Source organism: Carassius auratus, chromosome 19, assembly GCF_003368295.1.
Source record: "Carassius auratus strain Wakin chromosome 19, ASM336829v1, whole genome shotgun sequence".
In the NCBI taxonomy this organism is placed as follows: Eukaryota; Metazoa; Chordata; class Actinopteri; order Cypriniformes; family Cyprinidae; genus Carassius; species Carassius auratus.
Genome location: NC_039261.1, coordinates 13703366 through 13847544, shown reverse-complemented (window position 1 = coordinate 13847544; position 144179 = coordinate 13703366). Strand labels below are relative to the sequence as shown.

General features: G+C 38.6%; 4 protein-coding genes across 4 annotated transcripts; 3 read left to right on the top strand and 1 right to left on the bottom strand.

Moving 5' to 3' along the window:
• The first annotated feature begins 42737 nt into the window (after positions 1-42737).
• On the top strand, positions 42738-85314 carry LOC113119498 (partitioning defective 6 homolog gamma). The gene is made up of 3 exons (XM_026289027.1): positions 42738-43050; positions 58032-58254; positions 82314-85314. The coding sequence occupies exons 1-3, from the start codon at positions 42976-42978 to the stop codon at positions 83321-83323; spliced, it is 1308 nt and encodes a 435-aa protein (XP_026144812.1). The 5' UTR covers positions 42738-42975; the 3' UTR covers positions 83324-85314.
• Positions 85315-86064: 750 nt separating this feature from the next.
• On the top strand, positions 86065-90938 carry LOC113119497 (biogenesis of lysosome-related organelles complex 1 subunit 4-like). The gene is made up of 5 exons (XM_026289026.1): positions 86065-86411; positions 89024-89095; positions 89324-89425; positions 89509-89643; positions 90165-90938. Exons 1-5 carry the CDS (start codon positions 86121-86123, stop codon positions 90258-90260), a joined length of 696 nt encoding a protein of 231 aa, XP_026144811.1. The 5' UTR covers positions 86065-86120; the 3' UTR covers positions 90261-90938.
• A 1319-nt stretch (positions 90939-92257) lies between these two features.
• Positions 92258-103420, top strand: LOC113119496 (asparagine synthetase [glutamine-hydrolyzing]-like). The gene is made up of 12 exons (XM_026289025.1): positions 92258-92404; positions 95316-95571; positions 97502-97739; positions 97836-98021; positions 98903-99004; positions 99098-99225; positions 100253-100379; positions 100596-100702; positions 101373-101473; positions 101576-101657; positions 102497-102652; positions 102729-103420. The coding sequence occupies exons 2-12, from the start codon at positions 95323-95325 to the stop codon at positions 102984-102986; spliced, it is 1734 nt and encodes a 577-aa protein (XP_026144810.1). The 5' UTR covers positions 92258-92404; positions 95316-95322; the 3' UTR covers positions 102987-103420.
• Positions 103421-107707: 4287 nt separating this feature from the next.
• Positions 107708-110521, bottom strand: LOC113120268 (protachykinin-like). Its single transcript, XM_026290185.1, has 5 exons — positions 110023-110521; positions 108861-108963; positions 108695-108718; positions 108342-108398; positions 107708-108216 (listed from the first exon to the last, which is right to left on the bottom strand). Exons 1-5 carry the CDS (start codon positions 110134-110136, stop codon positions 108170-108172), a joined length of 345 nt encoding a protein of 114 aa, XP_026145970.1. The 5' UTR covers positions 110137-110521; the 3' UTR covers positions 107708-108169.
• Positions 110522-144179: the final 33658 nt, after the last annotated feature.

The window sequence follows — 144179 nt, the reverse complement described above, 5'->3', positions numbered from 1 at the left end:
GCAGTTAACATTATTATTATTTATTATGAGAGTAGGCTAAATGACACAGACTAGAACTTAAATGTTTCACCCAATTCAGCTCAGATCTTCAGACTCGTCTGACTCGTGTTGCTTGTATAACTGGCCAGACTTACCTTCCCAATTTCATTTTATTTCATAAATTTAACTATATTTATTTCCACTTCACTGTTATCCAAGGAGACAGAACATTTGCACTGTATTTATCAGTGGGACAATATTCACACAATAATTTAACGGGTTCTTTTGCAGGTCTCAGCAGCACAAATTATGTGCCCAGCTACATCTGATTCAAATATTATGCTAATTAACAGTGAGCAGTGGTTTCAGACATTACAGTGCTTCACTCGCACTGACTCTTATTCTGCCTGAAATAATAAAAAGACCTAGCTGAAAGCGGAGCGATTCGACCAATCAGATGAAAGCAGCGTTTCAGCTCCACCCACAAGTGCGAATGAAATATTGAAGCCATAAACCGAAATTATCAAAACGTACAAGGGCCACTGTCTTGTCCATGTTCTCTCACTTGAGTCTCTTGACCTTCTGTAAGCCCCGCCTTGTTCACGCAGTGATTGACATGGCGGGAGGGGGCAGAGATGTGATTGGCTCGGAATGCATTTTCAATGTGCATATTGAATTTTGCTACATCCATTGCTGGACATTGAATGTAAATGCAATCGTAAGTGTCTTGACTGTGAGTGTTAATGCATTTAAGAAAAATAGCATTTAAATTATCATTTTGCCACAGTTTTTGATTGAACGTGTTAGACATATCTAATCATATCTGTAATAAATTTTAATTTTAATTTTGCAACTTATAAAGCGCTAAAATTAGTATTCATTTTACATATTAAAACTGGTGTATGAAATGGTTCACTGGTTCATTAAATATTCACACAATATTGTTATCCTTCATGTGGTGAAGCCACTCTGGTCCGAACAGAGGGTGAATTCCCACCCCATGAGATAATAGCGCCCACTAGATCGCCAAACACTCCTTCTCAATGGTGCTGTACATCGTCTCTCTCTTAGAGAGATTGCGACTAATGTACTGCACCTGTCGCTCCTCACCCCCTACCTCCTGGACCAGGACCGCTCCCAGCCCCCTGTCCGATGCGTCTGTCTGCAACAAGAAGGGGAGAGAAAAATCAGGAGAGTGTAGAAGTGGCCAGCCTCACAGAGCAATTAAATTGGGAACGTACTTGTCCGTGACCCAAGTGGAAACCCAGATACCTGACCTCCACACGCCCAATCGCACACTTCTTCGGGTTGGCCATTAGCCTGGCCCCTCTCAGCACCCGTAGGACAGCCCACAGATGTCAGGAATGAAAATGATGATGTCATCCAGATGGCATGCAGGCAGTGGCATAGGCGGGATGCAGTCGGAGGATCTTGTCCATGAGCTGGGGATCTGCCAATATCCCTTAGTTAAGTCCAGTGTTGAATAAAAACAAGCTGTCCCCAACCGATCAAGCAATTCATCAACCCAGGGCATTGGATAGGCATCAAACTTTGATACCGCATTCACCTTGCGATAATCCAGTTTTGTTCTCAGGTCCAGCACATGCTGAATTTCATTTTTGCTACTTGAAGGTCCCTCTTCCCAAGCCTCTCTCAGGACGTCTAAAACCCCACGGGGCTGGCGACCGTAAAGACCTGACACACAGGGAATAATACGGGTTCCAGCCATTTATCCCAATTTTTGGCATCTTCGTGAACAAACTTTCAAATCATGGTCTTCAATGTGTGATTAAATCGTTCCATCAGCCTGTCCGTTTGTGGGTGATAGACAGTGGTACGGACCGACTTAGTGACCAATAACTCATAAAGTATTGTATTGTATGTGACAGAAACATCATGCCTTGATCAGTGTGGATTTCTTTTGGGATCCCCACTCAGGAGATTTTGTGAAATAGGGCCTCTGCCACACTTTTTGTGGAAATGTTGCAGAGTGCCACTGCCTCTGGGTATCGCGTTGTAAAATCCAGGGAGAACTAATGGAAAATGATGCCCTCGTGCTGACCGCTCTGATGGTCCGATGAGGTCCATACCAGTTCTCTCGAAGGGGACGTGCATGAGAGGAAGCGGGAGCAACGGTGGTTTTGGGGAGGCCGGGGGATTCACTAACTGACATTCACGACAAGCCGTGCACCACCTGCGCACATTCTCATGAATGCTGGCCAAAACAATCGGGCCATTAAACATTTTAATGTTGCTGGCTGTCTCAAAAGTCCTGCCATAGGATTACAATGAGCCGCCTGGAAAAGCATTTCCCAACGGCTTTTCGGAACTAACAACTGGGTTGTAACTTGTTTTGTGACTTGGGTCACTCGATACCATCTCTCTACCATGAATACGAAGAGATATGAAAGGGGCCGTGCTGGCTGGAGAGGCTGCCCTTCAATGGAGCAGAGTTGTTCAAAAGTATTTTTTGGTAACGGCAAACTTGACGGAGTTGACATGGTGGCGGCTGCACTGTCACTTCCTTCCCGGGATTCAGCACCAGTTTAACGAAATATTTGTTTAGGAAGAAGCAAGTGACCAGGGTTGGTGTTGGAGACTTGGTTAAATTAATTAAATATTTACACAAAACAAAAAGAGAAAGCATTCATCAAATGATAAAGGCAATCTTTCACTTGATCTCAGTTTCTTCAGGCAGAGCAGTGTCTGAGTCTCCGTCCCGTCTCTCTCTGCCAGGATAATTTCCAGCCTCCCCTTTAACCGGTCTCTCCAGATCAAATACTGCAATCAGACACAGGTGTTCATCATTTTGCACTTAACCCAATTACTCACTTCTTGTCTCCCGACCTTCTCTTCCGCTGCAAGCAGCTGAACCACGCTCCCCCTGCCACAGTTTCCATCCAAAGATATGAATTAAACTTGTGCAAAATTTAAATATTGCATAAAACATTTGCGTTTCTATCCAGTGAGTTGAAGAGAACAAAATCGTCACTTCCTGATTAACTTGCACTAAACATCAAGAAGAAAACATTTTATTTGCTGCAGTAGGACAAGGAACTGTATATAATAATTTGTGTATACAGTAAACTACGAGCTTCAGAGCTTATTTTTACGGAGCCTGCTGTGTGGGAACGCAGTTCTGGGAGTCAATTATAACGAAGCACTTTGACGAGAATTTGCTCAAGCATTTTAAAATGACTGAAAACTAGCATTTCAGATGCTGAGCCATGACATGGGTAAGTCGGTCAGTCAAGTTTTATGCTGTTCAATCACAAAGTCACATGTCTTTTTTTATGGGCATTAATGAATTTATTCGGTAAAAGTGTTTACATTGTAGATTATGTACATGTTATAAGAATAAGAAATTAAGCCTACTTAGTTGAGCATCATCAGTTTTTTTATGTACATTTTTAGAATTTATGCACATCTTGCAATTTTTTTATTTGTATTTGTTTTATGCAATATCCCAAAATGCGCATAAAAATAGCAATAATGGAAATATAGCTACTAACTAAGTTCTTTCATTATGAAACACATTCAAGGATTAGTTTCCCAAAAGCATCGTTAGCCAACCATGATCGCAAGTTCTGTCGTTACAAACACAGTTCAACGATTGGGTGTTTGAATATTCAAACATTCAAGTGAACATTCGTAAACAGCATCGCAAACTTGTGTTGTTGGAACCGCAGCTCTGGACCTGTGCTTAGAAGTGTAGATTCTTGTTAGTAAGACATTTAGTTTGGACACTCACTTTTTGTCTAAAATGTAAAAATCCAGTTTTTCATTTGCACTTCAAGTTTACTCAAGCATCATTGTGATGCTAAACTGGTGTGAGATGTGCCATGTACATAAAAACACACTGATCATTCATTTACTCAGTAGATTTAGCTCTGATTGAACTTCATTTCCCCAGCTGTCACAACTCATCAAGCTCTCACGGTGTGAAAGGAAGAGGCTGACCGTGCTTCCTGCAGCAGCCCAACAAAGGAAATGAGGTCACAGCCTCAGCCTTGTGAGGAAGCTACGCTATTTTATTAAAAATGAGTACGGCAGTTTCTGGATATGAACCTGAATCATGTGTGAATTAAACACCATTCCCTCAGCTAAAGCCTTCAAACCACACGCTGTTTGTCAACTGTTATCAGGCGGACAAAGAAAAGTTTGTGTTTATGCGTAAAGCATTGCTCTTCTGTCACCATGGAGATGATGCTAGTTAAGGACCCAGGGATAAGTGACAATACAAGGCGTTAGCGCCTCAGTCGGACTGAATTAATGAGATTCTTCACAGTTATTATAACCAGCCCCGCACAGCTGGTTACAAAGCACACACTACACCCGCTACTGTTTGACGACAAAATTAGGAACAGCCCCCAAACGTCTCTCCTGCTCACAATCTTCATCTCTCTTTCTCGCTTTATTTCAGTTTACATATGGCTACATTGAAAAAATGCTTTAAATGTGCTCACAAGCTATTATTTATTCACTGGTGCTTAGAGAGACAGGAGACAGAGAGTGCAAGAGGAAAAATTAGATTTTTCTTGAACATGTTTTTTTAATTTATTTTTTGCATTGGTACATTATTTGCATGACAATTAAACACATTTACTAACAAATTATGCTAACGTTATTGACATTGTATTACACATTAAATAAACAAAACAAAAAAAAATACAGTTACAGTCTCTTAGATTCACCAAGGCAACATTTATTTGTTTAAAAATACAGTAAAAGCTGTGAAATATTATTACAATTTAAACATACATATTTATATATAAACATTATTGACATTGCATTATACATTAAAATAAAACAAATAAAAATTAAAGTTTTTATTTTGATGCATGACAGTAATGACAATTAAGATAGAAATGTTTCATGAAAATAATGTTTTAAATGCATTTTTATAATATTAATAATAATAACAGTCCTAATGGCTTCATTTTGTTTATGCAAAATATAATTCAAAAATCCCTTTCATTTTATTTTGACATAGATGGATGGATGGATGGATAGATGGATCGACAGACAGACAGACAGACAGATAGACAGATAAAGTAAAGATAGATAGATAGATAGATAGATAGATAGAAAGATAGACAGATAGATAGATAGATAGATAGATAGATAGATAGATAGATATATAGATAGATAGATAGATAGATAGATAGATAGATAGATAGATAACAATAATAACAAATAAAAGTGCTGACATGTTTTGTGAGAAAAGCAAATCAGTACAATTGAGTCCTGTAAAGAAAAACCGGGTGACACAGATCTGCTGGAGTTCAAAAGCGCTTTATGAAGCCTCACCCAGGATGACAGATATTAATGTCCATTTCCACTGGTTCAGCCCCAGCAACCCTGCATGTTATGTATGGAAAAAACTTAGACATTTTCCCTTCAGAATGGAATAAGCGGATCAGAATAGGCTGACTGTGGTCAGTTAGTTACCCTTGGTTGAAAGCAATTACTCTTGGAAATATATCTGTCAGCTTACTAAATTAAATAAAACACTCTTTTTCCTCCTGTCAAACATAAAAAGACACATTGGCACATGTTGACATCACCTACTGTACACATTTACTGGATAGTTGACATGAAATATCAAGCAGTGTGAAATGCTACATTTATAAATCTACACTGTTAAAAATTTATTGTAATTTTACAGGAAATTCCTGGCAACTAATTGCCGTGAATTTACAGCAAGTAATATACAGGTAATATATTGTTTTTTTAATACAATAGAGTCCTGTATTTTTACAGCAGTGCTACTGTGATTAAAGTAGCATTATTACAGTAAAATGCTGTAATTTATTTAAATTTACTGTATATTTACTGCAACTCAGTTGCCAGGAATTTCCTGTAATTTTACAGGAGACAATTACAATATTGTAATTTCTAAATATAATAAAATACTGCAATTTTCCATCTTCCAAAATTAAAACCAAAACAATGGCAACTTTTTATTATTTTTTATTATTAACACACTATGCAACATCACATATTACAAATGTATTTTATCTTTTTTTTCATACAAACAAAATTACAGTTTCACTGAAGAATCTAGCTCACTTCCAGACAGTCTATCATCAGGGGGAACATGGTAATAAATAACAAAAGGTCCCAACCAGTCTTGAACTGGGGAAGCTGCGGGGTGTGGGTGGGCATCAATACTAGCCCATCAACTCAAAACCCAGGTGTCTTCTTAATAGGGTGCAGACAGGTGCGTTGATCCTCCGTCTCTTCTCTGCTTTGCTGACATCTTGGAATTGATTCCACAAAAAGCTCTGAAAACAGAGAGAGTAAAAACAAGTTTTCATATCAGGTAATGATAAATACTGTGTAAAAAAAAAAAACATAAAAAGTAAACTTGCTTGTAGAAAAAAAATGACGTTGATGTATTTATTTAACATCAACACATTTAACAACATAACATTTAGAATTACATTGGCTTTTACATTGTTTTTCTTAAATATATAATGTCACTGTATGCACTGTAAATTGAATGTCGCTTTGGACAAAAGTGTCTGCAAAATGGGTCATATGACGTTGCTAAAAAGAACATTATTTTGTGTATTTGGTGTAATGAAATGTTTAAGCGGTTTAAGGTTAAAAAAACACATTATTGTTTCTCCTCTACAGGTACTCCTCTCCTCGCCTTCTGAAACGTGTTGATTTTTACAAAGTTCATCGTTCTGAAAAGCAAAGTGTGCTCTGATTGACCAGCTATCCAATCTATCTATCATGTGACTGAAATGTTATGCCACTTAACATACTGTGCCCTGTCCGGCCGAAGCAACGAGACAAACATTTAATTATAATGTTTATTTCATTATAATGTCAAACCCATTATAAATGTGATATAAACATGATTTCTAGTCGTGTTCTCTTTTGGAAGGCCAAACAAAGTAGTTTCCCTTTTTAAAGAAACAGCGTTTAAGAGTGACGCTTCAATTTAAACGAACGAACAAACACATGAGAGCAATTTCAAAAGCTTAAGGAGCTGTCTGTTCTGCTCTCTTTAGCTCTCGATCGACCTGGATGTTTTAGGCAATATTAAAATCCTGGCGGGGACGTGTCCCGTATGAACGGCGCATATGGCCACCCTATACAGATCTTCTTCATTCACCAAGAGCTTGTAACACTCCAAAGAGAAAGGAAAAAGTAAAATCACATCTAATGACTTTAACCCCCAAAATTGACTTAATGAAAATTGTAATGTTAAACTGCTGTCTGTCAGACTTCTCTGTGTTTACATAAATGTCTTGCAGGGCAATACCAACTCTATGTTAGACACTTAATAGCAATAGCTTTGTCTCCATCCAGCTTTTTAATGCACATTTTAACATTTTGAAAACAAACAAAAAAATCCTGAATGGAAACGGTTCAAATTCACAAAATATTCTAATGTGAATAAAACTTTTTATGTGGATTGACTTGCTAATAAATGCAACATAAATGCACATTTGTTGCAACTCTATCGGCTGTTTTAAGTTGCCCCTTAAGTTTTGATCCCACAGCGTTTCATGACTACTCTTCTGTCCATTTCTAATTTACATAACAGAGCTGATGGAAATGCTCTCCAGTTATAGGGTTTCTTTGCCAAATTTCTACGAATGCGCTTAAAAGGTGCAAAGGAATTGGATGGAAACCTGTCTTTTGACATCAATGCATAGAGTATATCGTAGAGTCTATTTTCTTTATAAGTGTGCAAACAGTTTAAACATACCTTTAGTGTTTGAGGCCTCTTTAGGATACTGTTAGTTAAACATGTAGACAGTGAAGGTCGCTGCACTCCATTCAGAAGGTTGTTGTGGGGCCCCATCACAGTTGTCCCTTCCAAAGACATCATCCATTTGTCTGCACTTAGTGCCTCTCCTGAAATGCATACACAATATGATAACTAAAAGAGCACTAGAACCCTTCACTACACACGCATGAGTGGCAGTATTGGCAGGATGGGCAAAAGTACCAATTTTATCAGGTGGGAGAATAAGTTATGGTATGGTTTTTCCTAATTTAGACTAGGCATTTTAAGGATGCAATAGGATTATGTTGAATTACAGCCTTTCCTTTCTTCTTTGACATATAACCATATGACAACTATTAACAGGGCTTAAAGCAAGCAAACATATGTTCCATCTAGCAGCCAGTGTGCAGCTGATCCTGCGGACGGTCTACAGCTGTTCCCGCTCAGTCTTTTCCTTCTGCCTTGACCGTTCATGACCGTGGTACAGTTATGACGCGTTTCCACCGACCCCCCCTCATTTCAATAAGACGAAATATGATATCAAACACCACTGCCTCCTTTCGTTCTCATTTTCATTCGTTAAACATATTAATAGCCGCAGAAATAAAGTTCAGGGAAATGTGTAACGTTAGGCCTTCATTATATAAAACAAAATATTATACCAAACAGTAGCCTATTGTCTCCTATTTTCATTTTAACATATTAAAAGATTAACTGAATAAAGACCAAAGATTACCTGTTCGGTTCACCCAAAACGAATTATATTTTATGCTTTACCACTAAAGAGACATCACAGCCAGCGGCAAATGTCAGATGTCTACCCGAGTTGAGAGTGCTCCCGACGGATTAATGATCCCTGAGCTCCCGCTGATCGCGTGGAGTTGACCGTCTCCGACATCAGCGAAACACATTTTTTAATAGACGCAGTCTTTATAAATAAACCGCATATTTGAGTTTTAAACAACTACATTCTCGCCTGAAATAGTTAAAACACTAACGTTATACCTTTCATGACACGATGTCAGTAATATTTTAAAAATTATCAAAAGAAATGGTGGTTGAAACTACAATGCTGCATTGCCACTCCCGAAAGTTCAGTAACGTTACCTTTGAACAAGTACCTCGCGAGCAGGGACTTTCTGAGGGGCATTTTTTTTACCCAGAACTTTATTTAGATCATGGTAGCTGCGGTGGAAGCACACCGAGTTCCAGCTCAAAGTCCATAGTTTCTGGATAAAGTTCTTGCGATGTAAATCTGGATCGAGTATGAAGACGCGATTTTAACTAACTTCACCCTATTCCACTGAATTATACCAAATGAAACAATCAGCACTCACTCAGATCACCAGTATTAATATATAAAGACTTATAAAACAAATTTTATGTTACATACCTGAGACATGTTCTTTCTTCCAAAAAGTACCGTCCGTTGGCCGCGTAATTTCAAAATTCAAACAGCAGCGATCCCACAATGCTATGCGGTTGCTGTAAAAAAATGCTTCTACAGTGTAGTTACAATAATTTTACAGGACTGTCCGTTAATTTCCCATAATGCACTTGCATTTACAACAAAAACATGAATACAGTGCGTTGTTGTAAAATTTATTGTAAAAATTACATCAATTGCTAACAGTGTATTTATAAACGCGTTTATCATTCCTGTTTTTCTTCTATTTTATATTTTTTTCTGTTCTTATTACATGTAGTTTTATGGGCCATATAGACTTTCATTTATATACTACAGAGCTGAATTTTCGCCATCATTTCTCCCGTCTTCAGTGTCACATGAACCCTCAGAAAGGATTGCAGCTCAAGAAACATTCATTATTATTATCAATATTGGAAATGTGCTGATGAATATTTTGGTGGAATTCCTGATACTGAAGTTATTTGAAATTGTAAAAAGATTTCACAATATTATTGTTATTATTATTATTATTATTATTATTATTATTATTATTATTATACTGTATTTTGATCACATATTGTAAATGCAGTCTTGGTGAGAATGAGACAATTAAAAACAATAAAAAATCAATTAAATCTCTTATCAAAATTTTTTTTATTTAAAACTGATACACTGTTCTTGTGAACAGATTTTCTGCTGCATATACTTAAAAATATAATTTTAAAGGGTTAGTTCAGCCAAAAATGAAAATTATGTAATTAATAACTCACCCCGTTTATCTTCGGGAACACGGTTTAAGATATTTTAGATTTAGTCCGAGAGCTCTCAGTCCCTCCATTGAAGCTGTGTGTACGGTATACTGTCCATGTCCAGAAAGGTAAGAAAAACATCATCAAAGTAGTCCATGTGACATCAGAGGGTCAGTTAGAATTAATTAAAATCACTACAAAATAATGACATAATTTTCATTTTTAGCTGAACTAACCCTTTAAATAGTTTATTCTTTGTTAATGATATTCCTCTGTGAGTAATCCATGTGACATGACACAATTTGCACATTTTTTTTTTGTTTTGTTTTCTTGCCATGAAAAGTATTTAAATGTGTTAAGTATAAAAAAAAAACATGACATTAATTACAATTAATCATTTTAATCTACTAATTTGTGCTTTATAGATTTAACACAGCGAATCTGTAATATTTCCAAGCAAGTACCCCCTGCGGTATGCGTCGCCCCGGGTGGGAATGACTCTCAGCCGATTTGCTTTGCACAGCAATAAGACGAAAACAAAACTGTATAGCCCCGCTGTGAGCACATCACATTCAAATATTAGCATTTTCTCTTTTCCACATAGTCATCTCCTCTTCCCTCCTTCCTTCAGCTCCCCAATCCATCCATTTTTCATTCAGAATTCCTCTTGACACAAAAAACAGGGGTCCCTTCAGCTCCCCTGACGACCTGAGCCCTCCGCAGATCTGTGAGGTCAAAGGGCACGACCCTGTCACCGTGGAAACACCACTCTGACAGCAAGCGCTCACAGGCATGTGAGGCTACGCTGTTAAAGGTGTAGCCACATTCTGCATATGTTTGACAATGTAGCGGTTAATCTCACACCAAACCAATGAATTATCTTTAATTAGGTCTAACTGTCCACTGCAGAGCTCATCAGACAGAAGCAGCGAGAAAAGATGGCTTTTCAAGTGGCAAAAATGGACAGTTTGGGTGTCATGTGACACAGGCCTCACGTACTGTACCTGACGTGATGGATGACTTTCAGTATAACTTTGACATTGATTTTTAATAAGGTAAAGTCACATATGGGGAGAATGTTTATGGCAGGGAATTTTTTATGACAATTTTTCGTCAGAACATGAGAACATTTAATGAAAACTTTGTTTAAAAAAAAAAAAACTGCCCTTCCTAAAATTACTGAAGCTCAATAAAATAACTATAAATTAAAACTGCATACAATACATATATATGTAAAATGACAAAAGAACATAACAAAATTGCTAAAACCTAACAAACCCCCCTAAAAATAAAATAATTAAATAAATAAAAAAACTCCTTCAAAATATTAATAGATATAAATAACACTAAAATAAGACTGGAAAGTATAATAAATAACTCATGGCTGTTGTCTGTCTTTTTAATGAAATTAATACTTTAAAAAAATTTACGTTTTTACAAAAGTATTCAGCAGCTCAACTGTTTTCAACATTGATAATAAAAAGAAAAGTTTCTCGAGCAGCAAATCAGTATATTAGAAACATTTATGAAAAATCATATGACTCTGAAGACTTAGGGAATGATGCTGAAAATTCGGCTTACATTTTAAAATATATTCAAATAGAAAACAGTTATTCTGAATGGTTCTAAAATTTCACAATGTTACTGTTTTTACTATACTTTTGATCAAATAAATGCAGCCTTGATTGAACATAAGTATTTATTTCGAAAACATTAACAAATCTGACCCCAAAGCGATTCTTGTCTGAATGAGGTTTTATTGTGTACACATATTCACCCAGCAGCTGTAGGAAAATATGATGGTGGTGTAATTCTACTTTGGGTGACCAAATTCACCAAAATCATCCTTGTTTAACACAACAGCAGCTTTAAATTGCTCTGGACACCAGCATAGAAACGACTGCTGGAGAAAACACACATTTGCATGACTGGACTTTTGACTCATAACTTTACAGAGCCCTTTTTTACAACTTCCCAATGTGACAACTAGCCCCAGTCTTCCTTTCTTCAATATTTTCCACAAGGATGACTCATTTTGAGGTTATTGGATAATTAGTCATTTCAGTCCTTTATTCTCAGTGTGATCCGTTACCAGTTACAGACAGAAATAAACTCTTCAATAGTCATTTATCTGTCTGTTTGACTTATTTGCAGATGTGCGCAGCTAGTCAATGGTTTGTCATTGTATCTCACTGTATCAGAGTGCTTGTGGTCAAACACATGAGCGCTGTCCCTCCCAATGTCAGTCCACAGGCCATCATGTGACTCTTGATAAATCGGTCTATTCAAATATACTAATCTTATTTTGATACCCAAGTGAAAGCAGGTTTTGTTACCTTAAATACCCCATAGAATTAAAACAGGAGGTTTGTGGCTTTATGTAAGTTTTATACTGGTGAACAAAAAAAAAGAAAAAGAAAAGAAAAATTCAGATTTACATTTATACATTTCTCTTCTGGGAAAATGAAGCACATGTATTCATGACTCAAATACTCTCAAGAATGAGAATGTCCCTCCCACTAACACCATCTGAAACCATTAAATCGCATTACTGTTCTCATTGTGAAGTAAAATTATTAAAATTAGTTTTTGTTAAAGTCATCTATTTTTTTTAAATGACCTTTCATGGAGTTTAGCACAGCTCTAAGTGAATGAAAACATCCAGCGAAGTTTTAAATCTGAAAGTGCACTGTGTATAAAGTGATTGTCCCTCAAAAGAAAGAGTCAACTCTGAATCACTGAAATTAGTTGTTTTTTAAACAAATCCCAAGCAGTCTCCTGTTGACGTCAACATGAAATATTAGCATATTAGCCCGCCCACTTGTTGGTCTTTAGTGTTAATTCATTCTCTGCCACTAGGTGTCGCTTTAGGAGCGGTCAAAACGTCTCGGTTACGTACGTAACCCTCGTTTCCTGATGGAGGGAACGGAGACGTTATGTCGAACAACATATGGGGTCTCACTTGGCGAGGCCAATAATCTCTGAATTTAAGAGAAAACGCCAATGAAAATTGGCTAGTGGAATAACATACCTGAGCCACTCCCCGTGCCAATGGGTATAAATAGGGCGACAGGTGCATCCACTCATTAGGTTTTACGCTGAGGAGCCGAGAACGTGTCCCGGCAACAGCGAATGGTTCAAGGTTGTGGCATGGGGACATAACGTCTCCGTTCCCTCCATCAGGGAACAAGGGTTACATACGTAACCGAGACGTTCCCTTTCTGTCGGTCACTACGAGTTATGTCGAACGGCATATGGGGTCCTATGGAAAACGCCACAACCTGAAAATCGTCACAACCCTGTGGTGCAGCAATTGTCGACAAGACCCTGCATGCCACAAAAGCGACGCTTAAGGTCGTAACCTTCCCAAAGCCCCAGCACAAATTCACTGACCTTGGTACCGAAGGGGCCAAAGGGTGAGTACATCGCTGCTGGAGAAGGCCACGCTGCTGTTCCGCCCACATAAAGTTAATGGAAGGGATTTCAACCTTCAGAGAAAGATTGCTTCAAATCTTCCCTATTTGTTCTTTCAGCTGGCAAGACAATGGGGAAGCGAGCCTTTGGAAAAGGTCGCTACGGAGACCACATCCTACCCGTAGGGAGGTGACATGTGGATATACTGATATGGACTGACCCAGGGGGCAGTACTACATATGGAAGGGGTCTCTGAGGCAGGTCCTACCTTGGAGTAGGGATGGAACGGCTGCCAGAAGAGACTGACAGAATGGGTCTGTCAGGGGAAGACACGGGTTTGCCAAGAGGGAGACCTTACCGTGGAAGAATACACAATGGGATTACCTGTAGGGAACCAAGCCATATGAACACCTAGCCCAGTACAGGGGCTGACCGGAACTCCGGACATGCTAACGCCAGTACTGGGCCTGGCGACAGACTGCTCTGCCAAGTCTGACTGCCGAGGGTGCTGGAGGATGCTCGACCAGGGTACGCCAACCGGGGAACTCTACTGGGAGAAGAAAGGCGCTCACATCCCCATGTTAGGGGGAATGGCGCAGAAAGCTTGACACCGAGCCAGCCCTTCCCGCCAATTACCTGTTACCCAACACACGGGAAGAAACTGGCTCTACACGAGGTTGTAAAACCTCGCAAAGGTGTTAGGTGTCGCCCAGCCCGCAGCTCGACAGATGTCTGCCAGAGAGGCGCCGTGCGCCAGCGCATAGGAGGAGGCAACACTCGGTGTGGAGTGGGCCCTCACCCCAGGGGGCACGGCTCGCCTTGGGAATGGTAAGCCAAGGTGATGGCATCCACTATCCAGTGGACCAACCTCTGCTTAGAGACAGCCTTCCCCTTCTGCTGACCTCCAAAGCAGACCAGGAGCTGCTCAGAGCTTCTAAATCTCTGGGTGCGGTCCACGTATGTGCGAAGCGCTCTTATGGGACACAGCGACGCCAAGGCTGAATCTGCCTCCTCCAGGAGCAGCGCTTGCAGGTTCACCACCTGGTCTCGGAAGGGAGTGGTGGGAACCTTGGGGCACGTATCCAGGCCGGGGTCTCAGGACAACGTGAGAGTAGGCCGGCCCGAACACAAGGCACTCTTTACTTACCGAAAATGCTTGGAGGTCCCCGACCCTCTTGATGGAAGTGAGCGCGATCAGGAGCGCGATCAGGAGCACTGTCTTGAGAGACAGGAACTTAAGCTCGACTGAATCCAGTGGCTCAAAGGAACCCCTCTGAAGTCCCACCAGGAAAATAGAGAGGTCCCAGGAGGGAATCAGGGGTGTCCTAGGAGGATGTTATCTTCTGGCACCCCTCAGGAACCTAACGATCAGGTCATGCCTCCCCATGGACCGGCCGTCTACTGCATCGTGAGGGGCTGTATGCTCCAACCTTTCTTGCAGGAAAGAAAGCATGACTCTGACCGGGCATCTCCTGGGGTCTTCTCGGTAAGAAGAACACCAATTCGTGAACAGACTCCACTTCAGAGCATAGGCCTGCCTCGTGGAAGGGGCTCTAGCCTGAGTGATAGTGTCTACCACTGCTAGGGGCAGATCACTTAGGTCTGCCGCGTCCCGTCCAGAAGCCACACGTAGAGGTTCCAGAGATCTGGACGTGGGTGCCAAATGGTGCCAAGCCCCTGAAAGAGAAGGTCTCTCCTCAGGGGGATGCGCCAGGGAGGGGCTGTCACGAGGAGCATGAGTTCCGAAAACCAGGTCCGGGTGGGCCAGTAAGGCGCAACCAACAGGACCTGTTCCTCGTCCTCCCTGACCTTGCACAGTGTCTGTGCGAGCAGGCTCACTGGGGGAAATGCATACTTGCGTAAAGCCAGAGGCCAGCTGTGTGCCAGTGCATCTGTGCCCAGGGGGGCCTGGGACAGGGAATAGTACAGCTGGCAGTGGGAGGACTCGTGGGAAGCAAACCGGTCTACCTGGGCTTCCCCGAATCGACTCCAGATCAGCTGGACTGTCTGGGGATGGAGTTGCCATTCCCCGGGGAAAGTGAGCCGTCGTGAGAGCGCGTCGGCTGCACGATTGAGCTCCCCCGGGATGTGGATAGCGTGCAGCGACTTGAGCCGCATCTGACTACAGAGGAGGAGATGGCGGGCGAGTTGAGACATGCGACGTGATCGTAGACCGCCCTGTCGGTTGATGTACAAAACAGCCGCAGTGTTGTCCGTGTGGACCAACACGTCCTTGTCCAGCAACAACGGACGAAACCGTCGTAAAGCTAAATGCACTGCCAGCAACTCCAGACAGTTGATGTGCCAAAGCAGTCGAGGGCCTGTCCAGGACACCGAAGCTGTCTGCCCGTTGCATGTCACGCCCCAGCCCGAGTTGAAGGCATCTGTTGTGACAACAACGTGCCGGGACACTTGTTCTAAGGGCACGCCGGCCCGTAGAAAGGCAATGTCTGACCAGGGGCTGAATAGGTGGCGACACATCGGTGAGATGGTGACACGTACCACGGCGCCATGCCCATCTCGGGACTCGGGAGTGCAACCAGTGCTGAAGTGTCCTCATATGAAGCAACCCGAGCGGCGTGACTGCAGCTGTGGATGCCATATGCCCCAGGAGCCTCTGAAAGTGTTTCAGTGGTACCACTTTCCTGCCTCTGAAGGAACTCAGGCAGTTCAGCACTGACTGGGCACACTCGCTGGTGAGACGTGCCATCATACTCACCGAGTCTAACTCCATATCGAGATAAGAGATTCTCTGCACAGGGGAGAGCTTGCTCTTCTCCCGGTTGACCTGAAGCCCCAACTGACTGAGGTGCCAGAGCACGAAGTCCCTGTGATCGCACAACTCCTCTCGGGACCGGGCCATAATGAGCCAGTCGTCGAGATCCTGATGCCCACTTCCCAGAGTGGGGCAATGGCGCCCTCCGCGACCTTCGTGAAGACATGGGGGGACAGGGAGAGCCTGAAGGGGAGGACCTTGTACTGCAACGCCTGACCCTCGAAGGCAAACCACAGAAACGGTCTGTGACGAGGGAGGATCGAGACATGAAAGTACGCGTCTTTCAGGTCGATCGCTGCAAACCAATCCTGGAGCAGGACGCATTTGATAATGCGTTTCTGCATCAACATCCTGAACGGGAGCTTGTGCAGGGCCTGATTCAAGACTCGCAGATCCAGGATAGGTCGAAGGCTACCGCTTTTCTTGGGCACGATGAAGTAAGGGCTGTAAAACCCCGTCCTCATCTTGGCTGGAGGGACCGGCTCGATTGCATCCTTCGCCAGCAGGACAGCAATCTCCTTGCGCAAGACAGAGGCGTCCCGGACTGCCACCGAAGTCTCGAGCACGCCATTGAACTTGGGAGGTCGCCAGGCGAACTGAATCTCGTAGCCAAGTCGGACCGTCCGGATGAGCTAGCGTGACGGGTTGGGCAACGCAAGCCACGCTCCCAGACTCAGTACAAGTGGCACCAAAGGGACAGTCGACATACCCGCAGTGGTGCAGCGATGGGGAGTCGTGTCGGAAGGCCCAGAAGGCATTGCATCCTGAGTCATCTCAGCCACACTCCCAGTGTTCCCGGAGGAACTGGCCAGATATGCATGGAGAGGCGTTGCGTCTCCGAAACGCGACCTCTTGGCCTCTGGCGAAAGGGGGCGTCGTGGGTGAGAGTGAGGAGGCTGTGCATCGCTCATTGTCAACCCACGAGCCTTGCAACTCGGAGGAAAGGGAATTTGCTCTTTTATTGAAAAAGTGGGTGCCACTGGCCATTTGACCAGCGGTGGAACAGAACGAAACATAAACTGAAGATTCTCCACCTGGCCCTCCTCCGGGGGAAGGAGTGGCGCTGTCTTCGCCAGCTCCTGAAGAGCAGTTCCCCACATCTCCGAGATGCCCGTGTCAGGGCCGCTTAGTCGACTTCCTTGAGGACTTTGGAGCCGGGAGTGACATGGGGGCGCCGCTGTCCTGCGCGGGGCTCGACACGCCGGCCTCGAAGAACTCTCAGCACGGGGCGGAGCTGGTGTGGAGGATGCAGGGGGGCGCCCATGGCGACGAGCAGGCTGAGGCGCTGCCTGCGACTGAATGGTGGCAACCGGAGGAACACGTCGGGGCAAGATGTGTTGGATGGCCTCAGTCTGCTTTTGCACCGCTGAGAACTGCTGGGCAAAGTCTTCGACAGTGTCGCCGAACAGGCCTGCCTGGGAGATGGGAGCATCGAGAAAGCGGGCTTTGTCCATGTCCCTCATCTCAGCCAGGTTCAGTCAGAGATGCCGCTCCTGGACCACCAGCGTGGACATCACCTTCCAGAGGGACCGCGCCGTGACCTTCGTCACCCGTAAGGCGAAGTCAGTTGCGGTTCGCAGCTCCTGCATCAACCCCAGGTCGGTACCACCCTCGTGCATTGCTTTGCGCCTTGGCTTGGTTTACCTGCAGGATAGCCATGGCATGCAGGCCGGAGTCAGCTTGGCCCGCAGCACTGTAAGCCTTGGCAGCGAGCGCGGCCGACAGCTTACAGGCCTTGGACGGGAGACGCGGATGAGTCCTACAAGTGGTGGCGTTTTGCGGGCACAGGTGCACCGCAACCGCTCTCTCCACCTGGGGAACATCCACGTACTCCCTGGCTGCCCCGCCATCGAAGGTGGTGAGGATGGAATAGGGAGACGAGCGGCTTCTGGCCGTGAAAGGGGCCGTCCACGACTTCGTCACCTCTTCATGCACCTTCGGGAAGAAAGGCACCGGAGCAGAACGAGGTTGTGAGCCGCGCAAAGAAACCAATCATCCAGCCGCGAGGGCCCGGGACTGGGCGGTGTAGTCACCTCCAGCCCGATACTCACGGCTGCCCGGGCAAGCATGGCCGACAACTCCAAGTCAGATTCGGCAGCAGCGACAACACCCGAGGGGGGCAGCCCCGCCGAATCCTCATCCTCAGAGGTCGATAACCCATCCCCCGATGCAGCAATCGACATCTGATCTTCAGGCGGCGCACCGAAAGACACACTGGGACCGCCGTGAGACGGCACAGCAGAATCAATCGGCAGCTGCACGGGACAGGCACTGCGGGAGGAGTGAGAGGTCCGTTGGGCGTGGCCCGGCGGAGAAGCTCTCACTGTAATCCTCAGATCTCCCAGAGCGCCAGCCGGTGGCCCTCTGCTCGAGCCAGAGAGACCGGGACGGGTGGCGACAGAGGGGTCTGCTGCACTCCCCTTGAGGAGTGAGAGACGCGATCGCAGCGCTGCCATGTTCATATGCCCACAGTAGACGCATGAATCATCCACGAGTGCAGCCTCAGCGTGTTGGACGCCCAGACACCGCAGACAACGCTCGTGACCGTCAACCGAAGACAGGAAACGACCGCATCCAGAAGGACACGGACGAAACGACATCTTGAAAAAGACGCAAATCGTCCGTGATTTGCTCTTTTAGAAACTGTCTCTTTTAGCCGAAGCGCCCTGGTGAATCGCCGTCACAGGGACACCGCTGTACCGCGCTGTCACACCGACCAGGAACAACTTCTCAAAACAAAGATGAATTGGCTTTGTTGTGACTGCTCTCATCAACTACTCGGCTCCGAAGCAAAAATCTAATGAGTGGATGCACCTGTCGCCCTATTTATACCCGTTGGCACGGGGAGTGGCTCAGGTATGTTAATCCACTAGCCAATTTTCATTGCCATTTTCTCTTAAATTCAGAGATGATTGGCCTCCCAAGTGAGACCCCATATGTCGTTCGACATAACTCGTAGTGACCGACAGATAGGGAACAGAGGTTTCCCTGGTAACACTGTACACAAAGCAGCACTGCGCTCACAAACGCTGCTTTATCAGGCATCACAGGCTCATGATGCCTTTCTTACTTTGAACATAAAGGAAGATAATCTGAAGAATGCCGGTAAACAAAGTGTTAATGATCCCCACCGTCTTCCACATATTTCTTTCTCTACTATGGAAGTCAATAGGGACCAACAACTGTTTAGCTCTTCAAAATATCTTCTTTTGTGTTCAACATAAGAAAGAAACTTATACAGGTTTGGAACGAAATGAGGCTGAGTAAATGATGACAAAATTTTCATTTTTGGGTGAAGTATCCCTTTAAAAGCAGGCTCTTATAAAAACCATTTCATTCTGATGTTACAACATGAAGCACATTTGAGGTTTTCTGAAGTAAATATTAGAGCATGTGTGCTGAATTAAAGAGAAGGAGAAGCTGTTGTGCAGACACGCAGACAGTAGCGTCTTTCATCAGATCTGTGTGTGCGAGCACTGCTCATATCTCGGGCTGATTCATGCTGCCTCATTGCGGGGGTTTGGACGGACAGATGGCCGCTGTGGGAGAGAGAGGAAAGAGTCTGTCCACCTCTCTCCCTCTCGCTGCCAACACCGTCAGTCATGAAACACAGGCTACATTACAAACACTTCAGCACGTTTGCTGTATGGGTTTGTCCCTCTGCTCCCACTGAGTGCACATAAAAGGACTAAGGAGTTGCGTTTTTTATGTACGTTCTCAAGACAATTGAAAATGATGATTGAACTTGTGGTGACCCTGATGTGTGGAAAATGCCTCATTGCTTATTCTCTGCAGTTGTTAGCTATATGGTCTTGGCGTCCTACTTAAGTGAGACAGAGACCTTTAAATCATTGTCAGTCTGGCACACTGCATGCGCACTGCTTTCAGTCGATAACACACTGTTATAGAAGAGAAGTCATACAGTATGTGTCTCTGAATTAAGAGTGTTTAATTAGCTCTGCTTTCTGAGCATAGACCTTCTAAGAAGAAACAGGTCAAAATAGCAACCTGAACATGCATAAATTTATCCCGTTTATAAAGTTTGTGATCTTTTTTTATGGTAATACTTTACTATCAGATCTCATATAATAGTAGTTGTTAATGCATTAATTTACTAACATAAAGTAATAATGAGCCGTCTATTTTCTAGTTTTTATTGTTAATGTTAATTAATAAAAAAAAAAATGTCATGTTCCTGTTTGTTCAACTTGCATGAACTCATGTTAACAAATACAGCTATTATTCTTTAGAAATGAAATGTTAAGTTTAAAATCAATAAAAGTTGTTAAATTCTTTTGAAGTTTTATTTAATGTTAGTTCACATTAATGTAGTTAATGTTAACAAATGTGTTCTTATTGTGAAGTGCTAAAATTTTATTTTAGCAATAGTTCATCCAAAACATTTTGGAGATTTACCCTCATGTTCTTCTTCTGCGAAACACAAAATATAAATTTTGATATTTAGCAGAAAGTCTGTGCTGCTCTTTTCCATACTATGAAAGTGAATGGAGACTGGGGCTGTCAAATTAAATTAAATAAAAAAAACATAAAAACAGAACATAAACAAAAATGATAAAGTTCTGAACCCGCTGAAATAAGTTTAAGTTGCAGCACAAAAATAACTAACTGGACATAAATCAAATATAAAACTAATATATATATATATATATATATATATATATATATATATATATATATATATATATATATATATATATATATATATATACATATATAATTAACAAATAGATAAAATTGGGGTGAAGAAATGAAAAATGCACATAACAAAGTTACCAAAAGAAAACTGACCATGAAAATTTTAAATGTAAAAATAAAGCTATAATTCAAAATATGAGATATAATATCAAGACAATAATGATACATAAAAAATACTGAAATGACACTGCCACAAAGTAGTGGATGTGATTTGTATTCTTAATTTCAAGTCTTCTGAAGTTATATAATAGTTTTATGTGTAGAATAAACCAGAATTTCACTCATTATTCACCAAAAATCTTCCCCTCTGACTCTAACGATCAGATCCATAAAAATAAAAAAAATGAAATTTGACTTCAGTACTTTCCACAGTACTGTAGTCTTTGAAAATATATGTAGAAGAGAGATGGGAATTTTAGTGAATAATTACTTCAATGTCATTTTTGTATCTTGATGGTGACCGTTTATTTTATTGAGTGGAACAGCGTGAACATTCTTCACAGCATCTCATTTGGAGCTCCATGGAAGAAATACTGACCGCACATTCCTTTTTTAGAATAACTGTCCCTTTAAGAACATGTCATACTCTGACTGTGACATGACTGAGCCACACTTCTACATGAGAAAAATGCTGAAGTTGACGTTGTAAGTACGTTTTATGCCTATGAGCAAACAGCCAGAATGACTCTCTTCCTCTCGCTCTCCTTCCTCCTTCATAAGTGTACCGGGTGCATTGTGGAAATCCGTTTATGTTGCCCTATCCGGTGAGATCGGCTGTGGAGTGATCTGCGGATAACGTAATTGAATAATTCTATTGAAAACGTGCCATCAGGGAGTATAAGGTTTCCCTTTAAATCAGTGACCTCTAATCGGGTAAGTGGAGGCACTTCCTGTTTGGCCTGTGAGCCGTGCAGAGGCAGTGATGAGCTCTTCCTCTCACAGGGCCTCACGTTTCTCACGCTTTAAAACCCACAGAAGAAAAACCTTACAATAATCTACCAGAAATCCAGCATTTGACACCAACTGTGATACAGGTTGTTCACTGAGAAACAAAAGCAACTGTGTGAACGTGTTAAGATGTTTAAGCACTCGTTTAGTGCTGTGATTATTCAATCATAGTCTCTTTGAGTCATTTCCTCTTTGCTTAAATGGATCAACCAGAATGAGGCTTGTGGTTGTGATCAATTAGCATTAATTTACAGTTCATCTGTATATGGGCTGTCATGATTATAGTAAATTCTGACCTATATTCATGCATCACGCAGTCTGATGGGATGCCATATGGACGGTAAGACGCTCTGCACCACGTGTCCCTAAAACCTGTCTCTCCTCATTAGCAGGTATAGATGATACTGTTAGGATTTTTGTTTTTTTCTTTCAAAAACAGCATGCATAATAATCACTATTACCTGACAGATATACAGAAACAGGTGTCCCTAAAAACCACTCCTGTCTCTGGAACAGCCCTAGACAGGAAGAGGGAACATTATATTGTCAAATGCAGAAGGTTTTTGACCGCCTTTGTGCTAAAAAGTGTGTTTAATAATAAAATATTAATTATGGTTTAAAAAGCCACTTAAATATACCTAAAAAAGCACATATTGTACACTTTAAAGGATTTTATTTGTAGATATTGATTATTTTTAATGTAAGAAATAAGGTTTTCGTTTACATTTAAAAAAAATGGTTATTGACATTGCATGATGCATATTGTTATGTTTTTAAATGACACTTTTATTTGTTGCTATATTAAATCTATGTTTGATTACTTGTTAGGGGCCAAATTTCGTGGAATGACCCAAAAGTATTTTAATTCATGATGCACAAGCTACAATAGAAATTACATTAAAGTATATTTGAGTACGCTATAAATGCTTGTCAGTGCATTCAGTCGTACACTTAGAAGTCAAAAAAGTCATTATGAAATTACATTTAAAGATCAGTGGGTCAAAAAGGCACTGTTAAATTCAACGATTATAACGATTGTTATTTAATTGTAATTATAACATGCAACTAAATATCTGAGAACATTACATTCACTTCATATTGAAATGTATTGATTTAAAGTGTATGATTTCTATAAAATAGTTTCTCTTTTTAAAAGCATGCTGCTAAAAGGTTAGCATAGACTTGTTGGCCTCTGCTGGTAGATGTCATAAGTACACCACCAGTCTCTAAAAAGCATATTTGTCCATGAACATTTTTGAATTATTTACAGTATATATATGCTATATTATATGTTTATAGTGTTAAGGAGCCTTGCACCATCTGAGCAACTGCTTTTGAGATAAACTGAGTCCGACGCATTGCTTCCTCCAGGTTTTTGAAGATCTCCTTGAGTTTAGTTTGCTGCAGAGGATTTTGAAAAGCTGTTTGGAAGTTAGCAAAACTTGTTTTAAAAGAGCTGTTCACCACACACTGCTTCCTAAATCATCCTATCAGTAGGAAATTACAAAAATTGTAAGAGCTGCTAGCTCTGAAACAGCAAAAGCAGGTTTGCTATAGACTTTTATACTGACAAAATCCCAATAAAACCAAAAGACTGGCCCGACAAGGCTGGGAAATGCCATCCAGAGAGTTTATGACGGCACATTTGCAATTGTTTTCCATGAAAACTTCTCTCCAGAGGCAGAATTCCTCCACTCACTTGGGTTTATTTTCCGCTGATAGATGTCTGTCTGCCATAATTGTGTTAGTCCTTGAAGCCCAAACAATGTGGATATTTGATTGTCTTTTTGTCGTACACAGGATATGCTAAGCATGTGCAGCTAAGTGTTATTGCAGCCGGCAGTTCATGTAAATAAAGCCAGCGAGAGCAGCGAGGGCCTGCAGTAATTGTGTTCTTTGAAGATTGAGAGATTATGAGACATTAAAATGTGCCATATTCGAGTACGTACGCGTGAAGGGTAGATGGATCTCTCTCTGCCGGTTAACAGGAGCGAGTGCGCAGTGCTGATCAATTGCAGGCAGCCTCTCAGAGTGCATTTATTAACATCTCCCTCACAGACCAAATGAATCCAGCAGTAATGTGGATTAATGGGCCTGTGCACACAGCTAGAGACAGACCGGGCCTCCGGTAAGCGCAGACACTGCATTAACTTCACACGCCGCTGCCTTTGTTTCCTGTTTCTGTCGCAGTGTTAAGATCCAATTACTGTTTGTTTGGAGGTGTGAAGTGAGACAGGTGTCCTGCGAAGACAAAAGCTGAAATACTTTAGACAGCTTACTTGGCTATTGTTATGACTCTTTAGCACTGCTGTGGTTTATTAGCCACAGCTAGCATCGTAGCATTTGCCTGTGTGTGTGTGTGTGTGTGTGTGTGTGTGTGTGTGTGTGTGTGTGTGTTTACTTAGGAGCTATACTCAAGGGGGGAAATATTTTCTCAGAAATTAGTTAAATGTCCCCTTTAGGGAGATTTGAAGATATAAAATTTGATGAATAAATCCATTAATCAGCCTTTTTAGTGCTGTCATTTAAAGAATTAAGACCAATAGGTCCAGCAGAACAAAACAGAGATTTCAAAATCATAAAATTATTAAAAATAGATCTATGTGCTACACTGACATTGTCGGCCCATTTGGAAATGTAATATATGACATATATTGCCTTATATCAAGATGGATATTGCCATGTATGTTACCTATAAGGGCATATATATATATATATATATATATATATATATATATATATATATATATATATATATATATATATATATAATTAATTAATTTTAATTAACATTCTCTGAGTAGATGATTAAATCATTTTATGACATATATATGTCCCCCATAGTAAAATCTGTGAAGTGCATATGTTAATAATATGTGTATGATGATTTATTTATATGGTGTTATATTTAGCAACCATATATGTCAACAAAACATATTTCAATTGGTTAACACTTTGTTCATTTACAGTGTCCTTGTTACACGTTACATGTACTTATCATCAGTGTTGGGCAAAGTTCAATCATGACACCTCTCGGAGGATTTTAGCATGGTGATGGATATGACAATGTTAATGTATTTGGTCTTGGTCATCTGCTGGTTAATTAATCTGCTGTTGGTTATTGCTGTAGTTGTAGTTCATTGCTGCTTGCAAGCAAGTAAAAGAGCTTGCTCCTGCCAATGCATACAGAGATACAGTGCTGTATTTAAGACATACTGCTGCTGCAAAAATAGCATATAAAATAACCCCCAACAGAGCTGAAAAAACTTAAATATGTCTGCTGCTGCTATACAATAATATGCTTAAAATCATCCCTATAAGGCAGAACAAGCAGATCTATTGCCAAGACAGATGTTCTGCTGCTGCTCCGGAGAGTGTGTTTGCTATCTCTGTGAGCCTGGGCCGGCTCTGCCAAATGCTTAACACTAGTGAGCTATTATGTGTGGATCTGATCGGTTGACCAGAAAGCTTAAACTAGTGACCTGAGTTAAATGTGTTTCTGGGGTAATGTAGCCCAGATAAATGAACTAGTGGCTTAACAACGTGAACCTGGGTGCTGTACTAATGGGTTTATTTAACTAATGACCTAAATAACTACATGTGTCTGAGCCAATAGCTCAAACTTACCTTAGTGTCATTAGCAAACAGGGATCACACTGCAGGCTGATAGATGAAGTCACCTGACTCCATACGGATGTTTTATGGAGTATAATTTCACAGAGTTAAAGTCAGGTTGTTCTGTTTTATCATAGTTCAATTCACGATTAAAATGCAGTGGTTGCCTCTAATTTCAAATGGCTATGAAAAAAATCAATGTGCAACACACAGTGAAGAAAATGCAAATGTTATTTAATATGTGCTTTTTCAATTTCTGTATCTGAACATTTCATTCCTATTGTTGTGCTATAGGCCTATATTTAATTGTACTATTAGTTGTCATTTGTTTATTTGCTCTTATTTAATGGCTGTCACTTGGCTTTAATCATGTGATTTTTTGCTGCGGTATCGAAATTGAAATGTGTCAAATTTAACTGGTATCTAAAATATGGGTGTCATATATGCGTATTTATTAGAATGCACGATAACAGATTGAAAACAATAAGATGTCTAGTAGTTACCTGAAAAAGTTATCTGATTGCATAACTTAAGTTACTTATAATGCATCACCATCAACAATGCTTACTGTAGTAATAACAATAAATTATGCATATTTACACACAACTAACCACCAAACCCTCATTTTAACCCTAACAATATGTTAGGTTCCTAATTAATACTATTCAGTAGTTAAATAAATAATCATTCACACTGTAACATCGCCACTGTAAAATAAAGTGTAACATTTACATGCAACTTTATTAAAACAACGTATATGCAAAAATGATGTATGATTACACATGTTTTTGTAATGCGTTTGTAAAATACAAGAGTATTTTTTATAATCTCAGCATGTATTGATGGGTTTTAGGATGGATATACATGACAGACAGTATATGTCCAAAATGTATTACACATACAGAATATAAATGTACATATTTGAGTGAGCTATAGATTTATGCTGATATATAATTTTTTTTTTAAATGTTACTTCATATGACAATATATTTCATAAATAGAAATAATAGACATACACATGCAGTATACTGTAGTGTCTGTACATATATAAACTGTATTTGTCTTTGATGTCTTTGCAGGATGTGTGGCTTATGCTCAGCTGCTCTTCTTTTAGAGCTCTAAACAAATATCTTTCCCCCTCACTACAGTTGTGCATCATTACAAACAGATATTGTAGCATTACACAGACTGAGTTATTGTCTAAAACCCAGTGTTTATACAGCATTTGAGTTACAGAAGTGTAAGACCTACAGCCACCCAAGCAGAGAGGCATGGGTTTCTATGGGACTTGCTCATTAAATGCTCATTAATGCTGCTAAATTGTGTCTGCCAAATCCAATGAAATGAGCACCGGGACGGACTTGCCGGGAAATTTTATTAATCTATTAGGGCTAGCTGATATAATCCCTGCCCACTTCCAAAATAGTTATCTGGTATTTTATGAAATGGGGTGAAATAATGGAACATGGATTAAGGGCTAATTGAGGTGTAATGTAGAGGGTGTATTTCAGATATATATAGCATATGTAAAGAGAAAAAAAAGCAGTGATTAAGTCACATAATTCAACTAATTATGAGTAAAAAAATTAAATAAATAAAAAAATTGAGACCAGCAGCTATATTGACAATGTGTGTGTGTGAATAATAATGCACATTAATACAAAGAAATGCTAATATATATATATATATATATATATATATATTTTAAAAAAAATTATGATAACAATTTAAAATAAATGTATTCTTTGTGAATATATGTTCAAATGTTATTTATTCCTTTGGTGAATTTTCAGCATCATTCCTCCAGTCTTCAGGGTCACAGATCCTTCAGAAATCATAATAATATGCCGATTTACCGATTTCAAGAAACATTCTTTTTATCGATGCTAAAAGCAGTTGTGGTGCTTAAAATGTGTAGAAAATATGATAGCTTGCATCAGCCCTCAAGAACAACATTTATTTGAAATAGAATTTGTAACATTATAAATATCTGTCCTTGCACATTAAGTTTATTTTTGTGCATGTGTGTGTGACATATCAGGACACAACTCTGTATAACGACATGGGTATGACACAGGTATTACAAGGAGAGGGTGACTTATGAGGACATAAGCCATGTCCCCATTTTTCAAAACGCTTATACATTTTGGAGAGGTTTTTTGGAGAAAGTAAAAATGCACAAAGTTTCCTGTGAGGGTTAGGGTTAGGTGTAGGGTTGGTAAAGAGCCATAGAATATACAGTTTCTACAGTATAATAACCATTATGCCTATGGGATGTCCCCACTTTTCACAAACAAACATGTGTGTGTGTTTGTGTGTTTGTTTATACGTGTTTATATGTTTGCAGACTTGTCATTGTTGTAAAGTTATCTCACATCTAAGAATGTGTATGCGGTGCAAGATGTGTTTGTGCCCATGTTGTTATATTTAAAGTTTTTTTTTTAGAAGAGGAAACAGAAGTGCTTTCCGGTGCTCTCCCCTCAGCTCCTCAGACTGAGCCTCTAATTAAAGTGATTTGTGACTCATTTGTAGTATTACAGGTTACAGATGGAAGCGTCTAGATCTGCCAGAGCTTCTCTCCGACACAGAGCGAGCCACAAAACACTGGCTGAGACCCAAAACAAAGAACCAAACTCTTACGTTTATAAAGTGAGTGTTTACACATACAAAACAGGTTGCCAAGGTGTAGCCATGTGCTTGCTAGTTGTATTAGCAATAACAATAGTGACAAGCACGCTATAAACAAGAAGACCTTACCCAACTGAAAATGCACAGTACAAATAAATACAAGGACATCTTTAAAACAGCATGTAAACAAAAAGCCATTTGTTTCTAAATGATTTTCTTTCCATTAGAAAACCCCGGGGTTGGCCTGAAGATCACACACAGGCTCTCTAACCTACTCTCTACACCACATACGTGTACAGACTGAGTGAGGTGAAGAGAGCAGACGCTTCACGGACAGCCACATCCTGAGGAAGAGAAGGCAACATGCTCAGCGCAGGCCATGAGAACGACAGCCGCCTTAAAGAGCTGGGCTCACACACACACACACACACACAAATCATGAGAGCAAAGGAAATAGGTGAGGTGCAGAAGAAAGGGAGTGATAAAATGAAAAGGTAGCAAAGAGAGGCATGCATCAAAGACCAGAGCGGAAGGGTGCAGATCGCTGCGGGGCAGACATATTATAGCCAGCCACCATGACCAACCTCTCTCTCTCTCTCTGTGTGTGTGTGTGTGTGTGTGAGTGTGTGTTTTGAATGAGGTAAAATAACGTGACAATGATACATTATACTGAACCAATATAGAATAGTTCAAACCGTGTGTACATTTGCTCTAAAGCTCAATTAGCCTGCTTGCTCCCATTAATATGACTGATGCCATTTGTCTGATCAGGGGGTGGAAACTTGAGCAAACAGTGTTCCCCTCTCAACCGGGCCATGCAGCACCGCTGAAAACCTATACGCTGTGAGATACAGCTGAAGTTTGAGGCGTATTGGTGATCGCTCTGGGAAAGCAGTGGATTTTGTTTAACTGTTTATTGTGTGAGCCCTAAAATGGAAAGAAAAGATGGTTTTAGCGAGATGATGTAGCAATGTTGTCTAAACTTAAGCACACTTAAACCAGTGCATTTCTTTCGGTACTTTGTTGCATTAGAGATATTGCAATGTTGCAGAGGATTTTGTGAGATTTTGTATCATTCACTGTATTATCATAAATCTCAGGTCATTAAAATCAGAAAGTTACATATTAGGATTTGATCAGGTTGTTGAACAGACTAGTTAATCAAATTAAGTATTGAGTGACAAACATTGTTTGCTCCTTTAGAATAATTAATATTTATTTAATCATATGTCTTCCAGGTGTATATATATAATTGTCTGTTGTGTTTTATATATTATTACTCATAAATTATTAATTTAAATATGTGCACATACAGTATAACAAATATTTATTAAAATAGTATAATACAAATTATTTTACTTTTTTAAATAATTATATTAGTTATATATTATATTATTATATGATAATCATATTAGTGGTTATACTATTATAAAACATATATAATATTAACAAAACAAGTATTCAGTATTACAAGTATTCAAATTAATAATTATCATTAATAATTGAAAACGCTACAATAAATTATAATTAATATTATTACTAAAAAGACGATATAGTAAGAACATGTGGACATGAGATTGAACAATGAGTTGTTCTGTAATGTCTTTGAGTAATGCATTGGGAATGACTTGGTTCCTCTTGAGTTGATCTCTTTAAAGATATCAGCCATACACAATCTCTTATGATTCTGTTATGCTTCATCTTGAGCATAGAAGCCATCTTTTGCTAATTTGACACGACATTTCAAAGTCAGATTGAGAACAGTTCTGTCTGTAAGACTGTATTTAGGTTTCTGTGAGGGAACCAGTCTTGGCCTCACAATGTAGTTAATGGAAACCAGACTCCTCTCGTCCATCTTCCACCTCTGACACCTCGTAACACTCTCTGGAGGTGTGTCTCGTGTGTGTGTGTGTGTGTGTGTGTGTGTGTGTGTGTGTGTCTGCGCACACGTTCACACCCATATGTCCCAGCAGGGGATCTGTGGTCAGGAGGGTCGACCTATTTTCTGACTTTGTGCAGAGTCTGCAGGCTCTGTAGAGGAAGGGTAGACGGGGCCCTCGGCCATATGGGCAGCCCCCTGTTTACCCAGTGTGACAGTGAGCTATGGAGGGACTCGTGCACCACATCTGCACAGCAGTCAGGGGTTACACTGCATTCACGCTTTGAGTCAGTGCTGTTTGCTAAAGAAAGCCTCACTCTTACTAATGATCATGCTTTTAGCATATATACCACTGATTACTTAACGCTACACTTGACTCATCCAATACATTCATGATACAAACTATGCTGTGATTTCTTGCAGAGAGTTGTGCCATTACTTCTCAAAGTGTTTGGACTGATGGTTTCCACATGGTAGACAATGAAATGGACACCGAAGGAAGGACCGAGTCAAATCTAGAGAACATTATGAGCTCAAAACGCTCCTTAAAATCATTTTTTTATTTGTTTCATTTACAAGTTCTAATAATGTTTCATGTGCTCTATATTTACCCCATTGTTCAAAAGTTGGGTGTTGGTGGGACATCCAGTCTTCAGTGTCACATGATCCTTCAGAAATCATAATAATATGTTGATTTCTGATTTATAGCAATGTTAAAAACAGTCATGCTGTGGAAACCATGATACATAGATGTTTTCTTTGATGAGTAGAAAGTTCAAAAGAACAGCATTTATAAAATATATATATATATCTTTTATGACATTATATATGTATATACTCTCAATTTTGCCCCATTTAATGCATCCTTGCTGATTAACAAAAGTATTCATTTCTTAAAAACAAAAAATAAAAACTAATCACCCCAAACATTTTTTGTGTAAATGTTCTTTTTATGAATATTTTGCATTAATTATTATTATTATTCTATGGAATAATTTCGTCACTTTGCTAAAAACTTGCATAGAAGTTATTTTGGGACATACCACATTATAGTGGAAGTACATAATCAAACAATGTACAAATCTAGTTTAAACTTTAACTTTTTCAAGTTTAGAGGCGTGCAGTTGTGGAAAGCAAGAAAAGTAACAAACAGAGCGTGTGCGAGAGTCAGAGAGGGGGATTCTGGGAGGAGAAGGAGCAGACGTGAGGCTGTGTTTACCTCTGTCCTCGCGGGGCCTCGGCTGTGTGTGCTCTCTGCGGGAGCCACGGGGATTTGAGGGGGTACGAGAGGAAGGCGGGTGGGGAACCGGGATGAATAATGTTCACTCGTCCACTGCACTCTTTCAGCTGCGCTACCTCTGGCCTGTTTTGTTCGCCGGAGGCCGCCGTGAAACCTATTGAGAAACGGCAAGTCAGGCCCCAGTGAGACAACAACACAAACCCCTTACCCCCACACCAGCTCCCCTGTACCCCCCAAACCCCTGGCAACAAAGACGAGGGCAGGAGGAGAGCAGAGCGAGGGAGAAAAGAGGAGGAGCGCTAAAGAAGAGGAGTGCACGCTTCAGTGGCTCCTGCATTCAGGCGCCGCGGCCCCGCGCTGCGTGAAAGCGACCCAGTGTTTTCAGCTCCTCAGCACACTTTCACCTCGACGTGTCAGAATGAACCGTACAAATGAGCGCAGGACAGTGACAGGCTGTGAAAGACGGCCAGAAAAGAGGGGGAAAGGAAACAACAGAGTACAGGGGAACAAACGGGAACGAACATTTCGAGAATGTACGCAGAGGACACCCGTCATGCTCGGCGAGCGCTCGGGAGACTCGATTATGTTTCCTTTTGGTATCAGCTTTGCCTCAGACATTTACTAAAACTCTTTATGAGAAATACAGATAGACACGGAGGAGATGCTCTTTTGCATTTCATTCCACACTTGGCATCTCTGAGCACAGTTTGATGTTTGAAAGGTGAAGTATCAGATTAAATGTTTGCGTAGTATTCTCAGATAAAAAAAAAAGAAGCACGAAACTATATACCCTATTTGTAATCTCATTTCTATCTAGAAGAAACAACGGCGATATTAGGATCCCATGAGTGAGCATAAGATCTCAGGCATTTGTGCATATTGAGATGATGAACAGACGTGGCACGGAAAGAGGAATTATGAGCGGACTCTTGTGAACAGATGGGAGAGGACTCATGAAAACGGCTGTTCTGAATGACCACATGGAAATGGCCACAATGGCGTAATGGAGAACACGGGGCTCCTTTAAAAAGGCCAAACGAGAGGCGTTTAGAGGCAGCATGGAAGTGATCAGAGCTACACGGTGTTTAGTGGTGGCCTGTGTGTGATACAGCGGCTGTATTAAAGGGTTTGTGAAGTGACTACGACTCTTGAGGCCGAGAGAATGAGGAGTTAAAGACTCTCCGGGAGTCTCTCTGTCTCTCTCTCGCTCCTTCCCTAAATAGCTGGGCACTTATTTAAGGCCCTGAGCTTCTGGAGATTGATGTTGTTTTCTTGCAATCAGGCCGGCGGTGTGGGACACGCTCCAGCCTGCTCAGACAAACACACACACACACACACAGAGACTGCTTAGATAAACACTGCTCAGTGCAATATGACTCAGGCCTACACACACACACAGACTGTGAGAAAATTAAGGAATGCTGGCACACTATGACTTAATGTATCATTATGTAATATTTATACCACTTCAAAATCATGTAATTTTTAAATCCTAAAAGGGTTACGTTGTGTTCATTTTAACGACTGTGCTGAGTCAAGCACTAAATTCAGCACTGGACTTGAGGAACCTGAAGAGATGTGCGAGAGGAAAGGAACATGACATTTGAAACTTTATTCAACACCATCACAACACTGTGCTCACAGCTGGTACAGGTTTTTTCAAATGTTACACACATTTTCCAAACTTTGCCCCATTTTTCCCAAACTTTACACATAATTCTGAGAATTGCACGCACAAAATGCTAAATGAAGAAGCACTGCATTCAAAATATCACAAACACATGTCAAAAGCAAACCTTTGCAAACACCTTTGCCATTATATTAATTCCTGTTAGATTTGTGTGTGTTGTGTTGTGTTTTGCAAAAAGTGCTTTATGAAATTGAAAACTAAGTCAAAGGCTGAGAATTAGTGTGTGTCCTTTGAGAGTCAGGTTTCAGAAATTATGTTAACGTAAAAAGTAAAGTTTTTGTGTGTAAAGTAGCATTTTGTTTGCATAATTCATTTATTTTTAAACTTCAGGCAAAACACATTAACTATAATCCCAAACCAAAGACAAAAATAACTTTCATTTAGAATAATTGTATCATTGTTATTGCATGACTATTTATTAGAATATATTATTAGTTCATATTGTTGTGCTTTTTAATCTGCTGATTAATTTATTACTATATATCAATTAATTAACTAATTTGTGTGTGTGTGTACAGTGTGTGTATACAGTGTATAAAATAAAAAATACAATTAATTAGTCAATTAAAAATAAAATAATTAAACACTTTATCTCAGATAGTTTCAAGGAAAATCAAGGAAACATTTCTATTTTACATTTAGATTAACTTTATGAACTAAAATAACTTAAATAAAAAACTATATAGACATATTATGAAAAAAAATGAAATTACTAAAAATGCAACTGAAATTAACATGAAAATGAAAATAAAGTAATTTAAAATATTATTTTGTACATGTATTGTGTGTGTGTGTGTGTGTGTTAATGTGTTGCTTTGGATGCAAGCGTCTGTCAAAGATATTAACGCAGATGATGCCTTAGGCTGCTGTTCAAAGATGCAGAAATACGCATATGTTTCTCATTTAAGTCCACATAATAGCACTGTCATCGCTATTATGAAATCAAATTTACTGAACGTAATTGAGCCAAGAAACGTTAAATGCTACCAGTGACTAAGACTTTTGTAGTTGGCGAGACCTCAGTGTACTCTTCTTTATACACATCGATCAATAGCTCCCAGACACAGCAGAGCAGACAATAACTCTAGCCCAAACAGACTCCATCCATGCAGCTCCCCTTCACCGGAGGGCCGGTCACTTCCTGTCCTTCGATCGACTTTCACCAGGTGAGTAATAACGGCCCGAGTCTCTGCTGCTCTACCTGTCTGACAGCAGGTCTGCCCCAAAGAGAGCTCCCTCCCTCACATCTTTATTAGTCCTATAAATCTACCGCTGGAATCTTTAGGGGACTGATTACTGGAGATACTGGTGTGTGTGTGTGTGTGTGTGTGAGAGAGTCAGAGAGCAGCACCCCCCCCCCCCCCCCAAAAAAAACTGTCTGACTTAGATTGTTTGGGAATTTGATCAGACGTTTAAGTAATTTTAAAAGTTAAAAAAGTATGACTACATTTTATTAATATTTATGTAAATTAAAATGTATATTTTTATATTTCTATTTTAACTTCTTGATGTTATTTTCTTTTTTTTATTTGTTATGGAGCCTACGTAAAAATTTATAAAGGCTGACAAATTAATACTGGAATAATATATATATATTTATTTTAATACATTTACATTAAATAATTAGTTTTTAATAATAAATTCAGAATACTTTTTTTAATACTTAAAAAAATTCTACTGCTTTACAGTTATTAAATATATATATATATATATATATATATATATATATATATATATATATATATATATATATATATATATATATATAATAAAATAATTTAAATTAAACAACTGATTTTAAAACGTTCAGTATTTTGAAAATAATTTGTCATCATATTTTTTATATCCATTTGAACTTGTCAATATAATGAAACTATTCAATAATTCATTATAGCTGAAAATGTTCTACTGGTTTACAGTCATTTAAATATTTTTCTTGTTTTTATTTAAATACATTTAAATCATTGGTTTCAAAAATGTTGAATACTTTTACTTTCTTTTTATCTCAGTTTATATACATATACATTAAATTAAAAATATATATATAAAAATATAGTTGAATACTTCATCTGCTTTTACGATCGTATTTTTACGTTTTAATATTAATTTATCAAGTAGCCAACATTATAAATAAATTATTAAGTAATTAATATCGGCTGACCGATTTTTTTTACTGGTTTACAGAAATACAATAAAATCACAGTTCTTGTTATATTTGAACACTTCTTTTTTTCTTTTTTTTTATATACAGCAGAAACAGAAGGGAAGTAGAATTGAGATATGACACAGGTCAGACTCGAAACTGTCTCCCCAGGCTGAGTTCATCTGAGAAGATGAAAACAACAGGTCGACTCTCTGACATTAGGGTTGAGGGTTTCCTGTGACTGCAGTCTGAAACTGCTTCCTTGTAAAATCACACTGTTAGTAACATTCAAGAAACATTACTCGATCATCCTAACACTTCCAGGCTTAGTGTGGCCGCCTGTTTGTATGGTTCACCCCTTGAGAAGCTTGCCGCCTCTCATCTGTCATATTGACCCAGACGGGCTGCTAGTACAGCACACACTTCCTGCGAGAGCACGAGGGCGTCTGGAGACAGACGAGGTGGTCCTGATGATAATGAAAGCGAGCCGCACTAAACAGAAGATAATCTAGAAGAGCCAGACGGAGCTCCTCAGAGAGAAGAGAATGGGAGAGAAAGTCGGAGAGCCAGAGAACGAGTGAAAAAAGGAAAAGAGAGGTATGAAATCTCTCCAGTCTGTTTATAATTTACAGGAGGGCAAATAGAGAGCCAATTAACCCTGCTTCCTAACCATGTCACAGGCCTCTACGCTGAGAAAAGATAACCTCGTTTGAGTTTCAGAGCTGAGTAAAACTGACAGGGAAGAGTCACTGTGAACCGAGGTGTATCTGATTTCGGGTTGAGAACACATCCGGTTCGTGTGGTCGTTGCAGAAGAGAACATGTAAATTAGTGAGGTTTCATGGTTCATGTCACTGACTGACTCAAAGTATCAATGGGCTTTATCTCTGAACACAGATGGTGGTTACTGCAAGACGTGCACCAGATACGCCGAGCTGTTGTGGACACGCTAGAAATGCAGCTGAGAAACAGAGTCACTAACTCAGATAGAAACTCATACTTCAATGATCTGGAATAATCACAAATACTTCTGAAAATCACCAACATTTTGGTTATCTGATCCTCTTTCACCTAATATATTTATATATAATATATATTTGACATTGGTCTATATATATATATATATATATATATATATATATATATATATATATATATATATATATATATATATATATATATATATATTCATTAAACTCATTTTTTCAAATCTTGATGTGATATAATGTTTAATCCAGTGCTGTTGATAACAAAAAAATTAATATATTTTCTTAGTTTTTGAATGTTTATATCAATATAATACAAAACTATCCTATTTAAATCAATGAGAAAAACGAGATAGGTCAAAAGTAATCTAAAATCAAGTCTGATTATATATCTAAAATGTGTATTTTAATGGATTGTGTTTCTAAATACAATCTGCATTGTTAGATTGCTTTTTTCTTTATAGCTTATATGTGATGCACACGCTCATTAGCATCTCTCTTTGCTCCTATCATGACTTAAAGGGATAGTTCACCCAAAAATAAACATCCTGTCTTCATTTACTAACCCTGAAGTTGTTTAAAACCTGTGTGAATTTCAACAAATTGTACAACACAAAAGAAGATATTTTTGTTTTGATATTTAAGTTGATAAGCAAAGAGTTGCTGGTAGCCATTGCCTTCCCATAGAACATCAATGGCTTACCGTCAAATGTTTGGTTAACAAAATTCTTCAAAGTATCTTCTCTTGTGTTCGACAAAGAAAGAAACTCAGACATGTTTGAAACAACTTGAGAGTGATTAAATGATGTCAGAAGAATTTCCATTTTTGGTGTACTGTCTCTTTAAGAGGAAGACAAGAGCAAAGAGCAGGACACAGCGAGAGAACGAGAGCATATTTGAGATTGTATAGTGCTGTTAATGTTTAATGCTCAGTCCGGTCCAGTGGCACACAGTGTTCCACACATCCTCCAGCAACAAGCACCCACCCTCATTACCATGCCTGAAATTGCCCTTTGACCCCTGCTCCAGATGGCTTGTGTTTTCATTCTTCTGCAAGAAGTAGAGAGAGTGTTTTGACACCATCAGGCTTCAAACACAGGAACAAACCCTGAGAACCGCAAGCTGGACACAGTTTACATGTGCGTATCATTACTGTTCGTTGTTTATAGGCAGCATGTATCATGTGCAATGGGGAAAATATTCATAAAAATGACCTTGAGCCTTGGAAAGGTAATCATAAATAAAATAACATTTACATTACTGTTCAAATTACTGTCTCTTATGCTGACCACAGCTGCATGCAATGAGTCAGAAATACAGTAAAAACAGTAATAATGTTATTTTAAAATGAGATGTATTCCTGTGAGGTCAAAGTTGAATTTTCAGCACAGTCTTCAGCGTCACATGATCCTTCAGAAATTATATACTGACAAGAAACTGAGTATCTGAATATTATCAATGCAGAAATCAGTTTCATTTATTTTAAACCTAGGCCATTTTTATAGGATTCATTTCTAAACAGAAAGTCCTAAAACAGCATTCATTTGAAGGACACGTATCTTTTGTAAAATCTTAAATGTCGTTATTGTCACTACTCATGAATTCAATGCATCTTTGCTGAATAAAAGTCTTAATTTCATTCATTTATAAATGAATGAATGAATGTTTAATGTTTGTTTGTTGTTGTTTCTTCTTCCTTCCTCTTCTTCATCTACTTCTTTCCATGTTTGCAAGGATTCAGTGACACATGATCCTGCAGATTTGCTGCTCAAAAAAGATTTCTTCATACAGTATTTCTTCCTATTATCACAGTCACGGCATGTTTTATTAAGACTATGAATGTCAACAAGCAGGAATTGACTCATAACTCACTCATTGAGCGTTATAAAGCTGGCCTAGACAAACCCAACCTGAGCGTCTGCGTGTTGAGACGGAAGCAGCTCTGTCTGAGGGAGGGGGCAGCTCGCGCCTCAATCAAGGATCGGGACGGGGCCGTGAGCGCTGAAGTCAGCGGAGCATCAGCAGAAATGTGCTCCTAATCACAGCGGCCTGTGTGAGAGCAGAGCTGGGCTTTCTGAAGACGCTGAGATCATCCCTACACTCTCAAGGTTTTAATCAGGCTTTTAAAGGGGGAACAAAACTTGATTTTGGGTCTTTTTCAAGTTGTAATTTTCCCTTCCTCTCTTTAGATTGTAATCATTCTCTCCCACTAACCCCCTTTTTTTTTTTTTGCTTTTTCCTTGTGTGTTCAGGAATGTCTCTCTCTCTCTCTCTCTCTCTCTCTCTCTCTCTGTGTGTGTGTGTGTGTGTGTGTGTTTGAGGGGATGTTTACTTTAGAGAAACGGAGAAGAACTGCGTCTGCTCTCGGGATCCTTCTGACAGGAGTTTCTCACAGAGGAGCTCTTCTTCTCCTCCTCTGGATACACACCAGTTCCTTTAAAGCGGAGCACGTCACGAGCACGCATCAGCACAAACAACAAAACACAAGTCACTGTGACACTTCAGCAAATTCAAACTGAAGTCTACTGACGGGACCAGTTATTGAAATAAGATTTATTGCATGCTAAATTGTGGTCTGCGTGCTGTAATCTGGGCTGTTTTTGCCCTAGATACCACCGGCGCGTGAGGACTAACTGAATATTGTAGAGCAATCGAATGGTTTGGGAGGAAAGTGAATATTAAACCTCGCTCATGGTGCATTGTGAAGGATTGTTTTGGTCTGTATTAGCGTCAGAGGATAATGTTATTGCTCTGTGATGCTCTTTCATAGATCAGATAGTTTGACATTTAAGCTTAGTTTTAAATATTTGAAATTTCCTAGTAAAAATAGAAAAGACACAAATGAGACTATAACCATTAATTGCATTAGCACAGCTCAGATAATTTGGTATTGGGGGGCTCTGATAAGGTTTCTAATATAAGTTCTATTGATTGAAATATGACTTTTTCTTGCAAACTTCACAAATCACATAATTTGTGATGTCGGGCTCCTTCTTCTGAAACTCCAGGAGAGCCCTAGGAAATTACTGTTGTTGTTGTGTTTGTTTTTTTCATAATAAAAAAGGGACTTTACAACTCACCATTTGCTTTCCATTCATTTCACTGCTGTCTATTAGAAACAATATACAGGCCTGTTATTGGTCTAAAGATTGGAAAATTTAGTTTTTTAATGTTTTTGAAAAGGCTCTTATGTTCACCAAGGCTGCGTTTGTTTGAACAAGTAAAAACAGTAATACTGTGAAATATTCGTACAATTTAAAATCATCAGATTTGTTGCGCAGGAAACATTTCTTATAATCAATGATAAACATTTTAGTGGAAACTGTGTTACACTACCAAAAGATTGGGGTAAATAGGATTTAAAAAATATATATTAATATGTTACAAAGATAAAATGTTAATATGTTACTAATTCAAAGAAATACCGTTATTAAAAAAACAAAAATCTATCACAGACAATAAATCCACAAAAGTATTAGGCAGGAAAACCTTTTCTGAATTGCTAATAATAAAAACTATTACTTTAATTAGTATTAATATATTAAATATATAAATACATGAATATTTTTATATAATACATTCATATATAATTCATATAAAATTTTATCTTAATATTTTTGCAATTAGTTAACAACAAATTTAGCATATTCTAATGATTTCTGAAGGATCATGTGACTGAAGACTGGAGTAACAATGCTGAAAATACAGCTTTGATCACAGGAATACATTAGATTTTAAAATATATTTAAATATTTAGAAAACAGTTTTATTTAAATTGTAAAGATATTTCAAAATATGACTGTTTTTATCAAAATGCTTTCAAAAACATTAAAAAGTCTTAATGATTTCAAACTTATACATACAGACATGTATACTGTACATACTGTAGGCCATATGTACTGGCGCCTAAAGCAAACTAGCCATATGATAAGATGCCACAACACTACAGTACTTTCAGATCAGTTTTATAAAAGAACAGAGAATATTCAGAACTTGTTTCCAAGCTCAAAGAGAGTGTAATGCTGTTTTACCAGAGTAATAACTGTGTAATACTATGAAAACTATATTTATTCTTAAAAATATGTGAGAAAGCCACATCTCATAGTGCTCTTTGTCTGAGCTGTGTTATCTTATGGGATCTGTCTCCCTCTAGTGGCGCCAAAACGAACGTGAATCAATCCTGAGGATAGTATTATATTTGATTAAAATGGTGCTTAAATTTCATGTTTCATCTAGTAAATAAAAAAAATAACTACCTCAAAATGACACTTGTTCCTCAGTATATGAGATCCAGAAGCTGTAAACTCAACCCTCAGACATTATCTACTGACAGTCCAGTATTGTAACGACACATTTACATGGATTTGCAGGTACTAAAATCCATAATGGAGAGCCAGCCTTTTAAAACAAACTCCTGAACGCTGATATCCTTAATGACAGGTTTCCTGTCACTGTTTACAGAGTCCGGCAAATGCCTATTAGTGGCTGCATAGAGGCATGACCGCAGGGCCTGAAGCCCTTTAACCTTGTTTAATCACTCAATGAGAACGATCACAACACAGATGGGCTGCAGATCCCAGATCAGCCCTGCTCTCATAAGCATTACTCACTGACAAGCGTGACTGATCCTGGGACAGCCATGGCAATCTCAGCATTTCACTCTGATCTCTGGCTTGTGTCTTGGGTTACACATGAAAGTGCATGCGGGCCTTTAGTTTGGCCTGGGTTTTAACACATCCCTCTGGGGCCATGCAGAAGCAGAGCATAGGTCAGAAAATACACTACACCACCAGTATGCAGGAACAGATGCCATCTTCGCATTGGTCCTGATAAATAGAGTATATATATATAGTTTTGCATTTCTTTAGAAAATAAATGTATTAATGTGTATCTTTTTTGGAGGATCACGTGTCACTGATTAAAATATATATTAAACAAATTATTTGATCATTTTTTATATAACTTTTTTTAAATTTATAATTGTTTATCTGCCACTGTCTGTACATTGTTTTTGAACATTAACAAACAAATAAATAAATACATGCATAAATACATATCCACTTCCCTGGTTCTCAACAGCTGAGGTCATCATAGTTTGGAAATTGACTATTTTCTAAACTACAATAAATATATTTTGTTGCCCCAATAGCAAAAGAAAAAAAAAATCCACAACAGCATTTTTTTTTCTTTTACTTCCTAAATTTAAAAATAAAATAAAAATAAAAATAAAATAAAATAAATAAATAATCTGTTTCACCTTAACAAAATTCACAACACACACACACACACACACACACACACATATATATGTATGTATGTATGTATGTATGTATGTATGTATGTATGTATGTACTACAAAATAGTAGGGTGGGAAACTGAATGACATAATAATCTAAAAGAACCTTAACAGTAGATGACCATTCTTAGAAAAAGAAAAGGTTCAAAAGCTGTCACTGGGGTCATACCTTTTCAAAAGTACACCTTTGTATGACCCACCTAAGGGTGCATATAAGTACCTGAAAAGTACAGTACATAGGCTATTACTAAAGTGAATATGTGGCACATATAAGTACCTTTTGATGAGTAGCTTTTTTATAGATGTACAACTTTTAAAAGACAAAAAAAAAAACAACTTTAGCCACTTTTAAACAAGGAATTGGCAGCAGCTACACCCGGACCATGTCAAATCTGGGTTAAGACAGTCTTACTGCATTATCAGTGATTTCACTGAGTGAAAGAGAAAATGACCCGCGAAAACACAGCAGGAATGGAGTATAAATAGCAAAGCGCTAATGTGTGTAATTAGAGCGTCTGTCTGTACCTTTAGTTCAGTAAACGTCAGCTGCTCGGTTGAACGTGAGGCGGGTTTATTGTGCAGCAGTGACATCTAGCGGTCAACAAGAGAACAGTCAGGAAACACAGGAGAGGATTCAGTGAATTCCTGTCAGAGCTCCCGCATGGAGAGGGATCTGTAAGATATAGGCCAGCTGATTCCTTTGATTAAACGTGCAAATATCGGCAGTGATGAAGGCTGTAAAAGTTTATTTACGAAGTACAGTCTTCATTGCTACTTTTATAGTGATCCCACAGTCCCAAGATGTTTAAGGTAGTTGTGAAATCACGGACAAACATAAACGTGCTCTTTTATTGGCCTGTGGTATGTTTGCCTGAGAAGTTACTAAAAAACAGTCCTGAGAAGAGCAGCTGTCGCTTCCCTGCAATGCCACACATCCAAACATTAGAATGAATTTAATATTAACCAGCTTCTTTAAAAGACGAGTGCACTAATAGTCCCTTAAACGCATGTAATATTGAAATCCACTTTTATATGCGATAGCTAGTCGGGATAAATTTACAAATCCTACTATTGCTAAGGACTAGCTCATTAATATTTATAAAGTCTTGCTAAAGTTGCTTGGTAACCTTTTTGTAGCATCCCATGACGTGTTTAATTAATATTCATGAGTCAAGCCTTCGTATAGGTAATTGAAAGGACTCCCCACTTTCTGAAAACAGCTTCTGACTTTCTATTACATTTCTATGGATGGGTGGGGATGACGAGCAATTTAAGTTTTAGTTTTAAAATTTTAATTAAAAAAATAAATAATAAGAATAATAATAATGCCTTAACGTTTTTGTGTTTAACTGAACATTCACTTAAACCTCACCCCGCCTACTTCTTAGCGTTCGGTTTTCAGCCAATCAGTTAGCTCTACAGTAAAAGCGTCACGTTACGTATTTAATATTCATTAGCCAATTCTTCGCCATAGTAGCACCACTCCAATGGACTCGTTGGAGAGGGCGCGATGATGTCATTTGTGAAAATTTAGCCCACTCCCCCAGTGAGAGGCGCTGATTTGTCTTTCACATCATTTTTCTGAATAAGTTTTGTGAAGTGAGCGAGACACAGCGCGACCGCAAGTTGAGAAAAACTGTCACACAGCCTCCGAGGACTAACTTTTCCTCATTTTGAGAGATTGGACGTTCATTAACGGGACAGGCTTATAAATCGAGCCCATCATCCTGGACGGGCTGAAAAGTTTCAAGCCAGCGAAATGAACCGGAGCTTTAATAACAAATCGCAATCTTTGCGTAGCTTGATCATGAACGCGGTGGAAGTGAAAAGCAAGGTGAGTTGTGTGAAATGCATGCTTAAAAATATTTTACGAGAATAGTTTCGCTGCATAGTTACACGATGCTGTATATTTTTACATGAGAAAAGTAGGAATGGCTAACTTTGGTTAGCCCATGTCAAATCATATTATGCCATGTAAGAACTAGTCTGATCTTTGCATAGTTTACTCGATTTCGAGCATTTTAAAATGTATTTTTATTTTACTTTTGAAAATTGCGTTTGGTTTCATCAGCGGTTTTTGCTTCACTTTAGTCGTCTCCAGTAAAATGAGTTACAGCACAACCGTTTTGGCGCTGAGCTGTCACATTAATGGATAGTGTTTAGAATTTTCATGACTTTACTTTAGATCACCAAAAGAATAAAAAGATGCAAATGATCCAGCACAAGCCTCTCTCAGGACTGTGTTTTTGTAACGTTGGTCTGCTGCAGCATGTGGCTCTCAGATGGGAGATCTCTGCTCTCGGAAGATTGTGTGTTTGTAATCATCTTCACATCAGGTCAAGTCAAATACTGTCCTCATTTCCAGCTGTCCGAAAATAGTATCCAAACAACACACGGACATATTTACACATTTGACAAGAGCAAACATGAGAGCTGATTCATTGGGATGGGCTCTATTATTTGTGTCAGTTGGACAAAGTGAAACTTTTTTTTCTTGTATTACTCACCAAGTACATACACACACCACCAGTAGTTAATATGGGTACTTTATTAATCTAACAGGGAAATGGGATTAAAATATCTATCTATCTGTCTATCTATCTGTCTGTCTGTCTGTCTGTCTAGGGCTGCACGTTTAATAGGACGCGATTAATCGAACTGGAACGCGATTAATCGCGATTGTCGTGCGCATTTAGTCAGTAAAGCCAGTTCTGTGATTAGCAGTAAATCTCCATCGCCTGCTGTCAGATGGAGCAGCATTTTTCTACACAGAGCCATAGTTCTCTGACAAACTAGGCAAAATTGTGTCAGTAATCACAGACGATATAATTGTAGGATTATGAAATTTTTCGCGATAATGACCGTTGATTGTGTATCTTCTCAGTGAACTATGGCTCTGTGTAGTAAATGCTGCTCCATCTGAAAGCACGTGAAAATACCACATTTAATAACATGTTTAAACTGCAAATTCACTTCATAACATCAGTCGAGTGTTTAAATTAACTCAATTTGTAAGATGATGTGGCTTCTTAGAATATTTAAGGCACATAAAATTTCATAGGCTTTTTCACTGCTCAGAATACTATGTCGATTAGCATTTCATGATAGATATACTTTATTATGATGAAAAGTATAAGAAGAAGAACTCCGATAAACCATGTATTCTCGTAGTCGTGTGTTAATTAGTCACGTTGAATCAACGAAAGCAGTCAAATCTTCTGTTTATTCATCTATCTGTCTGTCTGTCTATCATCTGTTTATCTGTCTGTGTCATCCATCGATCCATCCATGTTTGTGTCTGACATTCTATTGTGATAGTTCTCTAGAAGAATAGCACTAGTTCCATTTATATAATGATGATGGATTTATCATCACTCAAAGTGGAGTCGTAGACCTTTCATGTACAGTAATTGTTCAGTTTGCCTGGGGAAATTCCTGACAAAGCTTCAACCAACCCTTCACAAATAGAAGTAACTCTATATCTGTCACTGCTCGTGCTAATGGTGCTGTGGACTATACGTCTGTTCCAGTCAAGCTGATGGAGACAGTATCTGTCAAAGCGCTGTCACTGAGACCCATTGGACTTGGATGATTCATTGTATGCCTCTGCTTTTCTATTTGAGTCGTCTGTCACTTCATTCATTCTATATTAAAGAGTGGCTGAAAAAACAAACAAACTCCGCTTTCTTTTTGACTAGGCTTTGGCTGGAGAAACTTTAATAATGTGATTGTGGATGTGATGGTCCTAATTGCTGGAATCCATGGGCGATGTGCCCAGATCCAGACTCCATTGTCTGTTAATTCGCCTCTATTATTCAGCTGTGCTCTAATTCATAAAAGGGGCTAAAAAGATCTGCCACTGTTGTCAATAAAATGCGCCACTGTTTGGGGTCTGTAATAGGGCTGGGCGATATATCGATATAAAAAAATATATCGATATATTTTTAGACGCGATATGGAATTAGAGCATATCGCATATATCGATATAGTTCAAATTTGCGCTGCTCCCCGCGCCACCGCCCCTCCTCTTCGATGGGGGGAGGGGGGATGGGCAGGCACAGAGTAGTGATGGGAAGTTCGGATCATTTTACCGACTCGGACTTTTGAGTCTCGTTCAGCAAAATGAACGAATCTTTTTTCGAGTCATTTCGTTCATTTCGTTCATTTTAGCAAAATGTTATTAAAATATTAAGTGCTACCTCCCCAACACATCTAGTACTTACGCAAACGTTGATCACACTACACACAATACAAAAATAAAATGCTATGAGATAAAGAAAAAAATACTCATTCTTTACCTGGGTCTTCAGTCTGTGATTAGCTCATCTCACCTCTTATCTGACAAGAAGTCTTCGGGTTTAAGTCATTCCTTAATCACGTGACAGCCCCATACGCAAAACTAACGCGGTCTTGAGCCGGAAAGAGAATTGATTAGTTCATCTCATGAGTCTTTCGGGTCGAGTTTGACTCGTTCCTTAATCACGTGACAGACCCATACGCAAAACCAACGCGGTCGTGAGCCGGAAAGAGAATTGATTAGTTCATCTCATGAGTCTTTCGGGTCGAGTTTGACTCGTTCCTTAATCACGTGACAGACCCATACGCAAAACCAACGCGGTCGTGAGCCGGAAAGAGAATTGATTAGTTCATCTCATGAGTCTTTCGGGTCGAGTTTGACTCGTTCCTTAATCACGTGACAGCCCCATTCGCGAAACCAATGCGGTCTCGAGCCGGAAAGAGAATTGATTAGTTCATCTCATGAGTCTTTCGAGTCTTTCGGGTCGAGTTTGACTCGTTCCTTAATCACGTGACAGACCCATGCGCTATTTCTGACATTTGTCACTGTGTTTTTGTTACTGTTTGTTGAGGATCTGTGGTTTGTTATTATTTTATAAATAAATAAAACCCTGTTATAAATACAATTTTGATTAATTTGTCTTCTTGACTGTCTATCTGTAAATAAACACTAGGCTATATAATAATATAATAATCCAAGCTTACAATAAAAAGTATTTATAGACTAGTTTGTTCATTTTTACTCCAATTTTGAGTTTCCTGGTATAATAATTGCTTTTCCTAGGCAGACTTGACATATTGGTGTAATATATGTATAAGAAGATTGCTCAAAAAAGGACATAATGACATACATTAAAAGCAAATAACATTTTGAATTTGAATTATTAATGTTAAAGACAAATGTTAAAGACATTAAGGTTATGATAACTTCAGCTTTAACAGTTTTAACCCAGCTCAGAGTGAGGAGTATCAGATCCTGGTGCACTGCCAGTGCAGGGGCCATGTTTTGGGAAGACTTTGACGAGAGGGTAGCAAGCTTGAGACCTTCTGCTACCTCTTCTAAGACCTCAGATGCTATGATGGCCAACCTTGCAGAGCCACTCTTACCCCGCACATCAGACCCTCTGGCCTGGTGGAGGAGATGTTCACCAGTATACACAAGCCTTTCTGAAGTCACAAAGACAAGACTTTGCATTGTGGCCACATCCGTGCCATCTGAATTTTTTTTTTCTAAAACTGGGCAGATTATCTCAGATAGAAGAACTCACAGACTCAGCCCATCCAAGGTCAGGGAGCTTGTTGTTTTTTTAATAATGTAAACATGCCTTAAAGCAAGTCCTAAAAATATAGCCACAGTGTGTTATTTATTTTAAAGCTTATTTATTTTTATTTATTTAGAAAAAGACTAGCTTGTTGTGCAATATTTTTGTTGTTGTGATTTTAAAAGGTAATTTGTTATTGTTATAAGGCTCCATAGCTTTAGTATCTCTTAATTTTCATTTATTTTTTATTCAAAAGGTTTAAAATTATTTTGGGAATAGCTTGTTGTGCAATATTTAGTTTTTCTTTTTTTTTATATTGTACTTTTAAAGTTCATTTGTTAAGGTTATTAGACCCTGTGGCTTTATTATCTTTTAATTTTAATTTCATTTTTAATTATTTACATTTTTATTATTTTAATTTATTTTGGAATAGTTGTCCTCTTTGTTACAAAGCTTTCCTGTAATAAACAATAAACAACTATTCAAAAGTATGTACAGTGTTTTTAATGTTTATAAAGTGTCATATGTTACAAAAGTATGGTTTACACAGACAATCTGATTTAATAACTGCACAACTAAACCAAAACAAACAAACAGACAGAAAAAAAGATCAACATTTTAAGCATAACCAACTCTTTATTTCCACATTCAGTGTTATGGAAAAGTACCACCATGACAGAAATTAAAAACAACAATTTGAAACCAGAAATGCATCACGTTACTGTAAGAGTAAATAATATTAATAATAAATAAGTACTACGCACCCATTTTGTAAGGAAAGTTGTAAATGAACTTATTACTCTAGCCAATGTTGTCACACAGTACAAAAGAACGAAAAACCCGAAGAACCGAAAGATGAACTATTCAATTATCTGCATTCTTTTACTGTCAGTGTCTATGGTTTTAGCGTATGGGTCTGTCACGTGATTAAGGAACGACTCGACCTGAAGACTCATGAGATGAACTAATCAATTCTCTTTCCGGCTCATATTGCATTGGGTTTAACGTATTGGGCTGTCACGTGATTGAGGAACGAGTCAAAAACCCGATAGACTCGAACTATGAACTAATCAATTCTCTTTCCGGCTCATGCTGCATTGGGTTTAATGTATTGGGCTGTCACGTGATTGAGGAACGAGTCAAAAACCCGATAGACTCGAACTATGAACTAATCAATTCTCTTTCCGGCTCATGCTGCATTGGGTTTAACGTATTGGGCTGTCACGTGATTGAGGAACGAGTCAAAAACCCGATAGACTCGAACTATGAACTAATCAATTCTCTTTCCGGCTCATGCTGCATTGGGTTTAATGTATTGGGCTGTCACGTGATTGAGGAACGAGTCAAAAACCCGATAGACTCGAACTATGAACTAATCAATTCTCTTTCCGGCTCATGCTGCATTGGGTTTAACGTATTGGGCTGTCACGTGATTGAGGAACGAGTCAAAAACCCGATAGACTCGAACTATGAACTAATCAATTCTCTTTCCGGCTCAAGACTGCATTGAATGACAGGTGAATTACTACTACTAGAACAGAACCCATAGAATAATGCGCATGCGCGACTGAACGAATCACTCCCCGAGACGACTCGTTCTTCCCGAGTCACATTAAAGATTCGTTCAAAATGAACGAATCGTTCAAGAACGACACATCACTAGCACAGAGCCACTCTTCGACAAACATGGAGGAAGCAGGTACGTCTGCGGAGCGCGCGGAGGAATTGGTTAGTAAAAGAAAAAGCAGTGGCTCAGTAATTTGGAGATGGTTCGGATTTAAAGTATCAGATGAGCAACAACATCACGTTATTTGTAGGGAGTGCAATAAACAAGTTACAGCCAGGGGTGGAAGCACTACAAATCTTTTTCACCACCTAAAACAGTGGCACAAACTGCAGTACGAAGAGTCTTTGAAACTGCGCGCTGCAGAAGCCACAGCCGCAAGCCATCGACAACCCGAAAAAGCTCCAGCCCCAACACAAAGCTCACTGCAAACTTCATTTTCCCGCAACGTGCCTTATGAAAAGAAAAGTGTCAAGTGGTGTACTATAACTAAAGCGGTGTCCTATCACATTGCTAAAGATATGGTCCCCATTGCAACTGTGGAACAAGTCGGATTCCAAAACCTACTGAAAACTATGGACCCGAGATATGAGCTTCCCGGTCGCAACTACTTTGCACGAGAAGCACTGCCACAAATGTACACTGAACTCAGACAGCGCCTTGCTGACCAGCTCGCTAACGTGACCCATTTTGCGTTGACCAGCGATATGTGGTCGAGCAGGACGTGTGAGCCTTACATGAGCGTGACAGTTCACTTCATTCAAGACTGGGAGATGAAAACAGCGTGTCTGCAAACAAGTTATTTCCCCCAGGATCACACCGGTGAGCACATAGCTGAGGCCCTGCAGGACGCAATTGCAAGTTGGAAACTCCAAGAAAAGTATCTGGTTGCTATAACAACCGACAACGGGAGCAACATCGTCAAAGCGGTTGAGCTGAACGAGTGGATGAGGATGCAGTGCTTCGGTCACAGACTGCACTTGGCTATTGGTGAGTGCAGTGTTGTAAGGAGTATTCAGATATTTTACTTTAATCAAAAACATTAAAATGTTAGTTTTTTTCTCTGGATTGAAAATAGCAAACTGCAAAGTAACTAGAAACTAATGTTGACACATGACACATGGACACATGGAGTTTTTAGTGGAGTAGAAATATGAAGTAGCATTAAAAAATAGCATACATATTAAATACTAAGAACAACGACAAGAACGGAACACGAGTAAATGTACATACAGTATAGTCATCATTTATAAATTATACAAAAATAATAATACATAAAAATCACTTACATGATTAAAATTCAGAAAAAAAATATAATATTTGATATTTATGATTAGTACTGGTGTTGATTAAAAAAATAAACTATGAAAGAGAAAATGTATCCTTTATTTAGCCAGGAAAAAATCCCATATAATAATCTCTTCTTCCAGGGAGACCTGGTAAAAAAACGGCAGCACACATAGTTTCAGAAAAATAAATAATTTAAACACAAACAATCCAACAATAAAATAAATATTAATATAATATAATATTAATGTAGAATATTTCTAAAGTTTGATTTTGGATTAGTTGTATGAATGTGTTAAAGTGAACCCTGAGTCAAATTTCTTGCATAAGCACATTTGTTTAATAGTTTTTTATGATTCTGACAGGACATGGCATGAATGACAAGCGTGTCACCCGGGCCATTTCTTTGTGCAAAAGAATTGTAAGCAGTTTTTCGTACAGCTGGAAGAAAAGGAGACATCTTGCTGAAGTCCAGATTCAGCTGGGTCTGCCAAGTCACCAACTCATAACCGAGTCTGCCACACGCTGGGGATCCAGGCAGCAGATGATAGAGAGAGTCCTGGAGCAGGAAGGAGCACTGGCCAAAGTCCTGTCTAATGACAAAAACACCAGGCACCTTGTCCCTACCTGGCAGGACTTAGAGGTCCTAGAAGCAGTCCAAAAGGTCTTGAAACCTCTCCAGGACTTTACTGATGCTTTATCAGGTGAGGAGTACGTCACTCTATCATATGTGAAACCTGTGCTGCACCTTTTTAACGAAAGTCTCCTGGCATGTGAAGAGGGTGATAGCGAGCTTTGTAAATCGATCAAGACCAGCATTGTTGAGTACCTCAACAGCAAATATTCTGACCCAGCCACTGCTGACCTTTTGGAGATGGCTTCATTTGTGGATCCTCGGTTCAGGGCCACCTACATCCCAAGTGAAAAAGTGGAAGCATTGAAGCACAGAGCTGTCTTGGAGGTGGAGACGCTACTGGCTGATCAGAGCAGCTGTCAACCGCCTTGCCTATGTGTGCCCACTGTGCCTGAGCCTGCAGATGGAGAAGCAGCAGTAGCACCAAAAGCTAAAAGACTGGCAAGCTTCTTCAAGAAGCGCACAGCCACCACCACTGCACCAACCAAGAGGGGGGCTATTGAAAATGAACTGTCAAGTTACTTGCAGTCCGCAAGTGTGGAGAGTGACACTGATCCTCTCAAGTGGTGGAAGGATCATGAAGTTTTCTTTCCATCTCTGAGCCACCTGGCAAAAAAGTATCTCTTGGTACCAGCTACCAGTTCACCCTCCGAAAGGGTTTTCAGCTGTAGTGGCAATATCGTGACCTGCCACAGAGCATCTCTGAAGCCGGATGCTGTTGACAGGCTGGTGTTTCTCGCACAAAATCTTTAAACGAAGGAGGATACGCTTGTCTATCTTCTAATGTCTACCTCAAGACAGAATTACTGTTTATCAAAGTAAAAAAAGAGGGGGAAAATGTTTATTTAGTTGATAATCTGTTTCTTGTGGAACTGGTTGAGACTGTTCAGATAAGAAATTGAGTTAACAAAAAGGAAAAGGTAATCTCAAGCTGATGTTTTTTTTTTTTTTTTCTTAAACTGAGCACTTTATTTTGTTCTTTCTTTATATGTAAATGCTGCCCTTAAGTTACTAGGGTTTGTCATATTCTTTTGTAATATTCATTATTTGCATCTGTGGATTTGTTAGAAAGGAGAATAAAATCTGTTATTGGATTTTAATAAGCCATTAATAGTTGTAAAACTAAACATTTTTGATATTTGTACTTTTCTCATATAAATATATTTATTTCGGAAAAAGATTGGCCTATTTTATTTTAAAATGTTTTAAGATTTTTTTTTTTTATTCAAATGTGCACCTTATGGAGCTTTGATTTCAAAAAAGGTACTCCTGTCCTATTGTTATACAGTATTTTGTTGTACAGTTTTTTTTACATTTTATTGTTATTTGAACAGCTGAGCATTTAATTATGAACCAGGTGAAGAAACCCGTTTACTATTTATTCATTTGATTTTGCAACTGTTCACTGAAATGGCCGGTTTCAATAAAACTACTTGTGACGTCATATTTGGCTTTGACTTTGACTGAACATTTGCTCTCACTTTGCGGAAAAAATATCGGGATATATATCGTATATCGATATTCAGCCTAAATATATCGGGATATGATTTTTTGTCCATATCGCCCAGCCCTAGTCTGTAAAGACAATAGTGCCCCATTACATTCCTCCTTTTTTGGAAGAGCCAACTACCTCCATATGAATGTTGAAGTGGTGCGAATCAACCCACTTTCCCACTGAAACCTGGAAGAACTAATAATCACCCCCGAAACAAAAGCATCAATGGAAGGATGTGTGAAACCACAACCTGCGAGGCAAGAATGCTGATGAAGCTGGTATCTAAGATCTTTCTACTATGATGTTTGGAACATTGTGTATCAACCACGGCTGTGTCAACATCGCAAAGGATGCATTACTCACCAGTCATGCGATAATCATCGTTGTGATGTCATGGATCTCTCAGTATCACACGTAGTGCTCTTTATGATGTCATCACCCAGTTCCTTACATCTCAATCAGGAAAGACTTGTTTGGAGAGGAACTCTGCTGGTGATAAGAGTGCGTACGGGGGTTTCTATTCCTTCGTAAGGAGCTGGTTTTGTCTCCCAGTGCTTTATATCTAAAGAAACCCCACTGATGTGTCTAAGGCTTTGTACACATTCCAGAAACACTCCCCCGACTGCTCTTTCACTGCTGTTTTCCACTGATCTAGCTGGATCTCAGTTGGAAATGTACTTTTTGGAACGCAATACTGACATTTGATAAGATTGGGTTTTGGGTACTGTTTAATGTCACAGGAGTATTTAACACAAAGAGCTGTTTATAGCACTGTGTTTCGACTTGCCTGAACCTGTCGGGGTTTGAGGACTGATAGGGATTTTTTGCTGTTCTCGTATTACTCATGATTTGATGTTAGAACTTGGGCAGGTTGGGCTCTGTTTAGGCTTGTATTCTCGATGATTTGAGGTCATGTTATTGTTTTTGGTCTTGAGTTTGCACATGGATGACAACGGAGTTGTTAAGCATGGATTCAGATTTGCACTGTGTCCTACACAATAGGATCACAGAGCGTTTGTCTGTAGACACCAGATGTGATAAGACCAAAAGATTTGTCAAAACCTACCACAAATCCCCACCAATCAGACGAAACTTGCACTTGAAACAAAATACAGAACGGTTTAATCAAATAACCAAATATTTAACCATTTCAACACTAACAAATATACCCACTCATTGACTGATACACTATTTGTAATGGGAAGACACTCGTCACTGTTCGTCTGGAGATGATGAATGGGTTAAATCCTCACACTTGTTGGTGGGGTGGATGTTTGCATATGTGTCTACCATTGAGTGCATTTTCACAAGTAGTCAACTTGATCACACACCTGCCACCACAGAGGCCCTCCGAGTGTATCTCTGCTGCTTCACATATATATATATTTCATGTGCTAATGACAGGTTGCCATTGGCTAATGTGGCACTCTCATCCTAGAGGCATAATTACACAGAGCAGCATAGTCCACGAGTGAATGCTGGGATGCTGCAGCCCAAACCGTTGTTGTGAAAGACAAAGCGAGGCCTGTGTTTTTCAAGCTGGATGAGACGACCCACGCATTGAGTCAAGACTCACATCTGCATGGTAGTCACATGATCTGAGACATAACCTCAGCTTGACCCTGTTAGTGATGGTGATATGCCTCCAACGGACAATTGCCTCGTCCTGAATTTGAGGGCAGAGTGTGTCTCAAGGAATTTGTTTTGGTTGGACAGAAGAAATACTTCATATGCTTCTAGATTAAAGCAACCCTGATCCCATTTTTATGTCTATTAGAAGTACATTCCAAATAATTGGCATAGATAAACGCTTCTAAAGCAGTGCAGAGGACACACTTACGTGTCCTGCGGAAACGGACCTTGGTGTGTGTTCTGAGAGAGGAGATCTATAGGGTCTAGAGCTGAAACAACGAATCGATTTAATCGATTAAAATCGATTATTAAAATAGTTGTCAACTAATTTAGTAATCGATTCGTCGCTAAATAAATTTTATTTGCCATAAGCGGCTCATTTCGTGCATATTTCAAATCTGCGGTGACCAAAGTGTGGCAGTAATGAGCCACCGGAGGTTTTACTCAGCCAGTACAGCAGGTGAAGTAGCGAATAGCCAATAGCTGGCCTCGTTTTATGTCACGTGCTTCCCGAACAGCGTCTCTGCAGCATTCAGCGGGAAGTGGGGGTACTATACTTTGAGCCTTCAAAATGAAGAGTAACCTGTAAACTCTGCACTACTGAACTGTTTAAGGGGCCGTTCACATATCGTGTCTTTTGCGTGCTCAAGTTCGTTATTTCCTATGTAGGCGCGCAGTATGGACTCTCATAATGGAAGCGACGCGGTCGCGACACGCACGCGGTGCGATGCGCCCGTTTTTCCAGGCGCGTCCACACCGCATCCATATATCCTTTGCTGGAATTTCCGGGTCTTCATGGAGAGGGCACGTCATGGAGAGAGCACGTCATGGTTGCTTAGCAAAGGCAGACGCCTCAGGGGCGCTTCTGCCCGAGCGCTTTGGAAAGAAGGAGAAAGCGGCGCGACTAGCGTTTTCCACGCGTTTTTAGGTGCGATATGTGAACGGCCCCTAAGAATTTTATTTGTGCAGATTCTCCAGTACAAGGTTGTTTGCAAATGTTTAGTCGTAAAAGCTGATAACATTGCTTTTTAACAGTTAACATTTAAAGCTTTACAAACATGTTATGTGATCAGTTTGTCGTTTACCAGTTCATAATTCAGACTTGCAGCCTAATTATGACTGAATGAGAGAGGTAAATGTTTGAGTATATTTAAAATGCACTTCTTTTCTAAGTATTCACTGCTCTTTTTCACACAGAAGGTTTTTTGTGTGTGTCCCAATTTTTTTTTTCCTGGACAACCTTCTGATGGATTTTACTTTAAATTGTGAGTTCCATTCAGGTTTCATGCCATTGGCACTTTTTTTTCGAAGGATTGTTTACAATTTCACAGCATAAGCTATAAAGCTTTTTCCCAGTAAATAATAAAATACAATGCACTGCAATTTTATTCTGTTTTATCCTTATACTTCGTGAAAATATGTTCTCAAAGATTCCTTAAGCTTTGTTTGGGATGTTAAACTACTTTAGGAGCTCTAAGGACTGCCATGGTGAAAACAATATTTGAAATCTCCTTGTGAATTTTGCTAGAGTATGGGTCAGTGTTTTGATTGCAGAAGAGTTCGACAAAGGATTACTAACATAATAAAACAACTCCAGGTATATTTTTGATGAGGATATGACAATGCAAAATGGTTAAAATCTCTTAAAAATCTATGCTGAATGATAAAGACCCTTTATTAATAATTTACTTGGGGAAAAAATGGAAAAAACTAAAATATAAGTACATAAACCGATTAATCGATTAATCGTAAAAATAATCGACAGATTAATCGATTATCAAAATAATCGTTAGTTGCAGCCCTAATAGGGTCCTATGATTCCTGCGATGTGGAAAATGTGGACCGAATTGCTGAATCCAGTCATAAAAATGGAATTTACTGTATAATGAGGAATGTCACAGATTTTGCTAAATTTTGGATGAATAGATCAAAAGTAGGTCAGTACACTTAGATCAAAACGCGATATGGACTAGCGTCTGTGAATATTAAGCCGCAAAATTATATTTAAAATATGAATCCTGCATGTTTTTGTGTGTCTCTGTATGGATGGATGGAACAGACGTTTCGTTTACATACTGAACTGTTAATACAAAGCTTTTAAATTATAAAAGTTTCATGAACTGTCGCTCACATTTTTGAACGTAGACTTTATAGTGCACGATCCAAACTTAAATTTTAATAATTCATGAATGAAAACATTTTGTAACATTATATTGATGTACCATTTACATGGTAATGCGATGTATGATTTTACAATGGGTTTTAAAGGATGAATTTTGAGATTTAAAGTTTTCAGTTGATATATAATTTCTGATGATTTCTAAAATGTGATAGAGAAAAATGCAACGAAGAAGTCTTTTTTTAAACAAAGGTCAGAACTCCTGTTATGATATAGATTTTTGAGGGTGCACTCTTGTCATAAATTAATCTATTACTTTTTCTACATCATTTTTTTATAAAAACATTGGTAAAATATATATTTGGGAGTCTTGGACCTTTCCACGATATATAGTTTGTCATGATTAGATTAGATTTAATTGTAATATAGTGAAGTAAATGTAGGCGTCCCATATACGGGACGGGGTGACAGTTAGTTACACACGGTTTTTGGTTTGTAACATTTAATTGAACCCAAACTTTAAAGAGAAAAATAAATGAATTTGGAAAAAAAAAATAAAGCTGATTTCATAAGTCCCTAGATTTGTTGGATTTGTCCATCTGCTGCAGTGACGGGGTGACATCCGTTCCTGTGTGTTGTTTGGAGGTTTTATGCTTACTCATCACCCTGCATTGTGTGTCTCTCTATTGTGTCTCAGGTCCCTGTTTGCCTCCATTTCCTCGTTACAAACAGCAGAGCTGCCAAGACAGCCCAATAGACTGTTAGAGGCCTGCTGAAAACACCCTTTATCTCTCAGTGTCAGTGTTTTGTGATTCCTGACACGTCTGAAGGCTAAGTAGATTAATCGGAGACTAGTAAGTAAAAATAAGAGAAATAAGTCTGCAGTTATGATTAGGAGGCGAGATGTATTATGTCTACCTCGAGTTGCAAGTTGAAACTGGATAGGATGAGGATGGTGTGGTTTAACCTTGAGATTTATAGCTTTGGTTCCCATGGTCATGGGAGAAGTTTTCCAAGACTGAAAAAGTCATGGAAATTTCTGTAGTGAACATCCAATTTTTCTAGTAATGCTTTGGTCAAAAGTTCTTTTTTGTCATCTAAATGTTGTGGTGCAGTGGTTTGCATGAATTTCAAATCGTTTATGCGTTATTTCGTATTTGTCTTCCTTTCCTATCAAAATGCTTGCCACGGATGGGAAAATGCAGAAAGTTGAGCCTGATCCAATTTTTTTTGATGGACGGAAGTTTTTGAGGCAGTGTGTAAACGGGATTGACACAGAATGAGGTCATATTTATTTTTTTACGTGCAAATATTTCGGACGAAAATTGTGTGCATGATCTTTATCCCAGAAACCCTGTAAGCAAAACAGCTTTCTGTTTCTGAAAGGCGTTTCAATTATTTAAACAGCCATTCGGATTTGTGTTTGCTATTGTGTTCATCACTGTGCCAAATATTTAGACTTAAGGCTATTTATTTTCAGACTTTTTTTTTACATTTTAATCTGGACTGCAACATGCCCTAGATATTGTTTTTAAGTGTTTTGAGTCTTTATTGTTTGGACAAATTTTACATTAGTTAACACAAACTGGTTAACATAAATTCTTCTAAACATTCATTAGGGAATTCCAATATTTAATAAAACATTGTTAAATTCAAAAGATGCAAATGTTTATCAATACCGTGCTAAAAGCATTATCAATTAATCGCAACATGAAAGTTTGATACCGGCATATCCCTATTCGCGAATGTGATTCATACATAAACGTGTTTTGTAGAAATTAAGCACGAAGGTTCACCCCTAAACCTAACTGTCAGTTGGGCGTAAGATGATTGTTTGACAATGTATAAATAAGATTGCACAAATTCGTACAAATTATCCACCAGTTCGCCAAAACGTAAAATAGTTACGAATTGCTAGAGTGTGTTGGGTTGAAGCATAAAGACTTTTTATTCTCATGTTCTTAATCATGTTAATGTTAATGATAATTTCTCTTGTTCATGTAATTTATGTGCTTTGTCCATTCTTACAAATTTGTAAAAAATCAGTTTAGATTTATTTTTGTTTCATTTTAAGATTTTTACTAATAATTTTAAATTCTCAAACTTAAAAAAAAAAATACGAAAATTGAGGAAAAATAAATTTTGTAACTAACTGAAATTATTTTAAGTTTTTCCATCTAAAACTTGTTTATTTCCACTTTATATCAGATAACAAATTTTTTTCTCATGTTCTTATGCAGGCTACAGATTCACACTTCAGTGGATTTAATTTGATAAAGGTTGCACTTTTTGTTGTATTAAATATTCATTAACTGCATATCTGCCAAATTCCAAAGGTGTACGATTGGAAAGGGAAATAAAGGAAAATAGTTAGGAATATATCAGCTTTGGTGATATATTGGTCACCGCTAATCCTCATCTAGTAACAAATGACTAGAAAAGATCATTCAGAAGTTTCAGAGCTTTATTAATATCAGTGTAGCATTGTTTTGTAGCAGCATGCTGACTTCTGCATTTCTTTTGCAGTATGGAGCAGAGTTCCGGAGATTTTCAGTGGATCGATTAAAACCTGGCAAATTTGAGGAATTCTACAAACTCATCATGACCATCCACCGGATTGCAAACATGGAGGTGATGATTGGATATGCTGACGTTCACGGAGACCTCCTCCCCATCAATAATGATGAGAACTTCAGCAAGGCCGTGTCGACTGCACACCCCCTGCTTCGAATCTTTATCCAGAGACAAGGTACAAGCTCCCTCTCACTTCCCACCCACATCCCTTTATTCTCTGTCCCAGTTTTTTCTCTCTCTGTTTGTTTTTTCGAGGTGAGTGTTCCTGCTTCGCATTGTCTGGTGACTCGTCTTGGATTGCCAGAAGATTGAGTCGAGTAATCAGTCTCAGGGATACCTTGCATAGGAAAATGGGTTTCAAATTCTCCTGACCCCAACAGAGAATAGGTCAGTTAGGGGTTAAAACCAGCAGAATGTAGAGTATGAATTTAGCACATACTTGCAGAGCGAAGCAGGGAGATTCAGCCCAACATTTCTGTGGTCAGGCGAAAATACAGGGTAAACAGGATCAAGTTGAAGCACACTGTACCAAACGTGGCCCGTGTGCAGCTATTATGTTGTCAGTGTTTCCCTTGCGTGGGCCACAGTACACACAGACACTGCGGTCTGAAGATAGCTTTCTACAGGAAAGGCTGCTGGTTTTGATGGTAGGGAAGAGAGTGACAGTTCTTTCCTGTGGAGAGACTCAGACTCTTCCTGTAAATCCCAATGGACCCTTAAAGACAAATCAGCATCCTGTTGAATGTGTGTTGGATACTTTTGCCTTTCAGTATCTAGGAATGTGTGTTCAGTTGCAGAAACCACTCTCTTAAATGATTGGTATTAGTGATAGGCTGATATATGTAGTCTTAATTTTGAGATTGGCTTTGGATATTTGCATCTCCTTGAATTAGTTTTAGTTTTGCCACTGTGCCATTGAAAAAATATTGTAGATATTTCATGTTTTCCGTTTGTAAAGTCAACATTAATTGGCCCCCCATAATTTGACCAAATTCTGAGTTAAATCATATATTCAACAGAATAAAATGTTTTTTGTTTCTTAATTGACCCTTGGAGTTTGATTGACAGATTGACAGCCATTTTGTCTGTCAAACAAACCAGTCAGGAGATTTTGAGGCCTGTAAGATTTTCTTTATTGAGAAATGAATGGCTATATTCAGCGAGGAGGGTACATTAAATTGATTAAAAGTTATATTTAAGACATAAACATTAATTAGGGGCCGAGCACTAAATGTTCGTAGTGTCTCTTGCATACTTGAATTTTCTTCTTCTTCTTCTTCTATTTAGCTAGGGTTGCAACAAGGTGGGAAATTTCCAGGTATACATTTCAGAAATTTTGGAAACATTTCAGGATATTGTGGAATATTCCAGGAATTTTTTTTGAAAGTTTCCAGAAATTTACCGAAAATGTTCCACCCCTTTGCAACCCTAGTGGTAGCCCATAGAACCACATGTGGGGAAGTTATGAAATTTGACAGTCTCAACATTAAATACAGGAAATCTGGAGTCTCTAACTCAAACCCTCTAGCACCACCAACAGCTCAAATCTGTGCTAATGTTTATGCTAATAACATTGCAGAAGGATAGAATCATTCTGTTTTGCCCTGATTCCTTGGCTCATGCTGAATCAGAAATGCTGAAATATATACTTTTTTTTGGGGGGGGGATGGGCTTTACTGTTCATTTGAGTGTTCAGATCAGTCTGTTCTCAGAGGAACTGCAGCCTATAGAAAGCAGGTCACAGTCTGCTGGTATGGAGGGCATGTCACAAAGACAAAAGAGACATCTCAGCAGGCTGGGTCTTGCTTAACTTTCCACATCCACAGATAGGACGCTTCTCTCACCCTGCTTTAAAGGTATGAACCCTGCACTGCAATTGCATACTTCCCATCTCTGTAGTTGCACAACCGTAGTCCATTAATGCCTGCAAGGAAGACGCTAAACGCCAGAACAACCTTCAAGCTGTTTTCATTCTTTGACAGCTTTTGCAGGTATTAAGGCTTCTCACACTTATTTTTATTTAATTTTATTGTGATCAGATTTATAAAGTAGAATACAGATTTTGACACCTACATAAACAGTGATTTAGTAGTTTATGTAGAAGGATTTAACATTTAGCAGTTCTTGCTTTGGTGAAAACCCTTGAATGTGGTCAAACCGTTCATGCGTGTAAAGTGTTACTCATCTTGACGGCTTCCAGTGTGGATTACGTAAGTCGTGTTTTCTTGCGACAACACAAGCTTTTAAGTGGTCAGCAGGATTTGTACTATTATGCTAATTAGTGTCTTTACTCATAGCTGTGAGTGCCATTCAGCGCTCATAGTGACCATTGTGAATGTCGAACAATGAGGTGCTTTCTCACGGTTTGGCCATCTTCTAACCTGAGCGTGAGTAAGCCCGTAATATGCCTGATGTACCGGAGAGTCCCAGCATTCCCGTCACCCGTGGGCTCCTGACATAGACATGGTCACACAGATAGACGGTGAGTCAGTGTGAACGAGAGATTATTCCAAAGAATGGACACTCAACTTTAGCTTTGAAATGCATCATCACAGTCTTGTGAAAAGGGTCCATGGACAAAACGGTTTCTTTTAACTGCACCCTGGAGCTCTGAGAACTAACAAACTTTATATTTATCTTTTCTTCTTTTCTTTTTCCGCTCTCTTTCACTCAGAGAGGTCACCAGTGGAGGCTTCCTTTATTTAAATGCACTATAAAGATGAGAGAAAAGCAGCCCAGTCAGTCTTGAGTTCAGTCAGACATGGACTTGATCTGAGGTAGCAGACACCGACTCGGGGCGCTCTAAATCTCAGTTAAGACCTAGGAGGAGATCTCCCCCTGCTGAGACAGACACTGGGGACTTCCACTCCAGAGCACTGCACCTGTACCTGCACCTGTCCTGAACTGCGATTGGCCAAATGCATAGTAACGCTCCCCAGAACGCTTCCAAAATGAATTCAACGGGTCATCTTGTTAATGCTATAAATTCATTCTAGCAATAAAAGAAAATTTCATTATAAACAAGAACATGAACAATATCACATTAGTCCACAGAAATGCCAAAATGACATTTCCCTTACATTCAACTACCAAAAGTGCATTCATTTTTGCTATGTTACATTCATTTAGTTGACTAGTGCTATGTACTGTATTAACAAAAACATAAATGGCATTAATAAAAACCCAAATATTGACGAGCTACGCAATATAGTGTTCTTAATCATATCAGTAATGAACGCGATACAGTGTAATTTGTCAGTGATGGATGCCTCTGTGTATTTAATCTGAATAATTTCCATCTGAAAGCACATGATGGAAATTTACTGTTACTATTGATCACAGAACCGGCTTTACTGACGAGAGGCGCATGACAGTCACATGCAATTCATCAAAAAGTACAAAGTAGATGAGGAAAACTAAGATGTGGAGTGTATTCAGAGGTCCGCCATTACTGTCTAGAGTGCGTGAAATGGTGCGCAGTGATTGGTTGAGCGGATATATGGCGTTCTGCAAAAAAAGGGAGACTGGCGTTTGTCGCGGTTTGGGGAAAAAAAGGAGAAAACATGATCTAATAACTCAACGACTATCACATTTTGAATAAAATTGAAAAAATTGACTTTTCAATACCAACCAGAAACAATACTTTTGCATCAACAGTTTCAGTTTTTAGACCTGCTCAGATTTTGTTATTGCGTTGGACCGATCGTTTTGGCGGAAACTATTTTATTAATTTTTTTATTTAATTTTTTAAAATGGCCATTTATTGCGTTTTGTAACCAAACTATTCATATATGTAATTAGCTAAGTTGCTTCAAATACATTTTCAATACAGTTTCTTTGAGGAGACACTCTTTTCTCTCCTCTGATTGGAGGATTGTTTTTAGTTTATATGAAATAATAATTATATGGAATGAGTAAGATGCAGGAGTGTGGGAACATGACGAGAAGTTTTATTTCCTTATGTATTTCACACCGTTATATCTGGAGCAAAACTTTGCTGTCTTGTTTTGACGTTTTTGACTTCAGTTAGTTCATCTTTGTCAAGCAGCATCTGCCGCTTACAGAATCATTTGAATCTAAAGAATATCTTTTTTTTTTTTATTATTTTATTTTATTCATTACAGTGAAAGTTAAGGGAATAAAAACACAGACACATGTTCTTTGTTTATTCAAGCCCAAATTAGAAAGGGAGTTGATTGTGAACACATGTCCTGTCGGAAGTCTTCCTAGCGTGCTACGACTTTATGATCAATGATACTTTATCTTATTTAGACTGAACATATGAAGACCATGAATGCAGTTCACTCTGTTATTGTTTACTTGTGAGTTATTTTTGTGGTTTTTATTTCTGCTGGTCAATCATAACCATAATTGACCAATCATGCTAAAATCTTAGAAAGTTAAAGGTTAAGCTCAGTGGCATGCTGTTGACGACCACAGACAGTAATTTTAACTTCAGTCCCTGCGTTTGTAAAAACAAACAAACTGTTTTGTTGAAGTGGTCTAAATCAGTGCTGGGTGGATGAACTTCTGGTTGTGTGTCACAGACGTTATTCCTGCGGGTGCATAGTTCTCTATGTAAACAGCTTCTTTCTTTTTCTGGTATGTTTGTGCAGTTTATGTGAAAGTTACAGAGTTTGCAAGTCATGATAGGCATTGCCAGATTGGAAGTAACTTTGTTTGTGTGATATTTATGTCTTATGGCTAAACTGTGTATGTTGCGGTTTCTTATATCGTAGATTTCCTCTTTAATTAAAAATTGCTGTTCATGTTAATGCGAAAATATGACTCCATGTCTTGACATCACTCATAGAACACTGTATTAAAAAAAAAAAAAAAACTTGTAAATTGATACTAATAGTCAGTTTGTTATTGGTTGAATTGAATTCACACTACTTTATCAGTGTCCGTTCAAATTTATATGTAAATTAAGAAAACTGATGGCACTGTAATTATGCAAATTGAAGAATTAGAAAGTGCAATGTCTTCAGACTCACTAATGAACAAGCATAAACTATTTTTAAGTCATGATAGTAGGGGCCTAGGAATTATTATTATTATTTTTTTTTTAATTAATTTTTTTCTACTTTTTGTTTGTTTTGTTTGTTTGTGGGGGAATTTATCTGTTTTAATGGTTTGATTACATTTCAACAATCAAAATGGTTTTACCAAGTGAATTCATTAAACTTAAAAACGTATTAATTTGTTAAAATCAACATATCATTTATTAAAATTTGCAATTTACTTATTCAGAAATTGTGTTGTCACTTAAGTCTTCTGCATTGTGTCTTATGATTTCATACACTTATTGTCAAAAGCATTGGTAATCACAAAAATGCATAAAGCTTTTATATTAATCTTTTAAAATGTAATCAAATGAAATTTGAACTTTTTTTTCTGAGGTTCTGTTTTTACCCAAATTGTGATTTTTGTGATTTTTATTTTTTTTTTCTTGAATGTTTTAAACTGTAGTATAATTATTGGTGCTATTAATAACATGCAAATTTCATATTTCAATAACGGTCTTTTTGTGCTATAATATTCACTGACACTAGTCCATATTGTGATTTGATTCATCGCACATCCTTAATTAATTTAGCCAATTCTGTGACTTTCCCTTTTTTGTATTTTAAAGTAATTTCCATTTTTAAGACTGAGTTCTTGTGATTCCATCTTCATCACAGAAGTCCTATAGCCTTATAATAGTTGTAACGGTCTGTATGAATGAGGTTATTCAAGTTCACAGTGACATACAGCAGATACATCAGGGCAAAGACTGAATACAGGACACGCAGAACTTCAACAAACAAGAGCCTTTCCTATCTCTGGCTTGTTCCTGCTGTTTTTGGAGACACACAGGCTAAACTAAACTGAGCCTCTCAGACAAACAGAAAGCTAAGATTGAGGGAAATGTAGATAATGGTGAAGGAAATGTGGGTCATGCTCTTTTAAACAGGGTTTTGTGTTTTGGTTTACACCATGCCAACCCAAGATCACCTGAAAAAACTGACTCGTTTTAATGGAGAAACCACATAGTTTCTACATATAGCTTCTAAATTTTGCAACTTTATTTTATATAGGCCTATAGTTTGACATTTCTAATAGCATAAAGTCACTTTCTGACTTCTAAAAATCTCAAACAATGAGCTATTGTGGTATTCTTTCATGGCCAAAAATGAATGGCATTTTGACAGCATGTCAGTGCATTTGTCTGTGCTTGTTAAAGAGGGTAAAAGCGTCTTTCTTTGCATGCACTTGTAAATCTGCCTTTTAATCTATACTGGAATAATCTTCAAAGTCTGCCCGCTAAAACTGCAGGAAATTGCTTTTCAAGGCATTCTCTGGCATTGCTAGTTTTGAGCACTTTTACTGGCTAATTTTAGAAGAGAAGCACTTTTTACGTTTCTGCCAAAGAGGGGGAGCTGAAAACAGTCCATGAGGGAGGACTTCGACATTGAATAGTACAGAGGTGTCAAGGAATATGAGTCATAGAATATGTTAATGATAATAGTTTTAAAGCATTTGATCACTCTGTGAGGGCATTGTATGGAAAAGAGCAGTTTGGAGATTATGTAATTTTCCATTTTAATGTTACATTTACCTAACCATTCAGTGTCTACTTCGTCAGCTAGAAACAATAACTCCTAAAATGGAGCATTTTTGCTATGCATTGTGCATGCACTATATTATTACGTTTTCAGTGTATTTTTACTTAACCTGTTGTCTGTTATTTAATGTGTTTATATAATCTGCTGTGTAAGTTTTTTACAACCACTCTTTAAATGCTTAGTGTTCAAACAGTTATATAATTCTGAAAGTTATATAAAAAAATGGCCTTTTTTATTTATGTTTATTATTAGATTCATTTCAGGTTTTAAGACAGAAAATGACACTTTAATGTGCGTTTTGTTGTTTTCCTAAATTCCTTGGTGCATCACTGCTTAATTTCTTATTTTGTGTTTCAGACAAAAAGGAATGCACCACAAATGTTGTTCATGGTATGTTTGCTAACCAATAGGGGTGAACGGTACACAAAAATCACGGTACGGTACGTACCTCGGTTTTAAAGTCACGGTTCAGTTCATTTTTGGTACAGTAAGGGAAAGAAATGCAAACATTAAACTGCAGGTTGTTTATTACTATAAACTTTTTTTAACAATCAATTTGTTTACATTATATATATATTTATATATATATATATATATATATATATATATATATATATATATATATATAAAAGAAAATAAATAAAATACTGCTGCAAAGTTCTCCACTAAATAAAATACTCTCCGTCTCAAACCAATATCATATGATATAATGAAAAATATAAATAATAACTATGATTACAGTGCAGCATTACCAATCCCAGCTTGTAGGCCTGCTCATATTTAAAAAATATTTTTAACTTTTCCAAAGTGTAAAGTGCAGCATCAACAGTTTAAATTTTTAGACCTGCTCAGATGTCGTTATTGCGTTGGACCGATCAGAATTAAGAGCAAAGGTCTGTTTAAATGCCGACGGGAGCTGCGTTTGAATTACAATCGTTTTTTTTTTCCTAGTTGTAGTGATGTTCACACTCGCGTGATGCCTTTTGAAAACCTTAGGCCGGTGACACACTGGCATATTGCACCTGTCAAACAGTCTATTTTGCCGTCAATACTGTTGACGGTGTCCTTTATCAGTAGGCTTTATATTTATGCTCAACATGAAGTAGAGATATTGTTGTCGTGAAGACAAGATCCTGGTCTGTCGGCACCTCAGCGGTCTCCCTCTATGTCACCTACAGTAGCAGCAGCGCGCCAGCGCCGCGTCAGGCACGATTCTGGTGTGTAAAGACATAGAAAACCCGAAGCAACTGTCATGCCACTGACACGCAGCAGAAATGCCATGCAGCCAGTGTGTCACCAGCCTTAGAATCACCTGCAGGGGGACTTAATATGTTCGTTTGGATGTTCTGCACACAAATTATTGCAGTCGGTCATTCGGTACACACGTGCACCGTACCGAAAGCCCTGTACCGAAACGGTCCGGTACGAATACACGTACCGTTACACCTCTACCAACCAATAAATGGCTGATATTAAAATTATAGATTATTTTGTCTAAATGAGTAAATGTGAATCTGGGCGTTACATTATTAGAAATCTGCTAAAGGTTACATTTAACAGTGTTAATAAATTACAAGTGTTTTTAAGATGAAAAAATGAGCGTGCAAAAAAAAAAATACAAAATCTACTCTGATGTAGATATCTAAATATCTAATATGGTTATATTAAATTGCATTTTTTTCTTTTTTTTGATCTTGTCTATCTGACTAATAATTGCAGAAATTTTGATTTCAGGTTTCACAAATCTGTAACAAAAGAAAATATTGCCGTAGCTGTGAAGAATTTCGCTTTTAAACTCCTCCATTAAACTGGTGTTCACACAGTCTAAACTCTTCCTCCTCTCTCTCTTCTGAGTGTGTAATTGTTATTTTTGTGAGGAGAGTGAAGGGCAACCCACTTTAAACTAATTTCAGTAGCATTTAGATGGTCATTGTTTCGCACCCAGGTCTCAGATATCCTGCTCGAAGTGTTAGTTGTCATCCATGTACCCATAAATGAGTCAGTTCTCCTGATGTTCCATGAGTGAATCCCTTAAATAGTGGTGCTTTCTACAGCGTAAGGGATAATAAATCCTTCTCGAAGGTTCTGCCGTGTTTTTCTTCTGTTTCTGTTTCTGCAGTGGCAGCCAATCGCGGGGAACCATTTGCACATCTGGCTGGTCGAGGTAGTGGAGCCCAGGGGCTTCTGGGAACTCTGTAATGAGAGAGTGCCTGGCCGTCCGTGCACACACACACACGCACACACACACAGAGCTCACCCACAGCTGTTTGTTCTCTCCGTGTGCCGCCACCACCACGAGCAGGCCTAAAAATCACTGAACTCACATCTCCGGAGCAGATTATATGATTCTTTATTCATGATTCTTTGATATGCTGTTTATTTGCGGCAAAAATCATGCTGTGACTCTTACATAAGGACAGCATTGGATTATGCAATTCACGTGCTGCTGGCGAGCGAAGTCCCTGGACATAGGGCCGGTCCTGCTGAGATTATTTTTGGCTTTTGTGGAGCACGAGCAGGATTGTGTGCTGCCTCTTTCATACGGGGGAAAATAAATAAATAATAAAATGCCACTAGAGGTTGAGTTCTTCATATGCTGGCTGAGTTTAAAGCCTTGGTCACAGTGGCACGGCTTCACTTCTTTTGTGTGCCGTTACTCTGGATAACGTGCTGCTTTTGTCTGCACAGTGGAGAGGAGCCTGAGGCGGTGCCATTCACAGCAACGTTTCTCGGAAACATTATACAATAAATGTTATTCAGAGATTGCCTTTATTTATTTTTTTAAGGGAGACAGCAGCTGTTAAGCCACTCTGTGATACACCAGTGTCTCTGTCTGTCTTTAGAGAAAAAATGCCGACCTCTCCAAAGCACTAGTCATTTTAGCATCGGGGTCCGACACCCCAATTTTGTTCATGCTGAGCATTAAGTAAATTTGTTTGGGATAAAATTTTATCTCGTGTGAAGAGACATACTTTTTAATGAAAATGTTATTTATTTTAATATTTACATTAATTTATTCATGCATTTTAATATAAAATGTAAAGCATGTAATTTCTGCGTCACTAATGTGTGACAACACTGATAATACCGATATCAATGCGGGGGAGGGGGCATTTTCCTCGCTTTCCTTCGCTTTTAAAATGTACACTTTTTAAACTTTTAACTTTTTACATTTTTATGCTTTTAAATTTAAACCTTTTACTTTCACTTTCAAATAGCGTCAATTAGGCGTAAAGCAATTGTAAATTTTTTGTTTGTTTGAATTTTCTCTCTTGACATCAGTTTCCTTCTCTTTTAAATAGCTTAAATTCTAATTAGTGGCAGTTTGGCATCAATTGCTTGAATACAACAACTAAAATCAACGTTAAACTCACTTTAGCCTATATGTAAAACATAGAACTTTTATAAACAAAACAAATAAAAACACACTATGTTTTAGGGCACGCTATGCCAAATAAATAAGAAAAGAAAAAAACGTTTATTAGCAAAATGAGTTAGAAAGCTTGGAGGCATGGCACCTTGATGTCAAATAAAATAAATAAATGACACAAAGTTTAAATAAATAAAAAAAATCATCAAACAATGTGGAACCAATTAAATAAGAAACTAAAGTAAAAAAAAAAAAAAAAAACTTAAACATTAATAAACGGCAAAAGTCAACAGGCTTTTTAAATAATTTTATGTTGCCAAACAGGTGCTTTTGCATTTCATTTCGAAACTAAATCTTCTGCCATCATCTTGTTTGTCTCACCTCACTCTTCTTGTCAGTCAGCTCTCCTCTCACTGTTTAAATGAAATCTGATCTGTATGTGCGACATTGAGCAGCCACATTCGTTTTTTAATTGTAGTCTGTTCTTTTACTGAATTAAATGATTTTTATTACTATAAAAAAATCTAAATGATGGTGGGGGTCGGTGCCGTGGTGGACAAGTGACGTCACCGGTGTTGCGGCAGTAGTTTTAGCAAGAAAAATGGGATTTTTATTTATTTATTTACTTAATAATGTCATTTTAAAATTTAAGTTTCATACACTTCCCATCATACTTCCATCAGAAAAACGTCCTTAATTTTCTGGTCAATTAAAACTTGTGCATTATTTAAACTGTTCTTGCCACAATTATTATTATTGCTATGAATGGCTTTTTAATCTGGATCTCCAGATTATTTTACAACATCAGACATGAGGACTGTCCTTTGTAAGAAGACAAACCTTTCCCCGATTGTTCATCCAGTGTTCATTTATTGAGCTGATTTTGGTCTCATTTTGTGCTGTTTACCGCTGCTCTGTCTGTGTTGTTTTGCCAAGCGAAGCCTACACTGGAGCCACTGGATGACTGCTGTAAAATGTAGTTGATGTTGTGTGGTCCAGCATGTGTGGTAGTTTTAAAGGATGATGTAAAAGAAGGCAAGAGGGCAGAGGGTGGAGCGGACGCTGTGTGAGCTCTTTGTGTCACACAGGTGGATTTTAACGGAAACTCTGACACACGTTTTCCTGCTGGAATTTCTGAACAGGCACAAACACCGCTGATGTTTCAGATTCACCTTTGGTGCTTTTTGTCAATTGTTGTTTCGTTTTCCATTCTAAGGAATGGATTTGTTTCTTTTGATTTGTGTTAGAAAGGGCCTTTGTTTTAGGTGTTCTGTAAACCAATCAAAATAGTCTTAAAAATAGTCTTGGCCTGTAATGTCTTTCTGTTTTACCCACAGACTCAATGCTCATATTACAAAGGAAACATTTTCCAACCTTAATGAAATGTATTGGGTTTAATGCAGTTTAAGCTCAGTCGATGGCATTTGTTGCATACTATTGATGACCACCATAAATAACTGATTTGTTCATTTTCGTAAAAAAAAAAGTCAGGGTTAGGCTGAAGCACATACAGTTGAATTAAATAAGTTAATAATATTATTCACAACTTGTGGGCATTTTTAACATTCACAATTTGGTATCACTTGTATATCTGAGCTGAAAAAAGTTAATGATCAGGTTAATGACATTTTGTTACAACATTGTCTGGACAAAACTGTATACAAATGAAAACGTATATGTGGACGAATCATTTACAATAAAAAATAATAATTAAAATGTGCATTCATACAAAATGGATGGGGTGAAAATCTATTGTCCCAACTTTCAAAAGATTTGTGCTTGGCCAGTTCTTGGTTCCTCAGGAGTCATTGCTTACGGAAGTAATGCTTGTCTTGCCTGTTACGGTTCACAATAAGGAACCGTTTTTAGAAAGTTCAGCCTGTTGAGAACTTGCACTGGCTTCTTAGTGACTTCGCTGCACACATTGTTTGAGTTCACTTCGATTTGGCATCACTCAACACCACCGTATTGGACACAAACTGAGTTATACAATACACCTCTCTTGTGCCTACTCCCCAAATAAGAAAAGTTACTCTGCAAGATTGATTCCTGTGTGTTGTCCAGTGTCTCGTTTTTAATCCTGTTGTTGCGGAGAGGAAGGAAGTGGCATTCACCAGGATTCTGGAGGCTATAGTTGTTTATAGCTAGGAGCAGAAATTGTGGCCTCTGGATTCAGCCCAGTGCCGTGTGGTTGGACTGAGATTTGAGGTCGCAGCCCTGTTCAGGGTGTGTGCACCCAGAGAGGTGCATTCTGGGTGACGGTGGTTTAGCCACTCTTCTGAAATCTAACTAGAGGCGCCTGGCTGAGCAAGAGTAGCTGGTTTTTGCAAAGCTTATTCCTGTTCCTCGCTAATTAGAGCTGCTCTCTGGGACAAGACCAGACATGTGGAGCACATGAGCTGTTTATCCTACCACAGCGCCGCTCTTCAGGGGATCTTCTCGCTTTGATTCTGCGTTTTAAAGACGTGTGTGTGCTTGTTTATCTGTGATTATGACTTCACCATTTGAAAAGCAAATGGGTCAGTTTTGAATCATGTGGACTGAAAAGTTTACCTGACGTTTCTCTTAAACCGACACCGTAATCAGAGCTCTCTGTATAAAGTGACTGTTAGTTGCATGACTAAAATGTTATTTAATTACAGCCACATAGACTCCATTGTGCCATTTTTCAAGTGAGCAACTTTTAGTAACGCATGTATTATTAGAGCTTTTCCTCCCTGCATTCACAAACTTCTCCAACCTGCTGAGAATTCTTCACATTCTCATTTGCAGACAGGCCGTCTGGGCCATTTTAGACTATTTGTGGTAACAAGACACAGTCGTCTTTTGTCTTTCTCAGTCTCTCGTCACTGAATTCTCTGCCCATATCTTATTTTCTTAGAGCCATTTCTGTGCAAACTTTGGAAAAGAAACAACTCGTAGCACACTTATAATTAAAGGGGTAATATGATGCGATTTAAATTTTTCCTTTCTCTTTGGAGTGTTACAAGCTCTTGGTGCATAAATAAGATCTGTAAAGTTGCAAAGACTAAAGTCTCAAATCCAAAGAGATATTCTTTATAAAAGTTAAGACTCTGCCACGCCCCCCTAAAACACCTCGTTCTAACACACCCCCACATGTCTACGTCACTATAGCCCCTTTAAAACTGCCATTCCGGCAAGTACAAGGGTAAAGTGTTCCGGCAATTGTTCCCGAGTCGCTAGATTTTGCACTTTCACACTGCCAGTGATTTACCCGGGATATGCGCGTGCTTTCACACACAACCCGTAACGACACGTGACATCAGTGCGTAACATGCAATGTACGAGTCGAAAACGTTAGGCACGTTATACTTTCACTGAAGCAAGCAGAGAATCTCTGCGTCAGCGCGGAAAGTGAGGAACTAACTGCTCTCTGCTTCATTACAGTTTGCACATATGTTTTCGTTGCGAACGTTGATCTTCCTTCAAAACAGCCGGTAAAAGAGTTGCGCATCATCACTTCGACACGGCATTAGATCTGGCTTTTGTTCACACAGCGCTCGTTCCGGGTCGAACCCCGCAATGTTACTAGGTCCCCTACCCGGGTTCAATGTGGGAATCAATCCCGGGACGTGGTTGCTTTCACACAGAAGGCGACCCGGCAATGTTCCGGCAATGTGACAGGTCCGACGTGCAGTGTGAAAGGGGCTTATGTGGAAATATTTGGGTAATGCCAACCAAATGTTCATGCAAAGTGAGGGGGGTGGGGGCAAGTCACCAAACCCCCAACTGCTCCTCGGGTGCCACAGCACTTGGCTGCCCACTGCTCCTGGTGTGTGTTCACAGTGTGTGTGTGCTCCCTACTCGCTGCTGTGTGTGTGCACTTGGATGGGATAAATGCAGAGCACAGATTGAGAGTATGGGTTACCATACTTGGCTACACATCACGTCACTTTAAATTGAAAATCAGTGGTTGGTGCGGCTCAGTGGTTAAAGAGCTGAACTAAAAAGTTATAGGTTTTTGACCACCAGGACAATCCATGAGTCATTACCACTGCATCCTTACAAGTTCTTAACCTCAGGTAAATGATTGTCCCGGTAACAATTTAATGTCTACTAAATTACTACTTACTTAGTCAAATCAGACGGTCACAGTAAACAAACTGTGACTAAAGAGCTGTCTAGCCCAGTCCAGAACCTTCTAGGGAGTCCTTATGGAAAAACAAAGCTTGAGGAAGTCAGGGGCGAAACTGTATTGTCTTTTTCCAGTGGATGAAGGGCAGCCAGTGATCAGTCAATCAATGGTGAAGCAATGATGCCCATTTTCCACCAAGATGCTGTTGCTTGACCTGCAACCTTCTGGTTATCAGCAAAGCTCTTTTACATCTGTGCCACACCACCCTCTGATTTCCCCTGCATCTGTTCCTTATCTCCATTTCTTAGTAATAAATGATCTGAATCTCAGAGCCAGCGGTACACCCAAGGTTGTGAGAACTACAGGAGTGACCCTGCCGCCCAGCTCATTTAGGTGGCCTTAATTACAAAGGAGACTCTACACCCCCACAGTTACACAGACACACCCAGGCTGTTTATGGATCGTTCACAGACCATTCGTGCTACTGCCTCATGTGGTTTTTAGGAGGCTGAGGGCCAAATGTATATTAATTGCTGACTGCACCGTCTGGATACGCATCCCACCCATTGCAGTTGCCTCAGATCCCCCTTCCCTCATTTACCCTTGCCCTCCCTCCATCATTCCTGCATGCACGAGATGAGGTGGCTGGAATACTCCCCATCTTCTGTCATGAGTCTGAGTGGGTTCACAGAAGTTCACATGGACTGTACTATCATCCACGTTTGAAAATGTTTTATTCTGCTTTTAAAGGATTAGTTTACCTAAAGAAGTTCTGTCGTCATTTACTCCCCCTAATGTGGCTCCAAAACCCTCTGACTTTATTTTGTGAAACACAAAAGGAGAATAGGATGAAATAGGACATGAACGAATGCAGTCTTGCATTCACTATATTCCAAATCCTTTTATGATATAATTTATGTGGTGAGCAGATTCAAATTCATTTATAAAACACTGACGATTTTGTTAATCGTTAATCAATCAAACAGATCAAATCAGTGAGTTAGAGAACTGGATCGTTCCACTTTGTGAACTTCTCATTCAGACAGTTTTGTAAGCTGGATCAACTGATTAATTGAATAGACCATTATTTGTATTTATAATCATAAATGCAGCAATGAAATCTGGTACAAGAATCATCTCTGTATTCACATCCATTATTTGCACACTTACATATGTGAAGCCCTTAGCAATAGTCAGAAACTCGGCCCACGGTGACCCCTCACATAGAGTTTAACCAGTCATAACATAACAGAGGTAATTTACATATTCTTACAGGTCTTAAAGGTAAAGTAAAAATAAATATTATTGCAAAGGTCAAATCATTGTTTAAAATTTCTCAGTAAGAAACCTTGACTATAGTCCTGTTCACACAAATGTTAACTGCAAAACTTTTGTGCAATGTAAGGGATAGTTCCCCCAAAAAGGCGTTTGCCTTTTTTGTATTAAACAAATATAGAATGTGAAAATCATGCCATGAAAACAATCGTGTTGGTGTGAACAGGATCTAACATGTTAATGTTACATGAATGTAGACTGGCCCCTGTAAGTTTTCACTTGTAATTTCTTCTCATTATATTGTTAACATTAAGCTTATCAAAAAGTAAACACACTTGACCACTGATAGATTGACTGCAGACTTTAGCTGTCACATGAGAGCCAAAGTTGTCTCAGGAGACAACTTAATCTGTCATCTCTCACATATATGAATGGATACAAACAAATTACATCTTTAAAAAAGCTTTTGAAATTAGCTTTGTGTGCATGTGTCATGCTTCACAGGCAGTAGCCCTCGTGTACAAGGGAAATGAATCTCAACTCTTTGTTTTGTGTTTGGTTTGTCTTTTTGTGTGTAGGGGGGGATGGGGAATGGCTTTTTGGAAATCCTCTTTAAATCCTTTCATCTGCAGTGGTTCGCCAGACCACATTCCTCATGCCTTCCATGCCTCTTTCATTGCAGTCTATTGTTTAAGCCATCCTACAAGATGTAATTCTGAAATCATACTAGCCTTATTAGCGGTTTGCCGATGGATTCCTCTAAGCCAATTTGGCTTTAGCTTGTTGAAAGAGGGGTGTGGGGGAGGTTGTATTGTGGACGTTCATTTAAAGAAAACAATTAGACTCTGTGAATGGCGGGACACCAATGGAAGCCACGTATATAGGTCAAAGACCTTTAAAACCATAAGCTCCCCCTCACTGTGAAGGCACTTGACAAACAATGGCACTAGAGCCGAGGCCTTATCTCATTGGTTGCTGGGAGAGCTGTCATTTACGTTGATCTGATTGGCATGGTCCCATAGTTCCACTTTCAGCTGCTGACAGCCAAAAAGTGATGAAGGATGGAAATATACTGGCCTTTTACATGTACCATGCAATAAATTATGTATGTAAGTTTGGTATCTGAAGACTTTTTTGATACAACTTCTTTTTTTAGGATTCCTTAAAAAGGCGGATGAAATAAGGATGAATAGAAAGTTCTAAAGCATTTATTTAATATTTATAAAGCACATATTCTGCATGATCATATTCTACATCCCTAATCCTACCCATTACCTAAACATAACAACTACCTTACTAACTATTAATAAGCAGCAACTTAAGAGTTTGAGGCAAAAGTCGTGGATAATGGTTTGTTCGCTTCGTAATTCCCGTAGAAACAGCACTGCATCAGGGCACATGTGGCATCTCAACTTCAAGATAGTCTGATTTGGGACATCATTTTTCTCATGTTGTATTTAGAATGCATTGGGACATTGCGCTGGTTTCAATTTTTCTATCATTTGACTTAATCAGAAAGCAAAAAAAAAAAAAAAAAAGATGAAGCCTTTTCTGTTGGCTACTGTGTCTGAAATACTCAGCCATATGTGTTAAGTTGTCGTTTGCCAATTAGCAAAGACTTTATCTCCAGTTGCTTTACAGTCCACTGATTAGTGGGGCGGTCTCAACTAAGTAGCCTTAGGTTAAGTGGTTTGTGAAAGGGCACAATAACAACCAAGCACAACTGTGATGATGGTAGTAATTCTCTACTTTTTTGTGAGAGAACCTGCATCTTGAACCAGCATATTTACATCAAAAATGTGGTTGTTCATTAGTGTCGTCCACCTAATGATTTTGATTTAGTCTGTAATTCTTGGTTAGATAACAGATTCAGCTGACCGACTTTGAGGTCAAAACAGATCCATCTCTCAGCAGAAGTCTGTGGGCCACCTGTGAATCTCTGCTGCCGTGCGGTTGAGGAGTTCAGCTGTGAATGTGGGAGAAGCCAGTTAAACCAGATGCTGTTCCTCCGGAGAAATTCACAGCATGAGGCGTTTGACAGGACCTTTGGCTGAACTTGCTTTAGCTGTTGACTGTGTGACCATCAGGTGTCAGTATGTTTTTATGATGGAACATGAAGTTTCATTGTTAGAGTTCTTAGTTCATTCATAATTTTGCTTTTTATTAAGGTATTAGATAAAGATAGATTACTTTGGCTTTCTGAAGTCCAGTATATGTTTTTTAATGTATTTAGACCTCGTCTGTGTGGGTGGGTGAGTGTGTGTTACGTGTAAGACGTGTCTACACGTGAGGATCCTCATGGCAAACAGAGGCAGCAGAGCGAGGCGGAATCTGAGATCTTGGCACACATTTCAGCAGGTCTCATTCAGGAAGTGGGTTGTGAAAGGGTGTGTGTTGAGTACAGGTGTGGAAGACCAGCCTCAACCTGCCCAGACCTTCAGAACACTTTCTCAATAACAACAGGAAGAAAGACGCCTGTACTGATGATGCATGACCGCCTCGTGTGGTCGACACTCCTGGCATCTTAAAAAAAAGGTTTTTGTTGAATCTTTTACTTAAAGACTCCTAATACTTGACCTGCAAGTCTTTGTATTTGAGCGTTAATGTGACTTCAGACCTTCACCAAAAGTAAACATGAAGAAACTGATTCTTTCAGGAGTTCTAACTTGCCATGAGTGCAGTATTTTCTCATTATTTATGTAAAGACTGCAGCATCATTTTCTCTCATAAACCGCAGCAATAATTCAAAGCTTAGACTCTGCAGAAAAGCAAATTGCAGTGAAAGCATTTTTTTCTGTGGTTTGGAATCATTTTCATCATTGGTTTCTCAACATTGTTTTTGCCTTGCATTGTGAATAGTTCATCCTTTTTGGAAGATGAGACAGTGAAGCTATGTAGTTACCATTTCCAAACCAACATCCATTTTCTTCTACATTTACCATTGTTTTAATTAATTTGGCTTATTATGAAAGGGCATTGTACTTGAATAGTTGCAATATACATGACTATTCTTAAACAAAATGTTAAGATTTGTGAACTTCAACCTAAATGCATTTCCCTAGAAGTTTCTTAGCTCGACTTGGGTGCAGGGATTCTTTTCACCCTTTTTATCTGATTAGTCTAGTTTTTCTTTCCTCCACAAACAGCTTTAAAGGGACAGATTGCGGGTGTCATTAACACCTTAATCCTCCCTCATTCCTGCACCCCCTCTAAACCCGGTGCTGTTTGGTGTCACCCGTGACGGTCAGAGATTAGAGAGCAGATCTGGAACATCTCACTTAGCAGCTTGTTTGGGGGGGTTGGGATCATCTCAAATTCAGGATGAGGTCAGAGCCAGATGAGGACTCACCCGCTCATCACTGATGAGTCAAACACACACCGCATGACCTCTGGGAGGGCTGCAGAGTACAGTGTAGCAGATAACAAATCTGTGGATTAGGGAAAGGGAGATGTAGAATAATATTACCCTGTCCATTTGCACTGAGTGCGCCTGGTTTGGTTTTTAATACATTGTTTTATTTGCATTGCATTATTAGCAAAATACACCAAAGTGTCACCTTACCATAGTAAAGCGGTTAAAAAATATATTCTGTATAAAGATTAGTGCCACAATGCCAGGGATCTGCAGGTCATTGACAGGGGGTTGCTAAAGCTTTGCAGTTTCTATTGTATTCTGAACAGTTACTTTGTTGCCAAGTCAAAAGCATCCCACCCCGTCTAAGTATCCCTGCAAATGGCTAAATCTATGTCAATTGTTTGCCTATTTTATCACCCATCAGACATAAATTGTAAGTTCAATAACTTAAAAACAGACTGGGAACCCAATGTGTGAATACCAATAATTAGGGGTGCTCCGATCACGATCGGCCGATCGTTATGCGCATCTCGTCAGTAAAGCCGGTTTTCTAATCAGCGGTTAATTCCATCAGGTGCGTGATTTCACATTGAGCAGCTGTTACTACACAGAGCCATTGTTAATAGAGAAGATGCGCAAATCCACTTCATTTTAAGCGTTTATTGGCGCATCTTCTCAGTTAACAACGGCTCTGTGTAGTAACAGCTGCTCTATGTGAATTCACGCATCTGATGGAATTAACCGCTGATTAGAAAAACCGGCTTTACTGACGAAATGCGCATTAATGATCGGCCGATCGTGATCGGAGCACCCCTACCAATAATGGTGACATTTGTGTTGGCAATATTTTAAAACAACATTCCAAGAGGTGCATTACAAGAAAGGGCAAAGCTCTCAGACAGCTGTAATAATAAATCTTTCAGAATGCAATTTTATTTCTTCTATTAACATATTTTGTACTTCAATGATGATTTGGCTTATCACAACTTGTCTTGCTTGTGTTGGGAAGAGCTTTTCCCACTGTACAGATGGTTTCAACAAACACAAGGTTAACGTAGAGACGGTATAGCAGTGTTTCTCTCCATTATTGAATTAAAAGAATAGTTTACTAAAAAATGCCTGCTTAAGCTCAAGCAGGATGCTCAATACATCCTGGGTGAATATGCCTTTTTTCTTTTTAGATGAATACAGTCAGAGATATATTAACTAATATCAAGACTCTTTCCAACTTTATAATGGCACTGAATGCTGCCTGAGGTTCTGAAGTGCCAAAAAAGCATCCATCCATCATAAAAGTAATCCATATGACTCCAGTGGGTTAATGTTTTATTTCTGAAGTGAAGCAATTGGTTTTTGGAAGAAAAAAATCCATATTTAAAACTTTTTATAAACCATTGTCACTGACTTCTGGCAACTATCGCATTCACCAGTTAAGACGTATGACAACCTTTTGAGTTGTTTGGCTATACTGTAGATTTGTGTTCGTATCCATTTTAAAATGTGCCTCCACATTTGTCAGTTCTCATCTTAGCTTCTGTTATGTCTATATCCTACATAATACACCAAATGGCTTGAGGGTGAGTAAATTATGGGATAATTTTAAGAGTGACATGAGCTTTGATCCTGGTACTAGGTCTGGAGACCCCAGCAAAGCAAGTATTTTTCTCATACAGAATCAGATGAAGAGTTTTCAACCTGGGCCATGTTTTGTCTTTATTCAACAGGACTGAAACTGATCAGTTTCCTCTTACTCATGCATATGAGGTCATAAATGTACCACAGACACACATGACAGCATGAATAGGGCAACCAGTGCATCCTGAACCATGTTCTGCATCCTGACTGTCTTCCTCAGTTCCCCACATCTGTATGTTAGCCCTACACACACTTCATAACCAAACATTTACTTTCAAACTCAGTGCTTTACGTGATCACTGGTAATAGCCTTTATTTACATTTCCATGGATGTTACATACGGGCAGCTACAGTGATTATGTCATGTAATGATAGGACATGCTTAGTTACGTGTTGGGCTTAAAGGACTCTTGGCAGTCGTCCTAAAGTTGGCCACACTTGCAGAACATATGGGGGGTAGAGAACAAGGTTAAACACTGAGCATATGTTTTCGTGTAGATGGTTTATGTGAAGAGCTGCATTGGGAAGCATGTGAATTGCAAAGTGGACGTACAACCTGTACATTTGAGCTGAATTCCTTCTTTACCAGAGTAGACTTGGTGGAATGTCTACAATAATTTTCGTAGTTTGTCTACTTGTTAAAAGCAGTCCTTATGTAACATCGCAAAAGAAAGGGAGCTTAATCTCCCGTCACAGTCTCCACCCTTCACCACTGCCTGCTAACTTCTCCCAGATGTGTATGTCACTGCACTGTGGGTAACACAAGTTAAAACCCGTAGGGGTGTGTAGGAGCCTGCATAGAGAGCTCTGCTGAGTGTGCACCCGTAAAGGAGGGGCTTCCTCCTTTAATCTCTCTCAGGGTACAGAAAGAAGCCAAAAGCCATCGCTCCATTCATCCAGGGAAATTTTAGTGCAACGGTTTAAAGCAAACACAGACAGACTCTCCCAGGGGACTCTGTCTGTGAGCCATTACCCCTGATTCTGCACTGTGGTGAACCCTTGAGTACCTGTGTCTGCTTTATATGTATATAATCAGATAATATATGCAGTTTAAGTTAGAGTTCCCTTTCTTTATTCTTCTGGTAGTTTGGTGATGGAAATCCATGTTATCTTTGTCAGGGTAATATATAGTCTTCTCATCGCAAGCTGGTTGGCCTCTCAGGCAAGGTAATGTCATGCAGAATTGTGTTCACACTGTTGATTTCCCAATCAATGGTAATGCACATCACTTTATTCACACGTGGCTTCGGTGGATGACTCCCACCAAGAGCATTCTTCCCAAGCATGACAGTAACAGCAAGCACAAATAATAGAACCCAGACAGGAATTTGGGCAGGGTGTTTTGGAAATAGTAAAGTAGATCGCATTGGCAGTTTCTCCAGAACACCGTAGGAAATGCAGGAGAAAATTAGAAAAGAAACTGTGTTGGTAGGCATAATGACTGGTCGTAAAACTCTTTTGAATCCTGCTTTTATGAGCATTTGTAAGAAATCCAATAGAACTTGAAAAGGGACCCTTTCAGTGTGCAAGTTAACGAGAGGTAGGACGACATGAACAAAAGCTCGAGACCTCACCCACTCCTCTTTCCCACACCCACCCATGGGTGATTGAGGGGGATCATACTGCTACGGTCAGCTGATGAATTATGCTTCAAATATGTTGTGGGTCATCTCGGTTAAACAACTTCTGCATTCCTAGTTGAGGCACTGTGTAGTGGAATGTAGGGTTTATTCCTACCAGGCTCACCCACCACATCTCCAGTGACCCCTGACACTGGGACTGGGCCCCTTCCCATGGAGCATAGTCAGGTAAATGCAGTGCCAGGCACAGCACTGAAACATAACCTTAGTCATTTGAGCTGTCTATTTCTGAAAGACAGCATACAAGAAATTCTTTCTCTGGGTAGAGTTAAATTGTTGTACGCTTTGTTCCTCTTAACAAATCTCTATGCCTTCATTTTAAAAATGCCGTTCTATAGGGCTGTACAATCAATCAGCGATTGTCATGCGCATCTCTTCAGTAAAGCTGTTCCTGTGATTAGTAGTAAATCTCCATCACGTGCTTTCAGATTGAGTGGCATTCACTAAACCAAACCGTAGTTCACTGACAATTAGGCAATATCACGTTCATAATCGCAGATGAATCACATTCGATTTCGAACGCAATATCGCCTAGCTTGTTAGGGAACTACGGCTCAAAATCAATGTTTTTCAAAAAGAAACAGAAAAAAACTGTATAATACAAGTTAGTATTGTAGACAATTTCCAAAATGTAGTGCCTAAACCTTTAATGAACAGATTTGTGGATTGTGGTTTGCAACATTTGTCTGTATAAAAGAATGTATGAAATAATGATTTGGGAATGTTGTTCCTCAGCTATTGACTCAACATCCCTCTCTTTTATGAAAACTGCCAATTAATGAAACCTTCTTGGGCAATATTGTTGCCTTTCTTGAACCTGTAGACTTTGCTTTTACTGTCTGGTAGGCACTGGGCCATTCACTTTCCCCTGGAAATGTCTGGAAACAGCCAGCTGTCCTTTGATCACTGAGCTGAATTTGTTTTCCCATCATGCATCAGTGCAGTGAGGATTACTCTGTCAGGAGTAGTTTAGGCTTGGTGACTTATTTGCTTGCCCTTACTCTCAGTCCCATTGGAGGTTAAAGATTCCACGTTGGGTCTGTGCCGATACCAGCCCATATGGGTCAACGGGAGACAGAATGGAAAATCCAGTGGAGTCCAGTTTCTCTCTCTGGCAATCCTAAAAAACACATTCATTGCCCCAAATCCAAGTCACAGCTTCCAGGATCTACTTTGTATTTGCTTACTTGCAAACTACACCTTTTATCAGTTCCTAAGTTCCTACATGTCCCATTAGTTGTTCAAAGTTCTTCTCAGAAAAAGACATTTGAGGGTGGACATTTGGAGAACAGTACCCTCCTAATGAAGGCCAGAAGCAGGAACACTTCAATCTGTTTCCTATCAAGAGACTTGCAGTTGTGGCTGAAATTCCAGGACATAATAAAAGCCTGTCTGGACTCAATCAAAATAATCAGGCCGACAAAGAGCCAAACTAAGAACAACTGCGGCTGGATGCTTTGAGGAAAATTCAGAAGCTTTGTAAAAGCATTTTTAAAAATTTATTTGAGAGTAATTGAACACAAGGTGGGCATTTTTCTTGCCTGTATTTCCCTGAGAACTCATGCTGGGAAGTCAGTTAAACTTGCACTGGAAACTATACCTTACATCCACAACAAACTCTCCAGGTGTGGTTGCTGTCTGGCTCAGCACAGAGGGGGGTGTTTTTGAAGCAAGTTATGTTAGTGTTCAAAGAGAAGCTTTATTAAAACACTCTGTGCTACTCAAGTTATATTTTATCATTAGTCTCACAAGCACCTCACCAAGGTAAGCAGGTCCCTATCCCTATGGGGGCATTTCAATAATGCATTTCTGTTTTAAGATGTGTTGTGTCAGTAGGACTTAATCTCTTAATCTACATGCTCCAGTAACATGGAGTTCTCACAGCGATTATCAGCGTACATCAGAACATGCAGATACCTCCATCTCTGCTGAATACCTTCAACAGAGACCGTTGTTTTCTGCCACTAGTTGCGGGTACATTTTTGTAATGATGGCCTCATGTTTTGAGTTAACTTGCCAGAAAAAGCATGTTACATCATAATCCATGGAGCATCTGAGGGGTATAAACCATCTGGCAGGTCTGATTAGATTTGCATGCTTGTCCTCATCAACTCCATATGAAGCATTACTTTCTAACAGTACTAAGTTTAACAAACGGATCCAATCTCTTGCTTTACCAAGTTTATGTACATACTCGAGGCTTAAGCTTCAAATGCATAAGTATTAACAGTTGTCATTCTTGTTTTCTCTTGCAGAAGAGGTTGACTACAGCAACTTTGGCACCAACACTCTGACCCGGAAAAAGAAGGCCGTGGTCACTCTTCGCAACGACCTGAACCGCAAACGGCCCCACATCCGCATTGGCTTGCCTCAGGATTTCCGTCCCGTGTCGTCCATTATTGACGTGGACATCCTTCCTGAATCTCACCGTAGAGTTCGACTCTACCGGCATGGCTCGGACAAGCCCCTGGGATTCTACATCCGTGATGGAACCAGTGTTCGTGTTACTCCCCATGGCTTGGAAAAGGTCCCAGGGATCTTCATTTCCCGTATGGTACCTGGAGGCCTGGCCGATAGCACAGGCCTGCTGGCCGTCAATGATGAGGTCTTGGAGGTTAATGGCATCGAGGTGACAGGAAAAACGTTGGACCAGGTGACTGACATGATGATCGCGAACAGCCACAACCTTATCGTGACCGTGAAGCCGGTGAACCAGCGCAACAATGTGATGCGAAGCAGTCGTATCTCGGGCAGCTCTGGTCAGTCATCCGACAGCAGTGGTTCGGTGGGATACCCCGCCATCACTGCTCTCACCGGTGCCACCGCCATCTCTCATGGCTACAGCCCAGAGGATCTGGAGAGTGACGAGGAGTCGGACATCGTAATTGAGAGCAACATGAAGCGACCATCACACCGCTCCAATGTCTCGGTGGCTTCAACTGCATCCCGGTCCCAGACGCAAATTACCAACTTGACACCTCCCAGCCCCCCTACACAACTCAAAATGAGGCCACCATCCACCGTGTCCACAGCCTCTTTCCACTCTCAACCGAGCTTTAATGGCACAGTGCACAGTAGTTTGAGTAACAAGTTGCACAAGGACCTTACCCTCCAACACCACCCCTACCACAGCAGCAACCCTGCTATGCGGGAGAGCAACGGCAGCCTACACAAAATCCTCAGCAGCATGAGGACAGACCCCCGTCACAGCCTGGTTTTACCCAGAGGAGGGGTGGAGGAGGATGGCACAGTCATCACTTTATAATACATGCCGTCACATAAAATCCAGCCCTCCCAGAGACTCTGCCTTTCAGCCTGGGACATCAGACTTGACTGTGAACCTCAACAGACTTTAAGGGTTCCAGAAAATGTATAATTTAACAGAAACAATATCTGCAGTTTTATTCGTTTAAAATGTTTGCTTTCCCTGTGTTGTAATGTCGAAAATGTTTCCGATTTGGTAGTATGCATCTTTTTTTCGAAGCTTTTTTTTATCTTTGTCTATCAGTGTTTCTCAGTTTTTGTTTAGAGGTTCATTTTAATCATGTTACCTAAATAACTCTTGGGACCAGAAATTGGGTTTAGACCTGTGCGTTCTGTTGTCTTCTGTTCACGGTTTGTATTTGAAAACAAACATTTGCCCCAAAAAGCCAGTTGCATTAGGCAAATGGCAAAATGAATTTTACATTTAATCAGAAACACAACTTTTGTTTGCCTTGCTCAATCCATGTTAATAACTTAAAGGTATTATTATTAATTATCATAACTTTTAGTGATAAATATGTATCTGCTGTATGTTTAGTGCATTTATGTGCACTAAATTTACTATTTGGCAGATACCCTCAGAATGTTGGATTTCCAAATATATGAATATCACTTGCGTCAGCATTAAAAAAAAAAAGGCTTTTTGGAAATTGTGGAAAATTTGTTTAAAATAAGCTGTAAGACATTAACTATTATGTTGACTTTGGTCTTGTAGGCTTACATTTGACTTTAGGTATTTCACACTTCTCTTCTTGTGAAGACCTTTTGACTTCGGGAGTCCAACAGAATGTGACTCTGTTGGTTCTCTCTGTGTTTAGCCGTACACATTATTTTCTGTCACCTCACTGTTAATGAAGCCTTACCTCTGACCTCCACTCAAATCCCCACAACAGAACAGAATGCTGTCTCAAAGTAGTCAGTAGTATTTAATGGCTTTTGTGTTAATACAGCCACTGAGCATACTTAAAGGGATAGATCACCCCAAAATAATAACAATAATGTCATTTTGTTACAAACCTGTATGAGTTTCTTTGTTCTGTTGAAAGATGTTTTGAAGAACCAAACAGTTGACATTAGCCAGTGACTTCCATATTATTCCAAAGTATCATCTTTTGAGTTCGACAGAAGAAACTCCTACTGTTTTGGAATGTGAGGTTGAATGAAAGAATTTTTTTTTTTTTTTTTTTTTTTTGGAAAACTGTCCCTTCAAATCCAGCCAAACTTCAGGTATTAAATGCACAGTCTTATATCATCCTGTTACACAGTGGAAACGCACAGTTCATACCCGGTAATTTTGTTTATAGAAAGAAAGTCTGTGGAATCATTTTTGTATATAATTTAAAACCACTGTGGATGTACAATCTTTTGCTTTTAGGTCTACTGCATCGTTTTTATCTCCTTGAAAAAAGACTTACCTTCATATCCACCATTTTTGTGCCTTACCGCCCCTCCTACAGACATACTTCACTCAAACAGACTCTGTATTTGGATCTGACCACTGGAAATATTGTCATTTTGGTAAAAGCAAGGAAATGGTATAACACGTGCGTGTGAGAGTCGAAATACATTTGTAGTGAGTCTCCATCTGCTGGACACTGCTTGAACTGCGTCTCTTTTGCTGAAAATCACATTCTTTGTTTTGCCTCAATACTTTTTCATTGGTATCACTGTTGGTGGCTTGGCTCGTCTATATGTGTATCCATTAACAATAAATACAATTAAAATTAATCTAAAACAAGACAAGAAAAAGGGTACACCAGATTGTCTTAAGTCAGTCGTATCAGAACAGGATCAGTGTCATATTTATGTTTTAACGCAATAAATTTCTGTCTAAATGATCCTCATAGCACAATATATCAGTCAGGCAGTCAAACCACGTTTAAAATGGTAACCCTTTTCAGTGGAAAAAAACCATATGTGAAAATTGTCTATATTGTTTTTCTTAACCCTTTTTTTAAGTGCATAATAAAATTAAGATATGGATAAAATGCATTTTGTAGTTCTTTCATTACTTGGCTCATTCTATTCTATTCTATTCTATTCTATTCTATGTTTCATGAACAGTTTTAAATGAAATAATGTTATATGTGACTGGACCAGAAAGACCAGTCATAGGTAGCATAGGTATATTTGTGGCAATAGCCAACAGAACATGGTATGGGTCAAAATTATCAATTGTTATTTTATGCTAAAAATCATTAGGATATTAAAAAAAGATAAAGATCATGTTCCATGAAGATATTTGGTAAATTTCCTAATGTAAAAATATTTTTAAAAAATTATTAATCCATTATTAATTTTCTAAGAACTTCATTTGGACAAGTTTTTAAGGCGATTTTCTCAGTATTTTGATTTCATTTATATTCATTTATTTATTTGCACCCTCAGATTCCAGATTTTTCAGTAGTTTTATTTCAGCCAAATATTGTCCTATATCATACATCAATTGAAGTCTTATTTGGTCAGCTTTTAGATTTCCATCTTTACAAATTTGACCCATGGTCACATAAAGGCCTACCAATACCATCGTCGGCCAGGAAACGCCAATGTCAGCTAATCTAATATAAAATTATACATATATAGCTATACAGTTAATAATGTAACAATTACATAATATAAAAATCATATTTTTACATAAAGGTTTTTTTTTTGTTTTGTTTTTTTTTTTTTACACTTGGTGTCACATGACCAGCATGTGGCTGAGCCGTTCTCTGACTGGCTGTTAAACCCGCGCATGCGCACCTGCTGCTCTGCGTTCACTTCCACATAAACAAGAGCAGTGCAGTGGACGGCGAAACATGGAGCATCGCTTTGACAGGGCGGCGGTGCTGTCACCGCTGGAAGAGTCCAGCGCGGAGGTGAGCAGAGACAGCGGTATCGTGTCCCAGAGCGCCAGCAGCCTGTCTATGGTGAGCGAGGCCCTGAGCAGCGGCTCTGTGTCTCAGAGCCCGAGCTTCGGCGCTGCAGTGGCCCAGAGCCCGAGCTCAGCGGCCGGAGAAACCCAGGCGGAGCAGACACAAGACGACGAGCTCCTGAGACACACTGCCATCACTTACTCCTCTTATATCAGAGCCAGCGCGGAAGAAGAGGTGAGGAAACGAGAATGTCGAGCCTGTTTAATATAGAGGAATGCCCAAACACCATAAAAAATGAATATATATATATATATATATATATATATATATAACATACATACATACATACATACATACATACATACATACATACATACATACATACATACATACATACATACATACATACATACATACATACATACATACATACATACATACATACATATATATATATATATATATATATATATATATATATATATATAGCTTGTTTAATATAATATATGTAAGATAGTAATCTGTTTTTCTGAATATTAGCAAATTATCCAACATATTTAAACAAGAATTATATAGATGGATAGGTAGATCAATCTCCAACATCAATCAATGGCTCCAACAAGTCCTGGAAAGTCCACAATCCTCAAAAAAGTGGCTTTTTTATTTTGGAGAATGATTTGGCAGTACGTTGGAAAGTCAATGAATATAGTAGTTGTCAAAAGTGATGTCTGACATCTTCAAATTTGACATCTTTTGCAAGCACATTGAATAGTTGCTAAGAGTCAGTTGTTTTATTTGTGATAATAATGCAATGAAACGTCAAATTGTGCGATTATAATTTTTGGCCATGCCGTCATACAAAGAAATTACGAACATATGCAAAAACAAGAGGACCAGTGAAATTATAAATAAATGATATTGTAGTCAATGTGACCATGTTGCCATTTTAGTGGTTTAGTCACTTCCTCACCCCTCCCAATCACTCTCATACTGATCTATATTTATATGTATATGGATCAGTGAACTCACATTTATGATGTCAGCAACTTTCAGTTGAAAGAAGTTGGCAGCACTGGTCAGTGTTGTTTGCTCCCTTTATATTTTGATGGTTTAAGTGAAATGTTGGGTCATTAGAAAAAAAATTAAAATATATAATAAAAAACACTGAGCAGTGTTGACCTCCACACATCACTTTTGGTCTCTGTTGTGTCTGGTGGGGTTAGTGCCACGATATTTAAGACCCTGATTTCTGTGTCATCACCAGAGCATTGCTGCAATTTTCCAGCCAAAAAAATAATAATTTAAGTACTACTTTAATTTCTGCAGTTAGCATTGACTTGTAGAGTGGAAGAAGTTATTAAATTTCTTCCTTTGTCAGTAAAAAAAAAACAACTATCTTTCTGTAGATGAAAAACAAGTGTATTTAGTGCATTTTACATAAAACAAGTAAAATTGTCCGCAATAAGGTAAAAAAAATAAATACAAATTCTTAATGTAAACGGAAACCAGCATGTTGTTTATTTCTTACCCCGCTGGCAGATAATAAGCAAAATAAGAAAGATACACTTAAATAATCCCCCCATGGAAACAAGACTAAATACACAGCAAAATCTCCAGTGTTGAAATCACAGTGTTAAGGACTTTCAGAGAAAAGAGTTAAAGTTGTGGTGTTGAATTTCAGACGATTAACACTAGCTGGTGTAAACAGCCCCCTCTAGTGGTGTAAAAACGGAGCGTAACCCTTATTAAAGGGTTAGTTCACCCAGATAGCAAAATTATGTTATTAATAACTTACCCTCTTGTTGTTTCAAACCCGTAAGACCTCCTTTTATCTTCGGAACACTGTTTAAAATATTTTAGATTTCTCAGTCCCTCCATTGAAGCTGTGTGTACGGTATACTGTAAGAAAAACATCATCAAAGTAGTCCATGTGACATCAGAGGGTCCGTTAGAATTTGTTGAAGCATCGAAAATAAATTTTTCGAAAATAAAAGCTGCTTTAAACCCAAAGGATACTCACACCAAATGTTGATTTAATTTAGTTAATAGAAGTTAATTGATAAAGAAAATCTATTTAAGACATTATTTTTTGAAAGCATCCTCGTTTTACAGCATTTTTACACAAGTCCCTAAAACTTTTACCAGTGCTGTGGCTTTGCAGGTTGATCACTTGAAGCATCAGCATGTCTGAAAATGTAAGCGTACAGTGAGTTGCTAGCGTTTCAGTATTTGTATCAGTCTGTTTGTCTATCTTAATTATAAACTGATAAACAATATATCTTGATATATGCCATGTAATAGCTTTGGACAAGCCATATTTATTTAAAGTGCTGGCTTTCAGTCTATAGTTACTCCCATGAATATAATATCAGATTCCTCACAGAACACTTTATAATGCTAAGTCTAGTCCTGATCGAAGTCCTGTATGTAGATAAAGCAGATAATACCACATCTCTGTGTTTAAACCATGTTTGCTTGAGAAAGTGTGTGAAGCTGAACATTGTCTGTTCATATGACGAGATTATTAACTCAGGGGAACATGACATCTGCAGGAGAACGTTTAGATGATGGACTGAAGGGCTTGTACTCTTCTTGTTGGAGCACAGTGTTGTTAGTGTATCAGGCCTAATTTGCTAAGTGTGATATGGGATAAAGAAAGACCGACTTGTTCGTTGTGCTGCTGACTGAATATTGTTAAATTCCTGACTCATGACTGCTCGTTCATTTCTTTGTGGTCCGCTGTTATATTACGAAGTGGTATGTGAAGCAACTGGTTGTCTTTCTAAATGTTTAAATGGCATTATATCATGTGTTTTCTTGATGTCGGTCATGTATTTGCTCTGCAGGTCCTGTGCTTGGAGAAAAGCCTGGAGGAAATGCTGACACGGGTCGATGAGTTTGTTGGGATGCTTGATATGGTAAGATCAATATTTTTCTGCCATTCTTTGAAGTAGTTTTAACGAATTACTGAAGTCAGTACTCAATGCGAAGCCACGGAAATGTTACAATGTACACACAAAGCAATTTTGTGAACTAGAACGAAATCATTTTTGAAAATCATTTTTCATCAGTTGAAATTAAGTTGTTGCTAACTGGAAAAAAGGGGGTTAAGAAAAGACTACAGATCTTTATTTCTTTTTTAACAGATTCGAAACGACACCTCACAGGTGGTCAATGAGAACCTACCACAGATACAGAGAAAATCTGAAGAGATGAGAGAGATTTATCGAAAAATTGACAAATTGGAGGTAATAATAACTTTAAGTGCTATCTTTAAACCATGTGGATGAATTGACATGTTGTTGTTTCAAGTGTACGGTCTAATTCGAAGGCCTTTGTCAAAATGGTTGGAGCCAGTGTCAGTGCAATGGAAGAACAAGTAACTCAAGTCGAAGGTGAAGTTGGGACCCTGCCAGGCACCTTCAAAAAGTTCCTCCGCACAATGGCCGTGCCAGGTTTTTTAAATGTGAGCTCTTTATAAATGCATGCCTGCCTGTCATATTATTTAGCATACTTGAAAATTATACAACAGGTAACATAGGGTGACCATATGAGGCATTTTCCCAGATTGCGTCCTTGGCAGGATTTTAATATTGCCTAAAATATCCAGATTTTGGCTGTTTGTGCTGTGCAGATCGATCATTGTATGACATTCATAAGAGCTATAGAGAGCAGAGCAGACGGCTCCTCATGAATTCAATCACTCTCTTGTACTCTGGTGTCATACAATGATCGGTGCGCAGCGACGCTTCAAGTTGAATGAACGAACAAACACCTAACATGTACGTGTATTTGCATTGCTTTGAACGTTCTCTGTAGATCTCACCTTCTCACACGCCATGACTGGTTGATTATGTAACACCTGCATGTTATTGCTCAAACTACTTTGGATGTTTTAGGCAATATAGAAATCCTAGCAAGGACGTGTCTTGGGAAAACGGCCCATATGGTCACCCAAGGTAACAATTTTTCTTTTTTTCACTACAGAAACCTGCGAGCCCAAGAAGGCAGTCACAAAATTATCAAGAGCTTCCCAGTGTATTTAAGACAGAAGACTACTTTAAACCTCAGTCTGAGCAGTGAAAGAGACTATTGTATTGACTTCATGAAGCACTTCAAAGAGCAGTGCTGTCTGCTTTGAGATGCTAACACAAACATTTCACGGCCACTTTATCTGCAACTATCTCAATCAGTCCCACGAAGCCAACGGTTGTTTTAGTAGGCAGTCTAATGGCAGCTAGTTTTATAACAAACAGAAGCTTTGGTTTTAAATAACTTCTTGTTTTTTTGTTTTTTCTTGAAGTGCCTCTCCAGGAAGTCTGACACTGTTTCTTATAGTTGGGAAAGCATGTTGAAAAACGTCAGAACATTAGTTGAAACGTTTCTATGATTTTTACTCCTACTTGTACATAGTTTGTACAGCTTTATAATTTTTTTGCCCTCTCTTTTCTTCCAGTGCTTGGGATCTATTTGCACTACTTTCACTGTCGCTGTTTATCACTGATCTATCTTATTAAGATCTGGCACATGTTGACAATGAATCTGTAATGAAACGACTCGAGGTTGTTCTGTAGCGTTCAGTGCCGCACTCCTCAGCCAAACAATAGCCACAACAGACATTGTTTGTCATGGACCATTTACTTTTATACTTAAATGGCCATGGACAGTTGTGTTATGCTAATTGTTACATTATTGTGTCTAATGATTGTCTATTTGTAATAAATTTCCAAAAGTATCCTATCATAAAGTGACTACATTAAATTACTGCTCAAAGGTTGTTATTGGTCGACCAGACATCTTTGTAGAAAGTCTGATAGAACGATTAAGCAACTTAAATTACATAAATACTTATATATATATATATATATATATATATATATATATATATATGTCTCTAAATATACAAGAAATCACTTAATCAAGCATTCATTCATATTATATTGGTTAAAATAAGAATTTCCTGTAACTCCACAAGATCACACCGAATGTATTTTCACCAGTTTCTCTTTACTTGAGTCAGTTTTTAAAAACTTCATACGGTGTGAAATGCAAAATTGTTTTTGTCCAAGAGACATTCGCTGTCTACATCTTTCAAACGACATTTTCTTACTCAATCACAACAGTCACCGAAACTAGAGGCCAATGAACAGATTTAAATACTTGTTTCAAAACTGTATAACTTCAAAACCTACCATTATACAAAACTGAATAACTTTCTGAACAATTTTCTAGTTATATTGAAAAGTCTAAAAAAAAATAGAAATAATAATAAATTTATATTATCAAAACAGTCTGATGTAGCTGAGCATCTACACAGGTGTCCTTTTTTCCATTTTATTATGTGCGTCCATGCAAAAGGGGAATGATTTTTTACTCGAAATAATAATTATAATACGAAGAGCCTAATTTTGTACAAGTGGGTGGCCCATGTAAAAGTAGAAAGAGTTTTTTTTTTTTTTTTTTTTTTTGCCAAGAAGAGAAAACATGGTGATCATATTTTTTTTAACGAGTAACACATTGTGCTAGTTAGGTAGGTACTGACGACATTTGCCAGTATTACAGAATAAATCGATTACAAGTTAAGTGTATGTCTTAATGCATCTTGGACGCGAAATGAAGAGTGAAAAGTTTCTAAAGTGGGCTCCTTACTGAAAAAAGAAATAAAAACTTCTGTTCACAAAAGCGTCACAAGGTGCAAGACGGAAAGGCTCTTCTGTTTATTTATTTATTTAATACAGCGGTGGGATAGAAATGGTTAACAATACTTTAGCAAAAAATGAAACTAAAAGAAAAAAAAACCTTTTGTGAAGGAATCAATAAACCGGATTTTCTTCTTCTTCTTTGACGTTTAATGGCGGTTAGCAAACCAGCTTTGGTGAATATTCAGCCAACTACTGGGATGGAGTGTGAGGCATTGATATCAGAAATTTTAAGAACATTTTAATCAGAAATTATTATTTTTATTATTTATTTTTATTATTATTATTATTATTATTAAACCGGCTCTTTGAACAGAGAAGGAGAAATGAATCACTTTCCACCTTCCGGGATCTCTTGCATGCGTCTATGCTTGCATGTCATGGAAACGTCCTGACCAATCAGCTTGTGGGGAAAAACGAGGGCAAGAGCAACGGCGCCCATGTGTTTCATCAGCCTAGTCTCTCTGAGGAAGAACCGGTAACTCTCCCATCTCAACCAATATCTACCACATCAAGCATCTTTTACAGGTATTACTAGTTATGTGTGACTTGTTTCGGCTTTTAATATGTTTAATTATTTGATTAGAATACGCCTTATTCGGCTATCTGTCCAAATATCAAATCAACAGCTCTTCCTGCTGTATTCGCTTTACAGCTGCAATAAGTGTACTTTAATGTAAGAAACGAACAACTTAACATAAATATGTGCTGCATTTACAAACGTCCATTGATTCTGTAACGTTACGAAGATTATGCTGTTTTCCTGTTCAAGCCAGCCACGTGTGGACCGGTTTGACCAGTCAAATAGGCTATATTAGTTTATTGTTTACAGGAAATAAGCATTTATGACAATATTAAGCACGAATGCTGATGAAACTAATTCAATAAAGCTGCTGTTGTTAATCATTAGCGGCTAACGCTGGCAGCTGTTACTTTTCAAAGAATGAAGGAAGCGTCAATGTGACTTAGTGGCAAAATATATTGAAAGTTATTATTTATTTATTTTTGTTTGTGTAGTGCTGCTGCTAAAAGCAGCTTCTCATAGTACAGACAGTGGATTTACTTGAAAATAATTGTCAAAGCATTGTGAACTGTATTTTTGTAATATTTACAAAGGGAAATATAAATGCATGTATGTGTGTGTGTGTTTAAAGTAAAAGTAAAAGAATAAATAAGAATAGATCTGAACTAATCAGGCTGGTATTTCTGGTGTGTATTATCTGTGGGTACATCGCTGCCAGTCGTGTCAATCACTGTTAGGCAGTTTGACAGAAGTTCCCGTCCCATTAAAAGATCGCCAAATCATCAAGTCGGGTTTCAAGGTGTAACAAAAATACCAAGCAGCAACCTCCCGCTCTCTCTTCTGGTAAAACCCACAAGGAAGTGACTAAAACTGCATTTCATTGATTGGCCGCTAGAGTAGAGGCTGGGCCCAAAAGGTAGTCAGTCCCATTGCCCAACTCTACTGCAGAAAAAAATGTTAACAGCCTTTTACAGATAAAAGTGGTTCCCTTTTGATACGTCATTCATACTGCGTATGGGAAAAGCTCATTTTTTCCTCAATGCTGAAGCCTTTTTTCAATAGCTCAGTGCAACTGCACTGCTATTGGTTTAATCTGTTAAACTTTTTAAACCAATGACGGCACTGCATAGCTGCGCGAGCCTGTGGCGATGAAGTGTGCCAAAGCCTGCCAAAATGGGCGGGGCGAATGGCTATATAAGCAGGCAAATCGCCAGTGGATTTCAGATCTCTGTCCTTCAGGGAAGCCTTCGTTTCACTTCACTGGATCCCGTTTGTTGAAAGCCTTCGCTTGGAACGAGCTCTCGCCGTCACTCTCTAGCATCCAGGCGCTTTCCACGAAAGCCCCATGAGGTGTGTTGTGGTGGTGGCGCAGTGGATAAGAAATCCACTGAAATCCACCGGGTTCAAATCCACTGTGAGACACCAATCTGTCCCTGAGCAAGACACTTAACCCCTAGGTGCTCCAGAGGTGTGCGACCTCTGACATATATAGCAATTGTAAGTCGCTTTGGACAGAAGCGTCAGCTAAATGAATAAATGTAAATGTAAATGACAATCTGGCATCCACAGCCAGAACTATGTGCTCTGCACCTATGGTTCCTCAATGGGAGCCTTTAAGCCATTGCTCAGGTGAGAGCCCCATCTACAAGATGCCTCTATGCCCAGAATTGGTCGGTCTTCGTTGACTGGTGCTCAGCACGAAACGAAGTCCCTGTTGAGTGTGACATATCTCCAATACTCCAATTTATCCAGGAGCGTCTGGACAAGTGTCTCACCCCTTCCATGCTCAAGGTGTACGTAGCAGCCATTGCAGCATGCTTCTATCGCTGGCCAATCAGTTGGTCGAAACAGCCTCATCGTGCGATAACTGAGAGTTTCTAGGCAGTTGAACCCCTATATCCTCTCACTGTTCCCGCTTGGGACCTTTTCACGGTCATCAAAGCATTCAAAGGGACTCCCTTTGAGCTGCTGCGTTTAGCAGACCTTATGCTCAACCGCTCTGATACTTGCTTGTCATTTTAAAACATAGGCATGGCTACATCCCTAAAGTGCTCTCGACCCTGTTCAGAGCACAGGTCATTTCCCTCTCAGCGCTGCCTCCTTTGTCAGGCGAGCGAGAGCTGGAATTACTCTGCCTAGTGAGGAAAAAAGGAGCTTTTCCCATACGCAGTACGTGGATTGCCGCTTCTGTCACCGCCGTCGAGCTAGGTGGGCATGGTTTCAGCAAACAGGTCCTGCCTATTTGCCCATTTTCGAAAAACACACTTTGGAAACCTATGGGTGACGTCAAAGACCATATTCCATGTTTTTATATGGTCTATGAAAAATACAGGGACTGGATGCCCAATGAGCAATCAGTTTCATGATTTGAATTAGACATGCTTTTTGATGAATAAAGTTTAATTTAACCATAAAAGTGGCTCCATTTGCTTGTTTATATACTCTGATTGGTGAAGATTCTCTGCAGAATCGTGGGTAATGTAGTTGTTTAACAGCATGTAATTCTGCTGTTAAACAATTATCTAAAAAAATAAGTAAGTTTAAATAAGGCCTGGTGATGGCTTCAGCAGAAGCATATACCATCTATGAACAACCTTTCAGCAAGTTGGTCTTTACTGGTTTAAAAGTTATTTTAAAAAATCAGTTTCTTTAAGAAGAAAATGAATAAAAATGTTACTTCAGAAACCAGATTTTAGCACTAAAGCACCTCTTACCTGTTTAGAGACTCTTATCCAATAAACATCAGTTTGTGCTCAACCTAAATGAAGTTAAAGAATATTGTTAGTGTACGTCCATTGCACGCATACAAAAACCATGGTACTCTTGTGGTCTTTAATTTGTGTGTTGAAATATTTGGACATGATTACTTTTGGTAATAATTGGTTTAACACATTTTATGTTTTTATTAATCCGCAGCATCAGAATGTGTGGTATATGGGCCTTGTTTGGTAGTGATGAGTGCCTTTCAGTTCAGTGCACCAATGCCATGAAAATCGCTCATCGCGGTCCAGACGCTTTCCGCTTTGAGAATGTCAACGGTTTCACCAACTGCTGCTTCGGGTTTCACCGCCTCGCTATCGTGGACCAGCTGTACGGCATGCAGCCTCTGCGAGTCAAGAAGTTCCCCTACCTTTGGCTATGTTACAACGGTGAGATCTACAACCACGTCACGGTAAGTAGCTTATTGTTTTTGACTTTTCTGCATAATTTTTACTTCCGATTATCCATTCATAAATGCTGCTTCCACTTATGTGCCTGATAATGTAGTCTATAATTGAACATAATTACATGATTAACAATGAAAATGAAAAATGCAATCGGTTAAATTTTTAGGTAATATATTGTCGTCTTTTTGATTACTTTTAGATTACTTAATATACTCTGACTACTTTTTGATTACTGAACATTTACTGAACAATTACATTTTCCGGACTATAAGTCTCACTTTTTTTCATAGTTTGGCTGGTCCTGCGACTTATAGTCAGGTGCGACTTATCAAAATTAATTTCACATGAACCAAGAGAAAACATTACCGTCTCCAGCCGCCCTCTCGCAGCTGTAGTTGGTAATGTTTTCTCTTGGTTCTTGGTTCTTGGTTCTAAATAAATGTGACTTATAGTCCAGTGCGACTTAGGGTGTACTCACACTAGGCACGGTTGCCATGAACCGGGCCCGAGTACGATTGTCCCCCCTCCCCACTCCCCCTCTGGCCTGCACTCACATATAGGGTTTCAGCATTCGTGCCGGAGCACGCTTACGTCATTATGGTGCGACGGTTTCGGGATAAACAGGAAGAGCGGCGCTCTATGAACACAATGGAGTGCATCGCTCTGTTTTCTTTGTGGATAATTTTGTGTTGTTTGGTCCACAGCCTGTTGTTAAACAGATGTGTCGCCTTAGTGGCGCGAACATTTTCACGTAATCGTGCTGCTCGTATGAGGATGTTTGCAAGATACCAGCTGAAGTGTAGCAAGGATTTTGCAGTTTTTAGTTTTGATGCGTTTTGCACCTCTGCCGTAGACCAAAGCGACCCTTTCCCTGCCATGTTGGTTTTGGAGCGTCGCAAAACCGTGATGCAAAGCGTCCTTTTCCGGGCCCGTCACGGTTAGCGCTCACACTGCATGCGAACCGCGCCCGAGTCCAACTGAACCGAGCCCTGGCCCACTTCTTCCAAGCGGGCCAGGGCCGGCCAATCGAGCCGCGCCCGGGCACGATTCGGAGCACTCACACTAGTCAAACGAACCGCGCTTTGGTGGTCAAACGCACTCGGGCACGGTTCAAACTGGCAGTGTGAGTACACCCTTAGAGTCCGAAAAATACGATACTTTTAGATTACTTAATATACTGACAACTTTTTTTATTACAATTAGATTACTTAATATACTCTACTTTTTGATTACTTTTAGATTACTCAGGCTAATTTGATTATTTAATATACTCTGACAAATTTTTGATTACTTTTAGATTATTTAATATACCCTGGCTACTTTTTGATTACTTTTAGTTTACCTTTAACCAAACTTGATAATCACATTTGAATAGGGTTATTTTATAGTGTATTGATATAAAATACAAAGAGAAAGAAAATATATTCCATTCTTTATCAATAACATGAATTGCATTAAACGTCACAAACCCAAGTTTGTGACTTAATTGAAACTTAATAATCAATTAAATCTTAAAAATCTAAAATAATCAAAATAAAACACTTACTAATGAAGATTAAATATTTCTCTTATTTATGCCGTGTGCCCTCTCAATTTTCTGTATAATTACAGCTACCTGAGTGCAAGCCTGTGTGTACAGTTTCACAAATCTTGAGTTTCCGAACGTATATGAGAGAAAAAAAATGGAAAAGACAAAAAAGAATCTGAATTATGAATAATTTACTGCCATTTTTTTATAATGTCATAATAAAGTCATGATGTAATCAATAAAAAAGTAACTCTAGTCTGAATATGTATATAAAAAAAAGTCATAGTTAAATTACACAAGTAAATTTTTTTGTAATCTGATTACGTAATCCAGATGACATCAGTTACTTCCTCTTATATGCCTTCATGGTTTACCGTAATATCTGTTGTCCAATCTTATCTTTCCAGCTGAAGAACCAGTTTGAGTTTGAGTATCAGACTAAAGTCGATGGCGAGATCCTTCTGCACCTGTACGAGCGCTTTGGAATCGAGAAGATGGCCTCCATGCTGGATGGCGTGTTCGCCTTCATCTTGTTGGACACCGCTAACAGGAAGGTTTTCTTGGGCAGAGACACATACGGCGTGAGACCTCTGTTCAGACTGCTCACCGACGACGGCTTCCTAGCGGTCAGTTCTGAGGCCAAAGGTATGGAGAATCATAACTAATTTTTTTGCTCACTTTGAGCACACTGGATTACAGAATAGGATTTTAACAGTATTACTTTTGATTTAATCTAAACAGGTTTGCTAGATGTCAAAACCTCCATGTCCACTCCTGCAAAGATCACGCCCTTCCTACCGGGACACTTTGAGGTGTTTGACTTGAAGCTCACTGGAAAAGTGCAGTCTGTTCAGATGGATCGCTTCCACTGCTGCACAGAAGAACCCAAACACGCTGCCTATAACAACCTGAAGGGCCTTGGCACAGGTAGATGCCATATTCAGCTTAGTAGTAGTTCATAATACATTACTTTTTTTTTGTCATGTTTTAAGCAGTTAGATCATTTTTTAGGACAAACTGGAATAAATACCCTTTTTTTAACCCTATTTCACCAAATAGTAATTAGGCTTAGTAATAAGTGTTTTTGAAAATCTGTTAAGTGTCTAAATACTTAGGTTTCTGTTTCGTTAGAGCTGTAGTCATAAGTATTTAGACACTCGTGTGACACTTAAACGTGTGGCAATATCATTGCATTAGATACCAAAATATCGATATTAAATGCCGTCCTGCTGCAGGAGCTTTTCTCAAAACAAAATATCAAACAAAAGTTATGACATTTAGACAATTGAGGCATGATTTTAAGTCCGTAAATACTTCTTATTTCCAGTTCTGTGTCTGATTCAGACCTTTTCAATAAAATGAAATGTAAAAAAATTTTAAAATACAAAGTGATACAAAATAATACTTAAAAACAATAAATAAATAATTAAAATAGTGGTATAATAAAATTTGAAATTAAAATTAGGTGATGCAATAAAAGCTAATCACACAAAGTATGATTAGAATAATATAAAGAGAAAATAAATAACTATATAGCAAATCTCAACTGCCTGATGTTTTTGCCTAGCTCTTTATATAAAGTTACATACAGTACACTCAAACGGTGATATACTATATAGCAAATCTCAAATTCTTGATTGATTGTATCGTCACAAAATTCTAGAAATGTAATAGAATTTACACAAAATGTAAACCAAGTTATTTCCAATTCTAATATACTAAATGAAGATAATGCATGAAAAAAACACCACCATTTACTTTACTGTCAGTCTAAACTAAAGAGAAATGAATATCTATCTTTTCATCAGGCTTTGAACTGGAGACGGTCAAGAGCAACATAAGGATCCTGTTTGAAGATGCGGTGAGGAAACGCTTGATGGCTCACAGAAGAATCGGCTGCCTGCTCTCAGGTGCTTGTACTCACTCTTTGATTTACTGCTTTAGTTACCAGTACTCTGGATCATTTTCTCACACTGAGCCTGTCCATGATGGTTTTTTTCCAGGTGGTCTCGATTCAAGTCTGGTTGCTGCTACACTTGTGAAACTGGCCAATGAAGAGCATCTGCCGTATCCCATTCAGACCTTTTCCATCGGTGCAGAAGACAGTCCAGATGTTGCTGCTGCTCGCAAGGTCAGTCACACGGAGCATGAAGCATGTCCAGTGCACTTAACCGCTCCGTAGTCTGAACAGCTTGTTTTGTGAGTATAGGAAAGGTTAAACCATTAGAGACACAATCTACGGTGTGAAATTTAGATGTTTGATTGAAACTTATCTAAAATAATAACCTTCCATGAAAGTAGGACGTCTTAAACTCATCAGATGTGAAAAAGTTTCAATCTAGTTCGGTAAAAATATTTTTAAATGAACCAATTTTGTTTATTAGAAGCATTGTCGCACATTTCGTATGCAACCTTCATTACAACATTCCTCAAAATTGTGACATTAAAGATGTGAAATTTATTTGACAGGAATACGATTATTCTCTTTTTTTAGTTTTTTATACATAATTGACAGTGGATTTATCAAGCTTAAAATTCAACCTAAATTATTGTTAATAAATATAAGAGAAAATAAAGTACCTTTAGTTTAAGTTGTAATTGTTTACATGTTATTACTGCATAAAATGTATTAAGTACAAGTTGATTTCAAAATGCACCTACAATTTTTGCATTTTGTGTTTTTCAGCTGAATGAAAAACTATTTTTCACGATATATTTCATCATTGAGGATTTCTTTAAAAAAAAAATCTTGTCTCGTTCTCGTGAACCAAGTCTCGTGTCTCACTCGTCTCGTGGGATGAGTGTCTCATCACACCCCCTAGTCCCAGAGAAGGGTATGAATACTTATGCAGTGAAGATTGTTGCTTTTTGGGAGGGGGGGTTTCACACATTTGCCAAGATATTAAAAACCCATTTTTTGCTTTACCATTTGGAGTGTAGATATATGTGGGAAATTAGTATTTTTAAAGTGGTTGAACATATGGCAGCAACATAAAACGAAGAAATAAAAATACCTCACGCAGGTATGAATACTTTCGCAAGGCACTGTGTGTGTATATAAGTTATGTATGTGTACATGTGTGTAGAATATCAGGCCTGTATTGTGCCGTGTTCACGTGAACGGTAGCAGATATGTTATGTCTAGTGTTGTGTGGCAGGTGGCAGCACACATTGGCAGTGAACACCATGAAGTGAACTTCACACCTGAGGAAGGCATCCGTGCGCTGGAGGAAGTCATCGTTCACTTGGAGAGTTATGACATCACCACTGTGCGTGCTTCTGTCGGTGGGTACACAAGTTCATCATAATAAGAGAAAAAATTGTTTCTTGTTGCACAGAAAGTGTAGGTGGACTTGCACGACAAAGCTTGACACCTGGGGGTTATTTGGTCTGAACTGAAATGACCGAGCAATGTCACTTTAGAATCTGAACTCATAGCCACTAGATGGCAGCAGTGCTATGCAAAACTAAAATAAAAGGATGTGGTCTGTTTGTCCGCAGGAATGTACCTGATCTCAAAGTACATCCGTGAGAAGACCGACAGCGTTGTGATTTTCTCAGGTGAAGGTTCGGATGAACTGACACAAGGATACATCTACTTTCATAAGGTACATGTTATTGCATGATCATCTTAAATGTGTTTACAGTAGAGTACTTGGGTGTGAACTGTGAACCGAATGTGATTGTTTTGGGACAATTCATTGCATTTGCAATTACATGAAATTGTATTATAGTTTCAAATTTTGCAATTTGCATTGCTTGGCTCACTTAAGTACATCTTTCTATGCGATTTCATAAATACTTTAATGTCTTTTCTATTAAAACTTGTAATTTCACCTTTGTAAGAATGAAGTTGCAGTTTTGTACATTAAAAATTTTAACTCGTAAATATTGCTAAATGTAATATTAAAAAAACAGTGCTTTGTCATGTTAGTCATTGTCAGAAAAGTGTACTTGTTACTTAAGAGCATTAACACATTGATTTAAGATGTACTTTAACACTTCAGTCATTACTATAGTGCATTTTTAAATATCTGCTTAAGTGTTATAATAAATAGTCTTTAAAGTAAAAAAAATAAGTACACTTAAGTGGCCTTTTATTTAATGAATATTACTGTATTGGCCGTGAGTAGAGTGTTTGTTTATTTTAGTGGTTTTTAAGATTGAAGTACACATTCAGTACAATGTTTGGACTTCAATGTTCAGTATCTTTGCTGCTGTATTTTGTGATGGTTGTGCTTTTAACAGAGCGTTTGTCTGTCGTCTCTTTGTAATCAGGCGCCGTCACCTAAAGCAGCGGCAGAGGACAGTGTGCGTCTGCTGAAAGAGCTTTATCTGTTTGACGCGCTGAGAGCAGACCGAACCACAGCCGCACACGGGTAAGACCACATGCCCCTTACCCTCTCTTCCCACACACAAATTGGTAATTGGTCTTTTTATATATATGTGTCACTACAAATTTTTTTTTGAATCTTCCGTAGACTGGAGTTGAGAGTGCCTTTCCTGGACCATAGGTTCACCGCATACTTCCTCTCTCTGCCTGAAGAGATGAGAGTGCCTAAGGTGGGTTTCCCTGACACCGCACCTTCAGTGATTTATCCTCTGATGCTCCTGTCAGCTCCTGTCAGTGCTGCAGCTGCTCTTCCCAATCCTAATTTAATTCTTGGTTGGGATTCTAAAAACCGTAAAGCCTGTAAAGCTGGACTGATAAAGTAAAACATTCAGAATTTTTTTCGTTTGGTTTTTAGTTTTTTTAGAATCAGTTTTTGGGCAGAATTATTATTTTTTTTTTCAGAAATGGAACTGCAATTGAACATTTAGACAAAAAAAAAGAAAGGGGGAGGGGCACTTCAGTTTCATTCAGATTCCCAAACTGAGCAAAAATATGCCATTTGGTGCAGTTGCTAATAAACCCCCCCCCCCCCCCCCCCCCCAAAAAAAACAAACAAACAAACAATTCTGTTAGTTTGTAATGTAAATCAAATTAGATCTTTATAATTGTATAACAAGCTTTTTGCATAAAATCAAATAAATGTCACTCTACGTCTATAAGAAATTTAAAGGCTTTGTTTTATTATTATTATTTTGATAAGATGCTTCAGTCCAGTAAGTGTTCATCTTGAAATATTTATAGTTATTCTTGCGTCCAGTTTTAAAGTATATATCTGTAAAGATTTCACATCAAATACACATGAACCACAACCTGAAAAATGATTCTTGAAGGCCTTTTACATGCAAGTGAAAATGATCAAGCAGACAACAGAAGTTTTGATCATGATTATGAGTCTGTTAGATATGATGTATTATGGTTTAATATGAGCAATAGTAATTGGTGTTATATTTTCAACATTCACATTAATGATTTCTGTAACCTGATTGGAGACCTTGTTTGACCGGAGCAGGATGGTGTGGAGAAGCATCTCTTGAGGGAATCGTTTAAAGGCTTGGACCTCATCCCAGATGAGATCCTCTGGAGGAGGAAGGAGGCCTTCAGTGACGGGATGACCTCCATGAAGAAATCCTGGTACGCCAGTCTGCAGGAGCACATCGAGACTGAGGTACTGCATATGACACGGAGCGCATTAAAGCCTCTTCCCTGTCACCTCGTCCTTTAATTTTTCTTTTCTCCTTCAGGTGAATGACTCTCAGTTGGAGAAGGCTAAGTCACGGTTCCCTAAAAATCCTCCCACAACCAAAGAGGGCTACTTCATAAGGCAGATCTTTGAGAAGCATTACCCCGGCCGCTGTGAGTGGACGCCACATTACTGGATGCCCCGCTGGATCAAGGCCACGGACCCCTCAGCCAGAACCCTGTCCATCTACAAGCCTGATAAAGAAATGTCTGATACTTGTCTGATACCAACCAGACAACAAGCCTCAGTCCTTATCTAGGCATCTCACACATTCCCTACAGCATACAAACCTGCATTTTTCAAACCTTATTCACCATAAAATATCTTTTTTGCCTCACCTCTCTGTTTTATTTGACTAAACTATATATTTTTTCCCTTAGAGAACGGGTTTATTTTAGGTTCATTTTAGGTTCATTTTTTAACCCTCTGGAGTCTAAAGCACTATTCGGACGGGACTAGTTTTCTAAACTACGTTTGAGTTTCGATTCTTACCACCTGACGTCTGTGATTTTCATGTACCAATTCAGATGGTACTAACATCTCCATGTTTATTACAGAGATGGGAGGGTCTGATTTGTTTATCTGGGCATCACAGAGATCACGTGCTCTGTATGCGTGCATTGTATTCATTCAGAATGACTGCCTTAGTATTATTACACAATAAATACTAAATGGCTAGTATAGCAAACCATGTTAATGTGTGGTTCCTTTAGTTTAACTTGTTTTCCTTTTTTATTTTATTAAATGTAATTAAAACATTATGTAACTGAGTACATAAATGAACGTGAGTAATCTTACCTGGTGCTGATATTACAATAGACGGTATTAACAGTTTACGCGAACTTGTTCTTGATTTTATCATTTTATTTTTTTATTTATTTGCCGCTAAGCAAATATATCAAACATCCGCGCGGTAAGAGCATCTACGGTAATTCACGTTGGCCAAAACACACAAGGAGACGCGTTGTGAAATAAAATATCACCGGCAATCACAGACATTCGCATTTGGACGGGATTAGTTTTCTCAGAGGATCACTGAGTTTGATGAAAAACGGTAGGTAATTTGCTCTGGAATTATCACAGAGGTTGTGTGAGAAAAACACAGAAGTGGCAGATTCGGACGGGATTAAAATCACCAAGTACGTCTGTGAAACGCAGATTTCTCTAACGACCCCCGTAAAACTAGTCCCGTCCGAATAGGGCTTAAGGGTATTTTTGGGGCCTGGAGAAGTTTTGTCATGCCCTGATATTTGTGCTTTTTTCAGTTTCTTATAAATATCTAAATGGGTAAAGTCTAATATCACTGTAATCAGCACAAACTGGGCTATAATAATATGTGAAATGCATGCATGTACATGATTGTATTTTTGAGAAAAAAAATGTTATGCATGGTTGAATAAGGCAATAAAACACATACATAAAATTGGTTCCCGGGACTATTGAGAACTGGAGCTTGTAGCCTAGAATTTTTCTTTCTAAATTATGTGAAAATCATCTTGTTTACTCATTCACAGAAAACAATATATTGATTTAAATTTTCTAAGACACTTTTTGTTGGTAAAAGTCATATGGGAGTAGGCATCAACTATCATGAATATCATTGTGATTTACACCTGAGAAGACAAAGGCCTGCATAATGAGCTGCATAATGAGCCTCTCATTCAACTGTACCACTGAGGGAGGACTTACAAGAAAGAATGTGAGAACAAAATAAATCTATATAATTTTATGTTTGTAGTTTATTAAGAATATATTTAATTATCCCACAACATAATTTAATATCCACTTGGGGGAGCAGTTAAACAGTTTATTAGGGACAATCAAAGCTTACTTTCAAACAAATTTTTTGGCATCCTTATTCCAGTCACACAATCCTTCAGAAATCCTTTTAACAATCTTATTTTCTACCAAATAAACCCCATTTATTATCATCATCATTATTATTATTATTATTAATGTTGAAAAGAGCTGAGAATTTTTTTTCAGGGTTTTTTTAGGGGGAATAAATCGAAAGAACTGCATTGTTTTTACATTTGTTAGAGTTATCTCTATTTGTCACATTTATATTATTTACATCAAGCTTTTGAATGGTATAGTATTGTATATTGTTATTGAAACTTCATAATGTTTCACTTGATTATACATTTAGTCAGGAATTATAGTTTGGAAAAAGTTTTTGGAAAAAGTTTGACTAGTAAAATGTTTACATTTTATGTGAAAACTAGTACAAATAAATAAAAAGAGACTTGCTCATGTTTATGATCCCTGTTGAATAAAGTGCTTCATTCTTTTTTCTGAGGAAATCCATTTCTAAAATCCTCAACCACATCACAACTTTTTGGGGTGAATTATGTCTTAGTCCTCTCATCGCGAAGCAAACAGTAAATTAAAAAAACTTGAAGAACAGTCTGGCTGCTTTTTCTTCTGTGTGGGCGTATTCAAGCCGCGCGCTTCAGTTTGAATCTGAATAGCGCGTTCAGCGCGGGGGCGTGGTCACATTAGATATAATGAGCGGAGATATGAAAAATAGACATCGCGTTGTTTTCATATGGATTACTTTATCTCAGAATATTTGTTTTCGGCAGCACTTGTTTAGTTTAAAAGTAGACATTTCAGGCTTTCTATAGATATCTCTCTCATGTCTCTTCGTTGAGTATTCACGGAGTTACAGTTAATTTTAATGACGTGTTTGTACATGACGATCAGCGGAGACAAACACTGCAGACAGCGCACTTTGTTTGTTATCTTTAATTTATAAGTGCACAAAGGTTCTTTGTTATTATGTCTGTATCCAAAAAAAACTAGACCCTTTACAGATTCGATTGATGTATTGCTCTTATCTGTACGATTAAAACTGAGAGTGTAATTTAAGTTCTTTTCGGGATTATCAGGAGAAAATGACTCAAAACGCATGCGTTAATCGACTCGAAAGGGTTAAAAAGGTTGGAATGATGCTGTGTATTCAACTCATGAAATAGATTCAAAAGATAGAAATCGTGGTCTTCTCTGCTTTTTAGGCTTGCTTAATCTATTACACGCTTTCTTTTTCCCTTTAATAAATTGCACTGTAACTATAATTTACGAAGTTTTGTTACAAGAGTAAAAATTATGTCTTAATATTTTATTAAGTTCAGGTCAAAGGCACACAAAGCTTCTTACACATTTTGAAGGAGATTCCATATTCAGTTATCATATTAACTGCCATTCAAATGTGATAGAAGTAATATTGACAGATATTTAAACATTTGTGACAAAAATGCTTTAACAGTTCTCTGGAGTTTTGATTGCACCCAGTGGCTGTTTGTGGTATAACTGCCTAAATAAAATCTCTCAGGAACCTCAACTTTTTTTAATATCAACTTCAAATTTGGAACATAACTTTAGACGTAAGGCTTTCATTTTATAGCAATTTTGGATTCAAAATATTTAGAGATTTATTTTAAATAAAATGGTACAGTGCATTTTCTAAACCATACATTTTAACTTTTTGATATTTTGAAATGATTCCACTTCTGCAATAATCTGCAAATTGTAATAATTGTAATGTAATAATCTGCAAATTCTGTATGTGTAAATGAATTATAACAATTTAAGTTTGAATATTGCACTTTCACATCTATATTAAAAAAATGGCTGGGGCACTTAAAGCTGCGGTAGGGAACTTTTGACGCTCTAGCGGTTAATAAACAGAACTGCTTGCGTCTTGCGGAAGAACATCGTAGCCGGAACTACTTCTCTCTGTTTATGTCTATGAAGAATCACAAAGGTACTGGGTTACTCCGCCGCGGTACCCCTGAAGCAATCTAAAATAGTCCTTATTATACACTTATTATACGTAGGTGCACCCTAGTGATTCAGGACAAGCTAAAAGCACAGTTTGGAAAATGGATTCATGGTGTACTCGCTTATTATATACATTTTTCTACATTTTGAACACAAACAAAGTTACGGACCGCAGCTCTGATTGGTTGTTTCTTAAAGGGAGCGAATGAATTTCTGTGAATTGCAATAGCTAGAGGAGCTTGATTTTTTTCACAGATTATCTGTCTCATATTCTACTGTCAGGACATAATGACAGGTTTAATAAATATGTTTTACAAAAGTTCCCTACTGCACCTTTAAGATATAAATACATTTTAAAATGTAATTCTATTCCTGTGATCAAAGCTGATCAGTTTACTCCAGTCTTCAGAGTCATGTGATCTTTCACAAATCATTATAATACGCTGATTTGCTGCTCAAGAAACATTAATTATTATCATCAATGTTAGAAACAGTTATGCTGCTTCATATTTTTGGATTATTTTATGAGTGGAAAGATCAAAAGAACAGCATATATTTGAAATGTAAAAACTCATCAAATGGTAGTGTATAATGTAGTCCATAAACTATTAACACCGTGTTCCTGAACTATGCACTTATCCCTGGCACCTTAAGTGAAAGTCGCACATTAAAGGCTGTATCTGTTTCCATATTCAGCCAGTTAATATGTATTCCCAACAGTCTCAGAGTTTAATGAATAGATCTGGTTAAATTATGGTTCACCCATAAATGGTGGATTAGTATTAAGATATAAAACTTAAACTGAGGGTTATAAAATTTGTTTTTATAATTTTTTTTACACTTTGGTTCATCACTTTAAACTGGCTTAAATTATTTTTACTATGAATTACAGTAAAGAACTGTGCATGTACTCTGCAAGAAACTTTACCTTCCTATACTGAACATTTTCAATTTAATTGGAGATTTTAATGTGCATCAAATGCTTAAAATTTTTCGCATTAAATGCTCTGGTGATGGTATAAATAAAGGCTTTCTTCAAAACAGCAGTCATGATGTGTGTTTTATGCTTCTTGCCTTCTTCGAAAGGATACTGTTAGCTGTTGAAATACTCCTAATGACCTGTAGGTGCGTCACTCTAAGAGCGCCATACACCACTCATTCAACCATACAACAAGGAATTAAAAGTTCCACCAGTAAAGAAAATATTTTTAATATCAAGCTACAATCACACAGAGATATCAAGGTAGCAAAACCTTTGCTCGTACAGTAGCAGTGACAGGACATGACATCACGCCCGGCCTGGCGCTATTATATTATACAACATCATCAGTCATGGTGAAAACACAATGAGGCACTATGTATTGACACTGTCAGCACAAATCTCTGAGTATCTTAGAAGGGACACCTCTTTGCTTCAGTGCCCCACAACACCGGGAGAGATGTGACAGAAACAGGTTTGATCACATCTGGACCGTATTGAAACGGCTGATCCTTTTTAAATGACATAAATGAACTGCCACAGGTGCGAATCGGCCATATTAACACAATGTGAAACCATTTTTATTCCCAACCAGAATAAAAAAATCAAAATCAATGAATATCACAGAATGAAATGATCCTTTAGGAAGCGGATGTGACGATGATTTTTTTTTTTATCTGTTAACGCCTTTTGTCGTAGATCTGTACTGTTCCCCATTCATACGATTCTGTGAAGAGAGAAGGTCAAGACTGCAAACGGATCATCATAACACAATTTTAAATCACTACTTGTTTCATTATTAATGATTAAGCAGCTATCCTAAACCCTAATCTACAGCTTTGCAGTTCCTACCTGGCTCCTCTTGGCTCCTTTTACCCATCAGCCCCACAAAAGAATTGATTTTATGCCCTAAAAGACAAAAAAGAGAAAAATATCATATAGAGAGAGTATAAAATACTGTATATAGAGGGAGATATACATTGAAGTCCGGAGTACGGTCAAATTGATTTAATTTCTTTACAGTTGTTTTATTCTACTGTGAAAATGTAGTCCTTGAGGATCTGAGTCTCTAAAACTCTTAAGATTCCACATTTAATAAGCTGCAAAGATCAAGGATTTGTAAAGCTGAACATTTTCACTTTTGTCGATTTTTTATAAATCATATATGCATTGTATGCAGTAGTGTTCTTGGGGAGATCACTTACTTTTTCGTGTAATCTGTGCATTTGCTGTGGGGGCGGAAGAATGAAAGAGATGTGAGTTATAGGTCAAAATCAGTTTTATAAATTGCTGTGTTCTTGTTAAAACGTCTCAGAATCTGATTTGAATTTTTTGAGGCAAATCAGGTGAGTTATAGGAGTGCAGTCTTACCAGGGGAGCGTTTCCCCATCAGACCGATGAACTGATGAGGTCGGGGTTTCCTCGTCATACGTCTTATTATCTCTCTGAAGGGATCCGCCTGAAGCCACTCATCCTACAAAAGATGATTTGATTATTGAACATCAGAGCCCCGGCAGACAGATGCCACTCACTCTAGAAGATCACTGGGATACTTTTATACACAAACAGTATTTAATTAATCATCCCAATACAGAATTCACCCAATTTGATGATTTTCACCCCAATTTTGTAAGCACAAATATACTCAACAAGATACAGTAGTTGCTGAGATGCAGTTTATGAGCACAAAAAAGCATCAAAGCCATAAGTGCTTGGCTGTCTTCCAACCCACAATGTCAAATGGGAAACGTGCGCTCCATTCAAACAAGCAGTGAGAGCACTGACTAATTCAGCACTGGACAGCGACCTGTGCACATTTAGCTTCAGTCCTGACTCATTACACAGTGAAATCGAATTAAAACATCTTCCATGTCACATACATCACATGATACCATAATCAAGGCTGTTCCTGCAAAACATTATCCCCCATATTTATTCACTTATAATTTATTTTTTATTGGTCGGTTACTAAATTATTAGTATTTTGGTCATCCTAAATATTAAATGTGTGGCTATATCCTACCAAATCTATAATAACGATGTAAAATTATACGAACAAGCACTTAATAACTACATGGTGTTGGTCATAAGTATTACACAGTAATTACAATGTAGTTACAATGTAATTGTTATTTTCCATTATCAACTCTATGAACCTGAGATATAATAATAATAATTCAATTCAAGTTTATTTGTATAGCACTTGTCACAATGCAAATCGTTAATTTATGTTTATACATTATATTTAGTAACGGTTTAACATTGGTGACTATTGCAAGTTGTCCATGTCCATATGGCAGAAATTTACCTTTATATGAAATATAACTAACATTATCGCAACTATTGATAACATATTAATATCAACATGTTGTTGTTGTATAATTATTTATACATAATGTAATGTAAAGAGACTATAATATATGTGCGTTTTTCTTTTTCTTTTGGCATGCCCTAAAACTGTTAAACTCTCACATTAGATTTTATTAGGTCTAAAAGACATGTTTAGATAACAGAAAAAAGATGAAAAACTCACCTGAACCTGATTGCTGCCTGTCCAGTAATCAAGGTCTTCTTTTGGACCCAATTCTTCTCCAAAAACTTGGCACAAAACGAGAAAAATCACTACAGACGGTAAAAGAAATTTCATGTTGCGCCCAGTAACTTTCCTTTTCTCTTCCCAAAGCTCTTTAAAGTATAAATCGCAAGCTAAAGGTTGAGTATGTACTGTAGCACGGTGTTCTGTCAGCGGTGTGTGAACGCTTTTCCTGCGCAGATAACACACTTCTTCTCTGACAGCACTGACTCGCGCTCGAGGCTTTATAGAGAAGCTACAGGGAGGCGACAGGTTCCTTCCGACGCTTAAAATCGATAAAACAAATCAATGTATTAGTCAGATTGCTTTAAAACGCACAATGACGAATAGCACTGCTCTTTAATATTTTGCTCACATTCCTAGAGGAAGTCGGTAAAGTTGAAATGGTCGCTGTTTGGGCAGTCCGTGACTTTATTTACGTGCGCTGGTCGGACTGTAGACAGGTGACGTTATGATTGGCTCATTCCACGCAGGCTTTACGAAGTTCCGTCTGCACGCGAGCGAACATGAATGCGGATGACTCGTTTAAGACAAAAAGGGAGGTGAGCAACTCTAGAAGGGTTTTGGAAATGTACAAATGAGAGGAACTAAACAACAGACGTTGGAAATACAGTATATATTTTTTATAATGCATTGTGTGTTCTTAAAAGTACCCTCTTTCTTTTAACAACACTTTTTTTTGTCTGTGCAGCAGCCTTTTGAGATCAAACTATTCTTGATAATACATTCCAAGTTCGTCAGATGCATAGAAGAACACACAGACACACACACAAATATTATCCTGTGGCATCAGGCTATAAAACCACTTTTGGTTTCAATCAGGACCTTTATTTTTAAGAGTAGGCTCGTGTTTCACACATCCCATAAAGCTTGGGAACCATTTTTTAAGCGTCGAGTCTCTAATGGAGGCTGTGTAGTCTGGGTTAAGTTCGTGTTTTTGATGAAAAGCATCGAGAGGACACTCAGAGGTGGATGACCCATGGAGGAAGTGGAGACATGGCTGTTTTCCATGAGAAAGGACTCTTGTCTCAGCGCACAAAGAAACTATACAGCCCAAACAGCACTTCATACCTCGAGTGCCTTTATCAGCGACAATGATGTCTCTTTATTTAATCATGTGTTAATATCATATGCATATGTTTTTTCTTGCTAAAATTGCCTTACACAAGTGAAACGACCCCAGCAGCATGAGGGTCGACTCGTGTATCCACAATGTGGTTTTGCACAATGTCTTTGATTTTCATTTTTATTACTGCATTTTGTCCTGCAGCTTTTTGTACGACTGTTCAGATACCATTTGGAGCCAAATGTCCAAACAGCTGCTAAAAACATCACAGAAAATCTACAAATAATCCATGCTACTCCAGTCCATCAATTAATGTCCTGTGAACTGAAAAGCTGCGTGTTTGTAAGAAACAAATCCATCATTAAGGCGTTTTAACCATAAATCATTGCTTCTGGTCAAAATAGGAGTCTGTAATCCAATAAGGCTTCCTCCAGTGAAAAAGTCCATCTGCTGTTTTTGCTTGCAACCTGTGCTTGAACTGTGCATATTTCTCTCCTTATTCAGGCTAGATGACTTTTTCACTGGAAGAAGTAAAAATATAGATGTATTTATTTTAGATGCTTTTAAGTTGTTTCTTGGAAACACACAGCCTTTCTCTTCACAAGACATTAACTGATGGACTGGAGGAGTGTGGATTGCTTGTGGATTATTGTGATGTTTTTATCAACTATTTGGACTCTCATTCTGACGGCACCCATTCACTGCAGAGGATCCACTGGTGAGCAAGTGATGCAATGCACATTTATTTTCCCCCCAAATCTGTTCTGATGAAGAAACAAACTCATCTACATCTTGGATGACCTGAGAGTGAGTAAATAATAATTTCTGGGTAAACTATTCCTTTAAATGTTGGGTTTTATAAAAATGCATGCATTAGAAGTAAGACCACTCTCTGACTTCAAGATTAGAGATAATAGTACTAATGGTCAGTGTTCAACCCACAAGAGAAAAAGTATACTCATTTTTCTTTGGCCAATGGTAGGTTGCATTTTTGACTCTTCTGGCAGACTTACCAAAAATGTCAGAAGATTGCAGGCTAAATTACTCTGCTTGTGCTGTTAAAGCAGAATAAGAGGAACCATTTATTTCTTTTTATAAACACTATTTATATAGCACCTGTGATTTTAGCAATGCACAGCCATTATAAAAACAACCCATTTTTAAAGCACAGAACAGCTCGTAATATTCCACAAAAAACCCTCCAATATTCAGTGTCAATGTTTATTTCAGAGTCAGTCTAAATTATCATGTGAGTGTTTGTGGAGAAAACAGGAAATGAGACACATTCCCTGGGTTTTTACATATAAAATATTTTATTGATTTCAAAGTATCCGAAAATGCAAAGCTGAATTTTCAGCATCACTCCAGTCTTCAGTGTCACATGATCCTTCAGTAATCAGTCTAATATGCTGATTTGATGCACAAGAAACATTTCTGATTATTATCAATGTTGAAAATAGTTGTGCTGCTTCATATATTTGTTTTTGATAAATAGAAAGTTCAAAAGGACAGTATTTATTGGCATTTATTTCCAAATTGATCTCATTTAATCAATTGAATGGATCCTTGCTGAATAAAAGTGTTAATTTATTAAATTAAACACACACACACACAGACATGTACAGTATGCACCAGCCATTTGATTAGTATTATTCTTGTATTTTAATTTTTTTAAGAATGGGGTCCATGGTAGAAGCACAGCCCAACATTTAATTGAACATTATTATTTATTTTTAGTGAAAACACAGCATACTGTAATAAGTGCTACATCAAACATTGGCGAGCTGTAATGGCAGTAGTAAGGCCTGGTGCTTTAAATCATCTATTTGTACAAGCATTATTGCAGGTGTGCCATAATATGTGCAGGTTATCCGTGTGTGGGAGGTCAGTTTGTTTTGTGTTCGAGTGAAGCTCTCGTAATCTGTCATTGATTTCTAGTCTTGTGTTCTGCTGTCGTACAGTAGGAATAAAGCACTGAATGAAACGAATAGGAAATGTTTCACCTTGAGGCTTGCAAGAAAGTCATATCACCAAGTTTTATGAACTGCAGCAGGTCAGATTTTGTTCATAGTTTTCTATTTTCCCTCCGTCAAAGCAAACGTCACAGTTCACAATATTAAATATTTTTGAGGTCATCGATCAAGACTTTAAAAGATCAAAATGCTTTTTTACTCGTATGCTTTTAGAGAACCATTATCATATCTTAAACCTTACTGCTTCCTGGCCTTATTCCAAGCACGGCTAAACATTTTCCATACTTTTTGAAATTGAAGTCTAATGGTATTTTAGTTCCCAAGCGCTCGATGCACGTCCTGGTCCTTTACGCTAAAGAGTCTTCATGTCCAGACAGCTGGAGAGGATCTATGGCTGATACAAAATCTTGCTCCAATTTCTCTCAATATATGAAGTGAGCAATCGAGCTGTAAAGCAATTAAAATCCAAACGTGCACTTTCTGTTTCGCCTCTAAAGAGCCACAATACACAGTCATTTCTTTTTATTTCTTCTTGGTATTTTTGTGTATGCCCCCTCTTCGGTTTCTTTTGACATATTTGCTTCTATAATTCATGTCTGTGTATTTTCAAACCCAGTACAACATTTCTGGCTTATCCTGGTTTTGAGTACTAATAATTCCCGTCATAAATCATATTGACTTCAAGATCATCTAGAGGCTTTTTGTATAATGATATAATTCATCTGTTTTCTTTCTAGTCGTCCTGTCCTTTTTAAAACTTAAAATAACCTTCCTCTCCGACTCAATCTTCTTTATTAGTGGTGCTTCCCATGGGAATTACTATGGCGTATTTAAAAAACCTAAACCCTGTAGAGTAAAATAAAATAAAAAAGTCTCAAAATCTTAAATGTGGCCTCAAATCATGTGGCTGTTTCTTTCTAAGCAATCGTCCATGCAATTGTTTTGTTTGGCAGATGATAAACTGTGAAAGAAATTCAAGTAATATATTCTCTGTGGTACGTAGATATACATTCTGTTAATGAAGAACTACAACAGATACAAGTGTTTTTCCTGCATAAAATAAACATTATTGAGCACTCAAGCGCAGTCCCGAATGCTTGGCATTCAGTGGAAATACAGCAATTGGGCAAATGTGACTCCATCCGGTCTCCCCTGCACTGGAAAAGATGAGTCCTGTCCTGTCAATGGCCAACTAACTTCCCTCTTATTTTTCATGTCCTCTGGATGCTCTATTGAATTTCCCATTTCCATTCAGCAGAAGAGACACTCCCATTTAGAGTGACTTTAATTAAGGTAGTACACTTACGCTGCACTCCCGATGCGGACTGAATGGGACCGACCGTGCCAAGTGTAATGGGAGGGGGTTTGGCAGCGCTTGCAGTCACCCTAAACCATGTTTATTACTCCCTGACTGGAATACAGTGATGATGAGCCGCTGTAATGGAGCCTCACAAGTGCTTTTGTAGTAGAGAATTTGCCTTTGCTGTTCTGATCGCTCCAAGGGTCAATGAGTGTCCACAGTAAACAAGGACAAAACTTTTACAAATCTAGTTGAAAACACGTCATGTATTTTCAAATGCACTCTATGTTTTCATGTTGGTTTTAAAAAACGAATGCTATTTTGATAATCAAAAACTCATTGTCTGGTAAAACATGATATATTTTTCCCTTCAACTTGTGTGGCCATATCTTAATCATTATTTACATATTAAGATTTTAAGTATATTTTGTCAACACCTTATTAATTCCATTGTATCCCATTAGCTGAACTTGACTTGAATACATCTTTATATGTAATTTAATAATTTTACAATTTCTAAATATGGTTAAAGTGTACTACTGAATGTAGCATTTGTAGTAAACTAAAATATGCTTTGATGTAATTTCCTTTGAACTATGAATACTGTGTTTAAATATATAAAAAATTACACGTATGGAATAATCAAGTTGTAATTTAGAACATTTAAAATATATTACAATTTTAAATGTTAACTTTATTAACTAAAATATATAAATATATTAACATTTATAATATGTAAGGTTTTATCAAATAATACAATTAAATTATAAAGTACTTTACATGTTAGTCACAAATCAAAATAAGCACAACAAAATCTTATTGAAACGTAAACTTTTTAAAATTAATATTGACATTAAGTTTAGTTCTTTACATTGTATAAACTCCAAGTACAATTTATATATATATATATATATATATATATATATATATATATGTGTGTGTGTGTGTGTGTGTGTGTGTGTGTGTGTGTGTGTGTACATCATATATGTATGTATACAGTCAGAAACTGTCAGAAATCTCTTGCAGCGCCGATTGCATTTTTCGTCATTTGATGTGACTCCAGCTGTAACCTCTGCAGAAGTAAACCGTCTTTCCTGGCAGTGCTTCTGATTTGCTTCCATGAATCAAATTAAATTCGACATCTTTAATTTGAAAAGTGTGATTGATAAGGGCTTGCCGGGGAGTATTTAATATGATGTCATTGTCCCCTTCCCAGACTGAAGGCACGCGTGACTAAATGGAGTCTCTTTCTACTAATGCAGTGGGGGATTATACTACTGTCCTACACCAGAACACCATCAATCAACCCCAGACACACTGAGTGCTGTGTGTGTGTGTGTGTGTACCTGTATTCACTATATTATGGGGATCAAATGTTCCCACAAGTATAGAAATACCAGTAAATTTTGACCTTGTGGGGAAATTTTATTTTTTAGGTCCCCATGAGAAAACAAGCTTATAAATCATACATAATCTTTTTTTGGGGGGATCTAAAAATGCCTAGTTTTGTGAAAAGGGGAGGTTTAGGGTAATGGGATAGAAAAAACAGTTTGTAGTGTATAAAAACCATTGCGCCTAGAACATCCCCATAATGGTAGGAATATCAGTGTGTGTGTGTGTGTGTGGACTCAGTGGGGCGTGTAGGAGGGCATGTTACGCATCTCTCTCACATGCTCTCGCTTCAGAGGGCTGGTTCGTGTCTTTCTCTTGCGTCACAGGGGGTGGCCATCAGTGAACATCAACCAGCCCCAATTATCCTCGGCATGAAGAACCATCAGTGATATGTCCATTCTCCTCCTGTTTTTGTGCCACTCTGGAGTCACGACAGGACACCTGTCTCACGGTTACAGGTGAAAATGAGCAGCATGGACATCAGACGGCAGGATCTCGTCTGATAGCTTGTTTACGGTGTTAGTATGGCACAGTATTTGGACTGAATGTCAAGATCTGACCGCTTCTTCTCTGTGATGTTCAAACCATTGACTTCTTTTATTGTTTGGGTTAAATACAAAGATGCCTGGACATGCTGTGTGATAATTGGGATGACACCTGAAACTTGTCAGTGCAAATTAAGTGTGAATTGCAGTTATTTCCGAACTCCAAGCTGTTGCTTCGTCTACTCGATAACTGCCATTTAAAAATGTGCATGAAATTCAAATGAATATATTAATAGATAAAGAGGTTAAGAATGAACAGTGGGAGGACAAAATGTAGATCTATGCAGTGCCACATTTTCTGTCCAAACACTTAATATATAGTTAAAATAAATAGTTACAGAAATGTGAAAAATGATATATAGAATATTGGAGTCAGTTAGTGTCAAGCTTACCTTTATTTGATTTGAAAAAAAAAAAAAAAAACAGTAAATTCTAAATTATTAATTAAATTTTAGTATTTGTCAAACTGTTAATTCCTGTCATGCAAAGCTTTATTTTCAGCATCATTACTCCAGTCTTCAGTGTCACATGATCCTTCAGAATTCAGTATCATTTGCTGCTCAAGAAATCGTTGTTATTATTATCAATGTTGAAAACAGTTTAATATTTTGTGGAAACTATTTCATCCATATATATTTGGACACTAACAGAATTTTCATATTTTCGGCTCTGTATGCCACAAGAATAGAATTAAAATGAAACAAGCAAAGATGAAATTAAAGTGCAGACTTTAAGCTTTAATTCAAGGGGTTGAAGAAAAATGTAATTAAAAATGCTTAGGAATCAGAACTACTTTTATATACATTTCCCCCCAATTTTCAGTGCCTCAAATTGGACAAAATTGGACAAATGAATATAATCATAAAAGAACTAATCCTTTGCAGGCAATGACTGCCTTGAGTCTGGAAGTCATGGACACCACCAGAGACTGGGTTTCCTCCTTTGTGAATCTTTGCCAGGCCTTTGCTGCAGCTGACTTCAGTTATTGTGTGTTTGTGGGTCTTTCTGCCTTTAGTTTTGTCTTCAGCGAGTGAAATGCATGCTCAGTCGGGTTGAGATCAGGAGATTGACTTGGCCATTGAAGAATAATCCACTTTTTACCTTCAATACTGGGTTGCTTTGGGCTGAGTCATTGTTCATTTGTACTATGAAGCGCCGCCCAATCAACTTTGCTCCATTTGACCGAATCTGGGCAGACAGTATATCCCTATCCCTATATCCACACCAGTAACCCAGTGCCACTGGAAGCCATGCATGCTCATTGTGTGCTTCAGATCATGAGCTGTTCCAGGCCTCCTCTGTACTTTTTTCATCCAGTCATTCTGGTACGGATTGAGCTTAATTCCAGCCACCTTAAGAATGCTTTTCCAGAAGTGGTCTGGCTTTCTTTTAGACAAAGTCTAATCTGGTCTTGTTTTCACCTTGTGGTGAGCCCTCTGTATGATTTTGTTGTTCTCGTGAAGTCTTGTCTTGATCGTAGACTTTGACAGTGACGTGTCTATCTCCTGGAGAGTGTTCTTCTCTTGGCTGGATGTTGTGAAAGGGCTTTTCTTTACCATGGAGAGGATCCTCTGGTCCTCCACCAATGTTGTCCTCTGTGGATGTCCATGCCTTTTTATGTGGCTGAGCTCACTAGTGCTTTCTATTTTCTCAGAATGTACCAAACTGTTGATTTGTTCCTGCTATCTCTCTGATGGATGTGTTTTGTTTTTGAAGCCTAACAATTGTCTGTTTCACTTGTATGGAGAGCTCCTTTGACCTCATGATGTGGGTTCACAACAACATCTTCCAAATGCAAATGGCACACTTTATCAACTCCAGACCTTTTACCTGCTTAAATGATGTAGAAATAAGGAAGGAATAGCCCACATCCATGAAACAGCTTTTGAGTCAATTGTCCAATTACTTATGGTTCCTTGAGAAAGGGGGAAGATACATATCAACATTTCCTCCAATTTTGATGATAATACCCTCAAATTACAGCTCAGAGTGTGCACGTTAACCCATATTCATAATATAACTAACTATATAACTGTATGTTCCGGTCAGCAGCTAAAATAATACAAATTGTGCCTGTGTCCAAATATATATCTACCTAACTGTGTGTGTATATATATGTATGTATATATATATATATATATATATATATATATATATATATATATATATATATATATATATATATATATATATACACCAAATGCATAAGTGGTCACTGAATGCAAAATCCCTCCTCTTATGTTGCATAGAACATAAAAGATATAACTACATAATTCCATAGAACATAAAACACAGATTTGCCAAGACATGAGAGTAAATGAGAGCCCTTCTAATATCATTCACTTGTTTTTCTGGATTGTTTTTACTAAATGTTCAAAATAATTACTGCCAAGGATATGTACTGAGTTATGAAATGTGTGCTTGCTAACAGTTCTTTGTCTTCAGTTTGGAGGGAATGTCACCTTGAGATTTGAACAAAAACTAAAAAACTTTGTCAGAGATGCAAAGTCCTTATTGGTGAGTTAATGAAGTCTTTCAAGGCTTTATATTAATATTAATAATATTCACATAACATGTTTACTCTTTATATTCCCACACAAGGTTGACAGCGGAACCTAACTCATAATTCATCTCACTTTTTGCATTCAAATGTCTGATTTCTGTTTACCTTAGAAATTGACAATAACAACCCTGACTTTCAGCCCTTATATATATATATCTTTTAAAATAACCAGTAACTTTAAGTTTTTCCCCATTTTAACCTCTTGGTATTTTGTGCCAGCAAAAACATATTACACTTTTCCCCCCTAAACATGGGCTAAAGTTGCCATTGAAAAGTCATTGCAAAATGACTAATAATATCAAATATGTAGCAAATATAATCACACCACACCATATTACTCATAAAATAATTGTAGTTATTAAAAATGCAAAAACAAAAAAAAACATTAAATAAAAAAACTTTATTAATTATCTGTACAAATGGCACAGAAAATGACCCAATTGGGTGCAATTTCCATCTATTTCAGTATTATAAGACTAGGTTTTCCCCAGTGCTTTTGCTTATCCTTTTGACTGGACTGGGCACAGATGCAACTATTCACTTACATTCAGAGAGGAAGAAATCAGAGGAGAGGCAGATGCCGGCAGACGCGGATCAGAGACTCTCACTTCAACAAAACCACATTCTGTTAAAGAGCCTACCAGGGCTACTTATGCGATGTATAATTGCAGTGTAATTTACTGTTCATGAAGCAGAGACAACCGAAGCGGAAGATAATTACTTGTTTAAAATGATAAATACATAAATCATGGGTTGTTATTCACGTGAGTCTCTGGCTTTAGAGAATGGAGAGGTGATTAAGTTTTAGAGAGTCAATTGCAACACGATCTGTTCCTCATCTAATGACCCAGTGCACGTCTGATCATTTGAACCCTTTTGTTGGAGGCTTGTTTTAATCTGAATTTGGCAATTCAGTCATCATTGATTGATTGTTAATGAGCAGCACACAGTAACCGATTTTAATAGCACTACCATACAAAATAAGGTATGGAGGTATTCAACATTGTTATTTCCAAGTCCCAATGACACAGTTATATTAAGATTTATTTAGATATTAGGCCATGGTTTTCATCTTCAAACCAGTGAAAAAGATGTTTTGTCTCAATTAGGAGAGAAATGTTCACAGATCAAGCACCGTTTACGAGCAAAAACAGTTTAAAAAAGTTCCAAACAAATGTGAAAAGTTGGTAAGGATGATATTTTATTGAGAAATGGCAATTTAAAGCTAATGTTTGATGGATTTGTTTCTCATAAACACACAGCTTTTGACTTCATAAGACATTTACTGATTGACTGAGTGTTGGTTACTTGTGGATTATTGTGATGTTTTTATCAGCTCTTTGGTCTTTCGTTCTGACGGCACCCATTCAATGCTATTGGCGATTTTTAAAGGGGGCAAGCCCTTTGAAGTGTTCCATCCAACTTTCTGTTTCGAAAGAAAATACAAGAAAAGAATACTGCAGATAAGGCCAGGACATGTGTGCTGAACGTTTTGTTTGGAGGGTTGAGAAATAGATTGGGCAGCCAACACTTTTTATGTACTCTGTGTTTGAGGAAAACAGAGCTAATTGGTCTTCAGTGATGTTATTCTGACATCATCAGATAACAGGACAGTTTCACATCACTTCATCAGATTAAAGATTTGATCCGTGTAACAGGCGAGATGGGACGCTGTGTGACTGGACTGCAATTAAAATGGCAGCCATCGTGGTATTACTGTAGATAATGAATAAACAAATTGGACAAATGAAGTCGTGTTATGATTACAATGATTGACATTTTGACATGTCCTTGAAATGTATCTTCTGACAGATGAAGCCAGAGCATGACAGATGTTTGTTATTGGACAGTCAGTGGGCTGCAGGCTCACTTACAATTAATGAGCTGCTATTGATTAAAAGGAAATTAAAAATTCATTAAAAATGAAAATTCTGTCATTAATTACTCACACTCATGTCATTGTCTTCAATGACCTCCGTTCATCTTCAAATCACAAATTAAGATATTTTTGATGAAACCGAGAGCTTTCTGACCCTCCATTGACAACGGTGCAACTGAGAGTTTCGAGGTCTAGAAACGCAGTAATGTGATACTGGAAATGGAGACTGAAGAAATTGTTGAATAAAGACATTTTTGTAAAAAAAAAAAATCATTATTTTTGTTTTCTTTGCACACAAAAAGTATTATTGTTGCTTCATAATATTACGGTTAAGCCATGGACTATTTTAACAACATCCTTGCTACATTTCTGGGCCTTGAAAGTGTCAGTTTCACTGCTGTCTATGCAGAGTCAGAAAGCTCTCGGATTTCACAAAAAAAATTTTTTATTTGTGTTCTGAAGATGAACGAAGGTTTGGAAATTTCAGAATTTTAATTTTTGGGTGAACTAACCCTTTAATGTCAAAGACAATGTGAAAAATTATACTGTAAAACTGGCTCTTCTAGTCTTGTTTTTTAATATAAAAATATATCTAGTCAGTCTTAAATCAAAATACATCTGTATATCTATCTATCTATGTATTTTGCAGTGTTGAGTACATTGTAATATACTGAATTTCCTCAATATCACTTTATGTCTGGTTAGTCTTTTGTAATATAGACAAAAACCTGGTCCTAAACTACACAAAGTGACATTCAGCAGCAACACAATCCTCTTAAAAATATATATTATGATGATAATGGGCCTCTAAACAGCTCGAATCATTTGTTTATGGAATGAAATGTTCTAAATGTCGAAGTTAACTATTTATCCACAATGTTTTAATTGCTGTAACCCATCTTGTCTGTTAAAGTGCATTTTATCTGAAGTCGAAAGGAACTAGATGTGCTCTCAGCTGAATTGGACTAATGTAGTTTAAGATGTGAAGTTGGCTCTGCTGGAATCCAGCGTAAAACAATGCACTCAAACAGCTATTAAAACTATAAGCATTGGTGGGCAGAATGATAAAATGACTGGGAGTTTGGAACAGCTTACCCATAATGCTCAATGCCGCTGTTATATTTTACTCTAATTACAAGTCCTGATTGAGATGACGGATGAGGAAAGTTGCTGTATTTAAGTGTCTGCAGTTAAGCAGACTGCTTATTCATGCCAATAGCATTAATATTTTATAGTCATATTTTTAAATGTACAATTGCTTATAAAGAAGCAGAGCTTTAGTTTGTTGGGGAAATTAAACCACTGGCTAAAGATTCATCTTTGTCTGATTAGTCTTGCAGGAATGAGTGTATTAATATAATGGCAGATGTGAGCTGTTGATCATGCCCTTGACCAGAGCACATCTCCTTGTTTGTTAATTAGTGAGGCTGCGTCGATGAATCATGGTTGTAAATCACTATTTACTTTGGCTTCTGCTTTAGACGAGGGATGCAGAAGTATGTATGACGCTGATGGATTGGACAGGAACTGGCAAAGCTTTTCATGTACTTTAAAGTATTGTCCTTCTCAAGAGATTTGCATTTTCTTTCAGTTAATTTCAGTTGCAAGGTGAAATGGACTACGCATGAGCAGAGGGCACTTTCTGTGAATAGGGTACAAATCTTTTTCTTCTTTCTACAACAGATGGTCAGTAAAGCATGTTTAAACTTCTTTAATTATTATTTTAAATTTTTTTATCTAGTTTACAGTATGAGTACAATATGAGGTTGGCCATTTTTGCAACCTTGTTACTAAATAAGTAACAGGTTTGAATAGTTGAGCTTAAGAAGTGCAAGCCAACACATTTTACAGTTATAAGACATTAGCATTCAATGCTTCAAATAATACAGTTTAAAAACTGTATAAAATACTTATTTTATCAGATTTTCTTGTGATTTTCTTAATATTTCTGTCAATAAATATAAAATAAAATCTACAATAAAGATAGCCTACATGGCTCTGATACACAATTTTGCTGAAATACAGATGTCAGAGTAGTGTGTGGGCATGATCACATTATAGGACTGTAGCTCACGATGGTTTAATATTTGTTTTCAACTTGACTTCATTTGATAATAGACACTTCAAGCTTTCTTTAGATATATTTAGGAATTAGGTATCTCTTGTGTCGTTTTCGTTCATTTAAGTGACCCATTTCAGGAAGATTTCACAAAGACCGAGAATGCAGAAAGTGCACCGTATTGGTTTTCTTTATTTTACAAACCCAAACAAATGAATAATACTTATGTGTTTTTTTTTTTGTTGTTGTTTATTTTTTCAGTCGATATTAACCCTGCTGAAAAAAACAAGAAACAATTACCTTTCCAAAAATAAAAACCATTACAAAATGATTTCTTGTAGTGTGTTTTGAGACATATTCCATTAGGATTTAGTGGTTTTAACAAGCCATCAATAGAAGGTGGCCAATTACCGGGAGAGACCAACATGCATGATTACAGTTTCCATTAAAACCAGTACAATTACCATTATAACCAGTAAAACCATTACAAACTCTGTGATGGTTTCTATAGTTTTTTTTTTTTCACCAGGGACAATGAAAGAACTATGAGTTTCTCTTTGTAGTGTATTTATTTTAGGTTTTATAACTTGAAAAGTAAACTTGTGACTTGTAGTGACTTGAAAAAGTAATTAGTAATCGGATTACTTTTTAAATGCAGTAATCAGTACTGTAATCAAATTACAATTTTAAAGAAGTAATCAGTCATTTGTAGTAGATTACTTTTTTAAATAACTCACCCAACACTGGTTCAAAATAAGCTATTTTTGATACTAGGTCAACATCTTGTGTTCACATAAAAAGAACACCAGATTTATGCTTAAAAAAGTGTACTATTCATTGATAAATGATGCACTGCATGCATTACGTGGGATACTCTCTTCATGCATTTAGACTTAGTCACAGAGACAACCTGCTGCTTTTAATCTATAGTTTTGTGAGCTTCGGTATAATTTATTTCTCTCATGCACTTCACAGAACCCGTAACACATGGTGAGTGGTCTGGAAGACATCTCTTCATTTGATCTTGATGTGTTGCGGAAATCACGCTCTGGTTAGATGCATAAGGTGCACATACCTAGAGAATGACTTGACGCATTACACATTCACTTGAGAGACTCATTACAACTCTCTAGTATATGACTACATGGCAGATAATAAATCTCTTATTACATAGATGCACTTTGTGTCATTTGTCATTTATTCACATTGAAAACTGCTGTCGTATGGCTTCCATGTTTGTACAAAGGAAGCCAGTCTGCTTTATGAAAACAGATGTTTGCAGCGACACACATTTCCGTGCTTCCAAACCCAATAGAATACAAATTGTAATATAGTTTGGGCCAAATCTTTGTAAAACCCCCATGAATTTATTTGGGCATGCTAAACAGACAGTCATTTCCAATATCCGATTGCAGATATTAGAGAAATTATGCAGAGATCTGATGCTTTTTGTTCAAAGCCTGTAGACCCGATGGTTCCATTAGCATGCAATATCGTTTTCCTCCAGTGTATGATAATTACGTTAAATGATGTTATTCATTTTCTCAGCAGACATCCTTTTTGCTTGCACACAAAGTGTTTACAGCTCCCCAAGAACTAAGAAGCTTTTAAACTGTTAACATGTCACTTGTATAGTTGACGCTGCAAGCTTTCTTTGTTCAAAGACACCAGATGAAAGCATTTCTTATTGAAATGCTTGATAATAATACTTTCTTTGTACAACCCTGTCTAAAACACACAAACAAGACCCATCCAATGCACTAAAGCCCAATTAACTAACCATCTGGGTCTGTGGTGCACTGGTTAAACTTTTCATTGAAAATGGTTCTCAAGAAATAATAGGTTTTAAATTGTGGGACATCATCTTCTACAGCAATTGTTAAGGCTTTGATGAACACATTTAGAAGAAAAACATCTACGCTTCTTGGTTTTGGATCTTGCACTTATTCACAATTAAGCTACTGTAAATATATTGCAGCTGTCATGATTAAAGTGAAATATGAAATGAATGAAAAGTGCAGATTTTTACAGTACATTTGCTCACATTGCAACAGAATTCTTTTAAAATGTGGTTTGCAGCATTGAGCGTTATAACCAATGACACGCATTTCTGCTGAGCTTATGAATGCAATGTCCAGTCAGAGGCATTTTGATTCATCACCGTGGAGAACGCCAGAGTTTTCAGTAAATGCTCTCAATGCCTAAATTGACTATAATCTGCATTTGCAAATTCTCTTTCATCAAAAACACTGTGCAGAGAAGATGCAAGTAAGAAATTAATTCATTATAATGGGACTTATTGAGACTGAGGTCACTGGCCACTTGTTCTTTTCTTGATTTCTTTATATAATTTATGCCCAGTTTGTGCTGTATTTAAGGGCTGAACTATTGATGTGATCATAGTCTGATGAAGAGCTTGTAGGCTCGAAATGTCACCTGTGGTGAGAACACAAGTATATATTTTTCTACTTTTGAAGCTGTGGTGTCCAACTTTGCTGTTCCTTCCCAGTTTGAATAGCCATTTTGTTTTTCATGCTACTGAAATAACTGTTGTGATGCTATTGGGGGACTTTCGGGGCTTAAGCAGTCTGCTCTGCTGGCTGTAGATTACTGCTTACCTTACAGCCTTAGAGTGCTGTACAGTATACGAAAAAAAAGTTATCTTTTTGCATTTTATTCAGCTAAAGCAATAGCTGATACCTTTGTCCATATAAGGGTTTTACTGTTCCATTATGTCTGTGAGTCTCGCTAACACAACATTCTGGACAGTAACCTAACCTCTGGGTCAAAACAAAAATTAAATTGCTGGGTTTGTCCAGATTTTACCCAGTGCTGGGTTGTATTTAACCCAGGATTTTTTAGAGTGTGGTCAAATTTAAGTATTTAAAAGGTTCAATTAATGAGGCAATTATAAAAATTAACATTACAAAATTAAAATTCACCTTTCAATGCAACCTTTACTCACTCTCTCTCTCTCTCTCTCTCTCTCTCTCTCTCTCTCTCTCTCGCCTATCCTCTGTGGTTTCATCCTAACTTCCTTCACCCTCTCAGTTTTCAGCACTGGACACAAACAGTGCTACTGACACTCTTTGCTCCACTCTAACCACTTGCTTGCCCACTGTCATCCAGACCAGTACGCTTCACCCCATCTGCCCCCTGGCTGTCCGGTGTTCTCAGTGAACATCGCTCTAAAATCAGGGCTGCAGAGAGGAAATGATGCAAATCAAGAAACTCTACTGACCTCAGTGTGTATCAGTCACTCCTCTCTTCCTTCTCTGAAAATGTCTTCACTGCTAAAACATACAGTTCTACCACAACAAAATTAACAACTTTTCAAAACTTTCTTTTCTCTTCTATGCCCTCCCACCCCCTTCATCAACTCTCATAGCTGATGACTTTACAGTTGTCTTTACAAATAAGACGAACCATCAGTGACCAATTCCCCACACTGCGCAGACTGATAATTACTTCATAGCGACTAATACACACTCTCTCTCTTCCTTCTCTCCACTCTCGGAGACAGACGTTTCCAAACTTATCCCTTCCAGGCATCCTACTACACTGACCACTTTATCATATCCTCACTCACCTCCTTCAGGCCATTTCTTCTTCAGTCATACCTTCAGTTACTCACATTATTAACACCTCTCTTCACTCATTTCACACAGCATTTAAGCAGCTGGGGTAAGCCCACTGCTTAAGAAACCATTTCTAAATCCAGCACTTTTAGAAAACTACAGACCGGTATCCATTATTCCATTCATTGCAAAGACACTTGAGCGAGTGGTGTTCAACCAGCTCTCTATGTTTTTTGTACAGAACAACCTCCTGGACAGCAACCAATCTGGCTTCAAAAGTCACTCAACTGAGACTTGCCCTGCTCTCGGTTACTGAAGCCTTGCAACTGGCAAGAGCAGCTTCCAAATCCTCAGTACTCATCTTGCTGGATCTGTCTGCTGGTTTTGACACAGTTAACCACCAGATTTTCATGTCCAGACTCAGAAAGACGGGCATCTCTGGAACCGCACTCCTGTGGTTCAGGTCCTACCTCTCAGGAAGGTCCTTCAGGGTGTCTAGGAGCGGTGATGTTTCTAAGTACCAACTTCTTGCTAATGGGGTTCCTCAAGGCTCAGTGCTTGGACCACTTCTCCATCTACATGATGTCATTATGATCCGTCATTCAGAAGGATGGCTTTTCTTATCACCTGCTATGCTGATGACACTCAACTCTACTTCTCATTCCAACCAGATGACCCGACCATAGCTGCTGGCATTTCAGCCTGTCTTAGTGACATTTCTAGCTGGATGAAGGACCATCACCTTCAGCTGAACCTTACTAAAACAGAACTGCTTGTGGTTCCAGCTAACTCATCATTTCATCACAACTACTCTATACAGCTGGGTTTGTCAACCATAACTCCTTCCAGAAACCTAGGAGTTGTGATCGATCATCAGTTAAGCTTCACAGACCATATTACTACGACGACCTGGTCCTGCAGATTTGCCTTTTGCAACATTAGGGAGATTAGACCCTTCCTGTCAGAGCAAGCCACACAACTTGCTGTCCAAGCTCTTGTTCTCTCCTGACTGGACTATTGTAATGTTCTCCTGGCGGCCTTCTTGCATGTACTTACAAGCCTCTGCAACTGATCCAGAATGCAGCTGCGAGAGTTGTCTTCACTGAGCCAAAAAAGGCTCACGTTACTCCTCTCCTCATCAGGTTACACTGGCTACCAGTAGCCACTTGAATCAAATACCTTGTGGTGCCATCCCAAATATGTTCAAAATCACTTTCACAGACCTTTTCCTGGATTCGCTACGCTAAAGATACGTAACAGGTGCATCAACAGGTCTTTTGTCTTCAGATCATTCTGTGCATGTGTGCGTCAGGAAGATTCTTCTCGTCGGCTACAGATCTTCATAGGATGAGTCAACAAAATGTTAAGTGTTGTGTTCCTCCATGCTCTCGTCTTATGTATGAGCTGTATACACGTCTACTGTTTTGTTTGTTTGGGGGAAGAGCACGCGGTTCTGGCTTTAGAGACGGGCGAGTGCGAGCATTGTGTACTGCTCTCAGTGAAGATGCTTCATGCTCATCTGAACTATTTTCAGACTGCACCCACCTTTTCATCAGAGGGCTCTCGTGTGGATTTGCATGATGAACGAGCGAGAGGCTCGTCCCTTTCGCTTGGGGTGTCACCGGATCCGCGCATCCTCTCTCATGATCTCGAAGTGCACTCCGGTGCTTCTTCGGTTCACAAGGAGGATGATATATCTCTTGGGTCTTCGGGCCATGAGCAGCCCACCTCTGAGCTTTCCTCTCGCGAGAGGAAAACAGTCGAAGAACTGCTCGAGGTGGTTACTCGCGCTGTGGATAGGTTGCAGCTTGACTGGCCACGCGAACAAGAGACCCCCAAAGTAGTAAGCTGGAGGATAGGTTTCTGTCGGGTGGAAGGAGAGAGAGACCATAACATCAGTCACTCCCCTTTTTCTAGGACCTCCATGATGAGCTATCGATTCATACTTCACATCAGGACTGTCTTTGATAAGAAGAGGAAGTCCTGATGCTCTGACGCCCTTGCAGGTGGGGGTAGTCCCTCACCGGATGGTGCACGCTCAAGAGCTTTTCGCCCTGCTCCATTACCCTCACAAAACCCCTCCATCCCCGCCACGTCTTGTACTTCGGGGGGCGGTGGTTTTCCAGCAAGATGTTAGATGTTCCAGTGTTTCCTGCCATCATTCAGGACATGGAACATCTAACATAACCTTGAAAGGAAGTGTTAAAATTTGTACCACTCTCAGAAAGTCTGGCAGCATGGAACTTCTGATGGGCATTTCTGCGTGGGTATTGAGCACAGTATGGATAGGATACAGGATCCAATTTAATTGTCAGCCTCCACGTTTCAACGGTGTGGTCTCCACTTCCATGAAACTAGAGCTGATGCAGGTACTGTCTCAAGAGCTACAGACTCTTCTGGGCAAAGAGGCCATAGAACATGTTCCTCGTCCAGAGTCGGGCTATTACGACCTCTTCACATCCCGTCAGACAGTGCAATGTTCCCTCTACTTCTCTCTGTGTCACCTAGCCCCTCCCCTGGGTCTGGATGCGATGGCACACACATGGCCCAAAATGCCCCTGTATGCGTTTCCTCCAGTCTCCCTGCTCCCGGGAGTCCTAGCCAGAGTTCTTGTCAGAGTCTTGACTCTTTCTGATAGCACCACGTTGGCCGAACAGAGTATGGTTCTCGGGGATAATATTTCTCCTCAACGGCTCGCCATGGGCAATTCTGGAGAGGAGGGACCTTCTGTCTCAGGCAGGGGAACCTGCAGGGAACCAGCAGGGAGACCTGTGGAATCTTCATGTTTGGCCCCTGAAGGGTACCAACTGAGGAACACAGGTCTATCGCTGGATGTTATTAATACCGTTCTTAGAGTTCTCGAGGGTCTGGTTGAAATCCCCTTTGAAACGTTAGAATCAGCATCTGATAAGACTTCTCACTCTAAAATGTTTTTTCTCATGGAAATAAGGGGTGCCCCCTTAAAACAGGTTTGTGATGCGGCAGGTTGGTCCTCTCCGCACACATTCATAAGATTTTATAGTTTGGATGTCCATGCTACTCCAGGCTCTCATGTCCTTGAGTCAACATCTCAAGCTAATGTCTGAGGCCGTCTTGTGGTGTGATAGCACACCTGCACAACCTTAGGGGTCCAGAAATTTTTCAAGCGTGATGGCGTGGGTATTCTCATTCCCAATGCGCTGAGCAGTGCAGCATCGACTGAAGCTTTCTAAAGGGAACGTTCCCGGTTACTTAACTCTAACCTTGTTTCCTAAGAAAGCAGAACCAGATGCTGCGCTGCATTGCCGTACTGAATCTGTCCCAGGACTGCTCTTCAGACAAAAATTCCTGTTGATGCACCTGTAGCGTATCTTTTTATAGCCCCGTGTTGCGGGCGCGCGCCCCTATGACGACATCAACCGAGGCTATATTACCACCAGGTCAATTCTATCGACGTGTTACACACATTTTTCACAGCAGGTCACGAATAAGACGTTTCCCAATGCGCTGAGCAGCGCAGCATCTCATTCCGCTTTCTCAGGGAACAAGGCTACAGTTAAGTAACCGGGAACTTTCTCATTTATAAGTCACTTTGGATAAAAGTGTCTGCTAAATGATTAAATGTAAATGTAAATATTGCTCCTTAATGGTAAAGCTAATTTCTGCCCATGATAAGTTGTATTTTTGATGCTGGTTCCCATCAGAGATTCTGGTATATTGGCTACTAATCCAGCAAGACTTCCCAGGTCAACCAGCTTCACCAGAAAATAAACAGCCTGGCTATAACGGTCTACCAGCACCAAATCAGCCTGGTTAAACCAGCCTGTGCTAGCATGGACATTCATGTTGGGCTGTTCAGAAGGCAAATCCCTAGACAATAAATGCAAGCACATGATATATTTCTTAACATGGTTTGCTGCATCAAGCTAATGAATTTACCAGAATGTTCATGGTTATGAGAGTTTAAGAAGAGTTTGACTGATATTTACAACAAGCTCTCAGACTGCACTTTGAAATGGCCTTTGAGTAAATACAATTTAGAGAGCAGTGATTTTTCTCTTGTTTCCTCTTAATAAACAGATCAATGTAATAAAGAAAACAGCATTTAAAAAGTAACCCTTTCTTGGTCTGGCAAGCTTTATTCAAAACGTTTTCTTTGTAAAAAAATATAAAATAAAAAAAAATAAAAAAAAGAAGTATACTTTAGTATACTTTTTAAAGAAAAGAGGACTTTCTAAAGGAGTAACATAATAAATATACACTCAAATATGCTTAAGTGTGGTATGAACTGAATTCAATGTTTTTATTGCATGTTAATTGCAATTGCATAAAATGTATAGTTTAACTTTAAATTAAATGCAATTTGCTGATATTTATACAGAATCTGTTTTACAAACTTAAAGGGATAGTTCAGCCAAAAAAAATTTAATTCTGTGGATGGTCCTCATTGACTTATATAGTAATAAAAAAAGGAAGTCAGTGAGGGCAGTCATCCTTTTGTAAGTTCAACAGAAGAAAGACATAATTTCAAAGAAATCATTTTCATTTTGGGTGAACTACCCTTTTAATTGGGACTTAAGTACTCTTTATCTGTAATTATGTGATTATGTGTCTATTGTCTTTGAAATATAATTAAAGTGCACTGCTAAACGTTTGACTCTCCATGGAGCTTCAGACATAAAATGTTGTAATAGAAACTTAATATCTTACAGTTTGATACATTACTTCAGAAAAATCCTCCTCCAGACAGACACAGGTCTGACTCTAAACAAAATGCTCTGGCATTATGTTGTACACTGTGCTCTGGGAGCAAAACCAGAACAGGCCAGATCCATTACTCAGTGAACTATAATAGTCCCTCTTCAGAATTCTCAGAACTCAACTTTCAGTTTAAAGCACCTATTTTCCAGGGACTTTCCATTTTTAAAAACAGTAATTGCTAAAAGAGCAACGTGGGAGGGAACAGATAGATCTTCCTTTAAGTGCTCATTCTAGCTATTTATAAAGGAATGTATCAGAAAGAAAAACTTAAATTGGACCTATTTATTGTTTTATAATGTGGTTTTGCAGAATTATATATATATATATAAAAAAAAGAAATTAGAAAGAAATGCCCTCAGTGGCTTTATTAAATTAAAATTGGTTTTTAAATGAGTAGGGCAGGGATAATTACAGCACTGTTTGGCTTTTGCTCAGATATTAAGAAAAAGTTTAGGCTAACCGCTTTAAAATAATTAAAGACAACTTAACTTATTTAGATACATTACAATTAGAAGTACATTAAGGCCAAATCATTCAAACGTTATATAATTGTAATGGTGGTATATAATAAAACTTCATTAAGTGAGTATCCTTAGACAAACCCTTAGATAAAGGATAGGCTGTTGATATGAAAAAAGAAAAAAAAAAACATTAAACTTTTTAGATGCACAACAACACGATATGTGCTAGTTTAGATGAACCCTTTATGGACTTGTTAGCATTAACAGTTATGGCAAAGGTTGTATTCTGTACCCATTCTCCACAGGACGTGTGCTGCAATATAGCCTAGAAGAAGCTGTTACATTCATACAGTCATGAACATTACAGTTATACTGTAATATTCCTACTAAATCAGGTTGAAAACACCATAAGGGCTGAATTATGCATGCATTTATGTCATAAGGCTACATAAGCCATACTACATACTGTAGCTTTGTGTAGCCATGACCTTTGTAGATCTCACTTTAGGATTTAGTTTTTGCCACCAAACAAGCCTTTCAGGTTACACTCTTAAAAACAAAAGATTTTAAAAGGAAGAAGGGGGAAGAATCATGTTTGTGCCACAGAAGAACCGTTCTGTGAACAGTTAAAAGAACCATTTTTTCTTAGTGTAAAATAACACTAAAATAATTTGAAGACCACTTTTCCGCTCTACGGAAGGCTTAAACGTGCATTTAAATGTATGTATGTTCATTGACCCATGTCAATGCCAGTAAAGAACCTTTATTTTTAAGAGTGCACACTGAAACAATTCCAGTCTTTCAACAGGCAGACATGTTAAGTCAGTTGTTGTAGCTCATAGCAATGCTCAAAGACAACTCTCAGAAAAGATGACGTGCTGTGGTGGTTATATCCTAAAACACCCACCTCTCCATCAGAATTAGCAGGTTATTGCTTCATTTAAGGCAATATATGGACTCAAAAACATACTGTAATTGCTCCACTCGCTGAGTTACCCAGCATGGAAGCAGAGCGTGAGATTTCAATATTCTGTTCGGCAGATAAATGTGCACACGGAGCGTAAAATGACAAAATGTGAAATGCTTCCTGTGCGATTAAGTGGTTTATTCTTGCTTTCCTGCTGAGAAATGAGTGATATGAACGTTTAATGCACTGTCAGAGAGGAGAGTTATGGCTCTGACACGTCGTCACGAAGCGTATTCTGTGCGTTCTCTGACTAAGCACTGTACTGCATTATTCTATTTCAATTGAGCAATTTATGCTAGTTATTTATTTATTAATTTTTTCAGATCTTTTGTTATGTAATTTAAGTTTTTGCTTTATTTCTTCTAATCCATTTTAAATTAAACTTTTTTTATGAATGACATGATTAAATGACAGAATCTGTTTCTTAACATGCTTGCATAACTCAGCTTTGTGGATTAAACTGATGTATTTCTGGCTTGTGATTGTATGTGGTTATTTTAGAAGTATTTTGCATTACCCATCAAACCTCTCTTTTTTCAGTAAATCAGTCAGATGCTTATTGAGATGCATTTGCATTTTAGTATATTTCTATAACACTGAAAATTATTAATCTAATAAAAATGATTACTGACATGCAATAATGAATGCACAGTCATAGTCCATGAAATAAAAAATAATTTTAAATAAAATATATAAATACATATGGCACTACAAATACTGATGTTTCTGGAAATATAGTTGTATTGTGTGTGATCACTTACTGTTAATTTGTACTGAGAAATGACGTTAAACTAGATTTATATGATTTAATTGCAATTCCATTTCAAATCCCATATCAGGATTTGAATTGCAATTTAAAAGACATTCTCCCTAAGAGAAATAAATTAGATTGACAAGCCATCACACGACTGATGATCAAAAAACTGAAGACGATCAAATAAAAAGAAATGAACTAAATACATTTCATACCATTGAAGCATATCATATCACAACTCCTGACTTCCTGTTGAGAAAAACTTTCTATTCAAATCACGTCACCAGTGTGTTTCTGACCCTGTCTTCCCTTTGACTCCAGGAGCACAGAGACCTGCAGAACTGCATGGACACCTGAGACTTAACATTTTTAAGTTGAAACAGTTGAAAATTTTGGATTGCTTTTTAAATAATCTCATGAATGAGCTCAATGTTTCCATTGCATTGTGCTGTGTCCTGAGACAGTATCTGACACGTTCCACTGTGGGCATCTCTTTGTATCGTCACATATGTTGATCCCGCGACTACCAGCTGGAAACTTGACTGGAAAATTGCAGTGGCTGTCTTTTTTGGAACATTTCTTTTAATTTACCCCCTTCTAGTTCCCCGTCTGAGCTGTTGAATCCAGCAGGGCTTTTCAGAGCAATAATGAATAGGTTTCCCTGCGAGCAAACACACACACACACACACACACACAGATTACTCACACAACTGAACAGACATCCTTATGACCATGTGACTCAGCTCACTGTCAACTCCTGAAGAACCGAGTGAAAATACAAGAGAATTAGTGGGATGGAATGAATATGTCTTTAAGATTCAAGATGAAATGGGCTGTTCCTCTCGGAGAATGACGTGTCGCTGTCCGTTGCTGCTGTTCTTGCTGCTGTGAAAACAGGAGCGTTTTTGTGTGATAATACTCTTTCAACAGGACGTCAAGTTATACATGCTCTAATTCTTTTGTTTCTTACTTAAGCATGTTTTACATAAGGTGTATTGTATCCATCTATCTATCTATCTTATTAAAATTTTAATTTGTTTTGGTTGAGTTTAACTGGCTTACACTAAACATCAAATACATATTTCCATATACTTTTTGTTAAGTTTATTTATTGACATTTAATTAGTATGTCTGTGTTTTGTTTCCTAATATTTCATAAACGTCTGTAAATGTGATGCTAAAAGTGCCTGTAATTGTAGCAATAAAATATAAAACATCCATAAAACCAGATAAATGTGCAAAGAAAAAATGCACAATGTATTCTTGTTAAAGTTAAAGAGTTTTTACTCTGCCAGGTATTTTATTTTGTTATAAGCATAAATCTAATTTAAACAAAAGTTTAGTTTCAACTAAACACACAATAATGATGTAAATGTAAATATGAAAAAAAAAAATTATAAAGTAAATAGGAAACAAATTACCCAGTTATTATTTAGCATAAATCTTTTTGGCAGTAATTTTACAGTTATTTGGCATCTTTTGGGCAGTAATTCTTACACTTACAGTAATTATTCAGGATACAGTTTGTTTGTTCTTTTTGGGTGAGATTTTCATAAGCATTTTTAACACAAATTATTATTTTACATATACATTTGAATGTGTTTTAATTTGAATTAGTACAAAACTCAAAATGTTTGATCTGTAAACGTTTTATTCAGAGGATTTAGATCTCATCAGTATTCAGAGTTTGTGCAGTGTTTGTAAGTTTGCTGTTATGCTGTAGCACTATGTCATGCTAGACAGCTCAGGGTGAAAATTCCCCATGTAGTGGATCAATGGCGAGTTTTTCTGCTGTTTTGAATTCGGTGTGCTGCTGTAATGGTGTTGCTGAAGTGCAGTTCTCTGGCTGATGTGACCCAGGCCACCCACTCTCTCTCCGCCTGTGCCGCTCTTTAATAACCATGTGTCTGGTCTCAGCCCACCAAGGGCACTTCACCCTAATACACCTGCTGAAAATAAGATATTGAACATTTCAGAAAATCTTCTGAACCCTGTTTCTACCTTGTAAATCCATTTGACAACTACAGGATGTTCACAGGAGGTCACTAAAAAAATGGAACATTGAATTATCTGATCAAACTCCAGCAACCCAGGATGTATTGCAATTAATTTTGCGAACAGTGAAAGACAAGAACTACCTGAATGTCAAGTTCCAAATTAGAAAAAAAATGATGTATTTACATGTACTTTGATGTAGATCGAATGTATCAATACAGTTGTTGCTTTTAAAATGCCAATTTCCAGGTGTATTTAACATTTATATTATACTATTAAGGAACTACTTGCAGATTATATAATATTAATTCAACAAAGGGGCATTTACGTGTACTTAAAGACTTTGTTTTTGTGAATTTTTTGTACACTTTAGTACACAATCAGTACTGGTTTTACCCCCAGTCCAACGCCCCTGACTATAGTCCAGCACTACAGTCATATAGTGGCTATTGATATTTTTATTCCAAATCCATATTTTACATTAAATGGTACTTTAAAGGTAAGTCAATTCATATAACACAAAAATTTCATAAATTTATATATTTTATCAAGGATAGTGACATGACTTTTTTTTATGGGATCAAACCTGAGACCTTTGTGCCCAAATTTGTCCACAAAGGACAAATCAAGGGCTGCTATAATAAGGATGCTTGAGGGTTAAACGATTTGACATATCGGCACAGAATTTGGTAGGGATCATCGACAGCATGTCCCAAAGGTACATGAGAAGGTTAAACACGCCTAACCTGATTTTACCAAGTGAGACATGTTCCTGGGACAACATCGTTGTTGACCCTGGAACAACATTGTGATTAACCAATCAGATTTGAAGAACCAGTTTATAGATTTTGTGAAGTTTATGCTTAAAATCAATGTTTGGTGCTTGTACATCAGTGTCATTCATCTATCATATCCTCTGATTTTAGGGATTACTCATGGTTAAGGTTAGGTTTAGGTGTAGGGATATGGTTAAGAATATATTTTTGGAGTAAAATGTTGTTCCAGGGTCAACAAAATATGTTGACCTAGGAACACATCGGACTTGGCAAAATCAGGACGAGCGTTAAACAGTGCCACCTAGTATTTCAAATATATAAGCTTTTTTTAAAATGTTACTAAATTTTGAAATCATAGTCTAAAATGTATTTGGTTTCATTCCATTGTTGGCTTATGCCAATTCTGACATCATCACGTTTCACTTTTATCTTGTAATTTTTATTTGTTTGTTTGTATTTATTTTATTTTTTGTCACCTGAAATTCTGAACCATACAGGAGAATCCAGAACAGGCTATCCAATCAAATCACATCTACGCTGGTCATGAAAGTGCATTTTTCGTACATTCTGTTCTTTGTCTTTTTTTTTTTTTTTTTTGTTGTTGTTGTTTTTGCAGTATCTAAAGGGCTTAGCCCTGCCATTGGTGCATGCACCTATATTTGAAATATGTGTTTATGTACAAATTATCCCCAAATGTCTGTTTTCTTGGATATAAAAATCCCAACACATTGGGAAATCGGCCCAGTGGTCTTTTTATCACCTGCTAGAGCAGGAAAAATCAATAGGAATAGGATGTGTTACAGCTATAAAGCCCATTTAATGTCACAACATTTATCAAACTCTAATCTGAAATTGTGAACTTTTGCTAGGTGCCCGGGGAGGTTATAGGTCTCCCTGGATATAAAGTGTAAAGTAACAGCAGAGCCTAATTGATTGTTAAGTAAAGTAATGAATGCTTACAGAAGAGGAGTGGTGCTGCTAGATGTTTAGCCGGCAGTTTGTATCCAAAACAACTTGTAGTACACTAATTGAAGATTTAGTCAGCATAGGACAATCTGGGGTGTCTCTCTCAAACAATATTGATCCAGTGAACCATCACTGCCCAAATCAACCTTTGTAAGGACTGAACCCACAACCTTAATGTTAGCAGCAAATCTTTAATCATATTGTGCATGCCAGCACATTACCAGGAGCCATGCTTCGTCTGTCCCAAGCTCACTTTGCCTCTTTCCATTGTCAAGCATTGTGTCATTTGGTAGACAGGAAAGGGGATTTTCTAATGCTACGACCTTTGCAAAAATCTATCAGATTCACAGAGGTACTTTTATGGTTTTTGAATTGAGAAGTGAAGGGTCAGTGCTATTTGCCTTGGATCAGGATTGTGTTTGTTTTATGATTTCTTTTGGGATAACATCTCAAACAAGTAGATCAATATTCTGATGACTTGTAAATGTTACCTCCCATGGAGCAGGGTTACGGTTCACTAATGTGTCAGTAACAGGCTGGGCGCTAAAAAACTGGGAAATTGTTTATGATTGTTCCTGTCACTAAGAGAGTCTTCACCTAACCATTACAGTGCGCTATGTTTTTCTTCTCCTTAGTTTTTTGGACATGACTCTATAAACACACAAAATACAGGCCAGTTTGAATGCAAATTAAAGCGAGCAGAATAGCTAACAAAAGTCACATTACAATTGATATACAGGCAAGTGTGATTATGTGCTATTTTTTTTTTAAGAACATTTCTTGCAATATGCATATGACGTGCACTTTGTTATCTTTGCACAAATTTGTTATCTTGCACATGCAAATGAGCAGGCTGTGTTTGGGATCTGCGTAAATCAGTATCATTGCATTATGGGAGGCAGGCAGGTGTAGATGACAGCTGCTATCGGCATATTTTACATAGTCTATAACAAATTGATTAGAATATGCAAATGAATCTTCATCAATCTTGTGCATGCTCATACATTAATGCATTGTTTTCATACTTGAAAATAGCCTCTCATTACAGACCGATCAAAATTTCATTTAAAATGCAGAGATACAGTATTATTCAAGGATTGCTGTAGTCCCAAAACGGTCCGAAAATGGAGTTAGAAGAGGATCAGGTGGGTTTTAGTCCCACATCTGTGCGGAAGCTACGGCTGCAAAGAATTTTCTCTTATACAGACAATTTAGTCATAATTTAATTTAATTAAAAATAAACGGCTTTGCAAGTCCAATTTTGATGCTGCTGCTAGTGTATTTGATAATTTTCTGCACTAGCTTCAGAATCATTTTTAGGTAGTCAAATGATTTCCAGTTTGATTTCTCCTCATGTTTAATCAACTTTACCCTTCACCAGTTCATTCAGACACTTCTGTGGTGAGACAAATACATTTTTTAAAGGATAAATATTCCAAAAAGACCAAAACAGGGGTCAGAATGATGAAGCAAGTTTCATTTCACACAGCAAATACATCTTGATTTAACCATGTGTGTCCAGTGAAGGTTTACAGTAGACTCTGTGTGGATTTGCGTTCTCTGCAGGGCAGCGATGAGGAATATATTGATCTGTCAGTGTGGTGTGGCAGATGGGATGTCACGGTCGCTCATCTGCGTGTCAATCCAGTAGGTGACTCTATTCTTCACACTGCCTGCTTGCATTAAACTCCTTATTAGAAGGGCTGTGATTGATCCTGAGTGTGTCGGTGTGATCAGCCTCCTCAGTGACCTGTGAGGAATGCAGCTCCAGAGAGACGCACACGGCCCCTGTCTGTCAAACAGCTGTGATTAGACTCACAGCCCTCCGTGAAAGCAAACAACTGGATGGTTTGCATTCTCAGGAGGACAGATTAGTGATTCATTATTACTGTTGTGTAACATTACTTAATATTTATTTTTCTATATACAGTATATACTATATAAAACGCATTATACCTATAAAAAGATCATGTATGTGATCACAAATGTAATTTGACAAACACATCATCAGTGACACCTGGGGTCATCAGGTGTTTCGGATCTTTCAACATTAAACATCCTTTAGTCCACTGATTGATCCACAGCCATCTTGATGCTTATTCCGTGGCATCCATGATGTTCCTGATGGCTTTATTCTTGTGCCTGTCCCCTGATTCCCAAGAGCTTAAGCGCCCTGCACAACGGCTGCCAACCTCAATAAGGGTGAGGAATTCACCTGCCAACTCCTCATACTTGGCCCTCTTCTGTTCAAATGCCTCTTCCAAACCAGTCTTCCCAGGACACAGTCAATTCCAGTAGAACCACCTGCCTTGATGAGTCCGGAAAAAGGGCCATATCAGGCCTAAGAGTGGTCGTGGCAATGGTTTCTGAAAATCTGCGCTGTCTTCCCAGATCAACCTTTTTAAGTGCCAGTCTCGAGCTGTTGCTAGAAGTCCCCAACGCTGAATCTCTGCTCCCTTGTGGTTTCTCTCCCACCTTAATAAATGTAATTGCATGCTGTACTGGCTGCTGGTACTTGCTGAGAGAGATTCCAGTGCTGATGGTTTCAGCAATTATAATTAGCACCTGGTCGTGGCGCAACCAATAACATCCCTCTCCCAGTGCCTTAGGGCAGCAACTATGTGCTGCAGGGATCCTCTTTTTTTTGGCACAGGAGTAATGCAGGGATGTCTTTCAGGCCCCATGAGAACGTATTATGCAAATAATATACATTAATATACTGTACCTTAAAGGGATAATTCACCAAAAAAATGAAAATTCTGTGACAGAAATGTTACGCCACTTACCATAATGTGATACTTTGTCCCCCACGTGACGAGACAAAACCTAGGTAAAAAAAAAGAGGTATTTGCTGCATTCAGTGGGGACATGATTACTGATTATAATGACTTATACTGTCTATTTACTCTCTCAGGAAACAGTCCTCGTCCTTCATAAAATGCGCTGCACACATCTGAATATTTGAATTATACTATTCTGGAACAGTGATGTAAATACAGCTTAACCACTGATTTCTAGTTGTGTGCTCTTTTGGAAGGCCAAACAAAGTAGTTCCCTTTCAGTCGGTCACTCTCTATGCCACGTCGGTGACCGATGCAAAATGGGATATCGCTTCGATAGACCAATCTACTACGAGTGTAAATGAGCCAATGCTCATTGGCATGCAATTATTGCATCCAGCTGCTGCTGATCACAGCGTGAGTATAAGGCGGCAGCAGGTGCAGAGCATACCAAGTTTTCGCTGAGGAGCCGAGCATTATTCATGAGTTCACACTTACATACAGTATAATTAGCCGAGGTATGGTATGCGTATTTGGTGTGCTGTCCGGGGAAGGGCTCTGAGCTCGGGAATGGCCCGAACCCAGAGTAACCCCCCTTCCCCTTCTAATTATAAAGTGAACTTGAAGTGAGGAGATGGGGTGGAGGAAGTATGCTGATTAACCGTCGATGGATAGAGGTTATACTGTGGGATTGTACCGACAGACCAGGCTCTTGTCTTCATGACAACGATATAAACTTTTTTTTTTTACATACCTACACCTACGCCTACTGATAAAGGACACCATCAACAGTATTGACGGTAAAATAGACTATGTTTGACAGGTACAATATTTGAAAATCGATAATTATTTATTTATTTTTTAAATTACATTTATATCTGAATTTATGTCAACCTATAGACTTTCAAATATCAAAATGTCATGAATTAATATGGATTTGTGTACAAAATGACATATAAACATATTTTCCTATTATATTTTGCCTGGAAACGCTTCCAACACGCGTGCGTGTCGCGTGAAGAATAGGCGTCGGTTCTATTTCAAGCATGCATGCGTTTTCCGCGCGGCTCATGCCACGCCTGAGACGCGTGTCTCATGCAGGCAGTCTTCAAACTTTAACCTGTTAACATGGGAGCCGAATTAAAAACAGACATGCCACGCAGCTGAGACGCTTGTGCCACGCATCCAGTGTGTTGCCGGCCTTAGTGTGTTGGCGAGACAGCTCTTCAGTGGCGGTCGTTCCTGTGTCGAGTGGGTTGCGCACTTCAGGCTGCACTACCCCATGTCGTGTTGCAAGTGGCCAATTCCTCTGTGTGCCTCAGCACTAAAAGCAAATTTCTCTAAAAGAGCTTCATGGGTGCATCTTTATAAAGACGATGGATCATCCTTATAAGGATGCAATTTCACCCGTGCGTTTCTGGGTGTGGTCGTTACCTGGCAATGGGTGATAATCACGATCACTGCCTCACGTGTCTGGGCATCAGGCACGCTGAGGTGTCTTTCGTGGATGAGTCATGTCCTCACTGCGGGAAGATGACCATCTTGGAGCTGCGAACCAGGCTCTGGTACCTTCAGGGGGGCAGAGTCCCATTGCCGCTGCCGCAATCTGGGGCTCGTTTTAGCAGTCAGCTGTCAGATGATCGCCACTGAGATCAGGATCCAGAGATTGCAGCTATGCTTTCCCGGGCCTCCACCTGGCGTGGAGACCCAGTAAAGCCTTCCCGGGCCTTAAGGCAGTCGTCGGGTCTAACCAGCAGTGCCTATGTGGCTTGGGGAAGCTGCTTCTGCCTTACATGCCATGTTATTACATGTTATTGCAGGTGCAGCATCCGCAGCAGCCTCCAAGTGGTACCGTAGTGCTTTCTGGGGGATGGTGAAGGCAACTCTCCCTCCCCTGGAGGAGGGCCAGGTGGGGAATTTGGAAATCTCGATGAGAGAGCAGTTTTCTCCCTCTCTGGAGACCTCACTCATCCTCCTCCTTCGCCAGATGGCAGCAGCGGGCGGTTCGAGAGTGTTCAGGAAGTAATGAACACCATCACTTTGGAAAGAGTAGTGAACACCGACACTTCAGCAAGAGCACCGTCTATGAGACACGCTTACACCTTGAAGTGACCTCATCGTCAGGTTCCTTAGAGGGGACAGGAGGTTAAATCGTTCCCGGCCCCCCTCTATACTCTCTTGGGACCTGACTTTAGTGCTTAAATCACTACAGCAGGGCCCATTCGTGCCTTGGCATTCAGTTGAGCTAAAGTTTATTTCATTGAAAACTCTGCTCCTGCTTGCACTGGCCTCCATCAAGAGGGTAGGGGGCCTGCATGCATTATCAGTTTACAATTCGTGCCTAGAGTTTGGGCCAGCTGACTACCAGGTAATCCTGAGGCCCCGGCCTGGCTACGTGCCCAAGGCTTTGCAAGTTCTGCCCCTGGAGGAGGCAGACCCAGCCCTGGCTTTGCTCTGTCCAGTCCACTGAGATGCTACGTAGACCAGGAGGCCGGCAGAAGGGGAGTGCCATCTCTAAGCAGAGGATGGCCCACTGGATTGTGGATGGCATAACCCTGGCTTATCAGGCACAGGGTGTGCCCTGCCCATTCAGGTTGCAAGCTCACTCAACTAGAAGTGTTGCATTCTCCTAGGAGCTGGCTCGAGGCGCCTCACTGAAAGATATTTGTAGAGCTGCGGGCTGGGCGATCCCTAACACGTTCGCTAGGTTCTATAACCTTCGTGTAGAGCCGGTATCCTCCTGTATTCTCACCTCAAATGGGTATTGGCACTGAGAGGCCCCGGTTAGTGTCGGCTTGCTTAAACTGCTCCAAAGTGTCCATACTGTAGACCCTGTTGAGATCCTCCATCACCCTAGGCAGCTGGACGCGGCGGAACATCCGGCGTCAGGCCTTCATGATGAATCCATGTGAACCATGGAAGGATGGGTTCCATATTGAGCCCTAAACGGTACTCGTATGTGTACAGTCCACGGTACAGCCTTAGAGCCTGTGTTTCACCGGCACACTTCTGCCTTTCCAAGAGAGTTTTAATCACCTCAAATTTCTCCATATACACCTAAACAGATGCTATATGTGTATTTGCTCCAAAGACCTCCTTCAGGAAGGATGGGGCTTCCGCAGTGTCCCTGTTTCAAGCGGAACAGGTACGTTTTCTCAGTGTTATCCAATCTCACCCAGTGAGGTAGTGCTTTGACAATGGTGAGTGGAACTACTTGTTCTGATCTGCGATCTCCGGCTCAGCTCCTCAGAGAAAACCTGGTATGCATTGCACCTGCTGCCTTCTTATAGCTGGATCCAATAGTTGCATGCCAATGTGCATTGGCTCATTTACTGTAGTTTAGACTCAAAGTAGATTGGTCTATCGAAGCGATATCCCATTTTGCTTCGGTCACCAGCGTGGCATCTCTGTTCCCTCCTTCGGGGAACGAGAGATAGCATACGTAATAGAGACGTTTCGCTTTCACAGCAAAAACACACAGCATCTCCACAACATGGCGGCAGCAACAATACTACAGCAAGAATCAAAGTTACGCCTTCTTTCTTTCCTTGAACATTTGTTGAATGCCGTTATGCAAATCTTCCCACATCGTGACGTAGACATGTGGGCATGTTTGAACAGGACATTGTAGGAGGATGTGGTTAACTCTTAACTTTTATAAAGTATTTCTCTAGGGATTTGAGACTTTAGTCTTTGCAACTTTACAGATGTTCATGTACCAAGATCTTATAACACTCCAAAGAGAAATGAAAAATTTTAATCGCGTTACATGACCCTTTTAATAACCGCCAGCTTGAATGGTTTTGGGACGTGACCTAAATATAACAACGGGTTAATAATATTGAGAAGTGGTTCTTCGGCTACAGGTAACAACTCTTTCAGTAATTTAGTGGGTACAGGATCTAATAAACATGTTGTTGGTTTAGATACAGTGATAAGTTTATTTAGCTCTTCCTGTCCTATAGTTGTAAAGCACTGCAGTTTATCTTTGGGTGCGATGGATGAAACTGAAGTGTTAGATGCTGTAGAATCTACATTTGTTATTGTATTTCAGATGCTATCTATTTTATCAGTGAAGAAATTCAAGTCATCACTACTAAACTGTAAGGATATATTTAGTTAGGGTGACGTCTGATTATTTTTAATCTAGCCACTGTGCTACATAAAAACCTTGTATTTTTTTTTTAATATTTTCTGTGAGACTGTGGATATGCTCTATCCTATATTTCCATACAATTCTAAAACGTACAAGTTAGTTTTTCTCCATTTGCATTCGCAATTATCAACTTACAGTCTTAAAGTC

What these genes read in the sequence shown, in the direction of transcription:
- LOC113119498 (XM_026289027.1), top strand. Translation starts at nt 42,976, where the DNA reads ATGAACCGGAGCTTTAATAACAAATCGCAATCTTTGCGTAGCTTGATC. An exon ending in CGGTGGAAGTGAAAAGCAAG is followed by an intron (nt 43,051 to 58,031) that starts GTGAGTTGTGTG and finishes TTTCTTTTGCAG; the next exon opens with TATGGAGCAGAGTTCCGGAG. An exon ending in AATCTTTATCCAGAGACAAG is followed by an intron (nt 58,255 to 82,313) that starts GTACAAGCTCCC and finishes TTTCTCTTGCAG; the next exon opens with AAGAGGTTGACTACAGCAAC.
- LOC113119497 (XM_026289026.1), top strand. Translation starts at nt 86,121, where the DNA reads ATGGAGCATCGCTTTGACAGGGCGGCGGTGCTGTCACCGCTGGAAGAG. An exon ending in GAGCCAGCGCGGAAGAAGAG is followed by an intron (nt 86,412 to 89,023) that starts GTGAGGAAACGA and finishes TTTGCTCTGCAG; the next exon opens with GTCCTGTGCTTGGAGAAAAG. An exon ending in TTGTTGGGATGCTTGATATG is followed by an intron (nt 89,096 to 89,323) that starts GTAAGATCAATA and finishes CTTTTTTAACAG; the next exon opens with ATTCGAAACGACACCTCACA.
- LOC113119496 (XM_026289025.1), top strand. Translation starts at nt 95,323, where the DNA reads ATGTGTGGTATATGGGCCTTGTTTGGTAGTGATGAGTGCCTTTCAGTT. An exon ending in GGTCAGTTCTGAGGCCAAAG is followed by an intron (nt 97,740 to 97,835) that starts GTATGGAGAATC and finishes TAATCTAAACAG; the next exon opens with GTTTGCTAGATGTCAAAACC. An exon ending in GATACATCTACTTTCATAAG is followed by an intron (nt 100,703 to 101,372) that starts GTACATGTTATT and finishes CTTTGTAATCAG; the next exon opens with GCGCCGTCACCTAAAGCAGC.
- LOC113120268 (XM_026290185.1), bottom strand. Translation starts at nt 110,136, where the DNA reads ATGAAATTTCTTTTACCGTCTGTAGTGATTTTTCTCGTTTTGTGCCAA. An exon ending in TGCACAGATTACACGAAAAA is followed by an intron (nt 108,399 to 108,694) that starts GTAAGTGATCTC and finishes TTTGTCTTTTAG; the next exon opens with GGCATAAAATCAATTCTTTT. An exon ending in AAGGAGCCAAGAGGAGCCAG is followed by an intron (nt 108,217 to 108,341) that starts GTAGGAACTGCA and finishes CTCTCTTCACAG; the next exon opens with AATCGTATGAATGGGGAACA.